At 44.1% G+C, this 142,016-nt stretch overlaps 5 protein-coding genes and 1 pseudogene across 12 annotated transcripts in view; 4 read left to right on the forward strand and 2 right to left on the reverse strand.

The window, feature by feature from the left end:
* Window positions 1-17,262: 17,262 nt before the first annotated feature.
* On the forward strand, window positions 17,263-31,482 carry LOC122746457 (zinc finger protein 850-like). Of its 2 annotated transcripts, XR_006355544.1 has the most exons (6): window positions 17,263-17,372; window positions 18,991-19,035; window positions 23,015-23,141; window positions 24,749-24,844; window positions 28,215-31,210; window positions 31,320-31,482. XR_006355544.1 is itself a non-coding variant. In XM_043992064.1 (5 exons), exons 2-5 carry the CDS (start codon window positions 19,003-19,005, stop codon window positions 30,548-30,550), a joined length of 2,592 nt encoding a protein of 863 aa, XP_043847999.1. In that variant the 5' UTR covers window positions 17,263-17,372; window positions 18,991-19,002; the 3' UTR covers window positions 30,551-31,482. The 2 variants fall into 2 exon arrangements, 1 of the variants encoding a protein (XP_043847999.1); XM_043992064.1 differs by having other exon boundaries at window positions 28,215-31,482.
* Window positions 31,483-44,809: 13,327 nt separating this feature from the next.
* Window positions 44,810-57,763, forward strand: LOC122746459 (zinc finger protein 157-like). Of its 4 annotated transcripts, none has more exons than XM_043992068.1 (5): window positions 44,811-45,398; window positions 47,142-47,186; window positions 50,502-50,690; window positions 52,166-52,261; window positions 56,355-57,763. In XM_043992068.1, the coding sequence occupies exons 3-5, from the start codon at window positions 50,657-50,659 to the stop codon at window positions 57,185-57,187; spliced, it is 963 nt and encodes a 320-aa protein (XP_043848003.1). In that variant the 5' UTR covers window positions 44,811-45,398; window positions 47,142-47,186; window positions 50,502-50,656; the 3' UTR covers window positions 57,188-57,763. The 4 variants fall into 4 exon arrangements, with proteins under 4 accessions (XP_043848005.1, XP_043848003.1, XP_043848004.1 ...); XM_043992067.1 differs by having other exon boundaries at window positions 44,812-45,398; window positions 50,564-50,690; XM_043992070.1 differs by lacking the exon at window positions 47,142-47,186 and having other exon boundaries at window positions 44,810-45,398; window positions 50,564-50,690.
* Window positions 57,764-63,965: 6,202 nt separating this feature from the next.
* LOC122746458 (zinc finger protein 850-like) lies at window positions 63,966-82,653 on the reverse strand. 3 transcript variants are annotated; one of them, XM_043992066.1, is made up of 5 exons: window positions 82,464-82,653; window positions 80,252-80,296; window positions 71,988-72,114; window positions 70,498-70,593; window positions 63,966-67,000 (listed from the first exon to the last, which is right to left on the reverse strand). In XM_043992066.1, the coding sequence occupies exons 2-5, from the start codon at window positions 80,282-80,284 to the stop codon at window positions 65,001-65,003; spliced, it is 2,256 nt and encodes a 751-aa protein (XP_043848001.1). In that variant the 5' UTR covers window positions 80,285-80,296; window positions 82,464-82,653; the 3' UTR covers window positions 63,966-65,000. The 3 variants fall into 3 exon arrangements, 2 of the variants coding, with proteins under 2 accessions (XP_043848001.1, XP_043848000.1); XM_043992065.1 differs by lacking the exons at window positions 80,252-80,296; window positions 82,464-82,653 and adding an exon at window positions 73,816-73,945; XR_006355545.1 differs by lacking the exons at window positions 63,966-67,000; window positions 70,498-70,593; window positions 71,988-72,114 and adding an exon at window positions 79,108-79,672.
* A 17,078-nt stretch (window positions 82,654-99,731) lies between these two features.
* LOC122748458 lies at window positions 99,732-100,542 on the forward strand (annotated as a pseudogene).
* A 147-nt stretch (window positions 100,543-100,689) lies between these two features.
* On the reverse strand, window positions 100,690-120,929 carry LOC122748459 (zinc finger protein OZF-like). Its single transcript, XM_043994091.1, has 8 exons — window positions 120,742-120,929; window positions 119,116-119,160; window positions 114,949-115,075; window positions 113,373-113,468; window positions 109,771-110,011; window positions 109,732-109,739; window positions 107,795-109,687; window positions 100,690-100,776 (listed from the first exon to the last, which is right to left on the reverse strand). Exons 2-7 carry the CDS (start codon window positions 119,146-119,148, stop codon window positions 108,516-108,518), a joined length of 1,677 nt encoding a protein of 558 aa, XP_043850026.1. The 5' UTR covers window positions 119,149-119,160; window positions 120,742-120,929; the 3' UTR covers window positions 100,690-100,776; window positions 107,795-108,515.
* A 12,249-nt stretch (window positions 120,930-133,178) lies between these two features.
* The window catches only part of LOC122750606 (zinc finger protein 383-like), a 14,091-nt gene continuing 5,253 nt past the window's right edge, over window positions 133,179-142,016 (forward strand). Inside the window, exons 1-4 of one of the 2 annotated variants that reach the window (XM_043997358.1) lie at window positions 133,179-133,458; window positions 135,069-135,113; window positions 140,200-140,326; window positions 141,803-141,898. In XM_043997358.1, the coding sequence (XP_043853293.1) occupies window positions 135,081-135,113; window positions 140,200-140,326; window positions 141,803-141,898 (256 nt within the window). In that variant the 5' untranslated portion in view covers window positions 133,179-133,458; window positions 135,069-135,080. The remainder of the gene's footprint in view (window positions 133,459-135,068; window positions 135,114-140,199; window positions 140,327-141,802; window positions 141,899-142,016) is intronic. The other variant, XM_043997359.1, reaches the window with a different exon arrangement.

The following is a 142,016-nucleotide window of genomic DNA, read 5'->3' on the forward strand; positions in this document are numbered from 1 at the left end:
GGGTATGCACAGTTCTAAAGCCCTTTGGGCATAGTTCCAAATCCCTCTCCAGATTGGTTGGATCTCCTCACAACTCTACCCACAGTGGATTAGAGTCCCAGCTTTCACATATCCGCTCCAACTCCAGTATTTTCCATTTTTGTTGTTTGTCGCTGATAGGTGTGAGGTGATACCTCAGACTGCTTTTAATTTGCATTTCTCTGATCAATAGTGATCTAGATCTTTGTCTTCTCCTGCTCCTCACTCTGACCTCTCTCTGTCAGTGTGAGCTCTTCCTCATTTCCACTGATATTGCTCCATAGGTTTTTTAAAATTGGGAGATGGGGAGCAGCTAGGTGGTGCAGTGGATGGAGCACTGGCCCTGGATTCAGGAGTACCTGAGTCCAAATCTGGCCTCAGACACTTAACACTTACTAGCTGTGTGACCCTGGGCAAGTCACTTAACCCCAATTGCCCCACTAAAACAAAAAAAAATTGTGAGATGGGAAGCTGAAGACAAAGTATTTACAGTCCTTGGGGTGTAAGGGAATGGTAAAGAAACAATCTTTCAAATCAATAACTATTATTTTATAATCTAGAGGAATGGCAGAAGGACTGGGAATGCCCAGTTGGAGAGGACCCATAATCTCCGTGCATTAATTAACAGCTCTAAGATCCTGCAGGAGACGCCCCTTTCCAGACTTCTTTTTTATTGTAAAGATAGGGGTATTCCAAGGGGACGTGGAGGGCTCTCTAAGGCTTGCCTGCAATTGTTCATTAACTAAACTCTGAATAGTTTCCAGCTTCTCTAAAGGAAGGGGCCACTGATCCACGCAAACAGGTTGAGTAGTTTTCCAGGTGATTTTGTCTGCATGTTGAGGGGGAGAAGCTTTGGTCAGTGGTCCTCAGAGGGGAAAGTCGTATAATTCTTAGGTACGTGCATCTGTAATACTCAGGCACTTCATCTGTAATACTCAGGCACGTGCATCTGTAATACTCAGGCACTTCATCTGTAATACTCAGGTACGTGCATCGGTAATACTCAGGCACTTCATCTGTAATACTCAGGTACGTGCATCGGTAATACTCAGGCACTTCATCTGTAATACTCAGGCACTTCATCTGTAATACTCAGGCACTTCATCTGTAATGCTCAGGTACTTCTTCTGTAATACTCAGGTACGTGCATCGCTAATACTCAGGCACTTCATCTGTAATACTCAGGTACGTGCATCACTCATACTCAGGCACTTCATCTGTAATACTCAGGTATGTGCATCGCTAATACTCAGGCACTTCATCTTTAATACTCAGGTACTTCATCTTTAATACTCAGGTACTTCATCTGTAATACTCAGGCACTTCATCTGTAATGCTCAGGTACTTCTTCTGTAATACTCAGGTACGTGCATCTGTAATACTCAGGCACTTCATCTGTAATACTCAGGCACTTCATCTGTAATCCTCAGGTACGTGCATCTGTAATACTCAGGCACTTCATCTGTAATACTCAGGCACGTGCATCTGTAATACTCAGGCACTTCATCTGTAATCCTCAGGTACGTGCATCGGTAATACTCAGGCACTTCATCTGTAATACTCAGGTACGTGCATCGCTAATACTCAGGCACTTCATCTGTAATACTCAAGCACTTCATCTGTAATACTCAGGTACTTCATCTGTAATACTCAGGTACTTCATCTGTAATGCTCAGGTACTCATCTGTAATACTCAGGCACTTCATCTGTAATACTCAGGCACTTCATCTGTAATGCTCAGGTACTTCATCTGTAATACTCAGGCACTTCATCTGTAATACTCAGGTACGTGCATCTGTAATACTCAGGTACTTCATCTGTAATACTCAGGCACTTCATCTGTAATACTCAGGCACTTCATCTGTAATGCTCAGGTACTTCTTCTGTAATACTCAGGTACGTGCATCTGTAATACTCAGGCACTTCATCTGTAATACTCAGGCACTTCATCTGTCATGCTCGGGTACTTCTGTAATACTCAGGTACGTGCATCTGTAATACTCAGGCACCTCATCTGTAATACTCAGGTACGTGCATCGCTCATACTCAGGCACTTCATCTGTAATACTCAGGCACTTCATCTTTAATACTCAGGTACTTCATCTGTAATACTCAGGCACTTCATCTGTAATGCTCAGGTACTTCATCTGTAATACTCAGGCACTTCATCTGTAATACTCAGGTACGTGCATCTGTAATACTCAGGTACTTCATCTGTAATACTCAGGCACTTCATCTGTAATACTCAGGCACTTCATCTGTAATGCTCAGGTACTTCTTCTGTAATACTCAGGTACGTGCATCTGTAATACTCAGGCACTTCATCTGTAATACTCAGGCACTTCATCTGTCATGCTCGGGTACTTCTGTAATACTCAGGTACGTGCATCTGTAATACTCAGGCACCTCATCTGTAATACTCAGGTACGTGCATCGCTCATACTCAGGCACTTCATCTGTAATACTCAGGCACTTCATCTTTAATACTCAGGTACTTCATCTGTAATACTCAGGCACTTCATCTGTAATGCTCAGGTACTTCTTCTGTAATACTCAGGTACTTCTTCTGTAATACTCAGGTACGTGCATCTGTAATACTCAGGCACTTCATCTTTAATACTCAGGCACTTCATCTGTAATCCTCAGGCACTTCATCTATAATACTCAGGCACTTCACCTGTAATACTCAGGCACTTCATCTGTAATCCTCAGGTACTTCATCTGTAATACTCAGGCACTTCATCTGTAATGCTCAGGTACTCATCTGTTATACTCAGGTACTTCATCTGTAATGCTCAGGCACTTCATCTGTAATACTCAGGCACTTCATCTTTAATACTCAGGCACTTCATCTGTAATACTCAGGCACTTCATCTGTAATGCTCAGGTACTTCTGTAATACTCAGGTACTTCATCTGTAATGCTCAGGTACTTCATCTGTAATCCTCAGGCACTTCATCTATAATACTCAGGCACTTCACCTGTAATACTCAGGCACTTCATCTGTAATGCTCAGGTACTTCTGTAATACTCAGGTACTTCATCTGTAATGCTCAGGTACTTCATCTGTAATCCTCAGGCACTTCATCTGTAATACTCAGGCACTTCATCTGTAATACTCAGGCACTTCATCGGTAATACTATGTCTCTACCCATAAATTGAGGGGAAAATCAGGTGTGATGTGTGGTTGAAAGTGGCTCTGAGATGTAGATGATACCCAGGTGAGAACCTGGGCACTTTGCAGAGGGGCTTTAACGCTTCCTACACCTTCTAATGTAATGGTAGAGCATTAGGATCAGAGAGAAAGGTAAAAATCCAACAATTTCTAAGAGACCCTATCATCCAACCCAACATGGCAAGGTCAGGAACCAAAAGAGGAAGAACCCCTCCTCCAGCATCCACTTCCTACTTCGTGTCCCCCTCCCATAAATGGGAGGCTCCTCAAGTTGATTGGCTGGTAGCCTTGATAGACAATACCCACAAACAAACGTCACTTCCTGACACCAAGGATCTGACCACAAGGCTTGCCCTCAGATGCCTTCTCCTCATGGCTGAGCTTTCCTACAGTTGCTCTCCAGCAGGTGGCATCATTCCAATCATTACAGGGTATAAATATAAACTGTCTTTGATGTGATGTCATAAAGGAAATTAAGGGGTTAAAAAGGGAGTTTGTGGGGAGAAGAGGAAAGGGGAGGTGGAATGGGGTAAATTACATCATGAAGAGGTGAAAAAAATCTTATTACAATAGAGGGAAAGAAGGGAGGGGTGAACATTGTTTCAACCCTACTCTCATTAGATGTGATTCAAAGTGGGAATAACATATTCATTCATTGGGATAAAGAAACTTAGCTTATTCTTTAGGGAAGTAAAAGGGTAAGGGGAAAGGAGGGGAACTGATAGAATGGAGGGCAAAAGAAAGAGAGAAAAGCATAAAGAAAAGGGAGGAGAGTGATAATAAGGGAGGGCATCCTTCTCAGGTCATGATGCAATAAAAATGACATGTAATAAAGAGCCATGGAAAGGTAGACTGAAAATCAGTTGGAAACTAAATCATTTCATTCTAAAGAATGAGTGGGTCAGGGGCAGCTAGGTGGCACAATGGATAAAGCATCAACCCTGGATTCAGGAGGACCTGAGTTCAAATCCGGCCTCAGACACTTGCCACTAGCTGTGTGACCTTGGGCAAGTCACTTAACCCTCATTGCCCAGCCCTCCTCCCCGCCAAAAAAAAGAATGAGTGGGTCAAACAACAAATCATAGAAACAATCAATAACTTTATCCAAGAGAATGACAATAATGAGACAACATACCAAAATCTATGGGATGCAGCCAAAGCAGTGCTTAGGGGAAATTTTACATCTCTAACTGCTTACATGAATAAAAAAGAGAAAGAGGAGATCAATGAATTGGGCATGCAACTTAAAAAGCTAGAAAAAGAACAAATTCGAAATCCCCAATTAAATACTAAATTCGAAATCCTGAAAATTAAAGGAGAGCCACATAAAACACAGTTCGATAAGCTTTCCCCTGGTCATGGTTGTATTTGCTGTAAGTTTTCCCTTATTCCAATCCATGAGTAGCTTTCCTAAGGGGGAATCCTGGGGAATAATCCTCATTCTAATATCCTCCATGACATGCCAAACTTTCCATACCACATAACAAAGCCCAACAAAACCAAGAATAGGAATAAAAAAAATATTCACTAAATTCAAACTGACCAAGTATCAACATGATCTTTTCCACTTCTCTGATTAGCAATGCTAAAGTTAGAAAAGGGTACTTAGGAAGTTTAAAAAACCCATTTGAAAATTTAAAGGGACAGGGGAGGGGAAATCTTACCCAACTGGAAGATCAGAAAATGGAGGTTCAGTTTCCTCTTCTCAGGTCCTCCTGAGGGCTGGGCTCTATTCCCCTGTGCCACCTCGCTGCCCCTTTGATTGGTAATTAATTGGCTTTGTTTCAAGTTTTAGAAATTCCTAATATTGCATTAAGATATTATGTTTCAAAATTTTCCTATAATGTATAAATTGGTGGACAATTGTATCAGCTATGATAGAAAAGCAACTTCTCTTATTCTCTAGATGTCAAATTAAAAAAAAATCTATTCCAATGCCCTGTGATTTCCTGGTGTTATAGAGTAGTGGATGGCTTGGTGCCCTTGCCAGTGTATAACAGTGACCTTACTAGGCCAGGTTATCACCTCAAGTGGGCTTAGAACTTTCACTCTGAGTAACTTGTGGCATTATCTGGTGTAGGGGGTTACTGACTTAACGATCCATTAGACAACTATACCTGAATAACATAAATTACAGCCCCAAAATGTTTTATGTTAAAAAGCAAAGTACTCTCATGGAGGTTCATTGAGCAAACAAAGTTTACCAGGAGACACACACATGTATAGAGGTTTCACATAACATCTTTCTCTTTCTTTCTTTCTTTCTTTCTTTCTTTCTTTCTTTCTTTCTTTCTCTCTCTCTCTTCCTTCCTTCCTTCCTTCCTTCCTTCCTTCCTTCCTTCCTTCCTTCCTTCCTTCCTTCCTTCCTTCCTTCCTTCCTTCCTTCCTTCCTTTCTTTCTTTCTTTCTTTCTTTCTTTCTTTCTTTCTTTCTTTCTTTCTTTCTTTCTTTCTTTCTTTCTTTCTTTCTTTCTTTTATTCTTCTTGAGTTTAAACCTATCCTAGTGTAAAGATCAATTATTTGAGGGCAGCTAGGTGGTGCAGTAGATAGAGCACCGGCCCTGGAGTCAGGAGTACCTGGGTACAAATCCGGCCTCAGACACTTAACACTTACTAGCTATGTGACCCTGGGCAAGTCACTTAACCCCAATTGCCTCACTAAAAAAAAAAAAAGAAGAAGAAGATCAATTATTTGAAATTACTTCTTGTAAAGGGGCTAAAATTCTAGCTAGTCTGTCTAAAATATCTAATGAGTGGTCGCCAATAAATTATAAGCTTTAGTAAGAGTTAGACTTTTAAGCATTTACTTATTTATTTATTTATTTTGGTGAGGCTATTGGGGTTAAGTGACTTGTCTAGGGTCACACAGCTAATAAATGTCAAGTGTCTGAGGCTGGATTTGAACTCATGTTCTCCTGAATCCAGGACTAGTGCTTTATCCACTGCACCACCTAGCTGCCCCTTTAAGCATTTATTAAGGAGAATAAGAATTTGGTAAAGAGAGAGAGAAAGGCCTAGATTCATCTATCTATCTCAGGGAGCTACAGTTCTTCTGCTCCGCTCTCCACGAGAGTCCTGGGGAAAGAGAGCTAGAGTGCCAGCTTCACCCCCTCTTCCTCCCACAAGCAAAAGTCACTTCCCGACGCTAAAGAGCTGCACGTCTTGCACTCAGATGCTTTCTCCTCATGGTGGAGCATCCTGCAGTAAGTCTCCATCAGGTGGCGTCATTCCAATCATTACAGTCTATATAATATAAATTCTCAGTAAGACCATTCCTTGTTTAGGAATTTTATAATTAACATAGCTTATAACAAAAACTGGTAGGAGTCTCATATAATTTACAGTTTCTAATTTTAACACACATACCAATTTAAAGTTTACTTTAAAATTGACCAGTACTTTTGTTTGCAAGACTCCATAAATATCCAACTAGATGTTCCAATCAAACTCAATTACTTTCTGGTTCTTCCCCAGATTCACACAGACCTTTTAATTGTAAGCAGGTACTTAAAGCAACAGTACATTCCTCTTTTTTTTTCTCTCAAAAGTTTCCCCCTTTGACCCAGCAATACCACTCTTGGGTCTTTTTCCCAAAGAGATCCCAAAAAAAGGGAAAAGGACCCACATGTACAAAAATATTTATAGCTGCTCTTTTCGTGGTGGCAATGAATTGGAAATTGAGGGGATGTCCATCAATTGGGGAATGGCTGAACAAGTTGTGGTATATGACTGTGATGGAATACTATTGTGCTGTAAGAAATGATGAGCAGGTGGAGTTCAGAGAAACCTGGAAGGACTTGCATGAACTGATGATGAGTGAGATGAACAGAACCAGAAGAACATTATACACAGTATCATCAACATTATGTGTTGATCAACTGTGGTAGACTAGATTCTTCTCACCAATCCAATGGAATAAGAATGTTCCAAAAGACTCATGATGGAAAAGGCTCTCCAAATCCAGAAAAAAAAAAAAAGGAACTGTGGAATATGGATGCTGATTGGACCATACTATTTCTTTTGTTTTTGATGCTGTTGATTTTCTGATTTGAGGCTTTTCCTTTGTGCTCTGATCCTTCTCGTATAACATGACTAATGCAGAAATATGTTTAATATTATTATGTATATATAACCTATATCAGATTGCCTGTTGTCTAGGAGAGGGGGGGAGGGAGAGAAATTGGAAATTGGAAATCTTATATAAACAAATGTTGAAAACTATTTCTACGTGTAACTGGAAAATAATAAAATACTTTTATGTAAAAAAAAAAAAGTTTCCAAACTATTTCTTAATCACAGTACTTCAGAGCATGTGGTGAGCCAACCAACAGCTTCCCAACCCATTCATTTCCTTTCTAACAGTAACCAAATTATACACTAAAAGCATAGTACCTTAAAACAATATTAGATATTTTAAAAACATGAAACAAACAAACAAAAACTTGAAACAAAATCAATTAATTACCAGTCAGATGGGGGCACCTAGGTGGTGCAGTGGATAGAGCAGATAGAAGGAGAGCTGTGCTGTTTAGTATTGACTGTTCAAAGAATTTGGACTCTTGAGAAAAAAAGGGGAGGTAGTATATTTAAGGTGAACTGCCACTTTAAGTGACAATTTCAAGGTTTGTGAATTCTGGAAGAAACCAGAGAATAATTGAGTTTCATTGAAAAAGTAAAATATTGTTGGAATCCTGTTAGAGTTTTCAGTTACTTTTAAATTGGTGTAGGTGTGTTAAAATTAAAAACAAAACAATCGATGGTTTTTAAAAACAATTTATTTATTTTTTGGTGGGACAATGAGGGTTAAGTGACTTGCCCTGGGTCACACAGCTAGTAAGCGTCAAGTTTCTGAAGTCGGATTTGAACTTGGGCCCTCCTAAATCCAGGGCCAGTGCTTAATCCACCGTGCCATCTAGCTGCCCCCTATCAATTGATGGTTTTAACAAAAATAGGTATAGTTGTTGTTTCCTCTAAGACAGAGGAAAGCATTGGAAGCTGGTAAATCATTACACAGAAAAGGACCTTCTAGACTTTTTAAAATTTGTAAACTTGCCAGAAAAGAACTTGTTACAAGGAATGGTTTTGCTGAAGATTTATAAGGCTGCTAATTATATAGAGGTAATTTCTAATGATTGATCTTTACACCAGGATAAAGTTTAAACCTGAGAATAAGGAAAGAAAAACCAAGCAATATGTGTGTATGCTGGTAAATCTTTTTTTGCTCTTTGCAATTTCATGAGAGTAGAGGTTTGTTATTTAAGATAAAAGATTTTGGGACAGTAATTTATAATATTGTTTTGAGTTTTGAATTCAGGTATAATTGTTTGGATGGTTAAGCCGGTAATTCAAGTACAGGAGAGAATGCCACAAATCAGTGCCACAAGAGGGAAAGTGCTGCTTACAGGTGGAGGTATCTGGGAAAAAGCCAAGAGGACGATTCCAGACTCAATCTGAGGTGGGCTCCTTTTGGCTCATTGTTCTTGCTGAACAGGAAATGTTTCCCCACCTGGCTATCCCTGAGTTTGGCTATTACTGCATGACTGGTGGTCACTTGTAACTTTACCTGAAATCAAACAGAGCTAAGGATGTTCTATCCTGGCCTTATAATCATGTCCCTGCTCTTTTTTTTTTTTTTAGCAGATTTCTATAATCAGAGTAAGTAGTCAGTAGAAGAAATGAGCACAATGCAAGTATGTAAGATCTTATTGTTTTCAGTTTAAATGTGTGGTCACTTGATAGGCCAAACAACAAGGTATATTAATATTCAGGCTTGTTGTCTGCCTGCTAATGCTTACATGGTATTATGATAAGGTTAACATTTTTTTTTGGGTGGGGCAATGAGGGTTAAGTGACTTGCCCAGGGTCACACAGCTAGTAAGTGTCAAGTGTCTGAGGCCGGATTTGAACTCAGGTCCTCCTGAATCCAGGGCCAGTGCTTTATCCACTGTGCCACCTAGCTGTCCCCATAAGGTTAAATTAACTGGTTATTTTTCTGGTTTAGAAGAAAGTGAAATTCCTTCTCATTGCAGATGAGAGGGGGGATGGTAACTAGGAAACATAGTTATGCATTTTAGGTTTTACCATAAATCTGCCTAGTCAGATCTCTGTTATGTACTGCCAAGGGCACCGAGCTACCAACTCCATAGCACAAGGGGATCACAGGGCAAACCTTGCTGCTAGAATGGTTGCTAAGTCCATTCACTAGTCAACCCTAGCCCTGGTCCCCTTATACCTTACTACCTACCTACCTACCTACCTAGCCTACACCCTACCTACCAAAGGTATTTCCCCTTGCTATACCAAGGAGGAGCTTATAAGTATTTTGTATTAACTACCAACTGCTTAAGCCCATATGTTACTTTGGGCTATTTGGATTTCAGAGTAAGAATCCTACTGCCTCTTCTCATACTAGAATTAGAAGAGGAATCTGGGATCATTTTCTTTGGTGGATCTGGAAAACTGCTGTTTTCACTATTCCTTTTGTGGGGTAACTTGAACATGAAGCTTACAAATGCTTACAAATTTAACATTGGTAATAGAATAAATTTCTAATTTTACCACATTAGGGTTATAAGAATTGGAAGAGCGTCTAAACTCTCTAGCAAATGTGGTCCTGGACTGAGGCAGAGTCTATGTGATTCAGAACACCTGAACCTGAATTACCTGGGTGGCTGAAACTGTTCATAACTGCTTGCTTCATCTAGTTTTTCATGTGTGGTAAAAAGTACACCAGTTTTTGAAGGACCACCCTTTCGGGGAGGAGACTGACGGCCGTGCATGGGCTACACACGCCAGCCCGGCTGCTAAGTACTCCACTTCCGGGGTGCGAGCTTAAAAGGCAAGGAGAGAACGGAAGTGAGATGTCTTTCCTGCTCTCCTGGTCTGATGACTGCGCTGCACACACAGATGCTGACTGGAGTTGGATGCGGCCCGGCTCGCCGTTAGCAGCACGTGCTTGACACAGCTCTCCCCCGCAAAGATGGCCTTGGGCTTTTGGTAAGTTTTATACGGAATATAGACTAAGCTTAGACTTAAGACTATTTGTTTTGTATTTCTACTTTCCTATCCCTCTAATCAACATCACCTTTTAACTACCAAACAATAAAAGCTCTAACTAGAGACCAGAGGTTTCTTCCATTTACTAGTCTGGGAGATAAATTAAAGGAAAGGTTAAAGAGGGGAGATTAATGCTCTAGTATCCAATTTTAAATCTCACACATGGAACTCTTAGATTTATTCCATATTAGGGTCCCTGTTGCCCCTAGATCTGTTTGTAAATCATTTGTGTTTTGTGTTGTGGTCCTTGCATTTGTAACTCAAGTTCCTAGATCTCCCTCAATCCATAAACCCCCTGTGGGCCCCTACTTTGCCCCAACTCAGCAGGAAGCAGTAACAGAAGAGATGATCTTCATCCTTTTTCCCCAGTGTATATGAGAAGGGGGTAATGATGTAGGAGGTGAAGAAAGGGTTAACAGAAAAACCTAAGACCCAAGATTTAATTCAGATGTTAGCTCCAAAGGGGAGTTAGACCCCAGTTAATGGATAACTTACAAGTCAGGATGCTAGGTTCTCTTTCCCACAGAAATCAGTGCCCATAATGGAACACAGGGAGCTAAGCTGTGAAGGCCTAAGATTGTAATAATAAAGAAATTGACAGGCCATAGAAACTTAGACTAGAAATCAATGAAAAATGAAGATATTTTGAAACTAGCCATGGGAACCAGAAAGAGACTTGCACAGAAAAGGCCGAATTTGTCCCCAGATTCATCTTATGACATGTAAACCCCCAAAACACACCTCCACTGAAAAAGGTACCCACCTCGGGGGTTGGCTCAGGACCCCAGGAACTCCAAATTAGGATAAGCCCTCCTAAAGTGGAGAATATTATAATGAGACTGATAAATCAACTTATCCATACTATAAATATAACTCTCTTTTCTTTCACTATTAGAGAGATACCTTTCCACTATTCTGGTTCTCTCCCTGTGGTCACCCACAGTATTGCAATAAAACTTGGGAAACTGAGTCACTGAGTCTTGTAACTTTTGTAGCATGACTGACTCATGATCAATTTGACCTCAAATTCTGCCCACATCAAAATGACCCTGCTTTTGTTAATAACTTGCCGGCTTTATTAATAAAATGGTTAAATTATCTAGAAACTCTCTCAAATTTTCAATAGTCACACACTTCTGCTGGTCCAAAGAGTAGTTCCACCAATAGTATACTAGAAACCCTGTTTTCTCTGATATCCTTCAGGATTTGCTATTTCCCTTTTTTGTCCTCTTCCCTATCTTATGAGATCTAGGGAGTACCTCAGGGCTTTTTAAAATTGGCATTTCTCTACTCACTGGTGATTCAGAGAATTTTTTCATGTGGCTATTTTATTCATCTTGGAGACTTTGCTGTTTCTTTCCTTTATCAGACTTAGAAATTTTTATGACAACGTTGCTGACCCCAACACGATCCTGCAAAAATTCTGTCCTTCAGGTTCTTCCTTTTCAACTCAGGACTCTGTCTGAGCTTAACCCCGGGGAAATTTCCCCTCGGTCCCTTCTTAAAGGAGAGAGATCTCCTCCAAAAACTTTCTGTCCAGATACTTTGAATACTTATCAACTCGAGAATGTACAAATGTGGCTCAGTTCTCTGTACTGTGGAAAAATGCGACCTTCATTGGAGAAAATTTATCTATGTAAAAATTCCAGCCCCTCCTCTCCCCACCATTTCCTGATTTGATTTCACATTTATCTGCACTTTGTTTTCTTTCCGTACAATCTTTTGAAATTGATGTTATCAAAATGACCTGTTGTAGCTTCTGCAAACCTCAATCTCTTCTTTGGTCAAGGACTTTTCTAATTAATTTCCTCCAAGTCAGAAATAAAATCTTATCTACATGAGAACACAAAGAGGATTCTTAAGAGATATCAGTCTCAATGTGGACTGGACTCAGTGGGATAAGACTTTTCATTCAAGTAAAAATGAGAGTTGTTGTTGAATTGTTCTTGCCATGTTCAACTTTTTGTTACCCTATTTGGGACTTCCTTGCCAAAGATTTTGGAGTGGTTTGCCATTTCCTTTTCCAGAACATTTTTTTCTTTCTTTTTTTTTTGGGGGGGGGGGGCAGGCAATGAGGGTTAAGTGACTTGCCCAGGGTCACACAGCTAGTAAATGTCAAGTGTCTGAGGTCAGATTTGAACTCAGGTCCTTCTGAATTCAGGGCCAGTGCTTTGTCCACTGCGCCACCTAGCTGCCCCTTTTCCAGAACATTTTACAGATGAGGAAACTTGTCCAGGGACACACAGATAACAAGTGCCCTGGGCTGGATTTGAACTCAAGTTTTCTTGTATCCAGGCCTGGGCTCTTTCTCCTGTGAGAAAGCAATTATTAACACTGTATTTCGAGGGGAAACCCAGAGTTCAGTTTCAGTGCTTTCTCTCCCTCACTCCAGAAAGTTTAGCTCCTGCCTGGGATGAGCCCAAGGGAACACAGGGAATAGAGACAGACATTTTTGTCGAGTTTGGTGAAGAATTACACCAAGGTACTGGACTGTGCCCTTCAGGGAGGGACTTTTGCATACCCTTTCTCTGATGTCGTCTGTATCGTTCATTTTAATGTAGACTACCCTCAAATCATGCCAATCAATGGAACTGAATGATGGTAGCCAATTAGCTCAGGTCAATGTATAAGGACTTACCTCTATCTAAAGAGGATAAAAGGCTTAGCCACCTGCAGAAATAGTTTAATGTGATTGTACATATATAACCCGTATCAAATTGCTTTCTGTCTTGGGAAGGGGGAAGGAAGGGAGAGAGGGAGAAAAATTTGGAACTCAAAATCTTATGAAAACAAATGTTGGGAGGGCAGCTAGGTGGCGCAGTGGATACGTCACCAGCCCTGGATTCAGGAGGACCTGAGTTCAAACCCGATCTCAGACACTTGACAAGTAATAGCTGCGTGACCCTGGACAAGCCATTTAACCCTCATTGCCCCACCAAAAAAGAAAAAAAAGGAAAGAAAGAAAAAAGAAAAAGAAAAAAGAAAAAAAATGTTGAAAACTGTCTTTATGCATAACTTAAAAATCATTTATGATTTTGTATGAACAGACAGACAGACAGACAGAAAGATAAAGGAGCAAGGAAAGGAATAAACAAATGAATGAATGAATGAAAGTAAATTTTAAAATTCTTGGCCATGCTGAGTCACTGTCTCTTTGCCCTCTCTCTCTTTTTTTGAAAAATAAAACCAATTTTTATTTATAGTTCTGAATTCCAATTTTTATCCTTCCCTCCCTACTCTCACCCCTCCCTGAGGTGGTAAGCAATCAGATATGGGTTATACATGTACAATTATGGAAAATAAGACCACATTACTCATTTTGTACAGGAAAACTTGAATAAAAGAAAGTGAAAATTGCATGCTTCTGTCTGTGTTTCATCAACATGAGTTCTTTCTTTGGAGGTGGATAGTATGTTTCATGAATAGTGCTTTGGGATTGCCTTAGATAATTGTATTGGAAATTCTTAAGTCTTTCAAAGTTCTTCATCAAACAATATTGCCGTCTCTGCACAGTGTTCTTTAGGCTCTTCTCACTTCACTATGCATGAGTTTATATAAGTCTTTCCAAGCTTTTCTGAAAACATCCTACTTGTCATTTCTTTTTTTTTTTTTTTTTGCAGGCAATGGGGGTTAAGTGACTTGCCCAGGGTCACAGAGCTAATAAGTGTCAAGTGTCTGAAGACGGATTTGAACTCAGGTACTCCTGAATCCAGGGCCGGTTGCTTTAACCACTGCTCCATCTAGCTGTCCCGCTGTCATTTCTCATAGCACAATAATATTCCATCACCATCATATACCACAGATTGTTTAGCCATTCCCCAATAGATGGTCATTCCTTTGATTTCCAATTCCTAGCCACCACAAAAAGAGCTGCTAGAAATATTTTTTGTATCAATAGGTCTTTTTCTCTTTTTCGGGATGTCTTTGGGATACAAACCCAGAAGTGATATTGCTGGATCAAAGGGTATGCACAGTTCTAAAGCCCTTTGGGCATAGTTCCAAATCCCTCTCCAAAACGGTTGGATCTCCTCACAACTCTACCCACAGTGGATTAGAGTCCCAGCTTTCACATATCCGCTCCAACTCCAGTATTTTCCATTTTTGTTGTTTGTCGCTGATAGGTGTGAGGTGATACCTCAGACTGCTTTTAATTTGCATTTCTCTGATCAATAGTGATCTAGGTCTTTTTCTTCTCCTGCTCCTCTCTCTGGCCTCTCTGTCAGTGTGAGCTCTTCCTCTTAGGACATTGTAGGTCTGAAGGTCTCAGAATATGAGAAGTTAGGGAGACACATGGTCAATACTACATTGATAGATAATATTTATTAATAATAAATGCTCCGGTCCTGGATACAGGAGAATGAGTTCAATTCTGACCTCAGACACTTGACACTTAATAGCTGTGTGACTCAGGCAAGTCACTTAACCCTCACTGCCCTGCAAATAAATAAATAGATAAATAAAACAAAAACAAAAGAAAACAAATATGTATAGGTCAGCTAGGTGGAACAGTGGATAGAGCACCGGCCCTGGATTCAGGAGGACCTGAGTTCAAATCCGGCCTCAGACACTTGACACTTACTTGCTATGTGACCCTGGGCAAGTTACTTATCCCCAATTGCCTCACCAAAAACCAAGAATAGCAACAACAACAACAATAATAATAATAATAAATGTTTACTGCCAAAACTGGTGTAATAGCCATTACTGTATAAAGAGAATTTAATTTATAAAATACAGCAGAAAATAAGTTTAGAAAACATACTATTGTCCCAGGAAGATGCCCCTGAGGTAGGAATATCTATTGTAATATTGAGGGCTTAAAGAGGCTCTGGTTATGATATGTCAGAGAAGAACTATTTTATGACTTGGCTAATGGTTCCTTTCATTTGTTAATGGTATGTTTTCATCAATTTTGATGTTCATTTCTGTACAAAGAAGAATAGTTAAAATGGGGAAAAGAAAGTTCCTTCACTTATCAAAAATGTAATATTTTATTTTTTTGAAAGATGTTTTTGTTAAATCAAGTCATTGCACTTGGTCATTTTATTGCTGCAGCAAAACAAGGCCATTTTATTATTATACCAACTGTCATTTCTGACTGTGACTGATTGTCTTATTCTGCTCATCCATTTTAAGTTTGTTTATGGACAAAATGTTTATAAATAGGAAGAGAGCTGAGGCCACCAGACCCACCAGGAAGGTATTGCAATGAGACAGGTGTGAGGTGATGAGGGCTGCCCCAGAGTGGTGGCTGTGTCATCTGTCAAAGGGATTTGCAACCCTTAAAGGGATACAGAAATGCTTGATACTATTAGAGGTCAATATTTCCTTGCTTGTTGTCTCCCCCATTGGGACATTGTCCCTTTGAGACCTTAGCCAAGCTCCCTGCTTTGTAAGAGTTTAATCCATTTACTTTCAACTCTCCAGGGGTGTGGTGGTGCCAGATTGAACCAGCTGGGGAGGGCTGGTTGTTAAAGGTTCCATGTGAATATCTAGTGCAAGGAAATAAGCAAAAGCTACAAGTCAGGACTTCATGGTTTTACTGATTGGCTAGACATAAGAAAGTGATGACCTCAGAAGGAGGTGAGAGAGAATGATAGCTTAAGGGCTGGTGAGGGTCTAGTAAAGGGTCCCTTATGGAAGGAGGAGGCAGCTGTATTTGAAGGCAGCAGGAAAGGAACCAGCTGGTAGAGCAAGGCTGAAAATTGGAGACAAGAGGGAGATGATTGAGGCTGCAAAGTCTTGGAAAAGCCAGGATAGACTGGGATCACATGGCCATGTAGAGGGTTGGCCTTGGCCAAGACAAGGGCTACCTCCTTAGGAGAGCCTGGAGTAAAGAAGCTACTAGAAAATGACATGAAGAGGTTTGGTATGGAAATCATGGGATCATTTGGTCATTCAATGAACATTTCTTAAGTGCCTACTTTGTGCCAGGCACACTGTTTAGTGCTGGGCATTAGAAAATAAGCAAGGTAAACAGTAGTCTGAGCTCTCAAGGAACAATAGTATTCCATCATTCCACACACCACAATTTGTTCAGCCATTCCCCACTCGATGGGCATCCCCTGGATGTCCAATCTTTGCCACCAGAAAAGAGCTGCTATGCATATTTCTGTACATAGAGGCCTTTGTCCTTTTTTATTTTTTAATATCTCTTTGGATATAGACCTATTAGGGGTATGACCCAAATGAATCTCACTTTCAAGGAGAATTGGATTTTGGAATAGGGGAAGGGGGAGAAAGGACTAAGAAAGAAGGGGAGAACACTGGGTCCCCCCTCCCCAAGACACTGTTTATTACCAATTATTTCTCACACAGTTGTATCACCCTCTAGAAATTTTTTCAAATTATGACATTTCTAATTCAATGATTTCACAAACATTTCAATAGGAGAAAAGTTAGAAGCATAATCATCATAATATTAATGTTATAAAATGAAAACCTGAAACCAAATTACCAAATGCCATCAATTCAGTCACTGTATTTCTGACCTATCTTCCATAGAAAAACCACTTCTTCCATCCATCCACCCGTTTGACACTCTATACTGATTGCATTCAGGGCAGAATAGAGTAATTCTGGTCCAACGTCATTTGCTTCTTATTCCTACAGTCCCGAATCCTGTGCCCGGCAGAGTATTTTGCATCAAGGTCTGATTTACTGGCAGAGATGAGTTTCAGTCAGTCTGGAGCTGCAGCTGTACCCTGACAGTCTTTCTGCTCTGAAGGAGGAGGAGCTGAGTCTGGGAGGGAGGTGGTGGAGGCCCTGGAGAGGAGGAGCCCGGAGAGATGACCAGCCTGGAAGGTGGTGCCCCAGGTGGAGTTTGAGCACGGGGGCGGGGTTTGAAGTGTGGGAGGAGTTTAAGGCATCAGAAGGGATCATTGGAGTGAAGGCCTTGTAAGTGAGGGAGGGCAGGGCTTAGGGAGGGGAGGCGGTCAGTGCTTGAGTCCTGGCCCTGGGTGTGATTGGAAGAAAGGGTTCATTATGAGGACCTCAGGGGCTGGATCGGGAGGTGCTCTTGGGACTAGGAAGAGCTTTCCGGAGCGGGCTGATGGGAAGCCAGAAGTCTTTGAGCTGAGATCCCTCTGCCTTCCAGAAGCCCGCTCTGTGCTTGCAGATCCCAGGTAGGTCGGGGCGAGGGCCCCCCCCCCCCCGCCCCCCACACACACACACTCTGGCTTTTGCTGGCTGTCCTGGCCATTGGGTCTCATCCTCCAGGTCTGCCAGAAGCACGCCTCCCTCCCAGGCCTGGCTACTCGACCAGCTCCCCCATATCTGTTCTAGACTCCCCTTCACTTTCTCGATATCCTCGCGGACCCTCCTGAGATTTCCCATTGGGTCCCACTTTCCCAAACTTCAGCCTTTGCCCTTAGGGACCAGGTGTCCTGCTCAGGCCTTCCCAGCAGGACTCAGGTGTCCTTTCTCCCTGACCCCACTTCCTGATCAGATTCAGTTGTTCTGCCCTCAGACCGGCCCCCATCAGGATCCACAAGTCCCACCTTCCTGTTCCCAGGCCCCTCCTTGGACGCAGGAGCCAAAGCTCTTTCCTGCCTCCCTTTATCTGAATTCCTGGCTCTTTGGCTGGTTCCCTTGAGGCATCCAAAGCCTGAGGACTAACAGAGGGACCCAGGAGACCTCAGGACAGAGTCGTCCTGCTTTCCCAGGCTCAGCTGGGCACAATAGTGGATCAGTCCTGTCCCTCCAGTACCCCTGACTTCCGAGACCTATACCACCCAGCCCCTCCCTCGGCCCCACTGCCCCCACCCTCCTGTTTCCCTGCCCCCACTTCTCTCAGGGCTCTCAGGTGCCCTACAAGGGGTTGAAGCCCAGACAAGTTTTGCCTCCCAGTCTCAGACTTCCTCTGGTCATTCCCTGGCAGATCCATTCCAGAGCCCTCCCTGTCAACTTTCCCTAGCTTCCCCCCCACCTCCACCAAGCCCTCTATTGTCTAGATGATGCCTGTGTGTTAGCTGGGGAGAGGGGATGCTGGGAGGGCAGAATACCAGTTGGATGGAGAGCTGGGACTCAGGGCCATTGAGGCTCTGACTGGTCTCATCCCATCTAGGGGTGGACTCCTGCCTACTTGGTATCTGCAGAAGGGAGGGTTTGGGGGGGGACCTAGGGAGAGTAAGAAAGGGAAGGGAGTTGTCTTCCTTTTCAGACCATCTTATTTTGCAAGCCCAACCCTCCCAGATCCTGCCTTCCCTCCTTAGACTGCAGTATCTCCCCTGTAGGCAGGGCTTGGGCCTTTGTAATGCCTATGAGACTTCAAGGTCTGTAAATGCTCAAAGGCCAGCTTCCTGCCTAGGAAGGGAGAGGAAGGACCTCTCCCCCTCTGGGATTCTTCTCTCTCCCCAGCTCAGTCTGCACAGGAAATAGGACTGACCCAAGTGCAGACACCAATGTGGGAGGGGAATTAGAAGTTTTGTATAAGTTAGCGCAGATAGCAGTACCCCAGAGTATGAGCCCAGAGGCAGAGATTATGGGGTGGGGGAGATGGGCTTTTCTGTGCTGAGCCAATGAAATGGGGAGGGGCTTTCCAGGTGGCTCCCTACTGTGTCATGAGTATTAGAAAGGCATAGAATTAAAATGTTCCATCTGGTAGTAAGAGCTTTGCTGTTTGCTACCTTTGTGGGGCCATAAAGGGTGGGGGAAGCTGGTCCCTGAGGTGGATAAGAACTAGGGAGAAGATGGGGGAACTTTACAAAATGGACTCACTTTGTTAACTTTGCTCCCACACAGGATTGAGAGAGAATGGCTCCTGGGAGCAGTAGACCCCCAGTCCAGGTGAGTACGGTCCATTCAGAACCATGACCAATATCATCAGTCCAGGCCATTTCCTTAGACTAGGGAGGTTGTCTGCAAATCTGGCAATTCCTTATGCATCATTTCTTTACACCAACAGACATTAAATTAAATATAGTAACCACCCTGCCCTGCTCTCATCTTCTGTGTGTTATGAGGGAAATGGCGGGGGATTTGGGACAGGGGTAGGGGTTGGGGTAGGGATTCTTAGGAATTCCTCTTTAGAGAATTTCACCCTCTTGCACACAGATCCAATAGAATAAGATAATAGTTTATTTAGGGGCTGGGGAAAGGAAACCAAGAGAGAAATCCTTGGACTTCTCATGGGGAGAAGGCATAGCACAGAGGCTTGGCTCTGAGATATCTATCTTCTTGAGCAGGAGACAGGCAGATACTTTTATAGATGTCCGATGGTGCTCCCAAGGGGTGACTGTGGAAAGTTCCCCTATTGAGGGAGGACCATCTCCCACTGGTGGTGGCTGGGGGAGTTGAGTGAAGGATGGCTGCTGATTTCTCAAGCCATCTCTGTCCTCCTCATGCTACACAGGCTGCAGCTACATTGAATGTTATCTCCTGGAGGCATGGGGGAGAATGGAATGAAGGGTGGTGGTCCTAGAGCTAGCTCAGTCCTGATTCCAGTGTCACATCTCTTTAGGTGTGTCTGTCATTTGGTTTAGTTTCCAAAGGAGAAGGTTCTTTGATGTACCCCAGAATACTTCTGGGGTGCTAGGCCCATAACATGTGTTTTAAGTTGATTCATTGGGAACCTGGTGTCTTGAGTATTTCCCTCCCCACACACCCTCCTCCCCACCAATGCTGCCCTCTCCTGTTTGTTTTTAAGGTTCCACTCTTTACAAGTGACTGAGCAGGGTGACCACTTCACTCATTAGTCTCCATTACCTAGGGATCATGTCATGGATGTGGTTGACTATGTTGGTTTTCATAATATTGAACCAGTCCTGCATTCTGGGTATAAATCCCACCAGTTCATAGTGTATAATTTTTGTGATAAATTGCTGTAATCTCTTTGCTAATGTTTTATATAAAATGCTTGCATCAGAAATATGTTTAATGTGATTGTACATATATAACCTAAGTCAGATTGCTTGCTGTCTTGGGAAGGGGGAGGGATGAGAGGGAGGGAGAAAACTTTGAAACTAGAAATCTTATAAAAATAAATGTTGAGAACTATCTCTACATATAACTGGAAAATAAAATACTTTTGTGGAAAAAAAAATAAAATGTTCGCATCAATATTGATTAGGGAATGTTCTTTCTCTGTTTTGGCTCTTCCTAGTTTGGGTAGCAGCACCACATATGTGTCATAAAAAGAATTTGCTAGAAGTCCTAATTTTTCAAGTAGTTTTACATAGCATTGGAATTAATAGTTATGGAAATGTTTAGAATTCACCTGTAAATCCATCTGGTCCTGTAGATTTTTTTCATAGGTACTTCACTGATTGCTTCTTGGATTTCTTTTTCTAAATTGGGGTTATGCAAAAATTTTATTTCCTCTTCTGTTAATCTGGGCAATTCATATTTTGGGGAATATTCAATCATTTCATTTAGATTGTCAGACATACTGGCATGCAGCTGGGCAAATTAGCTCCTAATTATTGCTTTAATTTCCTCTTAATTGATGGTGAATTCACCCTTTTCATTTTGGATACTGGTGAGTTGATTTCCTTTCTGTTGTTTAATTAAATTAAACAAAGGATTATCTATTGGGTTTTTTTCATAATATTAGCTCTCTAGTCTTATTTATTAATTCAACAGTTTCCTTACTTTCAATTTTATTACTCTCCTTTGATTTTCAGAATTCCAATTTGGTATTTAATTGAGGATTTTTAATTGTTCTTTTCCTAGCTTGTTTAGTTGCATGCCCAATACATTGATCTCTTTCTCTATTCATGGAAGCATTTAGAGAGAGAAAATTTCCTCAAACAGCTCTCAGACACCCTCCGTGCTGTGCAGCACTACCCTTTTACCCCAGTGAGACTGACCTTTCCTCAAATCCTTCTAAATTATCCTAAGCTGGAAGATTGTTTCACTCCATCGTTTTGTAGGTTCTGTAGCTCTAGAATCTGTTTAGGGGCTTGGTTTAATGAGATCTCTGAGGGAAACTGGGGAGAGAGAGCTCAGGCAGCCTTCTGGCTTCTCTTTGCCATCTTGGCTCTCCCCCTGTCCCTTTCCCAACTCTTGTCCTTTGGTGTTGGTGCTACTCATGTCCTTCTGCCTCAGGTCACACAAGCCTTCTAAAGTTTCTCTGAATTGCTCTCCTTTGCCTGTTCTTGGGTCAAGTCAATAAGCATTTTAGAAAGACCCTAGCTATTGCAGGCCCCAAATTTCTAGTACAGAAAGCTCTGAGACATCTTGTGTTTCTAAGACCTACCCAGGCACCATGATGGAAGGCATCTCTACTGCTCCAAAGAGGCCACTGGGATTCTCATCTCTGCCTCTGTTGTTCCTGGGCACCAGGACTAGCTTAACCTCATGCCACAATACTATAGAAATTTGACTTCCTGGTGGTATAATTTGTTCTACCCTGGGCAGGGTGCCATGTACTGCAGAGACCATAAGAGTGGCAAGGAGAAGAGGAAAGCCTGAGAGACCAGTTAGTGTGTCAGGGGCTTCAGACAGTTTCTTGGAAATGTTGATGCTGCTCTAGGCCAGAGCAGGTACCTGACTCAAGCCAATACTCACTTTAGGTGTTAAGCAAAAATCAGGCATTCCATTTCACAAGGAAAAGGAGGTTTATCCAAGTATACAATTAGAAGGACATTCCATGAGAATACTGGAGTTCTTTCACTTGACTAGAAAAGTCTCCTGTCACTTCCATGTAGGCGCTCATCTGGTTAGCCGAGCAAGGTGAGACAATGGGCCATTCTGGGAGATCTGTGCTGGCTGAAGAACCCTGATTTCCCCTGCGTAGATTTTTAGGCCTTGGAGCTGCCAGGCAGCCACACTCTTTTGTCCAGAGCCCCTCAGACTACTGCTGGAAAGGAAGCACATGGAGTTCTAGGTGTATGTTTAGATCACTTATTTCTCAAAGAAACTAGAAAACTTTTTCTAATGGATTAGCTCAAAGAAAACCCAAGGTAAATAAATATTCCTTTTTTTAAGCAATAAGGGGACCCTTCTTTCTGCATTGTTGCTGTTCAGTGATTTCAGTCATATTCAACACTTAATAAACCTATTTGGTGGTTGGGGTTTTTTTTGTTTGTTTTTTTCTGAGGGGTGGGCAGAAGGAGGTATTTTGCAAGGCAGTCGGAGCTGTGACTTGCCCAAGGTCACACAGCTAATAAGTGTCAAGTGTCTCAGGCCATATTTGAACTCAGGACCTCCTGACTCCAGGCCCAGGGCGCTATCCATTGTGCCATCCATTTGCCCCTGTTTGGGATTTTCTTGGCACAGATCCTGGAGTAGTTTTCTATGTCCTTCTCCAGTTCATTGTACAGATTGGAAAACTGAAGCAAACAGGGTTAAGTGACTTGCCCAGGGTCACACAGCTAGTAAGTTTCTGAGTCCACATTTGAACACATAAAGTTGAACCTTTCTGATTCCAATCCCAGAACTCTATCAACTCTGTCACTAGTCCTTCTCCATTCTCATTACTCTTATTATTAAGTAACTTTATAATTAAGAAGTATCTGCTATAGAGAAATGAAAACAATCATAAAGCAAAGGCACAAACTGGTTTACCTAGACCATAGCATATCCAGAGTGACCTCAAGTCCTCAGTGTAATAACATAGTAAAATGTTTTTCAGCTTTGTTCCAACTGATGATAAAAATGCTTCTCTTAAAGTTGCATCAGGCTCTTACTGACTGGTTTCAGGGGTTCATTGTGACACTCAGAGAGGGTTTGACCTTTGAACATATCCCTTCTCTGTGCTTCAGCTTCCTCTCTCTAGTTCTGAAGTGGCTTTCAGCTCTTTGTCCTCTGACTTCTGATGATTTAGGAGTCAGTGACATTCAAGGATGTGACTGTGGACTTCACTCAGGAAGAGTGGGGGCTCTTGGACCCCCCTCAGAAGGAGCTGTACAAGGAGGTCATGCTGGAGAATGCCTGGAACCTGCTCTCCCTGGGTAAGGACACTTTCCCTGCAATCAAAGGGAATATCCTTATTCCCTCCTGTGCAGGCTTTGGAGCATCTATGACTTATCAGAGAGGGAAGAGTGCTGGTCTCTGGTTCTCCTACAGAAAGTCTGTGCATTGTGTGATGGGAACCTGAGGGTTTCCTTGGTTGCTATTGAAGCTGCCCCTTAGCAGTCCTAGGTAGCTTCAGGTTAAAGATCAAATCCATGTGGAAGCATCTCAGACATGGAACTAATGTCAGAGGTGACTTAGTCTAACCTCTCCCTGGACATGAGTTTTATCTGCCAAATCTCTGCAAACTGCCCAGGCAGCTTTTCCTTGACCCCCCTTCCTTTTGGGAGGGGTCTAGTGTTTGGAGTATTCTTCTCTTCAACAAGCATATACTGGTCACTCCCAGCTCTGGTTTGTGGCCAGTGTAGCAGGTGTGTCCTTCAGCTTCCTTCTTACTGCCCTAACATTCCAGCAGAGACGGTTGGAAAGAAAGGGAAGGGAGGAAGCATTTCTATGCACCTGCTACTTGCCAGGGGCTTTCTCTCCAATATTGTGGTACTTCAGCCTCCCAATAATCTTGCAAATTCAGTAATATTATTTTTTTTTTAATTTTTTAGTGAGGCAATTGGGGTTAAGTGACTTGCCCAGGGTCACACAGCTAGTAAGTGTTATGTGCCTGAGGCCGGATTTGAACTCAGGTACTCCTGACTCCAGGGCCTGTGCTCTATTCACTGTGCCACCTAGCTGCCCCAGTAATATTATTATTATCCCCATTAGTCAGTTGAGGATATTGAACCAATCAGGTTAATTGAATTGGCCAGGGGCACCCAGCTGGTAACTGTCTGAGGCCAGCTTTAAATCCAGGCATTCCTGACTCCAGGCCCAGGGCTCTCTCTCCACTGCTGCTCTATCAGCTGCCTCTAATGTCTAGAGAAGGGAATCTGTTCAATGAGTCCATCCTTCTAGGAAGAAGGTGTCCTGAGACCATGATCTTCCTCCCATCCCCAAAGCTCCCTAAAATAAAGACTATGGAAACAATCCTTCAGGCATCCTGGGACCTCTCCTGTGGTCCTTGCTTGCATGCCCCTGTCTTTGGCAGGAAGAAGAGACTGGAGCAGAAATAGAATTTGGACCAACTAGGGCTTCTAAAGTTTGCCAGCAGGAGACTCTCCCCTGGAGAGGCAAACACTCCCTGAATGAACAGCCCGCAAGGTTTACAAAGGTTTCAGGAAGTGAGGACCAGGGTAGAGGGACAGGCCAAAAGCTCAGTCATCAAGGTCTTTGTAGCTGGGGCTCAAGGCTGATCTGGCACCATGTTAACCCTCTTACCCAGTTTTGGGGTTAGGGGTTTCTGAGAGAATGGAAGATGACAGAAGGGGGCAGAGGGTTTGGCTGGTTCTCAGGACAGGTTGTACAAGAGGATAACGTGGCACATCCTGTTTTGGGTGACTTGTTTATAAGCACTGAGGGGTGAGTACAGGCTCATGTCTGAAAATAATGGAGTGATTCTCAAAATGGAGCAGCTGTGTATCCACCCCCTTCCCTAGAGAGAAGCAAATCCCCAGGTTCTCTCCATGCTCATCCCCAACTGATTTTCCCTGCCCAGGGCTTCCTGTTCCCAGAGAAGATGTGATCTCTTATTTTGAGCAAAGGGAAACACGGTGGATGCTGGAGCAAGAAGGCCTGAGGCGCTGCTGTGCAGGTGAGTGAGGTGACAGCAGGTATAGGAGACTTGTGATGACAAGAGGCTTCGATGTGTTATGGTGAAGCAAGTGCTCAATTTGGGGGCAGGAAGACCTGCCTTGGAATTCTTTGTTAGACATTTTTAGCAGTGGCTTCCTGGGTCAGTCCCTTGAGCCCCCAAGCCTCAGGTTTCCCATCTGTACAATGGGGCAATTGCACTTCATGGCCTTTCAACTCCCTTCCAGGGATCAAGCTGTGATCCTATAGGAAGTCACTGTTTGTAATTTGGGGCATGAACCTCTCCTGAAAGTGTAAAGGGGCTAAGGCTTTTCAGTTTGAGCTCTTTCTTAGGCCTTCAAGTCAGCAAACACAGAAGGGCCTGCTGCATGCCAGGCCCTAAGCACTGGGGTCCTAAAGAGATGCCAGGGCTGTCCCCATCTCCCATGGAGCTCACAGTCTGGTGGGGCAAACAACACACCAACAACTATGTAAGAGCCCACTATGGACAATTTGGAGCTGGTCAAGAGAGGGAAGGCCCTAAAGTGAAGGAGGGCTGGGGAAGGCTGAGTGTGTCAGGGGGGCTCTAGCTAGGGCTTCTGGGAAGGCAGGGTGGGCATTCTAGCCAACAGGGAGGGGAGGAAAACCCCTGGTGTCAGGAAGTAGAGCATCCTGTTCACAGAACAGAAGGGAGGCCCTCCCCACTGGAGTCTAGAATATCTGGGGGAAATAGGGTGAAAGAAGCTGGAGGAGTAGCAGAGGGGTAGGGGATGAAATGCCTTAGCAGCCCCAGAGGGGTTTATATGGGATCCCTTTGCTGGGCAGTCACTGGGGGTTCTTCAGTAGGTGGTGACCTGGTCAGGTGAGAGCGTTAGGAACATGAACTTGATAAATGGGGGCAGGAATGACTGGACTGGGGGGAGATGAGGCAGCCAGACCCACCAGCAGGCCCTTAAGGACCTCAGGTGTGAGGTGAGTGGCACTTGGACCCAGACAGGGACAGTTTGGGGAGAGATGGAGCTGTCTTGGAGACATGGTACACAGCTGGAATCACAGGACATTGGAACAGGTTGAACATGGGGGTGGGGAGTGTGACTGTGGGGGTCCAGGCATTCAGGCAGTTACTTTGTGAGCCTGGGCTCTGGGGAGGATGCCTCAGAGATCATTAGGAATGTAGCAGGAAGGAGGGTGGGGGGAAAGAGGCTGAGATTCCTTTTGGGTAGAGGAGAAGCAGAAGGTGGGTGACAGGATGGAAGGAGAGAATTTGCACCATTTAAAGGGATTTGCTTCAGGGAGCAGAAAGATGATCTTGTTTTCTGCTGCTGAGGTCAAAGAGGAAAAGGAGAATCTGATGTGAGATGAGGAGGAGGAGATAGCTCTTGGTAAAGGTCCAGTTTTGTCAGTGAAATAAGAGGCCAAATTCTCAGGTGAGAAGGTGGGGGAGGGGTGGAAGCCAGCCATAAGGGAGCTTTGGGGAGGATTGCAAAGATCTGGAAAAGCTGCTAGGGTGAGTGGCATAGGGCATCAGGGAGATGGCAGAGCATTGTCTTGCCCCAGTGGGGGCCCAGCTGAGGGGATGTGCCTAAAGTTGTGGTGAAGCCTGGTTTCATGATGTTTTTCTCCTCCATTCAACACTCCATGAGGATGAGAGAAGGCTGCTGTCTTACTTGGAAGTCATCCAAGGCTAAGCTTTGCCTAAATCCTCAGCCCAAGTCCCTTCCTGGCTCCATCTCTGTCCCATTCTTGTAGAATCCTTGGTCAGGCTCCTGCATCTGACAGCTAGGAGAGAGACCAGAATGTGGGCACTGGGGCCTGGGGTCAGGTCTGGGCCCAGTCAGGCTCTCAGTAAACACTGGTTAGGCACCTTCTGGTTTTGGTGCTGTGCTAAGCCCTGAGCATACCAAGGAAGGTACATGTCCCTGCTGTCACAGAGCTCATAGTCTACTAGGCAAACATGGAGATGGTTGGAGAAGAAGCAACAGCTCATGAACCTCACTTACCCTGGGCTGATCTCCTCACAAAGAGAGAGTGTTGGAATGGACAGACATTTAGTTCAACAAGGAAATAAGGGAATACAAAAAGTGGGCATAATAACATTTTAAGGAAAGCAGAATGAGGCAAGAGTAGAAATCAAAATAATAATGTTAAAAATAACAGTACCCCCTTTTGTTGTGGCTGCTTTTGAGGCTAGAATTGTGCCAGAGCCATGGACATCTGCTCCCCCATGGCCATGAGCCTCAACAAGGTCCATCCAGGAAGTTACAATAAGTGTTCCTGAAGTTGTGACACGGCCACCACCGTGGGTGCCTGACCAAACACACCAAGTTTGTGAGAGAGATGATCCGGGAGGTGTGTGGATTTGTCCCTTATAAGAGGCAGGCCATGAAATTGTTTAAGGTCCCCAAGTATAAGCGAACCCTAAAGTTCATCCAAAAAAAGTGTGGGAACTCACATCCAAGCCAAGAGAAAGAGAGAGGAGCCCAGCAATGTCCCTGCTGCCATGAGGAAGGCTGCTGACAAGAAGGACTACACTGGACCCTGCCAACCTTTGCCCAATAACCCAATAAAGATTTGAGAAACAACAGAGAAACAAAAAGTAGCCCACACTTAGTCTTCAGTCATTTTTCCATCTTTTCTCCCTCTTTGTGACCCCATTAGGGTTTTCTTGGCAGAGATCCTGGAGTGGTGGACCCTTTCCTTTTCTACCTCATTTGACACATGAGTAAACTGAGGCAAATCTAGTTAAGTCACTTGCCTGTGGTCCCACAGCTATTAAGTGTCTGAGGTCAGAGTTGAACTCAGGAGGTTGAGTCTTTCTGACTTCAGGGCTACCAGGTAGATAGCTTTTACATAGCACCTACTCTGTGCCATGCAATAGATAAACATTATCTCATTTGATCTTCATAATTCTAGGAGATAGGCACCATTATTATGCCCATAATAATGGGCATAATAATGAAGAAAATTGAGGCAAAGAGAAGTCTTGGATCAGGGTGACAGTACTGGCAAGTTTCTGAAGAGAGATTTTCACAACATGACTAATGTGGAAACTTGTTTAACATAATTGTACATGTATAACCTATGCCAGATTGCTTTCTCTTTTAGGGAGGGAGCAAGAGAGGGAGGGAGAAAACCTTGGAACTGAAAATCTTAGAAAAATGAATGTTGAAAACCATCTTTACATATAAGAAGACTATTAAGTAAATAAAATGATCCTTCATATGTGAGCTAAAGACATTTTCAAATGGTTGATTCTAGCCATTTATGTTTGAAGACATTTCCCTTTGCCTGGGGGGAAAATGTTAATCATTTTATTCTGCCCATAGGTGTAAGGGGATATAATTAAATATGTGTGTATATGTGGGTGTATAATTGTTTATTGTTTCTTTTAGGAGATAACAGACTTAAAATAAAAGAGACTTCTGCAGAGATAGGCCTTTCTTTGGAACAAACTCACCAGCAAAGATGCATAAATAGTAATCCCTCTGATTTTGATAGGAGAGAAATCTCTGCTGCAATGCATCAGAGAATTCACACTGCAGAGAAACACTTTGAATGTAATCAATGTGGAAAGACTTTCACAGGGAGGTCACATCTTGTTAGACATCAGAGAATCCACACTGGAGAGAAACCTTTTGAATGTAACCAATGTGGAAAGACTTTCACATCAAGGTGGTATCTCATTATCCATCAGAGAATCCACACTGGAGAGAAACCTTTTGAATGTAATCAATGTGGAAAGACTTTCACATCTAGGTCCCATCTTTTTAATCATTGGAGAATCCACACTGGAGAGAAACCTTTTGAATGTAGTCAATGTGGAAAGAATTTCACCTCCAGGTCATATCTTGTTATCCATCAGAAAATCCACACTGGAGAGAAACCTTTTGAATGTAACCAATGTGGAAAGACTTTCACATCAAGGTGGTATCTCATTATCCATCAGAGAATCCACACTGGAGAGAAACCTTTTGAATGTAATCAATGTGGAAAGACTTTCATATCAAGGTACCAGCTTTTTAATCATTGGAGAATCCACACTGGAGAGAAACCTTTTGAATGTAGTCAGTGTGGAAAGAATTTCACCTCCAGGTCATATCTTGTTATCCATCAGAGAATCCACACTGGAGAGAAACCTTTTGAATGTAAACTATGTGGAAGGACTTTCACATCGAAGGCATCTCTTGTTAAACATCAGAGAATCCACACTGGAGGGAAACCTTTTGAATGTAACCAATGTGGAAAGACTTTCACCAGGAGGTCAACCCTTGTTATCCATCAGAGAATCCACAATGGAGAGAAACCTTTTGAATGTAATCAATGTGGAAAGAATTTCACATCAAGGTCAACTCTTGTTATCCATCAGAGAATCCACAATGGAGAGAAACCTTTTGAATGTAATCATTGTGAAAAGACTTTCACATCAAGGTCAACTCTTGTTATTCATCAGAGAATCCACAGTGGAGAGAAACCTTTTGAATGTAATCATTGTGGAAAGACTTTCACACAGAGGTCAACTCTTGTTATCCATCAGAGAATCCACACTGGAGAGAAACCTGTTGAATGTAATCAATGTGGAAAGACTTTCCCATTGAGGTCCCATCTTGTTACCCATCAGAGAATCCACACTGAAGACAAATCTTTTGAATGTAATCAATGTGGAAAGACTTTCACACGGAGGTCAACTCTTGTTATCCATCAGAGAATCCACACTGGAGAGAGAGCATTTGAATGTAATCGATGTGGAAAGGCTTTCACCCAGAGGTCAAATCTTGTTAGACATCAGAGAATCCACACTGGAGAGAAACCTTTTGAATGTAATCTGTGTGCAAAGACTTTCACATGGAGGTCTGATCTTGTTATCCATCAGAGAATTCACACTGGAGAGAAACCTTTTCAATGTAATCAATGTGGAAAGACTTTCACACAGAGGTCAACTCTTGTTATCCATCAGAGAATCCACACTGGAGAGAAACCTTTTGAATGTAATCTGTGTGCAAAGACTTTCACATTGAGGTCTGATCTTTGTATTCATCAGAGAATCCACACTGGAGAGAAACCTTTTGAATGTAATCAATGTGGAAAGACTTTCACAAGTAGGTCAGCTCTTGGTAAACATCAGAGAATCCACACTGGAGAGAAACCTTTTGAATGTAATCAATGTAGAAAGACTTTCAAAATGAGGTCATCTCTTGTTAGACATCAGAGAATCCACACTGGAGAGAAAACATTTGAGTGTAATCAATGTGGAAAGATTTTCACACAGAGGTCACATCTTGTTAGACATCAGAGAATCCACACTGGAGAGAAACCTTATGAATGTAGTCACTGTGGAAAGACTTTCACATGGAGGTCAGCTCTTATTAAACATCAGGGAATCCACAGTGGAGAGAAACCTTTTGAATGTCAACAATGTGGAAAGACTTTCAAATGGAGGTCCCATCTTGTTGGTCATCAGAGAATTCACACTGGAGAGAAACCTTTTGGATGTAATCAGTGTGGAAAGACTTTCACATTCAGGGTCAATCTTGTTATCCATCAGAGAATCCACACTGGAGAGAAACCTTTTGGATGTAATCAGTGTGGAAAGAGTTTCCCATTGAGGTCAACTCTTGTTACTCATCAGAGAATCCACACTGGAGAGAAACCTTATGAATGTAGTCACTGTGGTAAAGCCTTCATTGTAAAGTCAGCCCTTGTTTCTCATCAGAGCATTCATAGGAAATAGGAATCTTATATAACTGACATGAATGAGGAAAGGTCTTGAAATGGAGTACAGAGCTTCTTGGACCACACAAAATTCACTCTGGTTATAAGACATCTATGGACTCAGTGTGAGAAGCCTTTCAGCCAGAGATCATCTCTTATGTACTCATTAGAGGATTCACCCTACAAAGAAGCCTTATGGGGCAGCTAGGTGGCACAGTGGATAAATGACTGGCCTTGGATTCAGGAGGACCTGAGTTCAAATCCATCCTCAGACACTTGACACTTAACTAGCTGTGTGACCCTGGGCAAGTCACTTAACCCTCATTGCCCTACAAAAACAAAGGAAAAAAAAAAACAAAGAAGCCTTATGCATGTGCTCATCTGGGATATGCTTTTTTTCTGGAACATTGAGGTTGCTGGTAAAGGTCAAATTTTTTCCTGATTGTAAAGAAAAGGTGAAATGAAAGAAAATAATGCATGCCAGTCCTCCAGTTTACAAAACAAATAAACAAAAAAGGAGGCAATAGGGTCATGAACTGCAGGATTGTGTGAAAAAAGACATCTGGATAATCTCAGAAATAGAATGTCTTCAGAATGAGGGAAAGGATTTGTGTCAATGTTATGTCAACTGGGGAAGAATGTTTGATGAAGGGAAGACATCAGCATGATTTGGCCTCAGGTATAAAAATTGGAGTAATGTAGATCAGTTTGCTTTCTGCCAATGGAATATAAATATATCTGTGTGACCTTGTGTCTCTGTATATATGTTGTATTGTTTGTTTTTACAGAAGGTGAGAGTAGACCTGCAATGAGAGAGCCTACTGCAAAGCTAAGCATTTCTGTGAAAGAATCTCCCTAGCAAAGGTTCATGGGAGATGGTCCCTGTGAGTTCACTGGGAGAAAAATCTGTATTGTCCTTCACAGAATCTTTTTTTTTTTTTTAGTTAGGCGATTGGGGTTAAGTGACTTGCTCAGGGTCACACAGCTAGTAATTGTTAAGTGTCTAAGGCCAGATTTGAACTCAGGTACTCCTGACTCCAGGGCCGGTGCTCTATCCACTGCGCCATCTAGCTGCCCCTTCTTCACAGAATCTTTACGGGAGAAAAACCTTATGGAAGTCATCTTTGTGGTAATGACTTGAGTCAACAGTCACACCTTACTTACCATCAAAAAATTCATACTGGAGAGAAACCCTATCAGTCTTATGAATATGACAAAGCTTTTCATGAACACACACCCTTCATTATACATCAGAAAATTCACACTAGTAAGAAACCTTATAAATGTAATCAAATCAATGTGGCAAGGCTTTCACATACAAGTCCAGTTTTGCTAAACATCAGAGAATCCACAGTGGAGAGAGACCTTATAAATGCAGCCAATGTGGAAAGGTTTTCACAAAGAGCTCCAGTCTTGGTAAACATCAGAGAATCCACACTAGAGAGAAACCTTATGAATGTAGCCAGTGTGGAAATGCTTTCACAAAGAGGTCCCATCTTGTTGCCCATCAGCGAATCCACACTGGAGAGAAACCTTGTGAATCTTATCAATGTGGAAAGGCTTTCCAGTATAACTCTAATCTTTCTGCACATTATTCTAAGGATCTCCACTGGAGAGAAAGCTTATATACATAATCAGTATGAAAAGCTACTCTGATTTAATTCAAATCTTGCCAAACATCAGATTGTTCACACTGGAGAGGAATTTTATGACTGTAATCATTGGAAAGCCTTTCCCACAGAGCTCCAAAACTTCAGTAATGTCATGAATATAGCAGGTATTTTAATTACTGCTCTAAGTTAGTTGAACATGAAAGGCTCCACATTAGCAAGAAACTCTAGGAATATACACAATGTCATCAAGCCTTCAGACAAGTCACCCCTTTTTTCCCATCAGACAATTCATACTGGATAGAAATCTTTTCATTGTAGTGAGTGAAGAAAGCTATTAAAATGGAGTATTTGAGCTGGTTCAACATTAGAAAAGTCATTGAGGGGCAGCTAGGTGGTGCAGTGGATAGAGCACCGGCCCTGGATTCAGAAGGACCTGAGTTCAAATCCGGTCTCAGACCCTTGACACTTACGAGCTGTGTGACCCTGGGCAAGTCACTTAACCCCAATTGCCTCACAAAAAAAAAAAAAAGAAAGAAAAGTCATTGAGGAGAAACTGCCTATGGATCACCTCAAATACAATAAAGGAAATGAAGAAGATATAATTATGAGTAGTGATGAGTTCACCAAAATGGGACAGAAAGATCACAGAAAAGAAAATGACCAATTTTTATCACACACACACAAAACATAATACAACTGAAATTGGAAGGGAAGTGATTACCTAGGGATGAGCTTGACAGCTAGTTTCCCTCATAAAGACCTCATATGCAAGGCATAGAAAGTAGAGATCTAGATTCTATTGGCTTGCTATTGCACAGTTGTTTCATTCATGTTCAGGACTTCATTTGGGGTTTTCTTGGCAGAGAGAGAGAGTGCCAAGAGCCAGTCAAGAGAGCTCTTGGCATCTTCCCAGGATTTTTATCCTTTTGGATAGATGCACGTTGATCATTGATACATTGATCAAAGCTAATTGGTTAGCATCATTCCATTCCATTGGTTGAAATGACTTGAGGGTGGTCTACATTAAAATGAATTCTACAGATGAAGCCAGGGAGAAGAATGCAAAGGACCCTCACTGAAGTTCCTCAAGGCAAAGTCCACGATCTTGTCTCCTTTGAACCCATCAGTCCTTCCAGGAGCTAGAAAAAAGAGTCCATCTGCATTTCTTTTGTTGCCTTGCATTTGTCCCAGACCAAGGAGAACAGGACTTTCTGGATTATGGGGAAGAAAGGACTGAGAAGTTTATCTCTGGGCCCCCCAAGATATCCATTATTAATAATTATTTTCTCATGGCTGTCTCTCTCAGAACAAAGACCCCTAATAGAGGTAGCATCTCAGTTCCTATGCCTTTCTAAATGTAGGAGGTCACTCACATGGCAATCAAATCTAAATATAGACTGACATACTTGAAGGGGGGGTTTATTAAAATGAAGTTCAGGAGTTATGGGAATGCAGTGGGACCCCAAGAAACCTAAAGATCACAACCCCCCAAAGAATCCTTCAATTCTCTCAGGGGAGGGGCAGTTCTGCCTCCCACCTCAGGAATGGGGTACCAGCAAGACCCTGGTACACTGATATGCAAGATATGGATGGGTGCTGCATATCTTACTGATGCCCCATTATTCCAAGATCCCCTGCCTGTGCTTACATGTCCCTCCCTGTTCTTTGTAAAGCCCTTACCTCCCTTTTGTCTGGTAAAAAGACAAAAGACCAGTCTTCTCTTACTGCAGCAGGAGAGTCATCAATTCTTTGGTTGAGCTAGCCTCCCAATCCAGGCCACAAGGTCCCCCCGAACAAGGGGCACATTCTTCAGTTTACTCAACTCTTGGTAATGACATCATAGTAAGAATGTGAGACTGCCACCCATCATGATCAAAGCAAAATAGTTTCCATCTAGGTGTGGTTGGGCAGGCCAAATCTCATAAGCTATCTAGAAAAAGGGGCTGTCTCCACCCCAGATTCTTTGTAAGCTTTGCTTGGACTTGACTCAGGTGAAGACATTGGATGGAATCTCTCAAAGAGAACTGGACTTTGGAGTGGGGGGAAAGTACTGTTAATATGAATATATGGATCACTTGGATTTGATAGAGGTGCCTTATCATCCAAAAGTATTTTTTATGAAAGCCTGAGTTAATAGGAGCAAAACATATGAAATGGGGAGTCTCTGGACTCTCTTCATACAGGGGTAGTTTTCACATGGTCATGCATGATATTTTTCTTCTTGGGACAAAATGTTAAATTGATATGTTTTTTCTATCTCTGACCTGTTTTGTAGGAGGACAGGTATGGATATTGTGTTCTCTGATTTGGTTAGTAGAAGATAAATTTCTCTGATCTGGTTTTGGTAGGAGATATTATAATTTTATAACATTATAATTTCTCTGATCTGTTTGTAGGAGACAAGCAGATGCAAAAACTATATTTTAATATTCAACAAAAATGGTACCTTGCGACTTGGATTTGATTGGAAAATGGAAATGAAATTCAGCCTCCAACACAGGTCATGGCAAGGCACCTGAAGTTTTCTCCCTAATAAGCTGTGAACTGTGATTTGTAAGGTGAATATTCCTTTCCAGCTTTCAACTCAAACCTGGAACTCTTGATGTATTGAGTTTTTGTCCCATAAAGAAATTAGAGTGCTCATTAGAAGATAGTTATCACAAGCTGTTTATAAAAGGAAGGGATTCCTCAGTTTTGGCATATAAAGTTCAAATTATTTAATCTGACTAAGTCCTCTTGTAGATCTGTTACATTGCAAAAGGTTAAGAAACATTTTTATTTTACGTGCACAAATATTGTTTGAATGATTAGAATTGATTAAAGATAATGTCAAACTAAATTGTCCCAATGGAGCTCCTTTGTTTGTTGTAAATTAGGCAAAATCAGGAAAAGGTAAAAAGAAAGGAAGCTAGGGTCAGCCAGGTGGTGTAGTTGATAAAGCACCAGGCCTGGATTCAGGAGAAACTGAGTTCAAATCAGGCCTCAGACACTTGACATTTACTAGCTGTGTGACCCTGGGCAAGTCACTTAACCCTCATTGCCCCACAAAAAAAAAAGAAAGAAAGGAAGGAAGGAAGCTTCAAGGAACTAGAAATTCTTTGGAATAATTTTATGGGTGTCTGTGTCTCTGTAATGTGGAATTATCTCTTACATGCGTTTATGTTTCTGTCAAAAATGTAATTTTGTGCTTGGAATTTAGAAGGAAAGCCATTTAATTATTTGATAAAACTACCCCCATGTTGTGGCTATGTTAAGGCAATGGGGGTAGGGCAGAAGGAAACTTGCTGCATTAACAATATCTTGAAAACTACTTAGAAAGGTGAATGTAGTATTAAAATACTAATTTAAGAATGTTTTCCATCTAGTAAAAAAAAAGAAAAGAAAAAGGAAAGGGTCATTTCAGTGACTATAGAAAGGTAATTTTACTATAAAAGTTTCCCTGGCTTGTTTTTTAAAGCTGACAGGATTACCAACAAAGGAAGAGTTTATGTCAGTAAGAAAAAAAAAAAAAAGGTCAGTGAATTTGATTGGGTCATCTAGTTAAGAAATTTGGGGGATTCATACAAAGGAAAGTCAAGTAAAAGCTGTTATATAGTGCCATTAAAAAAAATCTTTTGTGGTGGAATAGTTTTAAAAAACAAAAAAAAATAATCCACAGGAAAATATGAAAAGCTTGGGATAAATGGTTCTTAGGTAAATTAATACTAAAATGAAATTATCAATTGAGATTCTATAGGATATCATTTGGAAAATAGATTCAGGTGTTATTGAATCAATTCTGGTCTCATTTTAAGTTAAACTTATTATGGTACACTCTAGGAAATGTGTATATTTAAGCTGTTACCTCAGTTATGTGATGTATAATATATAAAAGAAAAGGGCTATATTAGAGATATTGTCAGAATGTGGATTCTTTAAATTCTTCTGGGTTATGAATTGAATCGACTGTAATAATGGTTTTCTGTGAAGTGAGCATAGTAAGAACCTTTTAGAATGTCCTCAGGTGTATTTTAAGGCTTTAAGATCTAACCACAGGGGCAGCTAGGTAGCGCAGTGGATAAAGCACCGGCCCTGGATTCAGAAGGACCTGAGTCCAAATCCTCAGACACTTGACACTTACTAGCTGTGTGACCCTGGGCAAGTCACTTAACCCTCATTACCCCGCACCCCCCCCCCAAAAAAAGATCTAACCACAGGCTCACTAAAGTACAGTGATTTGGTTTTGTTAAAAGCTAGAAAAAGGAAAAAAAAAATCAATCTCTAACCATTGAGCCATAAAGTATTATACTTGTTTCCAACTAGTAAGATTAGATAATCATCTACTTAATCATGTCTAGCCACCTTTTAGGATAAATCTCTAGAAAGACATGAAATCTAATATTTTATAAGTATTAGATGTGGCAAAAATAGTGGGTTTTTAAAATGTGTTTATTATATGGAATTTTCAATATGTCTTTGTGCTATCCAAATTGAAAATGGGCCATAGCCTGTTATCATTCAGCTAAATTCTTTATCTGCAGGCCACAAAAGCCTTGCGACAGAAAAGGCAGCACATTTTAACTTTTAACTTGTTACATGATAAGTTTCCAAGGTAGCTGTGCAGGTCTTAATAGCTCCTTAGAAAAAGGAAGAAACAAATTTGTACAGAGCAGGGAATCAATTGCCACTATGTATCTTTCACAAAGGTATTATATGAATTTATAAGTGATAAATATTCTTTTATAAATGCAGAGTACTAGGCCATAGAATTAAAATGTTACCATTAGGGGGCAGCTAGTTGGTACAGTGGATAAAGCACCAGCCATGGATTCAGGAGGACCTGAGTTCAAATGTGGCCTCAGACACTTGACACTTACTAGCTGTGTGACCCTGGACAAGTCACTTAACCCTCATTGCCCTGCCAAAAAAAAAAATTTTACCATTAGTTACTATAAATGCACAGTTGATTTGATTTAAACCAGAATCTGCCCTAAAAGAAATAACATGGCCTGAATGTGTGCCCTTATATCAGGATTATTATGGTAAATTAGAAATTAAGAGTAAAAAGATTTGGCATTAAGAAACCTACTAGCAATGTGACCCCAAGAAAAGTTCTATCTCTCTCAGCTTACTTTTCTGTAATAGAGCTTACTGCCCAGGGTTGTGAGGATCACATGAATGTAAAGTTCTTAACATAGGGCAAATGTTATATTAATGATTCTCAGTATAACGTATAAGGCAAAAGCACATGTAATTAAATTAAGAACACCTGATAATTGGTAATTAATTGGGGTTGTTTCAAGCTTTAAAAAAATTATACATACATATATATATATAAATTCCTAATGTTTTAAGGTATTATGTGTTTCTAAAAAAATGTATCTACCATGGTGAAAAAAGCAATTTTTATCAGGGTAGACAAAGTGGAAGGTTGTTATTGTGATATTGAATTAATTGGTTATTAAACTAATACTAAAGTATCTAGGGGCAGCTAGGTGGCACAGTGGATAGAGCACTGGCCCTGGATTCAGGAGAACCTGAGTTCAAATCTGGCCTCAGACACTTAATAGTTACTAGCTATGTGACACTGGGCAAGTCACTTAACCCCAATTGCCTCACCAAAAATAAAAAAGTACTAAGATATCTAAATAATTAGTAAGCTGTGAGAAAGATTTTGCTGTTTGACCTGAATTATTGGTATTAAGCAATAGTTAAATTATTGTCTGAATTTGATGTGTATAAGATAAACTAGTGAACATTGGTAACTTATGAACTGTCATATATCACCTTAATAGTAAATAGGAGTTTACCTATGATTGTTATTTGGAATTAGAACATGTGTAGGAACACATGTAGAGTAGTTGAATCATCTCAAAAATTTAAGGGAATTCTGAGGGCAGTACCCTCTGTAGTTGAGTGGGACATCTTCTAGTCTGTTCCCAGTATGCAATTTGGGATTGTTTACACTCATTTCAACCATTGCTTGTTATTGAGCATCTCAAGGCAGATTCATTTGTGTAGTGTTAACTCAGGGATGAAAAGCCTCAATTTAACATGGGCACAAGCAAGGTGGATAGGACACAGGGAAAGGCACAGAGTCTTTGGGGTGCTAGGTATCCTCAGCCCTTGTCCAGGCCAATCTTGGGGTGCTGTCTACTTCTCATCCTCAGGGTCCCAGGATTGTGGTCTGCAGCAGCTGTCCCCTGCTTAGGTCTTGGACAAACTGGAACAAAAGATTTTCACTGGGATAGGGCAGTCCAAACCAGTTCAGCAGCCCTTTTTGGAGTAGCCAGGTCTCATTTCACAGAAGCAGTCTTAAGAGAATCTTTATGGACAAGTCAAATATTGCATAGACCCAATCATCTAGTTCTTTTATGGCAAATTCCTATAATCATGTCACTCAATCAGCATGAACACACTATTGGCTCTTCATCTCTAGGTTAATATTATAATATCTAAGTGAGATGCGGGTATAAGACTCAAGCTATTGGACCTAGAAATTATAGTCTCTTTTAGAATCTAAGCATTTTAAAACTGAATCAGAAATATCTTGAGCTTGTTTTGAAGAAAAGAATTTTAATGCAACCAGTTTACTTAAAGGAGGTAACTTATAGAATATTTTGTTACAGTTATAGAGAAATCAACTTTAAGTTTATTATGTAATGTGGAAATAATACCTGTCTGTGAAGCATGTCCTAGAATACAAACATGGTCTATTATGGACAACATATTTGACATACACTGTTCTGAAACTAATTAAGTGTTATCCTAAGTCTTTACTACAATTGACAACCATACAGATATCTTGCAAGCCCAGAGGAAATTGTGGGAATATGGCAGAGTGAGGCAGGTTATTTCCTGCCTCTCCTCAATTCTCCCTCAACTAACCTAAAATAACACTTCAAAGGGAATGTGAGAGTGGCAGAAATCCTTAAACATCCAGGTCAAGCAGTTGTCCAGCTTCCCTGGACCAAGCCTCTTCCATCCTCCCTCTTTTTATAGCAGATTGGGGCTCTTTCCTAGCACCTAGGTTGTCAGAACAAGACTTGACCTTTCTTGGACACAGAAAGCCTTGCTTGGGTCTATTGCTGGTCTTACTCTCCTTCTAGCACCTTGCAGACTACACTTTTCTTCTGTAGTTTTATTGATCAAATGCTTTTTCTCTTTTGTGTGGGAGGGGGCTTCTAGAGAGGGTGATTTGAACATCACCTGGAACCTGCCAAGGCAAGAAAGGAAGAGGAGACCTAAAAGCTGGTCATGGCATACAATCTTGGTGCTCAAAGGGAGTCTTAGATCATTTATTCCAAGCCCCACATTTGACAGTATACTTGTATTTTGTACTTTTTGCTTCTCGTGTTAGTATCTTAGTTTCCCTTTTTCTTTCCCTTTCTCACTTGATTTTCAGTAATTCCTGTGAAATCAACAAGGGTGAAGAGAACTTTCAAAGAGAGAAAGATTATTGTCCTTTGTTGGTGAAAGCAGAGATTTTTTGAAAATTTTAGACAAATATGGAATCTAGGTGGTGCAGTGGATAGAGCACTTGCCCTGGAGTGAGGAGTACCTGAGTTCACCGGCCTCAGACTCTTAACACTTACTAGCTGTGTGACCCTGGGCAAGTCACTTAACCCCAATTGCCTTACTAAAAAAAAATGAACTTTTACCCAAGACTAACACCTATTTCATGTTTCCTTTATCTCTAGAGGAAAAGTCCAACTCTGTAACTGACATCATTGAGAGTAAAATATTGTAACCTGTGCCCAAGTGGGCAAGTTAGATTGAGTGAGGGAAGACTGGTCTGTCCTCACAGGGAGGGCAATAACTTGCAAAGACTCACTTTTCTAAAACTTAATAAGTCGAGTTAATTGTGGAGTGAGCTCTTTTATTCCCAAGTGAAAAACCATAGTCTTTTTTGGGGGGGAGGGAAGAGAGGCAATGAGGGTTAAGTGACTTGCCCAGAGTCACACAGCTAGTAAGTATCATGTGTATGAGTCTGGATTTGAACTCAGGTCCTCCTGCATCCAGGGCCAGTGCTTTATCTACTTCATCACCTAGCTGCTCTCTCATAGTCTTCTTTTGCCAGGAAATCTGCTACCAGTTGTTGAAGGTTGAATAGGATGAAGTGGAAGAATTAATTGACATCAGAAATCCACCATATTCCCTCTGACTGCTTATTTCTTTCAATGAAATCCAAGCATGTTTTATTCTGCAATGTGGCATTGACCTCAACCTCTGAAGAATGTGCCTGCACAGAGTGGGCTGTGCTCTTAAAGTTCAGGATAGACTCTCTTCCTAAGGGGGGATTGTGTTGTCTCCCAGGGTTCAAAATCCCTACATCAAGAAACTATTTCCTGTTACCCAAGTTTCCTATTTAAAAACTCTTTCCCTGACTAACCATTTAAAGTTGAGATTTAGTTCTCTTCTGAATCTGAAAATTGACACCAGCACCTCTGATTTTCTGTCTTGTATCTTGTCACGTCTCCAAAGGAAACTTATATTCAAGGTATTCTGAACCAAGATTGAGTAAACAATTGCCCACGAGTCATTCAAAGACAGGTGGTAGGACAGATTTGACCCATGGGCTGGAGTTTGCCAACCCCTTCTCTAAATTCCTTATCCTCATAAAGTCCAGGCAAAAGGAGACAAGAGTCTCCTTGGGAAGCAACATGGTGTGGTGGAAGAAAAAAGCCCTGGTTTTGGACAGAGGACCAGGGTTGAAATCTACCTCTGATGCTTATTACCCCTGTGACTGTGACTTTGGTGCCAGCAAAGACTTGGGGATTCTGTGAGAGAAAAATCTGTGATTATGTCCATTACTCATTGTGGGAGCATTGGTCTGGTACATGAGCTATCACCTTTAACCCCATATTGTGCCTTCATCATCCCAGCTCTTGTGCAAAGGAAACCAGGAGACAGAAGCCCAATCTACTCTTGCTCATTCCCCTGATCTCATGAGAGACTAACAGACTAAAAATGATCTGTCTCTGCTCCTTTGAACCCTCTGCCCCCCACCCAGAACAGATTCAGACACTCACATCTGCCCCCCAGTCCAGTGCATGATGAGTTGACATCCCAGGAAGATGAGGATCTGTGTTGTGTCTGACTATAAGTACCTGTGGGAAATGGGTCCCATTCAGAAGATTTCTTGGCCCTCTACTACATACCAATGTAAGCATGCACTGATGTTTCACCCTCCCCATGCTTTGAAGAAGGTGAAGGCTTTTTGAACTCTTCTCTCTTGTATAGTAAATTCTTGCCATATTGATGGTGCGGAAGTAGGCTATGCAAAAGAGAAAGAGGCACAAACCCTGGTCTGCTCCTTTCTTCTCCTTGCCCTGCTGGTGTCAGACTGGAGGTAAGAAAGGTTGCTTGGAGATCTCGGTCATGGAGATGGAGAAAGTTGTTGCCTGCAAGCTCACCACACTTGCAGACTTGGACGGGGCCTCTGTGTTTTCCAGTTCAGTGACCATCTTGATCCCCATCATTCTGACATCTTCTAAGGATTCCTGATGGCAAGCATGCACAATTCTTGTTCTTGTGGTTGGGATGACATTTCTTCCAGGAACAAGATTGGGTTGAGGCTGATCAAAATGGTCCACGTTTTGGAACTGCCAAAGCTACCAAAGAAATTGGGTTTTGTTGAACATTTTTGTGGCCTTGTTTTACATTTTCCACTTGGAAAGCACCATTGTGAAAATGGTTTGACCCAAAATGACAGAAATTGAGTTTCTTGTTTCCCTAAAGAAATTGTCTTTCTGCACTGACAGAGCCTTTCTCATCCTAAGTCCTTCAGAGTTGTCTTAGATCATGGTACTGCTGAGAATAGCTAAGTCATTCATAGCTGATCATCTCTTGAAACTGCATGTGGGAAGCCTCCACCTGGAAGACTATTGTTACTTAGGTTTTGAATGTATAGGAAGGAATCCTTCATATCATCTGATCCTCCCAAGGCAATTGGAGTCAATGAGAGTGAAAATTTAAAAAGACACAGCAACATCCCAAATGACAAATGTAAATTATTTTAATGAGACATTAAATTCTCTGAAGTTTCAAGTAAAATATAGATTAATATAGTGAAATGCAGGTATAAGAATGAAGCTCTATAGCCTAGAAATTGTAGTCCTATATTTTAAACAACTAAAGTGAAGAAGTATCTGGCTTTGTCATCTGTCGGTGACTAGGTATGCATTTTCTGTGTATAAAACAAGATTGTCAATTTTTATTTTTATTTTTTGGTGCAGGGCAATGAGGGTTAAGTGACTTTCCCAGGGTCACACAGGTAGTAAGTGTCGAGTATCTGAGGACAGACTTGAACTCAGGTCCTCCTGAAGATAGGGCCAGTGCGTTATCTACTATACCATCTAGCTGCCCCAAATGTTTTGTTTTTAAAATTTTTTGTAAGAATAATTGGATATGGTAGATAAAGCACTGGCTCTGGGTTCAGGAGGACCTGAACTCAAACCCAGCCTCAGACGCTTGAGACTTACTATCTGTGTGACCCTGGGAAAGTCACTTAACTCTCATTGCCCCCACTCCCCCCCCAAAAAAGAATAATTGGTATGGATACAGTAGTGTTGGGGACCAAACACTTATTCTAATTATTTTTTTAATGTGAAAATGAGAGTTAAATGACTTGCCCAGGGTCATACCTCTTGAACTCAGGTCCTCCTGAGTCCAGGGCCAGGCTTTATCCACTGTGCTACCTAGCTGTTCTCCTAATTAGTTATTAAAAATGAATCAGAAACATCTTAAGTTGTTTTTGAAGAAGAGAATTTCCTTGTAATCAGTTTGCTTACAGGGAAGGTAACTTATGGAATATTTTGTGTTGTACCAGTGGCAAAGTCAATTTTAAGAAGTGCTCTAAACTGTGGATATTGTCTCCTGGTAGTCTTCTTATTCTAGGGCTTCTTTTGTTGAATGCAAATATTTAGCATGGGGAGTATAAGTCTATCATCAATCCAACACTCTGAGCCACCCAGCACCTTCATCACTCTCATATCCTGTTTGTCTCTTCGACTTACAATCACATAGTTTCTTTTTCTTTTTCTTTTTTTCTTTTTTCTTTGGGGGTCAGGAGGAATAAGGGTTAAGTGACCTGCCCAGGGTCACACAGCTAGTAAGTGTCATGTGTGTGAGGCTGGATTTGAACTCAGGTCCTGGTGAATCCAGGGCCTGTGCTTTATCAACTGCCCCAGCTAGCTGCCCAGGGCTTGGCATTTCTAACAGCATTTTGTGTTTGATCCTGGAAGCAATAGAAAACCACTGGAGTTTATTGAGTAGGGGGGTGAAATGATGGGACCTGCTCCTTGGAAAATCACTGTAATTGCTGAATGGAGGCTGGATGGGAGTAGGAAGAGAGCTGAGGCCACCAGACCCACCAGGAAGGTATTGAAATAAGACAGGTGTGAGGTGATGAGGGCTGCCCCAGAGTGGTGGCTGTGTCATCTGTCAAAAGGATTTGCAACCTTTAAAGGGATACAGAAATGCTTGATACTATTAGAGGTCAATATTTCCTTGCTTGTTGTCTCTCCCATTGGGACATTGTCCCTTTGAGACCTTAGCCAAGCCCCCTGCTTTGTAAGAGTTTAATCCATTTACTTGCAACTCTCCAGGGATGTGGTGGTGCCAGATTGAACCAGCTGGGGAGGGCTGGTTGTTAAAGGTTCCATGTGAATATCTAGTGCAAGGAAATAAGCAAAAGCTACAAGTCAGGACTTCATAGTTTTACTGATTGAATAGACATAAGAAAGTGATGACCTCAGAAGGAGGTGAGAGAGAATGATAGCTTAAGGGCTGGTGAGGGTCTAGTAAAGGGTCCCTAATGGATGGAGGAGGCAGCTGTATTTGAAGGCAGCAGGAAAGGAACCAGCTGGTAGAGCAAGGCTGAAAATTGGAGACAAGAGGGAGATGATTGAGGCTGCAAAGTCTTGGAAAAGCCAGGATAGGCTGGGATCACATGGCCACGTAGAGGGTTGGCCTTGGCCAAGACAAGGGCTACCTCCTTAGGAGAGCCTGGAGTAAAGAAGCTACTAGAAAATGACATGAAGGGGTTTGGTATGGAAATCATGGGATCATTTGGTCATTCAATGAACATTTCTTAAGTGTCTACTTTGTGCCAGGCACACTGTTTAGTGCTGGGCATTAGAAAATAAGCAAGGTAAACAGTAGTCTGAGCTCTCAAGGAACAATAGTATTCCATCATTCCACACACCACAATTTGTTCAGCCATTCCCCACTCGATGGGCATCCCCTGGATGTCCAATCTTTGCCACCAGAAAAGAGCTGCTATGCATATTTCTGTACATAGAGGCCTTTGTCCTTTTTTATTTTTTAATATCTCTTTGGATATAGACCTATTAGGGGTATGACCCAAATGAATCTCACTTTCAAGGAGAATTGGATTTTGGAATAGGGGAAGGGGGAGAAAGGACTAAGAAAGAAGGGGAAAACACTGGGTCCCCCCTCCCCAAGACACTGTTTATTAACAATTATTTCCCACATAATTGTATCACCCTCTAGAAATTTTTTTTAATTACATCATTTCTTATTCAATGATTTCACAAACATTTCAATAGGAGAAAAGTTAGAAGCATAATCATAACATTAATGTTATAAAATGAAAACCTGAAACCAAATTACCAAATGCCATCAATTCAGTCACTGTATTTCTGACCTATCTTACACAGAAAAACCACTTCTTCCATCCATCCACCCGTTTGACACTCTATACTGATTGCATCCAGGGCAGAATAGAGTAATTCTGGTCCAAGGACATTTGCTTCTTATTCCTACAGTCCCGAATCCTGTGCCCGGCAGAGTATTTTGCATCAAGGTCTCATTTACTGGCAGAGATGAGTTTCAGTCAGTCTGGAGCTGCAGCTGTACCCTGACAGTCTTTCTGCTCTGAAGGAGGAGGAGCCGAGTCTGGGAGGGAGGTGGTGGAGGCCCTGGGGAGGAGGAGCCCGGAGAGATGACCAGCCTGGTGGGCGGTGCCCCAGGTGGAGTCTGAGCATGGGGGTGGAGTTTGGAGGCCTGGGAGGAGTTTAAGGCATCAGAAGGGATCAGTGGAGTGAAGGCCTTGTAAGTGAGGGAGGGCAGGGCTTAGGGAGGAGAGGCAGTCAGTGCTTGAGTTCTGGGCCTGTGTGTGATTGGAGGAAAGGGCCCAAACATCATGAGGACTAGGAAGAGCCTTCTTAAGTGGGCTGATGGGAAGCCGGAAGTGTTTGAGCTGAGATCCCTCTGCCTTCCACATGCCCCCTCTGTGCTTGCAGATCCCAGGTAGGTCGGGGCCAGGCCCCCCCACACACACACACACTCTGGCTTTTGCTGGCTGTCCTGGCCATTGGGTCTCATCCTCCTGGACCAGCTCCCCCATATCTGTTCTAGACTCCCCATCACTTTCTCGATATCCTCGCGGACCCTCCTGAGATTTCCCATTGGGTCCCACTTTCCCAAACTTCAGCCTTTGCCCTTAGGGACCAGGTGTCCTGCTCAGGCCTTCCCAGCAGGACTCAGGTGTCCTTTCTCCCTGACCCCACTTCCTGAACAGATTCAGTTGTTCTGCCCTCAGACCGGCCCCCATCAGGATCCACAAGTCCCACCTTCCTGTTCCCAGGCCCCTCCTTGGACACAGGAGCCAAAGCTCTTTCCTGGCTCCCTTTATCTGAATTCCTGGCTCTTTGGCTGGTTCCCTTGAGATATCCAAAGCCTGAGGACTAACAGAGGGACCCAGGAGTCCCCCCAGCTCCTATGTACACCTCAGGACAGAGTCGTCCTGCTTTCCCAGGCTCAGCTGGGCACAATAGTCCTGTCCCTCCAGTGTCCCTGACCTCCCTGAGCTATACCTCCCAGCCCCTCCCTCAGCCCCACTGCCCCCGCCTTCCTGTCTCCCTGCCCCCACTTCTCTCAGGGCTCTCAGGTGCCCTACAAGGTGCTGAAGCCCAGACAGGTTTTGCCTCCCAGTCTCAAGACTTCCTCTGGTCATTCCCTGGCAGATCCATTCCAGAGCCCTCCCTGTCAACTTTCCCTAGCTTCCCCGCCACCTCCACCAAGCCCTCTATTGTCTAGATGATGCCTGTGTGTTAGGTGGGGAGAGGGGATGCTGGGAGGGCAGAATACCAGTTGGATGGAGAGCTGGGACTCAGGGCCATTGAGGCTCTGACTGGTCTCATCCCATCTAGGGGTGGACTCCTGCCTACTTGGTATCTGCGGAAGCGGGGTGGGGTGGGCTAGGGAGAATAAGAGAGGGGAGGGACTTGTCTTCCTTTTCAGACCATCTTCATTTGCAAGCCTGACCCTCCCAGCTACTGCCTTCCCTCCATAGGCTGCAGTATTTCCCCTGTAGGCAGGGCCTGGGCCTTTGTCGTGCTTACGGGACCTCACCCAATGTAAATCTCTAAAGGCCAGCCTCCTGCCTAGGAAGAGAAAGGAAAGACCTCTCCCCCTCTGGGATTCTTCTCCCTCCCCTGCTCAGTCTGTAGAGGACATAGAACTGCCCCAAGCAGGTATAGGTTCAAGTGCAGACACCAATGTGAGAGGGGAATTAAAAGTTTTGTTTAAATTACAGAAGATAGCAATACCCCAGAGGCAGAGATTATGGGGTGGGGGAGATGGGCTTTTCTGTGCTGAGCCAAGGAAATGGGGAGGGGCTTTCCAGGTGGCTCCCTACTGTGTCATGGGTATTAGAAAGGCATAGAATTAAAATGTTCCATCTGGTAGTAAGAGCTTTGCTGTTGGCTAACTTTGTGGGGCCATAAAAGGTGGGGGAAGCTGGTCCCTGAGGTGGATAAGAACTAGGGAGAAGATGGGGGAACTTTGCAAATTGGAGTCATGGGGCAGCTAGATGGCGCAGTGGATAGAGCACGGGCCCTGGAGTTAGGAGGACCTGAGTTCAAATAGGCTTCAGACACTTGACACTTACTGGCTGTGTGACCCTGAGCAAGTCACTTAGCCCCGATTGCCTCACCCCCCCCAAAAAAACACCAAAATGGAGTCACTTTGGTAACTTTGCTCCCCACACAGGATTGAGAGAGAATGGCTCCTGGAAGTAGCAGACCCCCAGCCCAGGTGAGTGCGGCCCATCCCCAGCCATGACCAACATCATCAATCCAGGCCATTTCCTTAGACTTGGGAGATTGTCTGCAAAGCTGGCAATTCCTTATATATCATTTCTTTACACAAACAGGAATGAAATTGAATACAGTAATCACCCTGCCTGATCTTATCTTCTGTGTTTTCAGTTGAATCATTGGGACCCTGGTATCTTGAGTATTGCCCTCCCCACACACACCCCTCTCCACCAATGCTGCCCTCTCCTGTTTGTTTTGAAGGTTCTCCTCTTTACAAGTGACTGACCAGGGTGACCACTTCACTCTTTAGTCTCCATTACCTAGGGATCATGTCTTGGGTGTGGTTGACTATGTTGGTTTTTATAATATTGAACCAGCCCTGCATTCTGGGTATAAATCCTACCAGTTCATAGTGTATAATTTTTGTGATAAATTGCTGTAATCTCTTTGCTGATATTTTTATATAAAATGCTTGCATCAGAAATATGTTTAATGTGATTGTACATATATAACCTATGTCAGATTGCTTGCTGTCTTGGGAAAGGGGAGGGATGAGAGGGAGGGAGAAAACTTTGAAACTAGAAATCTTATAAAAACAAATGTTGAAAACTATCTCTACATGTAACTGGAAAATACTTTTGTGAAAAAAAAAATGTTTGCATCAATATTCATTAGGGAATGTTCTTTCTCTGGTTTGCTTCTTCCTGGTTTGGGTATCAGCACCATATATGTGTCATAAAAAGAATTTCCTAGAACTCCATTTTTTAAAGTAGTTTTACATAGCATTAGAAATAATTGTTATTTAAATGTTTAGAATTCACCTGTAAATCCATCTGGTCCTGTAGATTTTTTTCTTAGGTACTTCATTGATTGCTTGTTGGATTTCCTTTTCTAAATTGGGGTTATGCTAACATTTTATCTTCTCTTCTGTTAATCTGGGCAATTCATATTTTGGGGAATATTCAATCGTTTCATTTGGATTGTCAGATATACTGGCATGCAGCTGGGCAAATTAGCTCCTAATTATTGCTTTAATTTTCTCTTAAGTGATGGTGAATTCAACCCTTTCATTTTGGATACTGGTGATCTGGTTTCCTTTCTGTTGTTTAATTAAATTAAACAAAGGATCATCTATTTATTTTTTTCATAATACTATCTCTCTAGTTTTTTTTATTAAGTCATTTGTTTTCTTACTTTCAATTTTATTACTCTCCTTTGATTTTCAGAATTCCAATTTGGTATTTAATTGAGGATTTGTCATTGTTCTTTTCCTAGCTTGTTTAGTTGCATGCCCAATACATTGATCTCTTTCTCTATTCATGGAAGCATTTAGAGAGAGAAAATTTCTTCAAACAACTCTCAGACACCCTCTGTGCTGTGCAGCACTACCCTTTTACCCCAGTGAGACAGACCTTTCCTCAAGTCCTTCTAAGTTATCCTAAGCTGGAAGATTGTTTCACCCTGTCTTTGTGTAGGTTCTGTAGCTCCAGAATCTATTTTGAAGCTTGGTTTAATGTGATCTCTGAGGGAAACTGGGGAGAGAGAGCTCAGGCAGCCTTCTAGCTTCTCTTTGCCATCTTGGCTCTCCCTTGTCCCTATCACAACTCTTGTGCTTTGGTGCTGGTGTTGCTCATGTCCTTCTGCCTCAGGTCACACAAGCCTTCTAAAGTTTCTCTGAATTGCCCTCCTTTACCCATGCTTGGGTCAAGTCAATAAGCATTTTAGAAAGGGCCTAGCTATGCAAACCCCAAATTTCTAGTACAGCAAGCTCTGAGGACATCTTGCTGCTCTTGTGTTTCTAAAACCTAGCCAGGTACCATGACGGAATGATGGAAGGCATCTCTACTGCTCCAAAGAGGCCATTGGGATTCTCATCCCTGCCTCTGTTGTTCCCAGGCACCAGCACTAGCTTAACCTCATGCCACGATACTATAGAAATTCATCTTCCTGGTGGTATAATTTGTTCTACCCTGGGCAGATTGCCATGTACTGCAGAGACCATAAGAGTGGCAAGGAGAAGAGGAAGGCCTGAGAGACCAGTTAGTGTGTCAGGGGCTTCAGACAGTTTCTTGGCAATGTTGATGCTGCTATAGGCCAGAGCAGTGAATAATGGAAGGAACTGACTGGCTCAAGCCAATACTCACTTTAGATGTTAAGCAAAAATCAGGCATTCCATTTCACAAGGAAAAAGAGGTTTAAAAGCACATTCCATGAGGATACTGGAATTCTTTCACTTGACTAGTAAAGGATCCCCTCCCTTCCATGTAGGTGCTCATCTGGTTAGCAGAGCAAGGTTTGGCATTGGGCCATTCTGGGAAATCTGCTGTCTGAAGGACCCTTATTTCCCATGGGTTAATTTTTATCCCTTTAAGCTGTCAAGCAGTCATACTCATTTGTCCAGAAGCCCTCAGACTACTTCTGGAAGGGAAGCACATGGAATTCCAGGTCTAAGTTTAGATCATTTATTTCTCAAAGAAACTAGAAAAAATTTTCTAATGGATTAGCTCAAACAAAACCCAAGTGAATTAAAGATTGCTTTTTTTAAGCATTAAGGGGACCCTCCTTTCTGCATTGTTGCTGCTCAGTGATTTCAGTCATATTCAACACTTAATAAACCTATTTGGTGGTGGTTGGTTTGTTTTTTTGAGGGGGAGCACAAGGGAGTGGTTTGCAAGGCAGTTGGTCTTGTGACTTGCCCAGGGTCACAGAGCTAGTAAGTGTCAAGTGTCTCAGGCCATATTTGAACTCAGGACCTCCTGAATCCAGGCCCGGGGCGCTATCCATTGTGCCATCCAGCTGCCCCTGTTTGGGATTTTCTTGGTCCAGATCCTGGAGTAGTTTGCTATTTCCTTCTCCAGCTCATTGTACAGCTTGGAAAACTGAAGCAAACAGGGTTAAGTGACTTGCCCAGGGTCACACAGCTAGTAAGTTTCTGAGTCCACATTTGAACACATAAAGTTGAACCTTTCTGATTCCAATCCCAGAACTCTATCAACTCTGTCACTTAGCTAGTCCTCCATCCTAGGTACTCTTATTACTAAGTAACTTTATAACTAAGAAATATGTGCTATAGAGAAATGAAAACAATCATAAAGCAAAGGCACAAACTGGTTTACCTAGACCATAGCATACCCAGAGTCACCTCAAGTCCTCAATGTAATAACATAGTAAAATGTTTCTCAGCTTTATTCCAACTGATGATAAAAATGCTTCTCTTAAAGTTGCATCAGGCTCTGACTGACTGGTTTCAGGGGTTGATTCTGACACTCATAAAGGGTTTGACCTTTGAACATATCCCTTTTCTGTGCTTCAGCTTCCTCTCTCTAGTTCTGAAGTGGCTTTCAGCTCATTGTCCTCTGACTTCTGATGATTTAGGAGTCAGTGACATTCAAGGATGTGGCTGTGGACTTCACTCAGGAGGAGTGGGGGCTCTTGGACCCCCCTCAGAAGGAGCTGTACAAGGAGGTCATGCTGGAGAATGCCTGGAACCTGCTCTCCCTGGGTAAGGACACTTTCCCTGCAATCAAAGGGAATATCCTTATTCCCTCCTGTGCAGGCTTTGGAGCATCTATGACTTATCAGAGAGGGAAGAGTGCTGGTCTCCTGTGTCCCAGAGACAGGCTCCTGCTTTCTGGTTCTCCTACAGAAAGTCTGTGCATTGTGTGATGGGAACCTGAGGGTTTCCTTGGTTGCTATTGAAGCTGCCCCTTAGCAGTCCTAGGTAGCTTCAGGTTAAAGATCAAATCCATGTGGAAGCATCTCAGACATGGAACTAATGTCAGAGGTGACTTAGTCTAACCTCTCCCTGGACATGAGTTTTATCTGCCAAGTCTCTGCAAACTGCCCAGGCAGCTTTTCCTTGACCCCCCTTCCTTTTGGGAGGGGTCTAGTGTTTGGAGTATTCTTCTCTTCAATAAGCATACACTGGTCACTCCCAGCTCTGGTTTGTGGCCAGTGTAGCAGGTGTGTCCTTCAGCTTCCTTCTTACTGCCCTAACATTCCAGCAGAGACGGTTGGAAAGAAAGGGAAGGGAGGAAGCATTTCTATGCACCTGCTACTTGCCAGGGGCTTTCTCTCCAATATTGTGGTACTTCAGCCTCCCAATAATCTTCCAGGTTCAATGACATTATTATTATCCCCCTTAGTCAGTTGAGGAAATTGAACCAACCAGGTTAATTGAATTGACCAGGGGCACCCAGCTGGTAACTGTCTGAGGCCAGCTTTAAGTCCAGGCATTCCTGACTCCAGGCCCAGGGCTCTCTCCACTGCTGCTCTATCAGCTGCCTCTAATGTCTAGAGAAGGGAATCTGAGCAATGAGTCCATCCTTCTAGGAAGAAGGTGTCCTGAGACCATGATGTTCCTCCCAGCCTCTCCCCAAAGCTCCCTAAAATAAAGGCTATGGAAACAATCCTTCAGGCATCCTGGGACCTCTCCTGTGGTCCTTGCTTGCATGCCCCTGTCTTTGGGAGGAAGAAGAGACTGGAGAAGAAATAGAATTTGGACCAACTAGGGCTTCTGGAGTTTGCCAGCAGGAGACTCTCCCCTGGAGAGGCAAACACTCCCTGAATGAACAGCCCCCCAGGTTTACAAAGGTTTCAGGGAGTGAGGAACAGGGTAGAGGGACAGGCCAAAAGCTCAGTCATCAAGGCCCCTGTAGCTGGAGCTCAAGGCTTATCTGGCACCATATTACGTTTTACCCAGTTTTGGGGTTAGGAGTTTCTGAGAGAATGGAAGATGACAGAAGGGGGCAGAAGGTTTGGCTGGTTCTCAGGACAGGTTGTACAAGAGGATAACGTGGCACATCCTGTTTTGGGTGACTTGCTTTATAAGCACTGAGGGGTGAGTACAGACTCATGTCTGAAAATAATGGAGTGATTCTCAAAATGGAGCAGCTGTGTATCCACCCCCTTTCCCTAGAGAGAAGTAAATCCCCAGGTTCTCTCCATGCTCATCCCCAACTGGTTTTCCCTGCCCAGGGCTTCCTGTTCCCAGAGAAGATGTGATCTCTTATTTTGAGCAAAGGGAAGCACCGTGGATGCTGGAGCAAGAAGGCCTGAGGCGCTGCTGTGCAGGTGAGTGAAGTGATAGCAGGTAGAGGAGACTCGTGATGACAAGAGGCTTCGATGTGTTATGGTGAAGCAAGCACTCAATTTGGGGGCAGGAAGACCTGCCTTGGATTTCTTTGTCAGACATTTTTAGCAGTGGCTTCCTGGGCCAGTCCCTTGAGCCCCCAAGCCTCAGGTTTCCCATCTGTACAATGAGGGGGCTGGACTTCATGGCCTTTCAACTCCCTTCCAGGGATCAAGCTGTGATCCTATAGGAAGTCACTGTTTGTAATTTGGGGCATGAACCTCTCCTGAAAGTGTAAAGGGGCTAAGGCTTTTCAGTTTGAGCTCTTTCTTAGGCCTTCAAGTCAGCAAACACAGAAGGGCCTGCTACATGCCAGGCCCTAAGCACTGGGGTCCTAAAGAGATGCCAGGGCTGTCCCCATCTCCCATGGAGCTCACAGCCTGGTGGGGCAAACACCACAACAACAACTATGTAGGAGCCCACTATGGACAAGTTAGAGCTGGTCAAGAGAGGGAAGGCCCTAAAGTGAAGGAGGGCTGGGGAAGGCTGAGTGTGGCAGGGGGGCTCCAGCTAGGGCTTCTGGGAAGGCAGGGTGGGCATTCTAGCCAACAGGGAGGGGAGGAAAACCCCTGGTGTCAGGAAGTAGAGTGTCCTGTTCACAGAACAGAAGGGAGGCCCTCACCCCTGGAGTCTAGAATATCTGGGGGAAATCGGGTGAAAGAAGCTGGAGGAGAATCAGAGGGGTACGGGATGAAATGCCTTAGCAATCCCAGAGGGGTTTATATGGCATCCCTTTGCTGGGCAGCCACTGGGGCTTGTCCAGTAGGTGGTGACCTGGTCAGGTGAGAGCTTTAGGAAGATGAACTTGACAACTGGGGGGAGGAATGACTGGACTGGGGGGAGATGAGGCAGTCAGACCCACCAGCAGGCCCTTAAGGACCTCAGGTGTGAGATTAATGGCACTTGGACCCAGACAGGGACAGTTTGGGGAGAGAAGGGGCTGTCTTGGAGACATGTTACACAGCTGGAATCACAGGACATTGGAACAGATTGAACATGGGGGTGGGGAGTGTGACTGTGGGAGTCCAGGCATTCAGGCAGTTACTTTGTGAGCCTGGGCTCTGGGGAGGATGCCTCAGAGATCATTAGGAATGTAGCAGGAAGGAGGGTGGGGGGAAAGAGGCTGAGATTCCTTTTGGGTGTGGTTAGATGTGTGGGGACCAATTTTTAATTGGGGAGTATGAGCTAGGCAGCTTGCCTCATTGGGGCAAGGAAGGAGACCAGCAGCCTCCCTCAAAACAGAGCAGGATTTATTTAACAAGAACAAACTTAAAAAAAAAAAAACACAAACAGGATCAGTAGGATATGGGGAAAGGGAGATTATACAACCTGAATAACACCACCGCCCCGGAATCAGCTGAGAATACACAGGAGGATCCTCTCACTTTCCAGCAGACCTAGACAGCCCCCAACCAATTGTCTGGCTGCTCTGACAGTCACATGGCTGCCCTCACTAGGCTTCCAATCACAATTTTGCCAGGCCCATGTAGGCTTCGGCGAGTGGTGATGACTTGAGGTGCCAGCACCATGGCAACAGCTACAACAACCAGTGGGTGGAGCACTGTGCGGTTTTCAGAGCCCCAGGGGCCAGTTTGCATGCCGGGGTTTGTTTTGTTTTTTTTTAAATTCTAGCCAAAAGATGGGGTTATAAAAACCTCAAATAACAATTCTTTATGGAGGAGAAGCAGAAGGTAGATGACAGGATGGAAGGAGAGAATTTGCACCATTTAAAGGGATTTGCTTCAGGGAGCAGAAAGATGATCTTGTTTTCTGCTGCTGAGGTCAAAGAGGAAAAGGAGAATCTGATGTGAGATGAGGAGGAGGAGATAGCTCTTGGTAAAGGTCCAGTTTTGTCAGTGAAATAAGAGGCCAAATTCTCAGGTGAGAAGGTGGGGGAGGGGTGGAAGCCAGCCATAAGGGAGCTTTGGGGAGGATTGCAAAGATCTGAAAAAGCTGCTAGGGTGAGTGGCATAGGGCATCAGGGAGATGGCAGAGCATTGCCTTGCCACAGTGGGGGCCCAGCTGAGGGGACGTGCCTAAATTTGTAGTGGACCCAAGAAGCCTGGTTTCATGATGTTTTTCTCCTCCATTCAACATTCCATGAGGAGGAGAGAAGGCTGCTGTCTTACTTGGAAGTCATCCAAGGCTAAGCTTTGCCTAAATCCTCAGCCCAAGTCCCTTTCTGGCTCTATCTCTGTCCCATTCTTTTTTTTGGGGGGGGGGAGGGATTAGACAATTGGGGTTAAGTGACTTGCTCAGGGTCACAGAGCTAATAAGTGTCAAGTGTCTGAGGCCGGATCTGAACTCAGGTCCTCCTGAATCCAGGGCTTTATCCACTGTGCCACATAGCTGCCCTCTGTCTCATTCCTGCAGAATCCTTGGTCAGGCTCCTGCATCTGACAGCTAGGAGAGAGACCAGAATGTGGGAACTGGGGCCTGGGGTCAGGTCTGGGCCCAGTCAGGCCCTCAGTAAATACTGGTTAGGCACCTTCTGGTTTTGGTGCTGTGCTAAGCCCTGAGCATACCAAGGAAGGTAAACGTCCCTGCTGTCACGGAGCTCACAGTCTACTAGGCAAACATGGAGATGGTTAGAGAAGAAGCAACAGCTCATGAACCTCACTCACCCTGAGCTGATCTCCTCACAAAGAGAGAGTGTTGGAATGGACAGACATTTAGATCAACAGGGAAATAAGGGAGTACAAAGACTGGGCATGATAACAATTTAGGTTACACAGAATGAGGCAAGAGCAGAAATCAAAATAATAATGTTAAAAATAATAGCACCCCCTTCTGTTGTGGCTGCTCTTGAGGCTACAGTTGTGCCACAGCCATGAACATCTGCTGCCCCGTGGCCATGGGCCTCAACAGTGTCCAGGAAATTACAAAAGAACACTTCAAAGCTGCGACACAGCCGCCGCCATGGGTGCCTGACCAAACACACCAAGGTAGTGAGAGAGATAATCCAGGAGGTGTGTGGGTTTGTCCCTTATAAGAGGCAGACCATGAAATTGTTTAAGGTCCCCAAGTATAAGTGAGCCCTAAAGTTCATCCAAAAAAAGAAAAGAAACTCACATCCAAGCCAAGAGGAAGAGAGAGGAGCCCAGCAGTGTTCCAGCTGCCATGAGGAAGGCTGCTGACAAGAAGGACTACACTGGACCCTGCCAACCTTTGCCCAATTTCTGAATAAGGATTTGACAAACAACAGACACAAAAAAATATCCCACACTTATTCCTCAGTCATTCTTCCTTCTTTTCTCCCTCTGTGTGACCCTATTAGAGTTTTCTTAGCAGAGGTCCTGGAGTGGTGGACCTTTTCCTTCTCTACCTCATTTAACACATGAGTAAACTGAGGCAAATCAAGTTAAGTCACTTGCTAGTCACAAGTTAAGTCACAGCTAGTAAGTGTCTGAAGCCAGCGTTGAAACCAGGAAGTTGAGTCTTCCTGACTTCAGGCCTACCAAGGTTTTACATAGGTTTTTCAATGCTTTTACATAGCACCTATTCTGTGCCATGCAATAGATAAACATTGTCTCATTTGATCTTCATAACTCTAGGAGCTAGGCACTATTATTATGCCCATATTACAGAGGAAGAAACTGAGGGAAAGAGGTGTTGGAGCATGGTCACAGTACTAGCAAATTTTATGAAAAGAGACTTTCACAACGTGACTAATGTGAAAATGTGTTTAACATGATTGTACATGTATAACCTATACCAGACTGCTTGCTCTTTTAGGGAGGGAGCAAGAGAGGGAGGGAGAAAAACTTGGAACTGATAATCTTAGAAAAATGAATGTTGAAAACCATCTTTACAAATGGTAAGAAAAAAGACTATTAAATAAGTAAAATGATCCTTTATATGTGAGCTAATCACATTTTCAAATGGTTGATTCTACCCATTTATGTTTGAAGACATTTCTCTTTGCCTGGGGGAAAAAGAATGTTAATCACTTAATATTCTGCCAGTAGAGGGAAGGGGATATAATTAAATATGTGTGTATATGTGGATGTATAATCATTTATTTGTTTCTTTTAGGAGATAAAAGACTTGAAATAAAAGAGACTTCTGCAGAGATAGGCCTTTCTTTGGAACAAACTCACCAGCAAAGATGCATAAATAATGATCCCTCTGATATTGATGGGAGAGAAATCTCTGCTGTAACACATCAGAGAATTCACACTGGGGAGAAACCTTTTGAATGTAATCAATGTGGAAAGACTTTCACACGGAGGTCACATCTTGTTAGACATCAGAAAATCCCCATTGGAGATAAACCTTTTGAATGTAATCAGTGTGAAAAGACTTTCACATCCAGGTCATATCTTGTTGTCCATCAGAGAATCCATACTGGAGAAAAACCTTTTGAATGTAATCAGTGTGGGGAGACTTTTACATGGAAGGCATCTCTTATTAAACATCAGAGAATCCACACTGGAGACAAATCTTTTGATTGTAACCAATGTGGAAAGACTTTCAAATGGAGGTCCCATCTTGTTAGACATCAGAGTATCCATACTGGAGAGAAACCTTTTGAATGTAATCAATGTGGAAAGACTTTCACATTGAGGTCCCATCTTGTTGCCCATCAGAGAATCCACACCGGAGAGAAACCTTTTGAATGTAATCAATGTGGAAAGACTTTCACATCAAGGTACCATCTTATTAACCATCAGAGAATCCACACTGGAGAGAAACCTTTTGAATGTAATCAATGTAGAAAGACTTTCACATCTAGGTCGTATCTTGTTATCCATCAGAGAATCCACACTGTAGAGAAACTTTTTGAATGTAATCAGTGTGGAGAGACTTTCACATGGAAGGCAGCTCTTATTAAACATCAGAACGCACACTGCAGGGAAACCTTTTGAATGTATCCAATGTGGAAAGACTTTGGCATCGAGATCAACTCTTGTTAAACACCCAAGAATCCATACTGGAGAGAAACCTGTTGAATGTAATCAATGTGGAAAGACTTTCACATGAATGTCAGATCTTGTTAGACATCAGAGAATCCACACTGGAGAGAAAGCATTTGAATGTAATCAATGTGGAAAGATTTTCAAATGAAGGTCAGCTCTTGTTAAACATCAGACAATCCACAGTGGAAAGAAACCTTTTGAATGTAAGCAATGTGGAAAGACTTTCAAATGAGGTCAACTCTTGTTAGACATCAGAGAATACATACTGGAGAGAATGGAAAGTGGAAAGACTTTCACATGGATGTCAACCCTTATTACCCATCAGAGAATCCATACTGGAGAAAAACCTTTTGAACGTAATCCCTGTGGGGAGACTTTCACATGGAAGGCAGCTCTTGTTCAACATCAGAGAATAGAAGAAAAAATGAAAGAAAGTAAAAAATAGCATGCCTCAGTCTGTTTCATCAATGTCAGTTCTTTCTTTGGAGGTGGATGCTATGTTTCATCAATAATCCTTTGGGATTGTCTTGGATTACTGTACTGCTGAGAATAGTTGTCATTCCCAGTTCTTCATCAAACAATACTCCTGTCTCTGTGCACAATGTTCTCTTGGTTCTGCTCACTTCACTATACATCAGTTCACACAAGTCTTTCCAGGCCTTTCTGAAATCATCCTGCATGTCATTCCTCATAGCACAATCAATAATCTTCCATCACCAACATATATCACTGCTTGTTTTCCCATTCCCCCACTGATGGGCATTTCTTTGATGTTCAATTCTTAGCCATCCCAATCACCAACTTTTCTTAACCAAACTTAGTGAAAAATCTGTCTGAACTTGCTGCTCTCTGCCCCTCATTCTCAGAACATTGTTTTCTCTAAAGTAACCAATAAACTCTTAATCGCCCAAAGTGATGGCATTTTCTCTGTACTGGGCATTGGTAACCACTCCCTTTTCTTGGACCTTCACTCCTCACACATTAATAATGGTGTGGTAGTTAAAAATAACTCTGGGGTTTTTAAAACTTTGTTAAACTTGTATTGGTGTTTTTCTTCTTCAAGCTTCACAGGTATTTCAAGTTTTCATACCCCTAGCAATTCAAATATTATGATGGCTTTTATGTTTAATAACTTTTAATTGATAGATGCTTAAGTTTTATTTCAAAACGGGATATTTAACTGGAATTTCTTTTACTATCTGGTGTTTTTGTTAAAACATTTATGCTGTCTTCACCTTTTTCTTTCCCTTAATATTCTACTTCATTGTCAGGATTACAAACTTCCATAGCATTCATCTACTTTTTCAATGTTGTCCTCACTATTAATGGTATTTTTAGGCAAACCGACTTTTCATACCAAGTGTGACTGATCAGAGCCAACCTTAATGAGGTATCACCTATCTTTTATTTTCTTCCCTGAAAGGTATGATGACTGTTACAATTAATTTCTGATGAAAATGTAAAAAGATGCGCCTCCCCACCTTCTAGGCCATGCATGACTTTCACAGGATATGCAGAACGATGATTTCGTTCTCTCCTCAGCTCTCCCTCTTTCTCAAAAGCACCCTCCTGTCCCCCATAGTCTGACAGCCCCTGTCTTTATCTGCTCTTCTCCACCCCCGGAAGAAGTCCCATCCTATTAACTCTGCTGACATTGCAAAGGCTCTTAGTACCTCTCCAATCCAGGTTCCACTGGACTCTCTAAGCCTCTTCCTTCAGGCTCACAGTATTTCCTTACCAGAGGCAATCGAGGGCATTAGGCCTCTCTTAAAGGACTCCCTCTCCTCTGTGCTCTCAGTTCCCTGCACTAGTCCTTGGAATGCTGGTCCTTCCTATTTGTGATCACTTCATTTACTGGTGGTTCTGTTGCTGGCGGCGACTTGTCCAAGACCTGAGCAGTAAATGCTTGGGTGATTCCTAGAACATCCGTGGTCCCTAATCCCTGTCCTCTCCTGAGATGTGATTCCACTGTTTTCACCCTTGATTTGCATAGTGCTTTTTTCAGCGGGTCCTTTGGTGTGAATTGCCAGTTTTTCCTTTTTCCTTTATTTTCACCAGGGAGGGCCTGCAGTACACTTGGAGGGTTCTGCCTCAAAGAGCCCCTCCTACTTTTCACAAATTTTGAAAGCAGATCTTGCTGACCTTTAAGTTTCCCATAGGCTCCACCCTCTCCAGTGTCTAGATGATTTACTCCTTTGCTCCCTGGATCTCCAGATTTCAAAAGCTGATTCCATTTTTCTCACCTCCTTCCGCAAAAAGGCCACAAAGTGTCTTGTTCTCAAGTTTTAAGTGTTGAGGACATCTGATATTAGCCAATAGGCTTTGTCTTGAAGGATTAGAGATCTCTTTACTATACGAACCTAACCTAAGGTAACTCTTATGGGGGAAATTAGTGGGGGTTTGGAATAGGGGTTTGAGGTAGGGGTTCTTAGGAATTCCTCTTTAAAGAATTTCACACTCTTGCACACAAATCCAATTAGAATAAAATAATGGTTTATTCAGGGAAAGGAAACCAAGAGAGAAATCCTTGGACTTCTTCTCATGGGGAGAAGGCATGGCACAGAGGTGTGGCTCTGAGATACCTATCTCCCTGAGGAGAAGATGGGCAGATACTTTTATAGACATCTGATGGTGGTCAGATGAGGTGATCATCTGACTGTGGAAAGGTCTCTTATTAGAGGACCATCCCCCACTGGTGCTGGCTGGGAAAGTTGGGTGAGGGGTTCCTCTGGATCTCTCAAGCCATCTCTCTTTCCCTCAGGCCACAAAGGTAGAAGACATACCTAATCTTATCTCCTGGAGGGGTGGGGGAGACTGGTAGCTGTGTCTGTCCTTTGATTTAGTTTCTCAAGGAGAAGGTTCTTTGATTTACCCCACAGAACTTCTGAGGTATGCTAGGCCCACAACATAACTACCTCCAGGTATAGAGTTCCCAACTGTTGGGGACAAAATTGCCTCAGTTTACCCAAATAACTCGAGAAGACCACCAAGTCAAGCAGAGCAGATTTATTACATTCTCATGAGAATGGGCAACCCCATGCAAGGGATGAGGAGCGTGCTGATGGGCTCATGAGTTGGGTTTTGATAGAGATTTGGAGGGGGGGGTCCCCTTGTGCACAGAGTGAGCTCACAACCTAACATCCAATCCTGTCTCACCCATGATGTGTGTTCAGCTCGTGATCAGGGTATGGAGGCATGCTCAGCTATGTCCCAAGAGCTGGAGGGAAAGGGGAGGGGGAAAAGGGTGAAACCACCCCAAACCACTCCACTAGGGGAAGAAGGGGGAAGAAGGGAGTGATGGTACCGGGAGGAATGCAAGAAGGGAGAGGTAGTACCTGGGTGGAGTCTGTGCTAGCAGGAGACAGCTTTCCTGCCTGCTCATAGAACATGGGGGGTGGTGGTAAGGGGTGTGTTGTAGCTAGCAATAACAAGGACTGGGGGCTTGGAATGTAGGCAAGGGGATGGTAGTGCCAGGATACATCAGGTGCAGTAAGGCAAAATACACAATTTCTGTTACTAGCAATGGAATAAAACATGAACAGAACAATCTAACTATAAGAGGGACGGGGACTGGGGACTTTCCAGACCCCATCCTCAAAATCTGAAGTGACTCCAGTCCACCTATCCCACACATCAATCCAGCCACTTTTCTCCCTGACAAAGGATAAGAACCCTATCATTGTTGTAATATGGAAAGAGATTAAAGGTATACCACATGGAGAGAGAGAGAGAGACACACACACACACACGCTAAGATAGCCCCCTCTGCTGGAGACAACCCAGCTTCAGAAACAGATATTGACCAGTCTTTAGAATCAGATCAGCAGAAACTGCTCCCCCTGCAGGAAGCTATAGAACATAGTAAAAAAGGAGTGCCAATTCAAGTTAGAAAATATAGCCCCTTTAAACCAAGAGACTTGAGCACATGGAAATCAATCTTCCCTAGTTTTGAGAAATATCCAAACATTGTAATTTCACAGTTAAGGACTATATTTAGTACATATCAACCCACCTGGGCTGATGTTACTTGCCTTATGGAAATTTTACTATCCCCAACTGAGATTGCAGATATTATCTCAGCAGGAGATGCCCTTCTTGCAAAGGGTCAGGCCGTTATAGCATGGCCTCTAAAGGATCCACAGTGGAATTATAATAATGACAGGCAATTCCAAGAATTAAAAAACACTAGGGAAACACTTCTGAAGGGAATGGAATCTTGCTCTAGAAAACCTGAAAACTGGCTGAAATTTATAAACATACTTCAGGAGACTAACAAAAGACCAAGCAGATTTTACAATAGGCTTTGTGAGGCCGCCAGGCAATATACCAGATTAGATCCAATTGATTTAAGGGATTCTTATATTGTTCTCAACACGTTTATTTATAATTCACTGCCAGAAATATGCAAATATTTTCTGATGCAAGGGTCGGCAGGGTCCAGTGTAGCCTTTCTTGTCAGCAGCCTTCCTCATGGCAGCCGGGACATTGCTGGGCTCCTCTCTCTTCCTTTTGGCTTGGATGTGAGTCCCCACCCTTTTTTTTATGAACTTTAGGGCTTGCTTATACTTGGAGACCTTTAACAATTCCATGGCCGCCTCTCATAAGGGACAAACCCACACATCTCCTGGATCATATTGCTCACAAACTTGGTGTGTTTGGTCAGACACCCATGGCAGTGGCCATGTCGTGGCTTCAGAAGGTTTTTTGGTAACTTCCTGGACCTTGTTTCCATGGAGTAGCAGATGTCTACAGCTGTGTCATGATTGTAGCCTCAAGAGCAGCCACAACAGAAGGGGGTGCTCTTATTTTTCACATTATTTTGATTTATACTCTTGCCTTATTCTGCTCTCCTTAAACTGTTATCATGCTCAGTCTTTGTATTCCCTTATTTCCCTGTTGAACTAAATGTCTGTCCATTCCAGCACTCTCTCTTTGTGAGGAGATCAGCTCAGGGTGAGTGAGGTTCATGAGCTGTTGCAAACCATCTCCATGTTTGCCTAGTAGACAGTGAGCTCTGTGACAGCAGGGACTTGTAATCTTCAGACTGAAGACTCTGAGATGGAGCAAGCTCCAGCCCTCCTCTAAGCTTCCATTCCAGCACCTTTGGGAAATGTCCCCAAACCACTGAACACCAACATGTCTAGACTTGAACGACCATTTTCTTGTTCTCTGCACCTTCCTTCCCTTACAAGCTTCCCTCTTTCCATGGACGGCACCACCATGTTTCAGCCTCCCAGCTTCCTAGGGTTGCCATCATCCTGCACTCCTCTCTTTCCCAGCACACATCCAATCAGCTGCCAGGTCTCCCCTTTGCTACTTTCATTCCATCTCTCAGATCTGAGCCCCCTGTTCACTCTCACTGCAAACAACTCCTTGTAGGACTTCATCACATCTTCCCCAGGTTGCTGCCATAGTCTCTGATCTGGGATCAGCCTGACTCAAGGAGGCCCAGTACATTTAGTGACAGAAAATCAGGGCAATGTTATGGAAGGGGGCTCGTGCTTGGACTTGTTTAGTTGGTGTCCAGGAGGAAAACTGGGAAACACACACGGATGTTACAGAGGCCAATTTAAGCTTAATTAAAAAAAACAAACCTCAACCAAATCCAAAGTAAACCCCTCCTAACAGAAAAGTTGTCCCCAGGTATGCTGAGTGGCTTCAGGAGGTGCAGGGAGCTCTCCCACTCTGGCAGGTCTACAAGTAGACAGTGCATGACCGCTTCTGGTTCTTAGTGGAGATTCATTTTGGTGTTGGCCACTGTTGAGTTTTCCAAATCTGCTGTTATATTGAGTGCAACACCTTATTTTAGTGTGACAATGTTTATATTTTATTTTTTCCCGATTACATGTAAACAGCTTGTCATTAAAAAAAAAATGGTTACAAATTCTCTCCTTCCCTCTTCCCTTCACCCTGGGGTTGTGATGGGAAACTCAAACATGCAATACAAGATGATCCTGCTCCCAGGGCCAGCAAAGGGTCCCTTGTAACCTGCTGCTGCCCAGCTGTCTAACCCCTTTACTGTGTGAGCTGAGAGATCTCTAAGCTGCTGCTGTTGTCCTGGTGGTGAGAGGCCTGCACTGCACTGTGCCCCTTCCCCAACCACATCCATCTATCCCGCCTGTCTCCTCAGTTATCTTGGACTGAAAAATGCTTTCATCCCAACATTTCCTGCTTCTGCCTCTCTAGAATTTGATTTGAGGGGGACAGCTAGGTGGCAGAGTGGATGATAAAGCATGGGCCCTGGATTCAGGAAGACCTGAGTTCAAATCCAACCTCCAACAATTGACACATACTAGGTGTGTGACCCTGGGCAAGTCACTCACACCCCATTGCCCTGCAAAGAAAAAAAAAAGAATAATTTGAGGAATTATATATGTGTTTGAGTGGAATTTCAAAAAGTTAAGGTGACTTTCTGCCTTTACTTTGCCATCTTGACCCCACTTTCTTCCTGACATCATAAACTTAGTCTTTAGTTTATGAAGACATAAATTTTGTCAGACTTGGAAATGAGACTGATAACCCTCTCATGTCTTGTCTGCCTACCCAGCTTGACCAGACTTAGATAAAGGAGACTCTATCTTTTTTTTAGATCATAAAAGTGTTTTATTATTTTCCAGTTACAGGTAAAGATGGTTTTCAACATTTATTTTCATAAGATCTTTACTTCCAAATTTTTTCTCCCTCTCTCCCTTCCCTCCCCCTTCCCCAAGACAGAAAGCAATCTTATAGAATTTAGGTATGTACAATCACACTAAACATATTTCTACAATGAGACTCTTACTTTTTAAAAGATTTTCAAATTTCCACAGAAAACTTTTCATTCTCTGTGCACTTTTTTCCCTTTGGCTGATCAGGCCAAAGGTAAAGGTCACTTGGGATTTACCGATACACAAAATTATCTCCTCTAGGAGTCCCTCAAGATCCCTTTGACTGACAATCACCCCAGATGCACCTTAGATGGAATTTAGATTCCCCTTCCAGGCTGGGGGAGCAGGAGCAAACATGGGAGGCTGTTTAGATACAAATCACAGGGCCTCTTACCTGCCTACTAGGGGCTGCTTTTCCCACAATGGTTCTGCTCCTCCTCAAGGCCATCATAGCAACTTCTTCCTCATCACGATGATGGGGAAATGACAAAGATCCAGAAGCAGAAAGTTAATGAAGTTTCTTCACTGTCACATGCATGTAGCCTTAATGTAGGCTGATACACACATGTATTGTAGGCCATACACAAAGGTGGCCTGTGGGAGATCACAAAATTCCCCCAGTTTTTATACCCTTGGTCAAATCATGCTGATGTCTTCCCTTCACCAAACATTGTTCCCCATTTGACATAATACTGACTCAAATCCTTTTCCTCACTCTGAAGACATTCTATTTCTGAGAACATCCAGATGTCTTCTTTCACACAATCCTGCAGTTCATGACAATTTTGCCTCCTTTTTTGTTTATTTGTTTTGTAAACTGGAGGGCTAGGAAGCTTTATTTTCTTTTATTTCACCTTTCCTTTACATTCAGGAAAAAATTTGACCTTTCCCAGAAACCTCAATGTTCCAGGAAAAAAGCATATCCCATAAGAAGAAGCGTAAGGCTTCTTTGTAGTGTGAATCCTCTAATGAGTAGATAAGAGACGATCTCTGGTGAAAGGCTTCTCACATTGAGTTCATAGATGTCTTATAACCAGAGTGAATTTTGTGTGGTCCAAGAAGCTCTGTACTCCATTTCAAGACCTTTCCTCATTCATGTCAGTTATATAAGATTCCTATTTCCTATGAATGCTCTGATGAGAAACAAGGGCTGACTTTACAATGAAGGCTTTACCACAGTGACTACATTCATAAGGTTTCTCTCCAGTGTGGATTCTCTGATGAGTAACAAGAGTTGACCTCATTGTGAAAGTCTTTCCACATTGATTACACCCAAAAGGTTTCTCTCCAGTGTGGATTCTCTGATGTCTAACAAGATCAGACCTCCATGTGAAAGTCTTTCCACATTGATTACATTCAAAAAGTTTCTCACCAGTGTGAATTCTCTGATGGTAAACAAGATGGGACCTCCATGTGAAAGTCTTCCCACACTGATTACATTCAAAAGGTTTCTCTCCAGTGTGGATTCTCTTATGTTTACCAAGAGCTGACCTTCTTGTGAAAGTCTTTCCACATTGATTACATTCAAAAGGTTTCTCTCCAGTGTGGATTCTCTGATGTTTACCAAGAGCTGACATGCTTGTGAAAGTCTTTCCACATTGCTTACATTCAAAAGGTTTTTCTCCAGTGTGGATTCTCTGATGGATACCAAGACCAGACCTCAATGTGAAAGTCTTTCCACATTGCTTACATTCAAAAGGTTTCTCTCCACTGTGAATTCTCTGATGTTTAACAAGAGCTGACCTCCATTTGAAAATCTTTCCACACGGATTACATTCAAAAGGTTTCTCTCCAGTGTGGATTCTCTGATGTCTAACAACATGGGACCTCAACGTGAAAGTCTTTCCACATTGCTTACATTCAAAAGGTTTCTCTCCACTGTGAATTCTCTGATGTTTAACAAGAGCTGACCTCCATGTGAAAGTCTTTCCACACTGATTACATTCAAATGCTTTCTCTCCAGTGTGGATTCTCTGATGGGTAACAACAGTTGACCTCCTTGTGAAAGTCTTTCCACATTGATTACATTGAAAAGATTTGTCTCCCATGTGCATTCTCTGATGGGTAACAAGATAGGACCTCAATGGGAAAGTCTTTCCACATTGATTACATTCAAAAGGTTTCTCTCCAGTGTGGATTCTCTGATGGATAACAAGAGTTGACCTCCATGTGAAAGTCTTTCCACATTGATTACATTCAAAAGGTTTCTCTCCAGTGTGGATTCTCTGATGGGTAACAAGATGGGACCTCCTTGTGAAAGTCTTTCCACATTGATTACAGTCAAAAGGTTTCTCTCCATTGTGGATTCTCTGATGAATAACAAGAGTTGACTTCCATGTGAACATCTTTCCACATTGAATACAGTCAAAAGGTTTCTCTCCAGTATGGATTCTCTGATGTTTAACAAGAGTTGACCTCAATGGGAAAGTCTTTCCACATTGGTTACATTCAAAAGGTTTCCTTCCAGAGTGGATTCTCTGATGTTTAACAAGAGCTGCCTTCCATGTGAAAGTCTTTCCACATTGATTACATTCAAAAGGTTTCTCTCCACTGTGGATTCTCTGATGGATAACAAGATACCACCTGGATGTGAAAGTCTTTCCACATTGATTACATTCAAGAGGTTTCTCTCCAGTGTGGATTCTCTGATGGTTAAAAAGATGGTACCTTGATGTGAAGGTCTTTCCACAGTGATTACATTCAAAAGGTTTCTCTCCAGTATGGATTCTCTGATGTTTAACAAGACTTGACCTTGATGTGAAAGGCTTTTCACATTGGTTACATTCAAAAGGTTTCCCTCCAGTGTGGATTTTCTGATGGTTAACAAGAGCTGCCTTCCATGTGAAAGTCTCCCCGCATTGATTACATTCAAAAGGTTTCTCTCCAGTGTGGATTCTCTGTTGGGTAACAAGATGGTACCTGGATGTGAACGTCTTTCCACATTGATTACCTTCAAAAGGTTTCTGGCCACGGTGAATTCTCTGATGCATTAAAGCAGAGATTGCTCTCTTATCAAAATCAGAGGGATCATTATTTCTGCATCTTTGCTGGTGAGTTTGTTCCAAAGAAAGGCCTATCTCTGCAGAAGTCTCTTTTATTTCAAGTCTGTTATCACCTAAAAGAAACAAATAAACAATTATACATCCACATATACATGGAAATTTAATTATATCCCACTGCCCCTATGGGCAGAATAAAGTGATTAACATTTTCCCCCCAGGCAAAGAGAAATGTCTTCAAACATAAATGGGTAGAATCAACCATTTGAAAATGTCATTAGCTCACATATGAAGGATCATTTTACTTATTTAATGATCTTTTTTCTTATTATATGTAAAGATGGTTTTCAACATTCATTTTTCTGAGATTTTCAGTTGCAAGTTTTTCTCCTTCCCTCTCTTGCTCCCTTCCTAAAAGAGCAAGCAAGCTGGTATAGGTTATACACGTACAATCATGTTAATCAAGTTTTCACATTAGTCATGTTGTGAAAATCTCCCTTCAGAAACTTGCCAGTACTGTCACCCTGATCCAAGACTTCTCTTTGCCTCAGTTTCTTCATCTCTAATACGGGTATAATAATAGTGCCTACCTCCTAGAGTTATGAAGATTGATATGTTTTTCCAAGGGGCACATAGCTAGTGAGTTTCAAGTGTCTGAGGCCGAATTTGAACTCAGGTCCTCCTGAATCCAGGGCCAGTGCTCTATCCACTGCACCACCTAGCTGCCCAAGTTATGGAGATTAAATGAGATAATGTTTATATATTGCATGGCACAGAGTAGGTGCTATGTAAAAGCTATATACCTGGTAGCACTGAAGTCAGAAAGACTCAACTTCCTGAGTTCAACTCTGGCCTCAGACACCTTACCACAAGCAAGTGACTTAAATCAATTTGCCACAGTTTACTCATGTGTCAAATGAGGTAGAGAAGTTAAGGGTCCACCACTCCAGGATCTCTGCCAAGAAAACCCTAATAGGGTCACAAAGAGTGAGAAAAGATGGAAAAATGACTGAAGAATAAGTGTGGGCTACTTTTTCTTTCTCTGTTGTTTCTCAAATCTTTATTGGGTTATTGGGCAAAGGTTGGCAGGGTCCAGTGTAGCCCTTCTTGTCAGCAGCCTTCCTCATGGCAGCTGGAACACTGCTGGGCTCCTCTCTCTTTCTCTTGGCTTGGATGTGAGTTCCCACCCTTTTTTTGGATGAACTTTAGGGTTCGCTTATACTTGGGGACCTTAAACAATTTCATGGCCTGCCTCTTATAAGGGACAAACCCACACACCTCCTGGATTATCTCTCTCACTACCTTGGTGTGTTTGGTCAGGCACCCATGGCGGCGGCTGTGTCGGGGCTTTGAAGTGTTTTTTGTAATTTCCTGGACATTGTTGAGGCCCATGGCCATGGGGCAGCAGATGTCCATGGCTGTGGCACAACTGTAGCCTCAAGAGCAGCCACAACAGAAGGGGGTGCTATTATTTTTAACATTATTATTTTGATTTCTGCTCTTGCCTCATTTTGCTCTCCTTAAACTGTTATCATGCCCAGTCTTTGTACTCCCTTATTTCCCTGTTGATCTAAATGTCTGTCCATTCCAACACTCTCTCTTTGTGAGGAGATCAGCTCAGGGTGAGTGAGGTTCATGAGCTGTTGCTTCTTCTCAAACCATCTCCATGTTTGCCTAGTAGACTGTGAGCTCTGTGACAGCAGGGACGTTTACCTTCCTTGGTATGCTCAGGGCTTAGCACAGCACCAAAACCAGAAGGTGCCTAACCAGTGTTTACTGAGAGCCTGACTGGGCCCAGGCCTGACCCCAGGCCCCAGTGCCCACATTCTGGTCTCTCTCCTAGCTGTCAGATGCAGGAGCCTGACCAAGGATTCTGCAAGAATGGGACAGAGATGGAGCCAGAAAGGGACTTGGGCTGATGATTTAGGCAAAGCTTAGCCTTGGATGACTTCCAAGTAAGACAGCAGCCTTCTCTCCTCCTCATGGAATGTTGAATGGAGGAGAATAAAATCATAAAAGAAGGCTTCCTGGGTCCACCACAAATTTAGGTAGGTCCCCTCAGCTGGGCCCCCACTGGGGCAAGGCAATGCTCTGCCATCTCCCTGATGCCCTATGCCACTCACCCTAGCAGCTTTTCCAGATCTTTGCAATCCTCCCCAAAGCTCCCTTATGGCTGGCTTCCACCCCTCCCCCACCTTCTCACCTGAGAATTTGGCCTCTTATTTCACTGACAAAACTGGACCTTTACCAAGAGCTATCTCCTCCTCCTCATCTCACATCAGATTCTCCTTTTCCTCTTTGACCTCAGCAGCAGAAAACAAGATCATCTTTCTGCTCGCTGAAGCAAATCCCTTTAAATGGTGCAAATTCTCTCCTTCCATCCTGTCATCCACCTTCTGCTTCTCCTCTACCCAAAAGGAATCTCAGCCTCTTTCCCCCCACCCTCCTTCCTGCTACATTCCTAATGATCTCTGAGGCATCCTCCCCAGAGCCCAGGCTCACAAAGTAACTGCCTGAATGCCTGGACTCCCACAGTCACACTCCCCACCCCCATGTTCAATCTGTTCCAATGTCCTGTGATTCCAGCTGTGTACCATGTCTGCAAGACAGCCCCTTCTCTCCCCAAACTGTCCCTGTCTGGGTCCAAGTGCCACTCACCTCACACCTGAGGTCCTTAAGGGCCTGCTGGTGGGTCTGCCTGCCTCATCTCCCCCCAGTCCAGTCATTCCTCCCCCCAGTTGTCAAGTTCATCTTCCTAAAGCTCTCACCTGACCAGGTCACCACCTACTGGACAAGCCCCAGTGGCTGCCCAGCAAAGGGATCCCATATAAACCCCTCTGGGGCTGCTAAGGCATTTCATCCCCTACCCCTCTGCTACTCCTCCAGCTTCTTTCACCCTATTTCCCCCAGATATTCTAGACTCCAGGGGTGAGGGCCTCCCTTCTGTTCTGTGAACAGGATGCTCTACTTCCTGACACCAGGGGTTTTCCTCCCCTCCCTGTTGGCTAGAATGCCCACCCTGGCTTCCCAGAAGCCCTAGCTGGAGCCCCCCTTCCACACTCAGCCTTCTCCAGCCCTCCTTCACTTTAGGGCCTTCCCTCTCTTGACCAGCTCCAACTTCTCCTGTTCATAGTGGGCGCCTACATAGTTGTTGGTGTGTTGTTTGCCCCACCAGACTGTGAGCTCCATGGGAGATGGGGACGGCCCTGGCATCTCTTTAGGACCCCAGTGCTTAGGGCCTGGCATGTAGCAGGCCCTTCTGTGTTTGCTGACTTGAAGGCCTAAGAAAGAGCTCAAACTGAAAAGCCTTAGCCCCTTTACACTTTCAGGAGAGGTTCATGCCCCAAATTACAAACAGTGACTTCCTATAGGATCACAGCTTGATCCCTGGAAGGGAGTTGAAAGGCCATGAAGCCCAGCCCCCTCATTGTACAGATGGGAAACCTGAGGCTTGGGGGTTCAAGGGACTGGCCCAGGAAGCCACTGCTAAAAATGTCTAACAAAGAAATCCAAGGCAGGTCTTCCTGCCCCCAAATTGAGCACTTGCTTCACCACAACACATTGAAGCCTCTTGTCATCACAAGTCTCCTATACCTGCTGTCACCTCACTCACCTGGACAGCAGCGCCTCAGGCCTTCTTGCTCCAGCATCCACCGTGTTTCCCTTTGCTCAAAATAAGAGATCACATCTTCTCTGGGAACAGGAAGCCCTGGGCAGGGAAAACCAGTTGGGGATGAGCATGGAGAGAACCTGGGGATTTACTTCTCTCTAGGGAAAGGGGGTGGATACACAGCTGCTCCATTTTGAGAATCACTCCATTATTTTCAGACATGAGTCTGTATTCACCCCTCAGTGCTTATAAAACAAGTCACCCAAAACAGGATGTGCCATGTTATCCTCTTGTACAACCTGTCCTGAGAACCAGCCAAACCTTCTGCCCCCTTCTGTCATCTTCTATTCTCTCAGAAACCCCTAACGCCAAAACTAGGTAAAAGGTAATATGGTGCCAGATAAGCCTTGAGCCCCAGCTACAAGGACCTTGATGACTGAGCTTTTGGCCTGTCCCTCTACCCTGTTCCTCACTCCCTGAAACCTTTGTAAACCTTGGGGGCTGTTCATTCAGGGGGTGTTTGCCTCTCCAGGGGAGATTCTCCTGCTGGCAAACTCCAGAAGCCCTAGTTGGTCCAAATTCTATTTCTGCTCCAGTCTCTTCTTCCTGTCAAAGACAGGGGCATGCAAGCAAGGACCACAGGAGAGGTCCCAGGATGCCTGAAGGATTGTTTCCATAGCCTTTATTTTAGGGAGCTTTGGGGAGAGGCTGGGAGGAACATCATGGTCTCAGGACACCTTCTTCCTAGAAGGATGGACTCATTGCTCAGATTCCCTTCTCTAGACATTAGAGGCAGCTGATAGAGCAGCAGTGGAGAGAGCCCTGGGCCTGGAGTCAGGAATGCCTGGACTTAAAGCTGACCTCAGACGGTTACCAGCTGGGTGCCCCTGGCCAATTCAATTAACCTGGTTGGTTCAGTTTCCTCAACTGACTAAGGGGGATAATAATAATGTCACTGAACCTGGAAGATTATTGGGAGGCTAAAGTACCACAATATTGGAGAGAAAGCCCCTGGCAAGTAGCAGGTGCATAGAAATGCTTCCTCCCTTCCCTTTCTTTCCAACCGTCTCTGCTGGAATGTTAGGGCAGTAAGAAGGAAGCTGAAGGACACACCTGCTACACTGGCCACAAACCAGAGCTGGGAGTGACCAGTGTATGGGGTCAAGGAAAAGCTGCCTGGGCAGTTTGCAGAGATTTGGCAGATAAAACTCATGTCCAGGGAGAGGTTAGACTAAGTCACCTCTGACATTAGTTCCATGTCTGAGATGCTTCCACATGGATTTGATCTTTAACCTGAAGCTACCTAGGACTGCTAAGGGGCAGCTTCAATAACAACCAAGGAAACCCTCAGGTTCCCATCACACAATGCACAGACTTTCTGTAGGAGAACCAGAGACCAGCACTCTTCCCTCTCTGATAAGTCATAGATGCTCCAAAGCCTGCACAGGAGGGAATAAGGATATTCCCTTTGATTGCAGGGAAAGTGTCCTTACCCAGGGAGAGCAGGTTCCAGGCATTCTCCAGCATGACCTCCTTGTACAGCTCCTTCTGAGGGGGGTCCAAGAGCCCCCACTCCTCCTGGGTGAAGTCCACAGCCACATCCTTGAATGTCACTGACTCCTAAATCATCAGAAGTCAGAGGACAAAGAGCTGAAAGACACTTCAGAACTAGAGAGAGGAAGCTGAAGCACAGAGAAGGGATTTGCTCAAAGGTCAAACCCTCTCTGAGTGTCACAATCAACCCCTGAAACCAGTCAGTAAGAGCCTGATGCAACTTTAAGAGAAGCATTTTTATCGTCAGTTGGAATAAAGCTGAGAAACACTTGGGTATGCTATGGTCTAGGTAAACCAATTTGTGCCTTTGTTTTATGATTGTTTTCATTTCTCTATAGCACATATTTCTTAGTTATAAAGTTACTTAGTAATAAGAGTACTGTTATAGGGTAAATGGGGTACAGGTTGGGTTAGGGGTAGGGGTTCTTAGGAATTCCTCTTTAAAGAATTACACCCGGGGCAGCTAGGTGGCACAGTGGATAGAGCACTGGCCCTAAAGTCAGGAGTACCTGAGTTCAAATCCGGCCTCAGACACTTAACACTTACTAGCTGTGTGACCCTGGGCAAGTCACTTAACCCCAATTGCCTCACTAAAAAAAAAAAAAGAATTACACCCTCTTGCACACAAAAGCAGTTAAAATAAGATGGTAGTTTATTTAGGGGCAAGGGAAGGGAAGGGGAGGCGGGGGAAGGGAAACCATGAAAGAAATCCTTGGACTTCTCATGGGGAGATAGGCACAAAGCTCGTGGCTCTGAGGTACCAATCTCCTTGAGCAGGAGACCGGCAGGTACTTTTATAGGGGGCTGATGGGGGTGGACCATCTGCCTGTGGAAAGTTCCTTTAGTGAGGGAGGACCATCCCCCCCTGGTGGTGGCTGGAGGAATTGGGTGAGGGGTGGCTAGGGATCTCTCAAGCCTTCTCTCTCTTCAGGACACAGAGGCTGCAGACACACCCAAGTTATCTCCCCAGGGGGAAGGAAGATCAGAATGAAGGGTGGAGGTCAGGAAGCTACCTCAGTTAGATTTGGTTTCCCTTATCCCTCTAGGCCTACTATCTATCCTCTGGTTTAGCCTCTCAAGGACAAGATTCCTTGATGTGCCCCAGAGAACTTCTGGTGTGCTCTGCACCCCATGACATTTCCCCACTTCTCTATATAAAGGAAAGGGGACCAAGATTCTTCTGAAACTGCTTCATGCTGATGGGGGTTGAAGAAATCAAGGCGCAAGGGAGGGGCGGGGAGAGAAGTGGAGAAGGCCTGGAATGCGTGGAGCTGTGAGGGACCCAGAGAGTCCAGAGGCAACATGTAGGCACAATGGGTACCTGCCATGAATCCTTGAGCCTAGATGGAACAGACTTAAACAAAAAAATTAAAACTGACCAGAGCAAAAACGAAAAGGGACTTTATCAGATCAGGAGCAAAGTGTGACTGCTTTTTTTCCCCAGTGGAAGCTGGAAAGGCTGAGTGTAGGGCAGGGTGTGGCCTGCTTTACCTGAGTTAAGTACTCTGTGAGGGGCAGTGTCTGTCTACATTTAGGGTCCTTTTATACCATCCCCACTTTGTACCTTGATGGCATGCTAGGACCTGAACCAGAGAGTAAGACAGAGGTGGCCCCAAAACCATTCCTAGGCTTGCCTCCTATGTCCAGCTTGGCCATGGGCCTGACAAGGTGCTGGCCAGGAGAGCAAGCTGCAGAGTGCTGGATTTTTGCTAAGCCAATCTCTTGGGTGCTGCCCTGGGGACAAAGAGGTAGGAGAGCTGGCCTCACCTTTGTGTGGCGTCCTCCACTTCTGTGTCCCGGTTTACTGAAGCTGCCAGAATGTCGGCCAGCCAGAGTTCTGCTGGTAGCAGATGTGGTGATGGCTGCTGCTTGGTCTATGGAGCGGGCATGAGCCATCTTTTCTCTCTCTTTGGCTACGGCAAGGTCCCTGTTATTAAAAATCTTAAAAGCAATATCAAGGAGTTGTGAGGATGGGATCTGGGGACCCCAGTCTAACTTCTGGAGTTCTCTCCTAATGTCAGGAGCAGACTGGCTGATAAAATGAATGTTGAGGACAGTTATTCCTACATCTCTTTGGGGGTCTAGGTTGGCATATTTCTTCAGAGAGTCTGCTAAGCGGCTCATGAAGACAGCAGGATTTTTGTCAGACCCCTGTGTTATCTCCCTCACCTTTCCATAATTGACTTGTTTCTTGACCCCCCTTCTCAGTCCCTCAACCAGGCAGGTGACCATGTGATTTCTACATGCCCTGGCTTCCCTGTTTTCATAGTTCCATCTCGGTTCTACAACTGGGATAGCTGTAAATCCAGAGACCCCAACCCAATTTCCAACCTGGGAGTGTTCATCCCCAACTTGTACCGCCAGGTCCCAAATCTGTTTTTTCTCATCAGGGGTACAACAGTTGGCAAGAATAATTTGCAAATCGGTCCAGGAAAGGTCAAACTCCAGTGTCACAGACTTAAAGCTATCTATGAACTTTGTGGGGTTCTCTGAGTAGCTCCCCAATTTCTCTTTAATCTGAGATAACCTCCTTATGGAAAAAGGGACATGCCTTAATGTTGTGCCCATCCCAATGGGAAATTCCCTTAAGGGAAGCAGGGAAGCAGTGGAAGATGCTGGTAAGGACCTGGATGAAGCTGGTTGGGGAGATAGGTCAGGTGGAGACAGAGGATTGGGTGGAGGGCCCAGTGGGGGAGGGGTAACAGCCTTTGGCTGTGGAGTAGGTGGGGGAGGGGAAAAGGAGATAGCTGAAGGCGACTGCAGATAAGGTAAAGCAGATGGGGTTGGCTGCTGAATGGAAAAAACAGGAGAAATGGGAATGTATTGGAGTTCCCCCAGATTGTAAATGGGGTAGAGCAGGATAGAAGGAGACTGACATCCATTCCCCGTGTGTCCGGAGCTTGGCTGTGAAGGGCACAGAGAATTAGTTCTGAGATCAGCCGGTGGGCAAGGAGAGGTCTCAGTCATAGAGTGATATGACTGTGGCTGACCCATAGGTCTGGAAGGAGGCGGGGAAGAAGGAGTGAAACAGGTAGGGAATGAGTTTGAGGAGCAGGTGGGGCTGGGGTCTCAGAGGAGGTGCCTGAAGGGTTAGCTGATTGCTTGGACTTGCAGTGATTCTCAACCGGCAAGGGGACCTCATCCTTTCCCTTTGACTTCTGGCTCAAACTCATAAAAGCCGATATGTATGGAATCTCTGTCCATCTCCCTTCACGCCTGCAAAACTTGTCCAATTGCAAGATGGTATTATAATTAAGGGTGCCGTGTACAGGCCAGTTTCCTTCACTTCCTAGAGGATAATGTGGCCATAAATTGTTACAAAAATGTACCATACATCTCTTTCTCAGGTTTTTAAGTTCCAGTCTAGTCCAATCTCTTAGGATGCACCCCAGAGGTGAATTTTTCGGAACACTCCCTTTCTGTCCCATAACTACTGTCTAAGGAGAATGGGCTGAACATGGTTCAGACGTGAGGTTAGCTTTCTCAAGGGAGGCAAACACAGTTGCCTATCTCGTGGAAGAGCAGGGCGCTGGCAAGGGGTAGACACACAAGCACAAAAGTTCTCACCCAGAAATGTGGAGGGTCCGAGCGTGGTTCGGACATCTAGGAGTCCCAGTCTGCCCTCTGCTGTTGTGCAGACACCGACCATCTCTACCTCTCTGTGACTCAAACAGGAGGTTGAGTCCGGTGGGAGAGGGAGAAGAGAAACCCAGAAGGGAGGTTCCCACCCCCCAGTTTTGTGTGCCAAGAGGAAAGAGGGAATTTCCTGATTCCCTGTATGGGCCACCAAAATATTATAGGGGAAATGGGGTACGGGTTGGGTTAGGGGTAGGGGTTCTTAGGAATTCCTCTTTAAAGAATTACACCCTCTTGCACACAAAAGCAGTTAGAATAAGATGGTAGTTTATTTAGGGGCAAGGGAAGGGAAGGGGAGGCGGGGGAAGGGAAACCATGAAAGAAATCCTTGGACTTCTCATGGGGAGATAGGCACAAAGCTTGTGGCTCTGAGGTACCAATCTCCTTGAGCAGGAGACTGGCAGGTACTTTTATAGGGGGCTGATGGGGGTGGACCATCTGCCTGTGGAAAGTTCCTTTAGTGAGGGAGGACCATCCCCCCCTGGTGGTAGCTGGGAGAATTGGGTGAGGAGTGGAGCACCATCTCCCACTGGTAGTGACTAGAGGAATTGGGTGAGGGGTGGCTAGGGATCTCTCAAGCCTTCTCTCTCTTCAGGACACAGAGGCCCCAGCCACACCCAAGTTATCTCCCCAGGGGTAAGGAAGATCAGAATGAAGGGTGGAGGTCCAGCAGCTAGCTCAGTCTGATTTGGTTCCATTTATCTCTCTAGGTATATCAGTCCTCTGGTTTAGTTTCTCAAGGACAAGATTCCTCAACGTGCACCAGAGAACTTCTGGGGGACTTTGGGCCCACAACAGTATGTAGGATGGAGGACTACCTAAGTGATAGAGTTGATAGAGTTCTGGGCTTGGAAACACAAAGATTCAACTTTATGTGTCCAAATGTGGCCTCAGAAACTTACTAGCTGTGTGACCCATAGGAAGTTACTTAACCCTCTTTGCCTCAGTTTTCCGATCTGTACAATGAGCTGGAGAAGGAAATAGCAAACTACTCCAGTATCTTTGCCAAGAAAGTGCCAAACAGGCACAATGGATAGAGCCCCGGGCCTGGAGTCAGGAGGTCCTGAGTTCAAATCTGGTCTGAGACACCTGACACTTATTAGCTGTGTGACCCTGAGCAAGTCACAACACCAACTGCCTTGCAAAACACCACCTTCTGCTCGCCCCTCAAAAACAAAACAAAACAAAACCAACCACCACCAAATAAGTTTATTAAGTGTTGAATATGACTGAAATCACTGAACAACAACAATGCAGAAAGGAGGGTCCCCTTATTGCTTAAAAAAAAAAGCAATCTTTAATTAACTTGGCTTTATTTGAGCTAATCCATCGGAAAAATTTTTCTAGTTTCTTTGAAAAATAAGTGATCTAAACATATACCTAGAACTCCATGTTTTTCCCTTCTGACGGCCTCTGGACAAATTAGTGTGGCTGCCTGGCAGCTTCAAGACATAAAAATCTACGCAGGGGAAATCAAGGTCATTCAGACAGCACAGATCTCCCAGAATGTCCCATTGCCACACCTTGCTCGGCTAACCAGATGAGAGCCTACATGGGAGTGACAGGAGTCTTTTCTAGTCAAGTGAAAGAATTCCAGTATCCTCATGGAATGTCCTTCTAATGCTATACTTGGATAAACCTCCTTTTCCTTGTGAAATGGAATGCCTGATTTTTGCTTAACACCTAAAGTGAGTATTGACTTGAGTCAGGTACCTGCTCTGGCAGCATCAACATTTCCAAGAAACTGTCTGAAGCCCCTGACACACTAACTGGTCTCTCAGGCCTTCCTCTCCTCCTTGCCACTCTTATGGTCTCTGCAGTACATGGCACCCTGCCCAGGGTAGAACAAATTATACCACCAGGAAGTCAAATTTCTATAGTATTGTGGCATGAGGTTAAGCTAGTCTGGTGCCCGGGAACAACAGAGGCAGAGATGAGAATCCCAGTGGCCTCTTTGGAGCAGTAGAGATGCCTTCCATCATGGTGCCTGGGTAGGTCTTAGAAACACAAGATGTCTCAGAGCTTTCTGTACTAGAAATTTGGTGCTTGCATAGCTAGGGTCTTTCTAAAATGCTTATTGACTTGACCCAAGAACTGATAAAGGAGAGGGATTCAGAGAAACTTTAGAAGGCTTGTGTGACCTGAGGCAGAAGGACATGAGTAGCACCAGCACCAAAGCACAAGAGTTGGGAAAGGGACAAGGGAGAGCCAAGATGGCAAAGAGAAGCCAGAAGGCTGCCTGAGCTCTCTCTCCCCAGTTTCCCTAAGAGATTTCATTAAATCAAGCCTCTAAACAGATTCTGGAGCTACAGAACCTACAAAACGATGGAGTGAAACAATCTTCCAGCTTAGGATAACTTAGAAGGACTTGAGGAAAGGTCTGTCTCACTGGGGTAAAAGGGTAGTGCTGCACAGCACAGAGGGTGTCTGAGAGCTGTTTGAGGAAATTTTCTATCTCTAAATGCTTCTGTGAATAGAGAAAGAGATCAATGTATTGGGCATGCAACTAAACAAGCTAGGAAAAGAACAATTAAAAATCCTCAATTAAACACCAAATTGGAATTCTGAAAATCAAAGGAGAGCAATAAAATTGAAAGTAAGGAAACAGCTGACTTAATAAATAAAACTAGAGAGCTAGTATTATAAAAAAAACAATAGATAATCCCTTGTTTAATTTAATTAAACAACAGAAAGGAAACCAACTCACCAGTATCCAAAATGAAAAGGGTGAATTTGCCATCAATTAAGAGGAAATTAAAACAATAATTAGGAGCTAATTTGCCCATCTGTCTGCCAGTGTATCTGACAATCTAAAGGAAATGAATGAACATTCCCCAAAATATGAATTTCCCAGATTAACAGAAGTGGAAATAATATTTTTGCATAACCCCAATTTAGAAAAAGAAATCCAGGGGGCAGCTAGGTGGCGCAGTGGATAGAGCACTGGCCCTGGAGTCAGGAGTACCTGAGTTCAAATCTGGCCTCAGACACTGTGTGACCCTGGGCAAGTCATTTAACCCCCATTGCCTCACTTAAAAAACAAAAAAACAAAACAAAACAGAAAAAGAAATCCAACAAGCAATCAATGAAGTACCTAAGAAAAAAATCTACAGGACCAGATGGATTTACAGGTGAATTCTAAACATTTCCATAACTATTACTTTTAATGCTATGTAAAACTACTTGAAAAATTAGGAGTTCTAGCAAATTCTTTTTATGACAAACATGTGGTGCTGATACCTAAACCAGGCAAAGTCAAAGCAGAGAAAGAACACTCCTTAATGAATATGGATGCAAACATTTTGTTTTTTTTCACAAAAGTATTTTATTTTCCTGTTACATGTAGAGATAGTTTTCAACATTTCTTTTTATAAGATTTCTAGTTTCAAATTTTTCTCCCTCCATCCCATCCCTCCCCTTTCCCAAGACAGCAAGCAATCTGACATAGGTTATATATGTACAATCACATTAAACATATTTCTGATGCAAGCATTTTATATAAAAATATCAGCAAAGAGATTACAGCAATTTATCACAAAAATTATACACTATGAACTGGTGGGATTTATACCCAGAATGCAGGGCTGGTTCAATATTATGAAAACCAACATAGTCAACCACACCCAAGACATGATCCCTAGGTAATGGAGACTAATGAGTGAAGTGGTCACCCTGCTCAGTCACTTGTAAAGAGGGGAACCTTAAAAACAAACAGGAGAGGGCAGCATTGGTGGGGAGGAGGGTGTGTGGGGAGGGCAATACTCAAGACATCAGGGTCCCAATGAATCAACTTAAAACACAGGTTATGGGCCTAGCACCCCAGAAGTATTCTGGGGTACATCAAAGAACCTTCTCCTTTGGAAACTAAACCAAAGGACAGACACACCTAAAGAGATGTGACACTGGAATCAGGACTGAGCTAGTTCCAGGACCCTTCATTCCATTCTCCCCCATTCCTCCAGGAGATAACATTCAATGTAGCTGCAGCCTGTGTAGCATGAGGAGGACAGAGATAGCTTGAGAGATCAGCAGCTACCCCTCACCCAACTCCCCCAGCCACCACCAGTGGGAGATGGTCCTCCCTCAATAGGGGAACTTTCCACAGTCAGATGATCACCCCTTGGGAGCACCATCGGACGTCTATAAAAGTATCTGCCTGTCTCCTGCTCAAGAAGATAGGTATCTCAGAGCCAAGCCTCTGTACTATGCCTTCTCCCCATGGGAAGAAGTCCAAGGATTTCTCTCTTGGTTTCCTTTCCCCAGCCCCTAAATAAACTATTATCTTATTCTATTGGATCTGTGTGCAAGAGGGTGAAATTCTTTAAAGAGGAATTCCTAAGAATCCCTACCCCAACCCCTACCCCTATCCCAAATCCCCCACCATTTCCCTCATAACACACAGAAGATGAGAGCAGGGCAGGGTGGTTACTGTATTCAATTTCCTGCCTGTTTGTGTAAAGAAATGATGCATAAGTAAGGAATTGCCAGCTTTGCAGACAATCTCCCAAGTCTAGGAAATGGCCTGGATTGATGATGTTGGTCATGGCTGGGGATGGGTCGCACTCACCTGGGCTGGGGGTCTGCTGCTCCCAGGAGCCATTCTCTCTCAATCCTGTGTGGGAGCAAAGTTACCAAAGTGAATCCATTTTGTAAAGTTCCCCCATCTTCTCCCTAGTTCTTATCTACCTCAGGGACCAGCTTCCCCCACCCTTTATGGCCCCACAAAGTTAGTGTTATGGGAGGGTTACAGGCCCCAGTCACTGCAACAGTTGTTTGGGGAGGTCAAGGAACGTTTCCCTTGAAACCTCAGGAGTTTTCCATTGAAATCAAGTAGGTCTCTCCTTGAGCTCAATCGAGGACATACACACCCAAAAGAGATAAGGGACACCAGATGGAACTGAGCATGCTCCAGGACCAGCATCCCACATTCCAGTCCTCTGGAGGTAATCCCTTGGGAGAGACTACACCAGGAGAAGACCACCTGGAACCGCTCACCAGCAGACTGCTAGGGCACGTAAAGACAGAGTTAACGCCCATCACCAGATTGCTCAGGAGAGATCTCTCCTACCCCAGCCCAACTCCAGAGAACCCCCAGCCCCTCCTGCAATAAGGGACACTCTAACCCATGACATCTGAACCCTATAAAAGGGTGCTCCCTGAGCTAGTGAACGAGGAAAAGCATTTTGTTTCTCTAAAACCTTCCCGGCCAGTTTCTCTTGTACCCCAATAAACCTCTTCTTTTATTCCTAATTAGGTCTTGTGGAATCTTAAGGACCCACGTGCTTTCTCCCCATATCAGTAGCAAACAGCAAAGCTCTTACTACCAGATGGAATGTTTTAATTCTATGGTTTTCTAATACCCATGACACAGTAGGGAGCCACCTGGAAAGCCCCTCCCCATTTCATTGGCTCAGCACATAAAAGCCCATCTCCCCCATCCCATAATCTCTGGCTCTGGGCTCATACTCTGGGGTATTGCTATCTGCTGTAATTTACAGAAAACTTCTAATTCCCCTCCCACATCTGCACTTGGGGCAGTCCTATTTCCTCTGCAGACTGAGCTGGGGAGGGGGAAGAATCCCAGAGGGGGAGAGGTCTTTCCTTTCTCTTCCTAGGCAGGATGCTGGCCTTTGGAGATTTACATTGGGTGAGATCTCCTAAGCTTTACAAAGGCCCAGGCCCTGCCTACAGGGGAGATACTGCAGCCTATGGAGGGAAGGCAGGATCTGGGAGGGTTAGGCTTGGAAAAGAAGATGGTCTGAAAAGGAAGACAAGTCCCTCCCTCTTTTACTGTCCCTAGCCCCCCCCCCCCCGCCCCTTTCTGCAGATACCAAGTAGGCAGGAGTCCACCCCTAGATGGGATGAGACCAGTCAGAGCCTCAATGGCCCTGAGTCCCAGCTCTCCATCCCACTGGTATTCTGCCCTCCCAGCATCCCCTCTCCCCAACTAACACACAGGCATCATCTAGACAATAGAGGGCTTAGTGGAGGTGGGGGGGGAAGCTAGGGAAAGTTGACAGGGAGGGCTCCGGAATGGATCTGCCAGGGAATGACCAGAGGAAGTCTGAGACTGGGAGGCAAAACCTGTCTGGGCTTCAGCCCCTTGTAGGGCACCTGAGAGCTCTGAGAGAAGTGGGGGCAGGGAAGCAGGAGGGCGGGGGCAGTGGGACCGAGGGAGGGGCTGGGAGGTATAGCTCAGGGAGGTCAGGGACACTGGAGGGACAGGACTATTGTGCCCAGCTGAGCCTGGGAAAGCAGGACGACTCTGTCCTGAGGACTCCTGGGTCCCTCTGTTAGTCCTCAGGCTTTGGATGCCTCAAGGGAACCAGCCAAAGAGCCAGGAATTCAGATAAAGGGAGCCAGGAAAGAGCTTTGGCTCCTGCGTCCAAGGAGGGGCCTGGGAACAGGAAGGTGGGACTTGTGGATCCTGATGGGGGCCGGTCTGAGGGCAGAACAACTGAATCTGATCAGGAAGTGGGGTCAGGGAGAAAGGACACCTGAGTCCTGCTGGGAAGGCCTGAGCAGGACACCTGGTCCCTAAGGGCAAAGGCTTAAGTTTGGGAAAGTGGGACCCAATGGGAAATCTCAGGAGGGTCCGCGAGGATATCGAGAAAGTGATGGGGAGTCTAGAACAGATATGGGGGAGCTGGTCCAGTAGCCAGGCCTGGGAGGGAGGCGTGCTTCTGGCAGACCTGGAGGATGAGACCCAATGGCCAGGACAGCCAGCAAAAGCCCCGGGGGGTGGGGTGGGGGTGGGGTGGGCCCTGGCTCTGACCTACCTGGGATCTGCAAGCACTGAGGGAACTTCTGGAAGGGAGAGGGATCTCAGCTCAAACACTTCCGGTTTCCCATCAACCCACTCAGGAAGGCTCTTCCTAGTCCTCATGATGATTGAGCCCTTTCCTCCAATCATACCCAGAGCCAGGACTCAAGCACTGACCACCTCTCCTCCCTAAGCCCTGCCCTCCCTCACTTACAAGGCCTTCACTCCAATGATCCCTTCTGATGCCTTAAACTCCTCCCAGGCCTCCAAACCCCGCCCCCGTGCTCAGACTCCACCTGGGGCACCGCCCACCAGGCCGATCATCTCTCCGGGCTCCTCCTCCCCAGGGCCTCCACCACCTCCCTCCCAGACTCGGCTCCTCCTCCTTCAGAGCAGAAAGACTGTCAGGGTACAGCTGCAGCTCCAGACTGACTGAAAGTCATCTCTGCCAGTAAATCAGACCTTGATGCAAAATACACTGACGGGCATTGGATTCGGGACTGTAGGAATAAGAAGCAAATGACGTTGGACCAGAATTACTCTATTCTGCCCTGGATGCAATCAGTATAGAGTGTCAAACGGGTGGGTGGATGGAAGAAGTGGTTTTTCTGTGTAAGATTGGTCAGAAAAGCAGTGACTGAATTGATGGCATTTGGTAATTTGGTTTCAGGTTTTCATTTTATAACATTAATGTTATAATTATGCTTCTAACTCCTATTGAAATGTTTGTGAAATTATTGAATAAGAAATGATGTAATTAAAAAAAATTCTAGAGGGTGATGCAATTGTGTGGGAAATAATTGTTAATAAACAGTATCTTGGGGAGGGGGGGACCCAGTGTTCTCCCCTTCTTTCTTAGTCCTTTCTCCCCCTTCCCCTATTCCAAAATCCAATTCTCCTTGAAAGTGAGAGTCATTTGGGTCATACCCCTAATAGGTCTATATCCAAAGAGATATTAAAAAATAAAAAAGGACAAGGGCCTCTGTGTACAGAAATATGCATAGCAGCTCTTTTCTGGTGGCAAAGACTGGACATCCAGGGGACGCCCATCGAGTAGGGAATGGCTGAACAAATTGTGGTGTGTGGAATGATGGAATACTATTGTTCCTTGAGAGCTCAGACTACTGTTTACCTTGCTTATTTTCTAATGCCCAGCACTAAACAGTGTGCCTGGCACAAAGTAGGCACTTAAGAAATGTTCATTGAATGACCAAATGATCCCATGATTTCCATCACAAACCTCTTCATGTCATTTTCTAGTATTATCTTTACTCCAGGCTCTCCTAAGGAGGTAGCCCTTGTCTTGGCCAAGGCCAACCCTCTACATGGCCATGTGATCCCAGCCTATCCTGGCTTTTCCAAGACTCTGCAGCCTCAATCATCTCCCTCTTCTCTCCAATTTTCAGCCTTGCTCTACCAGCTGGTTCCTTTCCTGCTGCCTTCAAATACAGCTGCTGCCTCCTCCATCCATTAGGGACCCTTTACTAGACCCTCACCAGCCCTTAAGCTATCATTCTCTCTCACCTCCTTCTGAGGTCATCACTTTCTTATGTCTATTCAATCAGTAAAACCATGAAGTCCTGACTTGTAGCTTTTGCTGATTTCCTTGCACTAGATATTCACATGGAACCTTTAACAACCAGCCCTCCCCAGCTGGTTCAATCTGGCACCACCACACCCCTGGAGAGTTGAAAGTAAATGGATTAAACTCTTACAAAGCAGGGGGCTTGGCTAAGGACTCAAAGGGACAATGTCCCAATGGGGGAGACAACAAGCAAGGAAATTATTGACCTCTAATAGCATCAAGCATTTCTGTATCCCTTTAAGGGTTGCAAATCCCTTTGACAGATGACACAGCCACCACACTGTGTTGGAGGCTGAATTCCATTTCCATTTTCCAATCAAATCCAAGTCGAAAGATACTATTTTTGTTGAATATTAAAATATAGTTTTTGCATCTGCTTGTCTCCTACAAACAGATCAGAAAAATAATCTTTAGTCTCTCCTACAAAATTAATAAACAGATCAGAGAAATTATAATATCTCCTACCAAAACCCATAAGGTTTCTCTCCAGTGTGGATTCTCTGATGTTTACCAAGACTGGACTTGTATGTGAAAGCCTTGCCACATTGATTACATTTATAAGGTTTCTTATTAGTGTGAATTTTCTGATGTATAATGAAGGATGTGTGTTCATGAAAAGCTTTGTCATATTCATAAGACTGATGGGGTTTCTCTCCAGTACTAATTTTTTGATGGTAAGTAAGGTGTGACTGTTGACTCAAGTCATTACCACAAAGATGACTTCCATAAGGTTTTTCTCCCATAAAGATTCTGTGAAGGACAATACAGATTTTTCTCCCAGTGAACTCACAGGGACCATCTCTCATGAACCTTTGCTAGGGAGATTCTTTCACAGAAATGCTTAGCTTTGCAGTAGGCTCTCTCATTGAAGCTCTACTGTCTCCTTCTGTAAAAACAATCAATACAACATATATACAGAGACACAAGGTCACACAGATATAATTATATACCATTGGCAGAAAGCAAACTGATCTACATTCAATGTCCCCAGGCTAAGAGGAAAGACTTCAAACTTCAATGGACAGAATCAAGCATTTAAAAATGCCATTAGTGATTAGAGAGATGCAAATAAAAACAACTCTGAGGTACCACCTGATACCTATCAGATTGGCTAAAATGACAAAAAAGGAAAAATAATAAATGTTGGAGAAGCTGTGGGAAAATTGGAACACTAATGCATTGTTGGTGGAGCTGTGAACTGATCCAACCATTCTGGAGAGCAATTTAGAATTATGCCCAAAGGGCGATAAAGCTGTGCATACCCTTTGACCCAGCAATACCACTTTTGGGTCTTTTCCCCAAATAAATCATGGAAAAGGGAAAGGGACCCACATGTACAAAAATATTTATAGCTGCTTTTTACGTGGTGGCAAGGAATTGGAAGTCGAGGGGGTGCCCATCAATTGGGGAATAGCTGGATAAGTTGTGATATATGAATACAATGGAATACTATTGTGCTGTAAGAAACGATGAGCAGGAGGAGTTCAGAGAAACCCGGAGGGTCTTGCGTGGGCTGATGATGAGTGAGATGAGCAGAACCAGAAGAACATTGTACACAGTATCATCAACATTGAGTGTTGATCTACTGTGATGGACTATATTCTTCTCACCAATGCAATGGCACAGAAGAGTTCCAGGGAACTCATGATGGAAGAGGATCTCCAAATCCAAGAAGAAAAAAAAAGAACTGCGGAGTATAGATGCTGAATGAACCATACTATTTCTTTTGTTTTTGATGCTGTTGTTTTTTTGTTTTGAAGTTTTTCATCATTGCTTTGATTTTTTCTCTTATAACATGACTAATGCAGAAATATGTTTAATGTTATTATGTGTATATATATATATAACCTATATCAGATTACCTGCTGTCTAGGGGAGGGGGGAGGGAGGGGAGGGAGGGAGAAAAATCTGAAATTGTAAAGCTTGTATAAACAAAGGTTGAGAATTATCTTTACATGTAACGGAAAAAATAAAATATTTTATTAATTAAAAAAAAAAAAAAGAAAATGCCATTAGCTCACATGCCCAGGATGACTTAATTTACAAAGAGCTTCAGGCATAATCCCATTGAATCCTAACAACACACCTGGGATACCAGTCATTTCAGCAGTCTTTCTATTCACAACTCAAACCATGAGCTCAGAATGGCTGAGGGACCTGACCAACATTCCTGCAGCTGATGGTAAAACTGGAAACCTGTGACTGGGCATGCTCTTTTCACACTGCAAGATGGCTTTTCCCCACTAAACTTTCTTTTATTCTTACCTTTTTTTTTTTTTTAGTGAGGCAATTGGGGTTAAGCGACTTGCCCAGGGTCACACAGCTAGTAAGTGTTAAGTATCTGAGGCCGGATTTGAACTCAGGTCCTCCTGACTCCAGGGCCAGTGCTCTATCCACTGTGCCACCTAGCTGCCCCTATTCTTACCTTTTTTAAGAAAAATTATTTTTTTTATTTTATGTTGACTTCCTCATTACCTCTCCTCCTTGGATCTTCCTATTCTGTGAGACACAACAGTATCAAAATTAGGCCAATTAATAACCCTACAATGTGCTCTAAATATTGAAGCCAGAAGAAGAAGAAGAAGAAGAAGAAGAAGAAGAAGAAGAAGAAGAAACAATCGATGAGGCTAACTCCAACGTCCCATTATTTTAAGAAATTGCTATAGGCACCCACAATCCTTAGCAGCCACCCCCCTGATCAATCAGTAGCCAGCAATAGTTGGCAAGAGCTTTCACAAGCTACAAGATCACAACTCCATAAAGCCTCAAATCAGGGTTAAATTTTATTTAACAATCTAATCTTTTAAAATTAAAGTATGCACATTTTTTATAGGCACTGGAAAATCGGAAAATTCTTCTGCCCCACTGTATTGCAATATTCCCTTTCCTGAGGTACTCTGGTTCAAACTAGCAATATCTCTGAGGTGTGCCCATATTTTTACCATTCTTATTTTGATTCTGACTCTTTCTTCCCTAATTCTGCCCTCCCTCGTAAACCATTATCAGCCTCACTCCTTGCATTCCCTTATAGCAATGGAACTAGATGGATTTCCATTCCAAATCACTCTCTTTTCCCTGGATCAGCTAGGAGTGAGGTTCCTGATCTCTTGCTTCTCCTCAAACTACAACTCAAAGCCACATAATCTCAGCGTAGCCCTCACTGTGGCAGACTATCCTTTGACATCTCCCTAACTGGCACCTTGGGGCAGCGAGATGGTAGAGATGGGCCTAGGGTCAGGAAGACACAAGGTCAAATGCAGCCTGAGACACTTCCTAGCTGTGTGATCATGAGCAAGTCACTTAACCCTGTTGGCTTCAGTTTTCTCATCTGTCAAATGAGCTGGAAAAGGAAATTGCAAACCCCTCCAGTCTCTGCCAAGAAAACTCCAGTGGGGTCACAGAGAGTCAGAAGTGAGTGAAATGACTGAACCACAGCAGAACACATTCACCATAAGTACAACAGATCACATGCAGCAGAGCAGCTTTTCCAAACCTTGTCATTTGCTCCGAACTGGTTGTTATTGCTTGCTCCCACTCTCTACCCCCTAGCCACCTTCTGAGCAGAGAAATTTGCAGAGATGCTTAGCAGGAGATATCTCCTGGTCCTCATCTCCCATAAATCAGATACCCTCTTTCACGTTTTAAATCATGGTATCAGAGCAAGCTGTCCTCCTTCTGCTTTGTATCACCCCACACCTATGAGAACAGCAAATTTAAGAAAAAAGGAAACTACTGGATGTTGGAGGGGATGTGGGAAAACTAGGATTTTAATCCACTGTCGATACAGTTGTGAAAAGATGCAACCATTTTGGAAAGAGTCTTCTGCTTCCTGCCAAAGACAGGGGCATGCAAGCAAGGACCACAGGATGGTTCCCAGGATGCCTGAAGGATCGTTTCCATGGCATTTATTTTAGGGAGCTTTGGGGAGAGGCTGGGAGGAACATCATGGTCTTCCTAGAAGGATGGACTCATTGCTCAGATTCCCTTCTCTAGAAATTAGAGGCAGCTGATAGAGCAGCAGTGGAGAGAGCCCAGGGTCTGGAGTCAGGAATGCCTAGATTTAAAGCTGGCATCAGACAGTTCCTACCTGTGTGCCCCTGGTCAAGTCACTTAACCTGTTTGGTTCAATTTCCTCAAGGGTCAAATGGGGATAATAATAAAATCACTGGGGGCAGTTGGTGGTGCGGTGGTCAGAGCACTGGCCCTGGATTCAGGAGGACCTGAGTTCAAATCCAGTTTCAGACACTTGACACTTATTAGCTGTGTGACCCTGGGCAAGTCACTTAACCCCATTGCTCCACTAATAAAAATAATAATAATAATAATAATATCACTGAACTTGGAAGATTATTGGGAGGAAGTACCACAATATTGGAGAGAAAGCCCCTGGCAAGTAGCAGGTGCATAGAAATGCTTCCTCCCTTCCCTTTCTTTTCAACCGTCTCTGCTAGAATGTTAGGGCAGTAAGAAGGAAGCTGAAGGACACACCTGCTACACTGGCCACAAACCAGAGCTGGGAGTGACCAGTGTATGCTTATTGAAGAGAAGAATACTCCAAACACTAGACCCCTCCCAAAAGGAAGGGGGGTCAAGGAAAAGCTGCCTGGGCAGTTTGCAGAGACTTGGCAGATAAAACTCATGTCCAGGGAGAGGTTAGACTAAGTCACCTCTGACATTAGTTCCATGTCTGAGATGCTTCCACATGGATTTGATCTTAACCTGAAGCTACCTAGGACTGCTAAGGGGCAGCTCAATAGCAACCAAGGAAACCCTCAGGTTCCCATCACACAATGCACAGACTTTCTGTAGGAGAACCAGAAAGCAGAAGGAGCCTGTCTCTGGGACACAGGAGACCAGCACTCTTCCCTCTCTGATAAGTCATAGATACTCCAAAGCCTGCACAGGAGGGAATAAGGATATTCCCTTTGATTGCAGGCAAAGTGTCCTTACCCAGGGAGAGCAGGTTCCAGGCATTCTCCAGCATGACCTCCTTGTACAGCTCCTTCTGAGGGGGGTCCAAGAGCCCCCACTCCTCCTGGGTGAAGTCCACAGCCACATCCTTGAATGTCACTGACTCCTAAATCATCAGAAGTCAGAGGACAAAGAGCTGAAAGACACTTCAGAACCAGAGAGAGGAAGCTGAAGCACAGACAAGAGATTTGCTCAAAGGTCAAACCCTTTATGAGAATCATCCCTTGAAACCAGTCAGTAGGAGCCTGATGCAACTTTAAGAAAAGCATTTTTTATCATCAGTTGTGTGGGGACCAATTTTTCTTTTTTTTTTTCTTTTTCTTTTTTTTTTTTTTGCAGGGCAATGAGGGTTAAGTGACTTGCACAGGGTCACACAGCTAGTAAGTGTCAAGTGTCTGAGGATGGATTTGAACTCAGGTCCTCCTGAATCCAGGGCCCGTGCTTTACCACTGGGCCATCTAGCTGACCCCAGGGGACCAATTTTTAATTGGGGAGTGCTAGCTAAGCAGCTCGCCACTGGGGCAAGGAAGGAGAGTGGCAGCCTCCCTCAAAACAGAACAAGATTTATTTTAACAAGAATGAACTTAAAAAAACAAACAGCAACAACAAAAAAACCACAAACAGGATCAGTAGGATCAAAGGAAAGGAAATAAAATAGGGAAAGGGAAATTATAACACCTGAACAACACCACTGCCCAGGAATCAGCTGAGAACACACAGCAGCGCCCTGTCGCCTTCTAACTTCCAGCCAGAATGGCAAATTTTCCTCCCCATTCCCAGAAGCCCCACACAGCCCCCAGCCACCGCCATGGCAACGGCTACAAGATGTCAGAATGATGGGGATCAAGATGGTCACTGAACTGGAAAACACAGAGGCCCCGTCCGAGTCTGCAAGTGTGGTGAGCTTGCAGGCAATAACTTTCTCCATCTCCATGACCGAGATCTCCAAGCAACCTTTCTTACCTCCAGTCTGACACCAGCAGGGCAAGGAGAAGAAAGGAGCAGACCAGGGTTTGTGCCTCTTTCTCTTTTGCATAGCCTACTTCCGCACCATCAATATGGCAAGAATTTACTATACAAGAGAGAAGAGTTCAAAAAGCCTTCACCTTCTTCAAAGCATGGGGAGGGGTGAAACATCAGTGCATGCTTACATTGGTATGTAGTAGAGGGCCAAGAAATCTTCTGAATGGGACCCATTTCCCACAGGTACTTATAGTCAGACACAACACAGATCCTCATCTTCCTGGGATGTCAACTCATCATGCACTGGACTGGGGGGCAGATGTGAGTGTCTGAATCTGTTCTGGGTGGGGGGCAGAGGGTTCAAAGGAGCAGAGACAGATCATTTTTAGTCTGTTAGTCTCTCATGAGATCAGGGGAATGAGCAAGAGTAGATTGGGCTTCTGTCTCCTGGTTTCCTTTGCACAAGAGCTGGGATGATGAAGGCACAATATGGGGTTAAAGGTGATAGCTCATGTACCAGACCAATGCTCCCACAATGAGTAATGGACATAATCACAGATTTTTCTCTCACAGAATCCCCAAGTCTTTGCTGGCACCAAAGTCACAGTCACAGGGGTAATAAGCATCAGAGGTAGATTTCAACCCTGGTCCTCTGTCCAAAACCAGGGCTTTTTTCTTCCACCACACCATGTTGCTTCCCAAGGAGACTCTTGTCTCCTTTTGCCTGGACTTTATGAGGATAAAGAATTTAGAGAAGGGGTTGGCAAACTCCAGACCATGGGTCAAGTCTGTCCCACCACCTGTCTTTGAATGACTCATGGGCAATTGTTTACTCAATCTTGGTTCAGAATACCTTGAACATAAGCTTCCTTTGGAGACGTGACAAGATACAAGACAGAAAATCAGAGGTGCTTGTGTCAATTTTCAGATTCAGAAGAGAACTAAATCTCAACTTTAAATGGTTAGTCAGGGAAAGAGTTTTTAAATAGGAAACTTGGGTAACAGGAAATAGTTTCTTGATGTAGGGATTTTGAACCCTGGGAAGACAACACAATCCCCCCTTAGGAAGAGAATCTCTCATGAACAGCCCGCTCTGTACAGTGTTAAAGGGCTAAAATTCTAGCTAGTCTGTCTAAAATATCTAACAAGTGGTCACCAATAAATTACAAGCATTAGCAAGAATTAGGCTTTTAAGCATTTATGAAGGAGAATAAGAATTTGGTAAAGAGAGAGAGAGAAAGGCCTGTATTCATCTATCTATTAAAGGGAGAGCACATTTCTAGCTCCGCTCTCTGCCAGAGTCCCCAGGAAAGAGCATGAGTCAGAGCGGCTGGCTCCCCCTTCTTCCTCCCACTAGCAAACGTCACTTCCTGATGCCAAAGAAAAGACGCATGGTCTTGCCCTCAAAGACCTTCCTTTCATGGCGGAGCTTTTCTACAGTAAGTCTCCAGCAGGTGGCGTCATTCCAATCGTTACAACAGGTACATTCTGCAGAGGTTGAGGTCAATGCCACATTGCAGAATAAAATATGCTTGGATTTCATTGAAAGAAATAAGTAGTCAGAGGGAATATGGTGGATTTCTGATGTCAATTAATTCTTCCACTTCATCCTATTCAACCTTCAACAACTGGTAGTGGATTTCCTGGCAAAAGAAGACTGAGAAAGCAGCTAGGTGATGAAGTGGATAAAGCACTGGCCCTGGATGCAGGAGGACCTGAGTTCAAATCCAGACTCATACACATGATACTTACTAGCTGTGTGACCCTGGGCAAGTCATTTAACCCTCATTACCTCCCCCCCCCCAAAAAAAAAAAAGACTATGGTTTTTCACTTGGGAAAAAAAGAGTTCACTCCACAATTGACTTGCCTTTCTAAATTTTAGAAAAGTGAGTCTTTGCAAGTTATTGCCCTCCCTGTGAGGACAGACCAGTCTTCCCTCACTCAATCTAACTTGTGCCCACCTGGGCACAGGTTGAAATACTTTACTCTCAATGATATCAGTTACAGAGTTGGACTTTTCCTCTAGAAATGAAGAAAACATGAAATAGGTGTTAGTCTTGGGTAAAAATTCATTTTTTGATTTTGGTTTTCATAGATTCCATATTTCTGTCTAAAATTTTCAAAAAATTTCTGCTTTCACCAACAAAGGACAATAATCTTTCTCTCTTTGAAAGCTCTCTTCACCCTTGTTGATTTCACAGGAATTACTGAAAATCAAGTGAGAAAGGGAAAGAAAAAGGGAAACTAAGATGCTAACATGAGAAGCAAAAAGTACAAGATACAAGTATACTGTCAAATGTGGGGCTTGGAACAAATGATCTGAGACTCCCTTTGAGCACCAAGATTGTATGCCATGACCAGCTTTTAGGTCTCCTCTTCCTTTCTTGCCTTGGCAGGTTCCAGGTGATGTTCAAGTCACCCTCTCCAGAAGCCCCTTCCACACAAAAGAGAAAGAGCATTTGATCAGTAAAACTACAGAAGAAAAGTGTAGTCTGCAAGGCACTACAAGAAGAGCAAGACCAGCAATAGACCCAAGCAAGGCTTTCTGTGTCCAAGGAAGCTCAAGTCTTGTTCTGACAACCTAGGTGCTAGGAAAGAGCCCCAATCTGCTATAAAAAGAGGGAGGATGGAAGAGGCTTGGTCCAGGGAAGCTGGACAACTGCTTGACCTGGACGTCTAAGGATTTCTGCCACTCTCACATTCCCTTTGAAGTGTTATTTTAGGTTAGTTGAGGGAGAATTGAGGAGAGGCGGGTTATTTCCTGCCTCACTCTGCCATATTCCCACAATTTCCTCTGGGCTTGCAAGATATCTGTATGGTTGTCTTTTATGGTTTTTTAACAGATGAGGTCTAGGCTCTTCTTTCTTCATGGCTTTCAAGTACTTCAATGATGAAATCCCCTCTCTTCCAGAGCAGGTGTTTTTCCTCTGAGATACCTTAAATTGCTCTTTTAGTCTTGGGATTTTGTTCTGTTATTTCTGGAGGCCTCATGGAGTGATTAGCTTCCATCTGCCCAATTTTATTCTTCAAAGAGTTCTTCTCTTCAGGAAAATTGTCTTGCTTTTTCTAAGATGCCAATCCTCTTTTTGTGTTCATCTTTCCTAGCTCTTGCCATTTCTCCTCCATTCCTCTTATTCATTTGAAAAGCAAAGTGTTTGTGTAAGCACAGTGGCATTTGTCATGCCCACTTTATTCTTACTCAACATATTAATTTTCTCTTGCAAAAACTGGTTGACATTTTGTCACAGATACCATTTGTATAACTAAAGGTCAGAGTCAACTGTCAAGGGATGGCTGACATCTGCATACCTAGGAACCCTGGATATTTGCTATGGCCTCAGGCTTCAAGTGTGATTCTGATGAAGGAAACTCATGCTTTAATAAGAGGGGTCTAAAGAAATGCTCATAATAGTGATGCGACCCATTGCCTGAACATTTTCAGTGGCCTGACCCAAGGGCTTTCCAGGAGGGCTGTATCCTTAAAGCTGAAAAAGGTTATCCCTTCCAAGCTTGGTGCCTTTGCCTTCTAGAGTTGCATCCTATGTGTGGAACACTTTCTCCAGTGAAATAGAGGCTGAGTCAGGGAAAGAGGGGCAAAGACAACCTTCAGGAGGACCTGAGTTCAAATCCGACCTCAGACACTTGACACACTTACTAGCTGTGTGACCCTGGGCAAGTCACTTAACCCTCATTGCCCTGCAAAAAACAAAACAAAACAAAACAACAACAAAAATAAGCAAATTAGGGGAGCATGGGAAAATTTTTCTTCTCTGATCTATGGAATAAGGAAAATTTATGACCAAACAAGAAATAGAGAGGATCACAGAAATAAAATGGAAGAAGAAATTGGGAGAAGATGTTAGAATGAGGCAGGGAAATAACCTGGCTCTTCCAAATTCTCCTCCAAATAAACCTAAAATAACACGTCAGAGGGGAATTTTAGAGTGGCAGAAATAATTCAAAGTCTGGGTCAAGTAGTCACCCACTTTCCTTCAACCAAGCCTCTTTCATCCTCCCTCCTTTTAACCCAGACTGAGACTCTTTCCTGAGACCCAAATTGTCAGAACAAGACTTGACCTGTCTTGGACACAGTAAGTGTTCAATAACAAGAGAAAACTATTGTCCCAAGAGAGCAAAATGGAGTCAGAGGGAGCTCACTACAAACTGAAGTCTGATAACCAAATGTAGAGATGATGGAAGCCATAACAGTGATGAGAGGATGAAACTTAAGAGTGGGAAACTGTCCAGTAAATTTCATGTTAGAAATTCCAGGACAATTTCATGGAAGAAGGCTCATACTTGGAATCTCTGCTTGTTCTCCAGAGAGGAAAATTGGGATGTTAGAGGTACAGAGTCTGAAACATCTCACCAGAAAAACAACAGATTTGGAGAACAGATAGAGGAGAGACAGTATCAGAATGATGTAGGGGGTGGATTTAATTGATCAGATTGATCGTGAGGCATCCCAAAGAACTAGAAGACTCAATGCCTAAGTTTCCCAAGTTTTATTACAATACTGAGTCACCACAGGGAGAGCACCATGGAGGTGTTTCAAATAGGGGGAAGAATATATGTATATAGTGAGAAAAAGTAGGTTATCTCCTCATTATCTTAATCTCCTCCTTATGGGAGGTTCATGACAGGGCTTATCCTAATTTGGAGTTCCTGGGATCCTAAAACAACGTCCAAAGTGTGTACCTTTTTCCTTAGAGGTGTGTTTTTGTGTTTTACATGTCATAAAGTGAACCTAAGGACACATTTGGTCCTTTCTGCACATGCTCCTAAAGACATGCTTAAACTTGTCAGACTCAGAGGGTCTCTGTTTTTGGTGTCTCTTTACTTAAGATAGTAGAGATGCCTTCCATCATTCAATGATGGTGCCTGGCTAGGTCTTAGAAACACAAGAGCAGCAAGATGTCCTCAGAGCTTTCTGTACTAGAAATGTGAGGCTCGCATAGCTAGGGCCTTTCTAAAATGCTTATTGACTTGACCCAAGAACTGGTAAAGAGAGTGATTCAGAGAAACTTTAGAAGGCTTGTGTGACCTGAGGCAGAAGGACATGAGTAGCACCAGCGCCAAAGCACAAGAGTTCGGAAAGAGACAGGGGGAGAGCCAATATGGCAAAGAAGCCAGAAAGTTGCCTGAGCTCTCCCCAGTTTCCCTCAGAGATAACACTAAATCAAGCCTCTAAACAGATTCTGGAGCTACAGAACCTACAAAAAGATGCAGTGAAACAACCTTCCAGCTTAAAATAACTTAGAAGGACTTGAGGAAAGGTCTGTCTCACTGGGGTAAAAGGGGAGTGCCACACAGCATAGAGGGTGTCTGAAAAAGGCAGGAGGAGGCTCTTTTTCACGATGGTAAATGACACCTACACAAAAATTGACCATGTATTAGAGCATAAAAACCTCACACTCAAATGCAGAAAGGCAGAAATAATAAATGCATCCTTTTCAGATTATGATGGAGTAAATTGTATGTATATAAAGGGTCATAGAAAGATAGACTAAAAATAAATTGGAAATTAAAGAATGAGTTGGTTAAACAACGTATCATAGAAGCAATCAATAATTTCATCAAAGAGAAAGACAATGAGAGAACATACGAAAACTTATGGGATGCAGCTAAAGCAATTGCTTGAGGAAATTTTATATCTCTAAATGCTTCCATGAATAGAGAAAGAGATCAATGTACTGGGCATGAAACTAAACTAGCTAGGAAAAGAACAATTAAAAATCCCCATTTATATTCTGCTCCAGCCTTTTACCTTTACTCTGTGTGTATCTCTCTCTGTTTCAAATGTGTTTCTTGTAAACAGCATATTGTAGGATTCTGGCTTTTAATCCATTCTGCAATTCACTTCCATTTTATAGCAGAGTTCATCCCATTCACATTCACAGTTGTTATTACTGTCTATTCCCCTCCATTTTATTTACCCCCTTTGTACTTCCCCCCTTCTTTCATCCTATTCCTCCTCACCAACATCTTGCTTCTTACCCCTGCCTCCCCCAATATGCCCTCCCTTTTTATCACCCCCCCTCCCTTTTCTTTACCCAAATCCAGAAAAAAAAAATCCAAAAAATCCCCAAAAATCCAGAAAAAAAAAAGCTGTGTGAGTAGAGATGCTGATTGAGCCATACTATTTCTTTTGTTTTTGGTGCTGTTGTTTTTCTATTTTGAGGTTTTTCCTCATTGCTATGATTCTTCTCTTATAACATGACTAATGCAGAAATATGTTTAATGTTATTATGTATGTGTATATTTATAGCCTATATCAGATTACCTGCTGTCTAGGGGAGGGGGGAGGGAGGGGAGGGAGAGAGAAGGATCTGAAATTGGAAAACTTGTATGGAAGGATGTTGAGAACTATTTTTACAAGTAACTGGAAAAAATAAAATACTTTTATCAGAAAAACAAAAAACAAACAAACAAAATCCCCAATTAAATACCAAATTAGAATTCTGAAAATCAAAGAAGAGTAACAAAATTGAAAACATGAAAACTGTTGAATTAATAAATAAAACTAGAGAGCTAGTATTATGAAAAAAAAACTAATAAAATAGATAATCGTTTGGTTAACTTAATTAAACAATAGAAAGGAAACCAAATTACCAGTATCAAAAATGAAAAGGGTGAATTCACCATCAATTAAAAGGAAATTAAAGTAATAATTAGGAGCTAATTTGCCCAACTGCATGCCAGTATATCTGACAGTCTAAAGGAAATGAATGAATATTCCCCAAAATATAGATTGCCCAGATTAACAGAAGAGGAAATAAAATGCTTGAATAACCCCAATTTAGAAAAAGAAATTCAACAAGCCATCAATGAAGTACTTAAGAAAAAAATCTGCAGGGCCAGATGGATTTACAGGTGAATTCTGAACATTTAAATAACTATTAATTCCAATGCTGTGCAAACTACTTGAAAAAATAGGAGTTCTAGAAAATTCTTTTTATGACACATATATGGTACTGATACCTAAACCAAGAAGCACTAAACCAGAGAAAGAACATTCCCTAATTAATATTGATGAAACATTTAAAACAAAATATTATCAAATAAATTACAGAAATTTATCAACAAGGATTATACTCTATGAATGGGTGGGATTTATACCAGGAATGCAGGGCTGGTTCAATATTAGGAAAATCGACATAATCAAACACATCAGTGACATGGTCCCTAGGTAATAGAAACTAATGAGTGAAGTGGTCACCCTAGTCAGTCACTTGTAAAGAGGGGAACCTTCAAAACAAACAAGAGAGGGCAGCATGGGTGGGGAGGTGGGTTGGGCAATGCTCAAGACACCAGGGTCCAAATGAATTGTTGTGGGCCCAAAGTCCCCCAGAAGTTCTCCGGGGCTCCTTGAGGAATCTTCTCCTTGAGAAACTAAACCAGAGGACAGATACACCTAGAGAGATAAGCAGAACCAAATCGGACTGAGCTAGCTTCGGGACCTCCACCCTTCACTCTGATCTCCCTTACCCCTGGGGAGATAACTTGGGTGTGGCTGCAGCCTTTGTGTCCGGAAGAGAGAGAAGGCTTGAGAGATCCATAGCCACCCCTCACCCAATTCCTCTAGCCACCACCAGGGGGGGATGGTCCTCCCTCACACCCCATCAGTCCCCTATAAAAGTACCCGCTGGTCTCCTGCTTGAGGAGATTGGTACCTCAGAGCCACGTGCTTTGTTCCATACCTATCTCCCCATGAGAAGTCCAAGGATTTCTTTCATGGTTTCCCTTCCCTTGCCCCTAAATAAACTACCATCTTATTCTAACTGCTTTTGTGTGCAAGAGGATGTAATTCTTTAAAAAGGAATTGCTAAGAACCCCAACCCCTAACCCAAACCCCATTCCCCATAACAGAATCAACTTAAAACACAGAAGATGAGAGTAGCGCAAGGTGGTTTCTATATTCAATTTCAAGCCTGTTTGTGTAAAGAAATGATGAAAGAGTAAGGAATTTCCAGCTTTGAGGACAATCTCTTAGGTCGATGGAAATGGCGTGGATTTCTTATATTGGTCACGAATGTGGATGGGCTGCACTCACCTGGGCTGGGGGTCTGCTGCTCCCAGGAGCCATTCTCTCTCAATCCTGTGTGGGAGCAAAGTTAGCAAAGTGACTCCATTTTGTAAAGTTCCCCCATCTTCTCCCTAGTTCTTATCCACCTCAGGGACCAGCTTCCCCCACCCTTTATGGCCCCCCAAAGGTAGCAAACAGCAAAACTCTCACTACCAGATGGAACCTTTTAATTCTATGCCTTTCTAATACCCATGACACAGTAGGGAGCCACTGGGAAAGCCCCTCCCCACTTCTTTGGCTCAGCACAAAAAAGCCCATCTCCCCCACCCCATAATCTCTGCCTCTGGGGTATTGCTCTCTGCTGTAACTTAAACAAAACTTTTAATTCCCCTCCTACATTGGTGTCTGCACTTGAACCTATACCTGCTTGGGGCAGTCCTATGTCCTCTGCAGACTGAGCAGGGGAGGGAGAAGAATCCCAGAGGGGGAGAGGTCTTTCCTCTCCCTTCCTAGGCAGGAGGCTGGCCTTTAGAGATTTACATTGGGTGAGGTCTCATAGGCATGACAAAGGCCCAGGCCTGGCCTCCTGGGGAGATACTGCAGCCTATGGAGAGAAGGCAGGAGCTGGGAGGGTCAGGCTTGCAAATGAAGATGGTCTGAAAAGGAAGACTACCCCCTTCCCTCTCTTACTGTCCCTAGCCCACCCCACCCTGCTTCTGCAGATACCAAGTAGGCAGGAGTTCACCCCTAGATGGGATGAGACCAGTCAGAGCCTCAATGACCCTGAGTCCCAGCTCTCCATCCAACTGGTATTCTGCCCTCCCAGCATCCCCTCTCCCCAGCTAACACACAGGCATCATCTAGACAATAGAGGGCTTGGTGGAGGTGGGGGGGAAGCTAGGGAAAGTTGACAGGGAGGGCTCTGGAATGGATCTGCCAGGGAATGACCAGAGGAAGTCTGAGACTGGGAGGGAAAACTTGTCTGGGCTTCAGCCCCTTGTAGGGCACCTGAGAGCCCTGAGAGAAGTGGGGGCAGGGAAGCAGGAGGGCGGGGGCAGTGGGGCTGAGGGAGGGGCTGGGAGGTATAGCTCAGCGAGGTCAGGGGCACTGGAGGGACAGGACTGATCTACTATTGTGGACAGCTGAGCCTGGGAAAGCAGGACGACTCTGTCCTGGGGTGTAAATAGGAGCCAGGGGGGACTTCTGGGTCCTCTGTTAGTCCTCGGGCTTGGAATGTCTCCTTTGACCATTTCTCAATTGGGGAATGACTTGGATTCTTATCCATTTGATTTAGTTCTGTTAAGGGCTAAAATTCTAGCTAAACTGTCTAAAATATCTAATGAGTGGTCGCCAATAAATTATAAGCTTTAGCAAGAGTTAGACTTTTAAGCATTTATTAAGGAGAATAAGAATTTGGTAAAGAGAGAGAGAAAGGCCTAGATTTCTATCTATTAAAGGGAGAGCACATTTTTAGCTCCCTTCTCCGCCAGCGTCTTCAGGAAAGAGCCCCCAGTCTCCTCCTTCCTCCTCCCACTAGTCCTCGTCACTTCCTGACTCCTGAAGAAAAGACTCCTGGTCTTGCCCTCAAAGACCTTCCCTTCATGGGCAGAACTCTTCTACAGTAAGTCTCCAGCAGGTGGCGTTATTCCAATCGTTACAGTTCCCTATATATTTTAGAGATGAGGCCTTTCTCAGAAGGGCAGCAATACCACTGTTGGGTCTTTTTCCCAAAGAGATCATGGAAAAGGAAAAAGGACCCACGCGTACAAAAACGTTTATAGCGGCTCTTTACGTGGTGGCAAGGAATCGGAAACTGAGGGGCTGCCCATCCACTGGGGAATGGCTGGACGAGTTGTGGTATATGCTATTGTGCTGTAAGAAACGGCGAGCAGGAGGAGCTCAGAGGAACCTCGAGGGCCTTGCGTGGGCTGCTGATGAGTGAGAACCAGAACACGGCATCTTCAGCGTTGAGTGCTGATCCTGGGGCTCCCCTCCTTCAAGCCAGGGTTTGCTGACCAGTCCCTGGCGAAGAACGCCATTAAAACCTCAGAGGAGGCGTGGATTGGGCAGCAGATGCTGGAGGATAAGAAGTGAGCCACGGACTGCGAAGCCACAAACGAGAGTCTTACCTGCAGTGGCTTCGGGACCAGGAGAAACAAGCCCGGAAGGTCGGGGCCGGCACAGCCCCGGAAAGCAAGCGCCACTTGCAGCTCTGCCACAGCCTCTAGTGGTCTGGAGGAGTGGAGTGGCAGGTCCCCCAGCAGCGGAGCACTGCCCCCTCCCCTGAGCCCCAGGTCCAAGCAGCCAGTCCGTGACAGGAGGAGACCGAGCCACCTCCCCCCTCGTGTCCCTGTACCCTGCTCTGGAATGCCGAGCCCTCATCCAGCAAATGTCACCTAGTGCCTTTGGTCTGAACGACTGGGACGATGATGAAATTCTGGCTTCTGTCCTCGCCGTCTCCCAACAGGAATATTTGGACAGTAGGAAGAAGAACACAGTACACAGAGACCCCCCACCAGACCAGAGTTGATAACCAGGGACTGGAGCCCCCTGCCCACTCTCTCCCCCTTTCTTCGGCTTTCCACTGCTTTTCCCACTCCTTGGCCTGGCCAGTCCTTGGGGGATTGGTGCACTCTGATCCAGCCTTGGCTGTCTCTTGGATCACGTGCCTCCCTCCACCCCCCAGACCCCTCCCCCCATCAATCATACCCACCTTCTTCTTTGAGCTCGTCTGCACCTAAATTCCAACATGGATTCAGTGGTGGAATGAATGTGGGTAGGCCCTGAGAAACAGTTGAGAACCACAATGGCCCCTTAGTACCATCATTGTCCCCACAGCTTTTTAGATATGTCGGTCAAAGGAGGGAAATTGTGCCCACCATCTCTGCTGCCCCCTCTTGAGGGGGTGAGTGGTGGGGTGGGGGAATCCATAGAAACACCCTTCCCCCTCCCCCCCCCAGCCTGGAGGACGTCTGAACCTTCAGTGTTCGGGTGTCTTTACCCCTTCTCCCTTTATTAAAATGTAATTTTATCTTCTAAAAAAAAAAAAACATTGAGTGTTGATCAACCGTGATAGACTAGATTCTTCTCACCAATCCAATGGTACAAGAAAGTTCCAAAGGACTCATGATGGAAAAGGCTCTCCAAATCCAAAAAAAAAAAGAACTGTGGCATATAGATGCTGATTGGCCCATACTATTTCTTTTGGTTTGGGTGCTGTTGTTTTTCTTTTTTGAGGTTTTTCCTTCTTGCTCTGATTCTTCTTGTATAACATGACTAATGCAGAAATATGTTTAATGTTATATATCAGATTACCCAATCTCTAGGGGAGGGGGGAAGGGAGGGAGAAAAATTTGAAATCGGGGAAATCTTATCTAAACAAAGGTTGAAAACTTAAATAAATAAATAAAATAGCACATCCTTCTGTTGTGGCTGCTGTTGAGGCTAGAATTGTGCCCGAGCCATGGACATCTGCTGCCCCATGGCCATGGGCCTCAACAAGGTCCAGGGAGTTATTAAAAATGTTTTGAAGCAATGACACGGCTACCGCCATGGGTGCCTGACCAAACACACCAAGTTTGTGAGAGAGATGATCCAGGAGGTGTGTGGGTTTGCCCCTTATGAGAGGCAGGTCATGGAATTGTTCAAGGTCCCCAAGAATGAGCGAGCCTTAAAGTTCATCCAAAAAAAAGGTGGGAACTCACATCCAAGCCAAGAGGAAGAGAGAGGAGCCCAGCAATGTCCCAGCTACCATGAGGAAGGCTACTGACAAGAAGGGCTACACTAGACCCTGCTGACCTTTGCCAAATTGCCCAATAAAGATTTGACAAACAACAAACAAAAAATAGCCCACACTTATTCTTCAGTCATTTTTCCGTCTTTTCTCACTCTGTGTGACCCTATTAGGCTTTTCTTGGCAGAGATACTGGAGTGGTGGACCTTTTCCTTCTCTACCTCATTTGACACATGAGTAAACTGAGGCAACTCTAGTTAAGGTCACTTGCCTGTGGTCCCACAGCTAGTAAGTGTCTGAAGCCAGAGTTGAACCCACGAAGGTGAGTCTTCCTGACTTCAGGCCTACCAAGGTTTCACATAGGTTTTACAGTGCTTTCACACAGCACCTACTCTGCGCCATGCAATAGATAAACATTGTCTCATTTGATCTGCAGAACTCTAGGAGCTAGGCACTATTATTATGCCCATATTACAGATGAAGAAACTGAGGCAAAGAGAGGTCTTAGAGCAGGGTCACAGTGCTAGCAAGTTTTATGAAGAGAGACTTTCACAACGTGACTAATGTGAAAATGTGTTTAACCTGATTGTACACGTATAACCTACACCAGATTGCTTGTTCTTTTAGGGAGGGAGCAAGAGAGGGAGGGAGAAAAACTTGGAACTAAAAATCTTAGAAAAAATTAATGTTGAAAACCATCTTTACATATAATAAGAAAAGACTATTAAATAAATAAAAGAAATCATCCAGACAGCTAGTTCTAATAACTGTGAATGTGAATGGGATGAACTCTGAAATAAAACAGAAGTGAATTGAGAGTGGATTAAAAACCAGAATCCTACAATATGCTGTTTACAAGAAACACATTTGAAGCAGAGAGATACACACAGAGTAAAGGTAAAAGGCTGGAGCAGAATATATTATGCTTCAGCTAAAGTAAAAAAAAGCAGGGGCAGCTAGGTGGCGCAGTGGATAGAGCACCGGCCCTGGAATCAGGAGTACCTGAGTTCAAATCCGGCCTCAGACACTTAACACTTACTAGCTGTGTGACCTTGGGCAAGTCACTTAACCTCAATTGCCTCACTAAAAAAAAAAAAAAAAAAAAAAGCAGGGGTAGCAATCCTTATCTCAGACAAAGCAAAGGCAAAAATAGATCTAATTAAAAGAGATAAGGAAGGAAACTACTTCTTGCTAAATGGTACTATAGATAATGAAGTAATATCAATATTAAACATGTATGTGCCAAGTGGTATAACATCCACATTCTTAGAGGAGAAATTAAATGAGTTACAAGAGGAAATAGACAGTAATTCTATACTAGTGGGAGTTCTGAATCTTCCCCTCTCAGAATTAGATAAATCTAGCCACAAAATAAATAAGAAAGAAGTGAAAGAGGTGAATAGAATACTAGAAAAGTTAGACATAATAGATGTCTGGAGAAACTCCAACGGGGATAGAAAGGAATATGCTTTTTCCTCAGCAGTACATGGCACATTTTCAAAAACTGACCATGTCTTAGGGCACAAAAACATCCTAGTCAAATGTAGAAAGGCGGAAATAGTAAATGCATCCTTCTCAGATCATGATGCAATAAAAATGACATGTAATAAAGAGCCATGGAAAGGTAGACTGAAAATCAATTGGAAACTAAATAATTTCATTCTAAAGAATGAGTGGGTCAGGGGCAGCTAGGTGGCGCAGTGGATAGAGCACCGGCCCTGGAGTCAGGAGTACCTGAGCTCAAATCCAGCCTCAGACACTTGATACTTACTAGCTGTGTGACCCTGGGCAAGTCACTTAACCCCAATTGCCTCACTAAAAAAACAAAAACAAAAACAACATATAACATGATACAAGGTCCATACTATAATATTAAAATCTTTTGAAAATTTAATTTATAATTATCTTTTATACATTTTTATTTAGTATATATTTTACATTAAGAATTCTCCAAGGTTCAGAAAGGCAGCTTTTGAAGGACCTCCCATTTTGGGAGAGGAAAGATTAAATGCTTGCTGAAGGCAGGCAGACTGCTCCAGGAAGGGGAGGGGTCTTCCAGAACTCAGCCTTTTTCCCTGCTGGGTCCTTGAGCTGGTGGTGCCTGTTCATGCTCTTGGTGTAGTGACTGTGGTCTGGGTGGCACGCCAGCAACCTTAGACTGGTGGGCTGTTCAGGTGTTTGGTGAGTTTAATTACGGAAAACCCTAATAGGCTAAGCTTAGAGTTAAGAGCATTTCTCTGTATTTCTGTTTTCCTATTTCATTATCTTTGATTTTGATTACTTTCACCTTTGTTGTTTAATTAATTCCCAAGTAATAAAATCTGATCCTTTTGTGAACTAAAGCTTAGAGGCTCCTTTCTTATTGGCTTGGGAGGAATATCTGCCAGTTCAGAGGGGGGGGGTTAAACTTAAAAGGGTCCCTCATATTTCCAGGACCCCAATACTAAGGTGAGTCACCCAAATAATGCTCCATATATCAAATTTTGGCCCTCACAGGGACAAGGCGTCTGGTCCAGTTTTTATGCCGAGTCAACTGGACTGTTTCCAAAACTGGTCTCTAACCTATGTACAGCCAGCAAAAGACAGGCCAGAGACAGGGTCAGGGATTAGAGAGAGATTATTTTCTAAGTGAGGAAAAAGGCTTGCAAGCAAGGTAGGGCTTGCACATCTTGGGGCAGTGGGGCAGATCTCCATACTTAGACTAGTGACTGCTCAGTGAATGGTAGCCCTACCTACAAGGGGGCAGCATGTGAAATGTTGGAATCACTGCAGGACGTTCTGACTTTCTCCAGTGTTTGTCTTTGACCAGAGAACCCCTGGTGAATTGTGTGACTAGCCCAGAGGCTGGGGTCATCCAGAGGGTTATGGAAAAGGATTGTTGACCTGCTAAGCTCAAGGCATAGCTTGCTTGCTGGGCCTTAGCTCTGGAAACAGGGAGACTAAGTTTCACTTTGTCACAAGAACACCACAAACAGGGTCATGATGAGTAGGACCTGACAGAGCAACAAAAAGGACAAAATTAAGAAGGGGATATTGGACAGGGCTGAATAAAACCATGGAGTGCAGTTTCCTTCTCCAGCTCATTTTCCAGATAAGCAACTGAGGCACACAGGGGGAAGTGACTTGCTCTGGGTCCTATAGATAGCAAGTGTCCCAGGCCAGATTTGGACTTAGATATTCCCCACTCCAGGCCTGGGCCTTTATGCACTGGGCCACTTAGCTGCCCCTTCTCTAAGAATTGGTGACCTTAATATGAAAGCTCCGGATGTGAAAAAAAATTAGAAGAGAAACAGGTCATATACAGAGGTACATGAAGGAGACGCATTCTTAGCCAGACAAGACACAGAGGCCATTACAACAATAAGAGGAAACTTTGAGTAACTGAAACTGAAAATCTTCTTCTGCACAGACAACATTACCCATCCATGATATGAAAGTGGTTGAATGGGAAAATAAAATAAAAAAAACCTTGGTATCAAATTCCTGCAATAAGGTTTTGGTATCCAAGATAGATAGACAACCAATAAACAGAAGACTACCAGCCATCCCCCAGTACATAGTCAAAGGTTATAAGCAATGAATTCTTTTTTTGGTTTTTTTGGTTGGGCAATGAGAGTTAACTGACTTGCCCAAGGTCACACAGCTAGTAAGCGTCAAGTGTCTGAGGCCAAATTTGAACTCATGTCCTCCTGACTCCAAGGCTGGTGCTCTATCCACTGCACCACCTAGCTGCCCCTCTGCAATGAATTCTTAAAAGAAGAGGTGTCAAGTGTTCCTAACCCATGAAAATATGCTCCAAACCACCAATTTGCTTCCAGAAAGCTGAGAGACCTCAGCCCCAGAGAAGGCAGAGAGATCTCAGCACCAACTTCCTGTTTTCAGCCAGCCCACCCTGGGAGGATCCTCCTAGTCCCAAGAGCCTCCCCCTGCCCAGCCCCCGAGGCCCCAGGGTGGGCCCTCTCCTCCAATCACACCCAGGGCCTGACCTCAGGCCCCTGCCTGCTTCTCCTCCCCCAGCCCTGCCCTCCATCACCTGGAATGCCTCAGCCACAGGGATAAGCCTTCCTCTGCCCTAGACTCCGCCCAGAGCTCCTATGGCCCCAGGGCCACCACCCAGCAGGCTGGTCCTCTCTGACAGCTCCTCCTCCCCCATGCCTCTTAGGGGAGGAAAGAGCCTGGACTTTAGGACTTGGGAGAGGGAGACCAAGGAAGGGACAGCCTGGACATTTCCAGGAAAGAAAGTGATTCACAGCAAAGGGGAGCTTAGATTCAAAGTGGAAGTAGCTCACAAAGTGCAGTTAGCTTGGTTATCACATTCCTCCTCCTCTAAATGAGAATGGGGGCCCATTTATAGGCAGCTGGGTTCTCCCAGGAGGAAATCTGGGATGTTTGACCCCCTCTGGGTGCATCTGCCCTTAATGCAAAATACACTTAAAATGTGGCATTAAGGGGAAGGGTTTGGGAGCTGTAGGAATGAGAATTAAATGGAACTGGATCAGGATTACCCTCTTGTACTCTCTGAATGCAGTCAGTCCAGAGGGTCTAATGGACAGATGGATAAAGTGATTTTTCTAGGTAAGATAATTCTGACTGACATGGGCTTAGAATCAACCAGATGGGGTTTTCCTGTGAGAAACAAAACTAAAGATGCAGCAGGTCTGAGGAAGTTCTTCCTGTGAAAAATCAGCCTGTGTGAACCTGAACTCATTCTCTTTCCCCTTCTTGTCTCTGTCTCGGTCAAGGACCAGACCATGCCCCTAGGCCCTCAGTCTCACAATCAAGGTGTCCTCCTTGAATCCTCTCTCTCATCCCAACTGAGCCATTTTCCCTGTGCAACATATCTGAATTACACCCCTTCTCTCCACTGATGTTCTCACCTTCTTGGTTCAGACCCTCCTCACCTCACCCTTGGACAACTACAATAGCCTGATGGTTGGCTGGCCTGCTAGCCCCCACTGCATTGCTTTAAAGATCCAGCCAGGTCACTCCCATACTCCAGTGCATCTCTACCACCTCCTGCTGACCAGTTGTCTAACCCCTTTACAATCTGAGCTGGGGGATCTCTAAGCTGCTGCTGTTGTCCTGGTGGTGAGAGGCCTGCAGTGCACTGTGCCCCTGGCCCAACCACCTCCGTCTATCCTGCCAGTCTCCTTAGTTATCTTGGATTGAAAAATGCTTTCATCCCAACATTTGTTGCTTCTGACCCTCTAGAATTTGATTTGAGGAATTATGTAAAATTGTTTGAGGGGAATTTGGGAAACTTCAGGTGACTTTCTGCCTTTGCTTTGCCATCTTGACCCCCCTTTCTTCCTAACATCATAAATGTAGTCTTTAGTTTATGAAGACATAAATTTTATCAGACTTGGAAATGAGACTGATTACCCTCTCATGTCTTGTCTGCCTACCCAGCTTGACCAGACTTAGATAAAGAGGGAGGAGGCACCTAGGTGGTGCAGTAGATAAGGCACCAGCCCTGGATTCAGGAGGACCTGAGTTCAAATCCAGCCTCAGACACTTGACACTTATGGTGTCAACCCTGTGTGAGCCTGGGCAAGTAACTTAACCCCCATTACCCCACAAAAAAAAAAAAATCAGAAAAAGAGGGAGACTCTTTTTTTTAAATCATAAAATAATTTTATTATTTTCCAGTTACCTGAAAAGATACTTTTCAACATTTATTTTCGTAAGATTCTTACTTCCAAATTTCTTCTCCCTCCCTCCTCCCCAAGACAGAAAGCAATCTGATATAGGTTGTGTATGTACAATTCCACTAAACATATTTCTGCTTTGAGACTCTTAGTTTTTTAAAGATTTTCAAAGTTCCACAGAAAAGTTTTCATTCTCTTTGCTGTTTTTTCCCTTTAGCTGATCAGGCCAAAGGTAAAGGTCATGTGGGATTTACTGATACACAAAATTAGCTCTTCTAGGAGTCCCTCAAGATCCCTTTGACTAACAATCACCCCAGATGCACCCTAGACCAAATTTAGCTTTGTAGATTCCCCTTCCAGGCTGGGGGAGCAGGAGCAAACATGGGAGGCTGTTTAGATACAAATCACAGGGCCTCTTACCTGCCTACTAGGGGCTGCTTTTTCCCACAATGGTTCTGCTCCTCCTCAAGGCCATCATAGCAACTCCTTCCTCATCACTATGATGGGTCAAGAAGCAGAAAGTTAATGAAGTTTCTTCACTGTCACATGCGTGTAGCCTCAATGCAGGCTGATACACACATGTAATGTAGGCCACACATTCAAGTAGCCTAAGGGAAACCACAAAACCCCCCCAAATTACCCCCATTTTTATACCCTTGGTCAAATCATGCTGATGTCTTCCCTTCACCAAACATTGTTCCCCAGTTGACATAATACTGTCTCAAATCCTTTTCCTCACTGTGAAGACATTCTATTTCTGAGAACATCCAGATGTCTTCTTTCACACAATCCTGCAGTTCATGACCCTATTGCCTCCTTTTTTGTTTATTCATTTTGTAAACTAGAGGGCTGACATGCTTTATTTTCTTTTATTTCACCTTTCCTTTAGAATCAGGCAAAAAACTTGACCTTTACCAGCAACCTCAATGTTCCAGAAAAAAAGCATATCCCAGATGAGCACATGCATAAGGCTTCTTTGTGGTTTGAATCCATAATGATTAGATAAGAGAGAACCTCTGGCTGAAAGGCTTCTCACACTGAATTCATAGATGTCTTATAACCAGAGTGAATTTTGTGTGGTCAAAGAAGCTCTGTACTCCACTTCAATTCTTTCTTCATTCACGTCAGTTATATAAGATTCCTATTCCCTATGAATGCTCTGATGAGAAACAAGGGCTGACTTTACAATGAAGGCTTTACCACAGTGACTACATTTATAAGGTTTCTCTCCAGTGTGGATTCTCTGGTGTCTAACAAGAACTGACCTCAATGGGAAACTCTTTCCACACTGATTACATACAAAAGGTTTCTCTCTAGTATGAATTCTCTGATGTCTAACAAGACCTGACCTCCATGAGAAGGTCTCCCCACACTGATTACATTCAAAAGGTTTCTTTCCAGTATGAATACTCTGATGTTCAACAAGACTTGACCTCCATGAGAAAGTCTCCCCACACAGATTACATTCAAAAGGTTTCTCTCCAGTATGGATTCTATGATGGGAAATAAGATTTGACCTCTGTGTGAAAGTCTTTCCACACTGATTACATTCAAAAGGTTTTTCTCCAGTGTGGATTCTATGATGTTTAAAAAGAGCTGACTTCCATGTGAAAGTCTTTCCACATTGCTTACATTCAAAAGGTTTCTCTCCAGTGTGGATTCTTTGATGGTTAAAAAGACGGAAGCTCCATGTGAAAGTCTTTCCACACTGATTACATTCAAAAGGTTTCTCTCCAGTCTGGATTCTCTGATGGGTCAAAAGATGGTAGTTTGATGTGAAAGTCTTTCCACACTGATTACATTCAAAAGGTTTCTCTCCAGTGTGAATTCTCTGATGTCTAAGAAGAGCTGACTTCCATGTGAAAGTCTTTGCACACAGATTACATTCAAAAGGTTTCTCTCCAGTGTGGATTCTCTGATGGGTAACAAAATGGGACCTCCATGAGAAAGTCTTTCCACATTGATTACATTCAAAAGGTTTCTCTCCAGTGTGGATTCTCTGATGGTTAAAAAGATGGTACCTCGTTGTTAAAGTCTTTCCACATTGATTACATTCAAAAGGTTTCTCCCCAGTGTGGATTCTCTGATGTGTAACAAGATGGGACCTTGATGTGAAAGTCTTTCCACATTGATTACATTCAAAAGGTTTCTCTCCAGTGTGTATTCTCTGATGGATAACAAGTGTTGACCTCCATTGGAAAGTCTTTCCACATTGGCTACATTCAAATGGTTTCTCTCCAGTGTGGATTCTCTGATGGTTAAAAAGATGGTAGCTCGATGTGAAAGTCTTTCCACACTGATTACATTCAAAAGGTTTCTCTCCAGGATGAATTCTCTGATGTCTAGTAAGAGCTGACTTCCATGTGAAAGTCTTTCCACATTGATTACATTCAAAAGGTTTCTCCCCAGTGTGAATTCTCTGATGGGTAACAAAATGGGACCTCCATGTGAAAGTCTTTCCACATTGATTACATTCAAAAGGTTTCTCCCCAGTGTGAATTCTCTGATGCAGTACAGCACAGATTTCTCTCCTATCAAAGTCAGAGTGATCATTATTTAGGCATCTTTGTTGGTGAGTTTGTTCCAAAGAAAGGCCTATCTCTGAAGGAGTCTCTTTTATTTCACGTCTGTTATCTCCTAAAAGAAACAAATAAACATATAGACAGCCACATATACACACATATATAATTAAACCCCATTCCCTCTACTGGCAGAATATTAAGTAATTTACATTATCTTTCCCCCAGGCAAAGAGAAATGTCTTCAAACATAAATGGGTAGAATCAACCATTTGAAAATGTCATTAGCTCACATATGAAGGATCATTTTATTTACTTAATAGTCTTCTTATATGTAAAGACGGTTTTCAACATTCATTTTTCTAAGATTTTCAGTTCCAAGTCTTTCTCCCTCCCTCTCTTGTTCCCCCCCAAAAGGTCAAGCAATCTGATATATAGGTTGTACATGTACAATCATGTTACACAAATTTTCACATTAGTCACGTTGTGAAATTCTCTCTTCATAATACTTGCCAGCACTGTGACCCTGCTCCAAGACCTCTCTCTGCCTCAGTTTCTTCATCTGTAATATGAGCATAGTAGTAGTGCCTAGCTCCTAGAGTTATGAAGATCAAATGAGATAATGTGTATCTACTGCATGGCACAGAGTAGGTGCTATGTGAAAGCTATCCACCTGGTAGGCCTGAAGTCAGAAAGACTCAACTTCCGGAGTTCAACTCTGGCCTCAGTCACTTACTAGCTGTGGGACCACAGGCAAGTGACTTAACTCTATTTGCCTCAGTTTATTCATGTGTCAAATGAGGTAGAGAAAGAAATGGTCCACCCCATCTGGATCTCTGCCAAGAAAAGCCTAATGGGGTCACAAAGAGTGAGAAAAGACTGAAAAGTGACTGAAGAATAAGTGTAGGCTATTTTTCCTTTGTCTGATGTTTGTCAAACCTTTATTGGGCAATTGGGCAAAGGTCGGCAGGGTCCAGTGTAGCCCTTCTTGTCAGCAGCCTCCCTCACGGCAGCCGGGACATTGCTGGGCTCCTTTCTCTTCCTCTTGGCTTGGATGTGAGTCCCCACCCTTTTTTTTGATGAACTTAAGGGCTTGCTTATACTTGGGGACCTTAAACAATTCCATGGCCCACCTCTTATAAGGGACAAACAGACACATCTCCTGGATCATCTCTCTCACAAACTTGATCTGTTTGGTCAGGCACCCATGGCGGCAAGCATATCATTGCTTCAAAACATTTTTGATAACTTGCTGGACCTTGTTTCCGTGGGGCAGCAGATGCCCATGTCTCTGGCACCATTCTAGCCTCAACAGCAGCCACAACAGAAGGGGGTGCTATTATTTTTAACATTATTATTTTGATTTCTGCTCTTGCCTCATTCTGCTCTCCTTAAACTGTTATCATGCCCAGTCTTTGTACTCCCTTATTTCCCTGTTGATCTAAATGTCTGTCCATTCCAACACTCTCTCTTTGTGAGGAGATCAGCTCAGGGTGAGTGAGGTTCATGAGCTGTTGCTTCTTCTCAAACCATCTCCATGTTTGCCTAGTAGACTGTGAGCTCTGTGACAGCAGGGACGTTTACCTTCCTTGGTATGCTCAGGGCTTAGCACAGCACCAAAACCAGAAGGTGCCTAACCAGTGTTTACTGAGAGCCTGACTGGGCCCAGGCCTGACCCCAGGCCCCAGTGCCCACATTCTGGTCTCTCTCCTAGCTGTCAGATGCAGGAGCCTGACCAAGGATTCTGCAAGAATGGGACAGAGATGGAGCCAGAAAGGGACTTGGGCTGAAGATTTAGGCAAAGCTTAGCCTTGGATGACTTCCAAGTAAGACAGCAGCCTTCTCTCCTCCTCATGGAGTGTTGAATGGAGGAGAATAAAATCATAAAAGAAGGCTTCCTGGGTCCACCACAAATTTAGGTAGGTCCCCTCAGCTGGGCCCCCACTGGGGCAAGGCAATGCTCTGCCATCTCCCTGATGCCCTATGCCACTCACCCTAGCAGCTTTTACAAATCTTTGCAATCCTCCCCAAAGCTCCCTTATGGCTGGCTTCCACCCCTCCCCCACCTTCTCACCTGAGAATTTGGCCTCTTATTTCACTGACAAAACTGGACCTTTACCAAGAGCTATCTCCTCCTCCTCATCTCACATCAGATTCTCCTTTTCCTCTTTGACCTCAGCAGCAGAAAACAAGATCATCTTTCTGCTCGCTGAAGCAAATCCCTTTAAATGGTGCAAATTCTCTCCTTCCATCCTGTCATCCACCTTCTGCTTCTCCTCTACCCAAAAGGAATCTCAGCCTCTTTCCCCCCACCCTCCTTCCTGCTACATTCCTAATGATCTCTGAGGCATCCTCCCCAGAGCCCAGGCTCACAAAGTAACTGCCTGAATGCCTGGACCCCCACAGTCACACTCCCCACCCCCATGTTCAACCTGTTCCAATGTCCTGTGATTCCAGCTGTGTACCATGTCTGCAAGACAGCCCCTTCTCTCCCCAAACTGTCCCTGTCTGGGTCCAAGTGCCACTCACCTCACACCTGAGGTCCTTAAGGGCCTGCTGGTTGGTCTGGCTGCCTCATCTCCCCCCAGTCCAGTCATTCCTCCCCCCAGTTGTCAAGTTCATCTTCCTAAAGCTCTCACCTGACCAGGTCACCACCTACTGGACAAGCCCCAGTGGCTGCCCAGCAAAGGGATGCCATATAAACCCCTCTGGGGCTGCTAAGGCACTTCATCCCCTACCCCTCTGCTACTCCTCCAGCTTCTTTCACCCTATTTCCCCCAGATATTCTAGACTCCAGGGGTGAGGGCCTCCCTTCTGTTCTGTGAACAGGATGCTCTACTTCCTGACACCAGGGGTTTTCCTCCCCTCCCTGTTGGCTAGAATGCCCACCCTGGCTTCCCAGAAGCCCTAGCTGGAGCCCCCCTGACACACTCAGCCTTCCCCAGCCCTCCTTCACTTTAGGGCCTTCTCTCTCTTGACCAGCTCCAACTTGTCCATAGTGGGCTCCTACATAGTTGTTGTTGTGGTGTTTGCCCCACCAGGCTGTGAGCTCCATGGGAGATGGGGACAGCCCTGGCATCTCTTTAGGACCCCAGTGCTTAGGGCCTGGCATGTAGCAGACCCTTCTGTGTTTGCTGACTTGAAGGCCTAAGAAAGAGCTCAAACTGAAAAGCCTTAGCCCCTTTACACTTTCAGGAGAGGTTCATGCCCCAAATTACAAACAGTGACTTCCTATAGGATCACAGCTTGATCCCTGGAAGGGAGTTGAAAGGCCATGAAGTCCAGCCCCCTCATTGTACAGATGGGAAACCTGAGGCTTGGGGGCTCAAGGGACTGGCCCAGGAAGCCACTGCTAAAAATGTCTGACAAAGAAATCCAAGGCAGGTCTTCCTGCCCCCAAATTGAGTGCTTGCTTCACCATAACACATCGAAGCCTCTTGTCATCACGAGTCTCCTCTACCTGCTATCACTTCACTCACCTGCACAGCAGCGCCTCAGGCCTTCTTGCTCCAGCATCCACGGTGCTTCCCTTTGCTCAAAATAAGAGATCACATCTTCTCTGGGAACGGGAAGCCCTGGGCAGGGAAAACCAGTTGGGGATGAGCATGGAGAGAACCTGGGGATTTACTTCTCTCTAGGGAAAGGGGGTGGATACACAGCTGCTCTATTTTGAGAATCACTCCATTATTTTCAGACATGAGTCTGTATTCACCCCTCAGTGCTTATAAAGCAAGTCACCCAAAACAGGATGTGCCACGTTATCCTCTTGTACAACCTGTCCTGAAAACCAGCCAAACCCTCTGCCCCCTTCTGTCATCTTCTATTCTCTCAGAAACCCCTAACCCCAAAACTGGGTAAAAGGAATAACATGGTGCCAGAGCAGCCTTGAGCCCCAGCTACAAAGACCTTGATGACTGACCTTTTGGTCTGTCCCTCTACCCTGTTCCCCATTCCCTGAAACCTTTGTAAACCTTGGGGGCTGTTCATTCAGGGGGTGTTTGCCTCTCCAGGGGAGAGTCTCCTGCTGGCAAACTCCAGAAGCCCTAGTTGGTCCAAATTCTATTTCTCCTCCAGTCTCGTCTTCCTACCAAAGACAGGGGCATACAAGCAAGGACCACAGGAGAGGTCCCAGGATGCCTGAAGGATTGTTTCCATAGCCTTTATTTTAGGGAGCTTTGGGGAGAGGCTGGGAGGAACATCATGGTCTCAGGACACCTTCTTCCTAGAAGGATGGACCCATTGCTCAGATTCCCTTCTCTAGACATTAGAGGCAGCTGATAGAGCAGCAGTGGAGAGAGCCCTGGGCCTGGAGTCAGGAATGCCTGGACTTAAAGCTGGCCTCAGATGGTTACCAGCTGGGTGCCCCTGGCCAATTCAATTAACCTGATTGGTTCAATTTCCTCAACTGACTAAGGGGGATAATAATAATGTCACTGAACCTGGAAGATTATTGGGAGGCTGAAGTACCACAATATTGGAGAGAAAGCCCCTGGCAAGTAGCAGGTGCATAGAAATGCTTCCTCCCTTCCCTTTCTTTCCAACCGTCTCTGCTGGAATGTTAGGGCAGTAAGAAGGAAGCTGAAGGACACACCTGCTACACTGGCCACAAACCAGAGCTGGGAGTGACCAGTGTATGCTTGTTGAAGAGAAGAATACTCCAAACACTAGACCCCTCCCAAAAGGAAGGGGGGTCAAGGAAAAGCTGCCTGGGCAGTTTGCAGAGACTTGGCAGATAAAACTCATGTCCAGGGAGAGGTTAGACTAAGTCACCTCTGACATTAGTTCCATGTCTGAGATGCTTCCACATGGATTTGATCTTTAACCTGAAGCTACCTAGGATTGCTAAGGGGCAGCTTCAATAGCAACCAAGGAAACCCTCAGGTTCCCATCACACAATGCAGAGACTTTCTGTAGGAGAACCAGAAAGCAGAAGGAGCCTGTCTCTGGGACACAGGAGACCAGCACTCTTCCCTCTCTGATAAGTCATAGATGCTCCAAAGCCTGCACAGGAGGGAATAAGGATATTCCCTTTGATTGCAGGGAAAGTGTCCTTACCCAGGGAGAGCAGGTTCCAGGCATTCTCCAGCATGACCTCCTTGTACAGCTCCTTCTGAGGGGGGTCCAAGAGCCCCCACTCCTCCTGGGTGAAGTCCACAGCCACATCCTTGAATGTCACTGACTCCTAAATCATCAGAAGTCAGAGGACAAAGAGCTGAAAGCCACTTCAGAACTAGAGAGAGGAAGCTGAAGCACAGAGAAGGGATTTGCTCAAAGGTCAAACCTTCTCTAAGTGTCACAATCAACCCCTGAAACCAGTCAGTAAGAGCCTGATGCAACTTTAAGAGAAGCATTTTTAGTTAAGAACTATCTTTACATGTAACAGGAAAAAAAATACTTTATTAATTTAACAAAAGAGAGAAGCATTTTTGTCATCAGTCTGAAAAAAGCTGAGGAACATTTTACTATGAAATGTCTCTCTCTTTGCAGTCAAGGAGAAAGTTTGTGTTCTATCTGTGAGGAAGGAGCACCTGTGGAGGAGAGAGAGGGTGAGGGGAAATTTCTTCCTTATCCAAAACTGATAAACATGATACATTCTAAAGCTGGCAGGTACACTGCATTCGGGGGGGAATAAGTGTTTATTACCATCATTTAGTACACAATAAAGTTTTAAAACAGATCTTCCTGAATGGCTGAAATAAAGTCTTCTGTGTTTGAAAGCAGGAACAAGATTCTAAAGAGACATTCATCAGAATCTGGACTGCACTGAGTGGTGTGAGATGGTTTCCAGCAAAGTGAAGGAGCTTTATCTGTTATTACATTGAGGACTTGAGGTCACTCTGGGTATACTATGGTCTAGGCAAAATCGTTTATGCCTTTGCTTTATGATTATTTTCATTTGTCTATTGCAGATATTTCTTAATTATCAAGTTACTTAGGAATAAGAGTCAGTAGGATGGAGAAGGACTAGCTAAGTTGATAGAGTACTGGGCTTGGAATCAGGGAGATTTAACTTTATGTGTTCCAATGTAGCCTCAGAAACTTACTAGATATGTGACCCATGGCAAGTCACAACAACTGCCTTTCCCACCCACCCCCCCAAAAAACACCAAATAGGTTTATTAAGTGACTGAAATCATTGAATAACAACAATACAGAAAGGAGGGTCCCCTTATTGCTTAAAAAAAGAAAGCTTTAATTAATTTGGGTTTTGTTTGAGCTAATCCATCAGAAAAAGTTTTATAGTTTCTTTGAGAAATAAATTATCTAAACATACACCTAGAACTCCATAAGCTTCCCTTCAAGCAGTAGTCTGAGGGCCTCTGGAAAAATGAGTGTGGCTGCCTGGCAACCTAAAGGCATAAAAAAATCTACCCATGGGAAATCAGGTTCCTTCAGACAGCAGATTTCCCAGAATGGCCCATTGTCTCACCTTGCTCTGCTAACCAGATGAGAGCCTACATGGAAGTGAAAGGAGACTTTTTTACTCAAGTGAAAGAACTCCAGCATCCTCATGGAATGTCCTTCTAATGCTATACTTGGATAAACCTCCTTTTCCTTGTGAAATGGAATGCATGATTTTTGCTTAACACCTAAAGTGAGTATTGGCTTGAGTCAGGCAGTTCCTTCCATTATTCCCTGCTCAGATCAACCCAGGACCTGCTCTGGCCTATAGCAGCATCAACATTGCCAAGAAACTGTCTGAAGCCCCTGACACACTAACTGGTCTCTCAGGCCTTCCTCTTCTCCTTGCCACTCTTATGGTCTCTGCAGTACATGGCACCCTGCCCAGGGTAGAACAAATTATAGCACCAGGAAGATGAATTTCTATAGTATCGTGGCATGAGGTTAAGCTAGTCTGGTGCCTGGGAACAACAGAGGCAGGGATGAGAATCCCAGTGGCCTCTTTGGGGCAGTAGAGATGCCTTCTATCATGGTGCCTGGGTAGGTCTTAGAAACACAAGATGTCTCAGAGCTTTCTGTACTAGAAATTTGAGGCTTGCATAGCTAGGGCCTTTCTAAAATGCTTATTGACTTGACCCTAGAACTGGAAAAGGAGAGGGATTCAGAGAAACTTTAGAAGGCTTGTGTGACCTGAGGCAGAAGGACATGAGTAGCACCAACACCAAAGAACAAGAGTTGGAAAAGGGACAAGGGAGAGCCAAGATGGCAAAGAGAAGCCAGAAGGCTGCCTGAGCTCTCTCTCCCCAGTTTCCCTCAGAGATCTCATTAAATCAAGCCTCTAAACAGATTCTGGAGCTACAGAACCTACAAAAAGATGGAGTGAAACAATCTTCCAGCTTAGGATAACTTAGAAGGACTTGAGGAAAGGTCTGTCTCACTGGGGTAAAAGGGGAGTGCCGCACAGCACAGAGGGTGTCAGAAAAAGACAGGAGGAGGCTCTTTTTCATGATGGTAAATTGACCATGTATTAGAGCATAAAAACTTCACACTCAAATGCAGAAAGGCAGAAATAATAAATGCATCCTGTTCATATTATGGTCCAATAAAATGTATGTATACAAAGGGTCATAGAAAAATAGACTAAAAATAGGAAACTAAAGAATGACTGGGTTAAACAACATATCATACAAGCAATCAGTAATTTCACCAAAGAGAAAGACAATGAGAGAACATACCAAAACTTATGGGATGCAGCTAAAGCAGTTGCTTAAGGAAATTTTATATCTCTAAATGCTTCCATGAATAGAGAAAGAGATCAATGCACTGGGCATGAAACTAAACTAGCTAGGAAAAGAAAAATTAAAAATCCCCAATTAAATACCAAAATGAAATGCTGAAAATCAAAGGAGAATAACAAAATTGAAAGCAAGAAAACTGTTGAATTAATAAATACAACTAGGGGGAGCTAGGTGGCACAATGGATGGAGCACCAGCCCTGGACTCAGGAGGACCTGAGTTTAAACCTGCCCTCAAACACTTAACACTTACTAGCTGTGTGACCCTGGGCAAGTCACTTAACCCCAATTACCTAACCAATAATAATAATAATAATAATAATAATAATTAATCGTGATTTAGAAAGCCCCAGTGCTTCTAAATAAAATTAGAGAGCTAGTATTATGAAAAAAATAAACTGATAAAATAGATAATCGTTTGGTTAACTTAATTAAACAATAGAAAGGAAACCAAACCACCAGTATCAAAAATGAAAAGGGTCAATTCCCCATCAATTAAGAGGAAATTGGGGCAGCTAGGTGGTGCAGTGGATAGAGCACCAGCCCTGGATTCAGGAGGACCTGAGTTCAAATCTGGCCTCAGACAGTTAACACCTACTAGCTGTGTGACCCTAGGCAAGTCACTTAACCCCAACTGCCTCACCAAAAAAAAAAAAAAAAAAGGAAATTAAAGTAATAATTAGGAGCTAATTTGCCCAACTGCATGACAGTATATCTGACAATCTAAAGGAAATGAATGAATATTCCCCAAAATATAAATTGCCCAGATTAACAGAAGAGGAAATAAAATGCTTGATTAACCCTAATTTAGAAAAAGAAATTCAACAAGCCATCAATGAAGTACCTAAGAAAAAAATCTGCAGGGCCAGATGAATTTACAGGTGAATTCTAAACATTTAAGTAACTATTCATTCCAATGCTATGTAAAACTACTTGAAAAAAATAGGAGTTCTAGAAAATTCTTTTTATGACACATATATGATGCTGATACCCAAACCAGGAAGAGTCAAACCAGAGAAAGAACATTCCCTAATTAATATTGATAAAACATTTTAAATAAAATATTAGCAAAGAGGGTACATCAATTTATCACAAGAATTATACTCTATGAATGGGTGGGATTTATACCCGGAATTCAGGGCTGATTCAATATTAGGAAAACCAACATAATCAAACACATCAGTGACATGGTCCCTAGGTAATGGAGACTAACGAGTGAAGTGCTCACCCTGCTCAGTCACTTGTAAAGAGGGGAACCTTAAAAAGAATCAGGAGAGGGCAGCATGGGTGGGGAGGTGGGTGTGTGGGGAGGGCAAGGCTCAAGACACCAGGGTCCCAATGATTCAACTGAAAACACAGAAGATGAGAGCAGAGAAGGGTGGTTACTGTATTCAATTTCCTGCCTGTTTGTGTAAAGACATGATGCATAAGTAAGGAATTGCCAGCTTTGTAGACAATGTCCTAGGTCTATGGAAATGGCCTGAATTGCTGATGTTGGTCATGGTTCTGGATGGGCCGCACTCACCTGGGCTGGGGGTCTGCTGCTCCCAGGAGCCATTCTCTCTCAATCCTGTGTGGGAGCAAAGTTGACAAAGTGACTCCATTTTGTAAAGTTCTCTCATCTTCTCCCTAGTTCTTATCTACCTCAGGGACCAGCTTCCCCCACCCTTTATGGCCCCCCCAAAGGTAGCAAACAGCAAAGCTCTTACAAAGAGATGGAACCTTTTAATTCTATGCCTTTCTAATGCCCATGACACAGTAGGGAGCCACTGGGAAAGCCCCTCCCCACTTCTTTGGCTCAGCACAGAAAAGCCCATCTCCCCCACCCCATAATCTCTGCCTCTGTGGTATTGCTATCTGCACTAACTTATACAAAACTTCGAATTCCCCTCCTACATCTGGACTTGGGGCAGTCCTAGGTCCTCTGCAGACTGAGCTGGGGAGGGGGAAGAATCCCAGAGGGGGAGAGGTCTTTCCTCTCCCTTCCTAGGCAGGAGGCTGGCCTTTGGAGATTTACATTGGGTGAGATCTCCTAAGCTTTACAAAGGCCGAGGCCTGGCCTACAGGGGAGATGCTGCAGCCTATGGAGGGAAGGCAGGAGCTGGGAGGGTTAGGCTTGGAAAAGAAGATGGTCTGAAAAGGAAGACAAGTCCCTCCCCTCTCTTACTCTCCCTAGGTCCCCCCAAACCCTCCCTTCTGCAGATACCAGGTAGGCAGGAGTCCACCCCTAGATGGGATGAGACCAGTCAGAGCCTCAATGGCCCTGAGTCCCAGCTCTCCATCCAACTGGTATTCTGCCCTCCCAGCATCCACTCTCCCCAGCTAACACACAGGCATCATCTAGACAATAGAGGGCTTGGTGGAGGTGGCGGGGAAGCTAGGGAAAGTTGACAGGGAGGGCTCTGGAATGGATCTGCCAGGGAATGACCAGAGGAAGTCTGAGACTGGGAGGGAAAACCTGTCTGGGCTTCAGCCCCTTGTAGGGCACCTGAGAGCCCTGAGAGAAGTGGGGGCAGGGAAGCAGGAGGGCAGGGGCAGTGGGACCGAGGGAGGGGCTGGGAGGTATAGCTCAGGGAGGTCAGGGGCACTGGAGGAACAGGACTATTGTGCCCAGCTGAGCCTGGGAAAGCAGGACAACTCTGTCCTGAGGTCTCCTGGGTCCCTCTGTTAGTCCTCAGGCTTGGAATGTCTCAAAGGAACCAGCCAAAGAGCCAGGAATTCAGATAAAGGGAGGCAGGAAAAAGCTTTGGCTCCTGCCTCCAAGGAGGGGCCTGGGAACAGGAAGGTGGGACTTGTGGATCCTGACGGGGCCGGGTCTGCGGGCAGAACAACTGAATCTGATCAGGAAGTGGGGTCAGGGAGAAAGGACACCTGAGTCCTGCTGGGAAGGCCTGAGCAGGACACCTGGTCCCTAAGGGCAAAGGCTGAAGTTTGGGAAAGTGGGACCCAATGGGAAATCTCAGGAGGGTCCGCAAGGATATCGAGAAAGTGATGGGGAGTCTAGAACAGATATGGGGGAGCTGGTCCAGTAGCCAGGCCTGGGAGGGAGGCGTGCTTCTGGCAGACCTGGAGGATGAGACCCAATGGCCAGGACAGCCAGCAAAAGCCAGCGTGTGTGTGGGGGGGGGGGAGGGCCCTGGTTCCGACCTACCTGGGATCTGCAAGCACAGAGGGGGTTTCTGGAAGGCAGAGGGATCTCAGCTCAACGACTTCCGGCTTCCCATCAGCCCACTCAAGAAGGCTCCTCCTAGTCCCAACAGCACCTTCTAATCCAGCCCCTGAGGTCCTCATAATGAGCCCTTTCCTCCAATCACACCCAGGGCCAGGACTCAAGCACTCTGACTGCCTCCCCTCCCTAAGCCCTGCCCTCCCTCACTTACAAAGCCTTCACTGCAATGATCCCTTCTCTGGCCTTAAACTCCTCCCAGGCCTCCAATCTCCACCACTGTGCTCAAACTCCACCTGGGGCACCACCCACCAGGCTGGTCACCTCTGAGGGCTCCTCCTCTCCAGGGCCTCCACCACCTCCCTCCCAGACTCAGCTCCTCCTCCTTCAGAGCAGAAAGACTGTCAGGGTACAGCTGCAGCTCCAGACTGACTGAAAGTCATCTCTGCCAGTAAATCAGACCTTGATGCAAAATACTCTGCCGGGCACAGGATTCGGGACTGTAGGAATAAGAAGCAAATGTCCTTGGACCAGAATTACTCTATTCTGCCCTGGATGCAATCAGTATAGAGTGTCAAATGGGTGGGTGAACGGATGAAGTTTTTCTGTGTAAGATAGGTCAGAAATAAAGTGACTGAATTGATGGCATTTTGTAATTTGGTTTCAGGTTCTCATTTTATAATATTAATGTTATGATTATGCTTCTAACTTTTCTCCTATTGAAATATTTGTGAAATCATTGAATAAGAAATGCTGAAATTTGAAAAATTCTAGAGGGTAATATAATTGTTAATTAACAGTATCTTGGGGAGGGAGGGGAACCCAGTGTTCTCCCCTTCTTTCTTAGTCCTTTCTCCCCCTTCCCCCTACTCCAAAATCCAATTCTCCTTGAAAGTGAGAGTCATTTGGGTCATACCCCTAATAGGTCTATATCCAAAGAGATATTAAAAAATAAAAAAAGACAGGGGCCTCTATGTACAGAAATATGCATAGCAGCTCTTTTCTGGTGGCAAAGATTGGACATCCAAGGGGATGCCCATCGAGTGGGGAATGGCTGAACAAATTGTGGTGTGTGGAATGATGGAATACTATTGTTCCTTGAGAGCTCAGACTACTGTTTACCTTGCTTATTTTCTAATGCCCAGCACTAAACAGTGTGCCTGGCACAAAGTAGGCACTTAAGAAATGTTCATTGAATGACCAAATGATCCCATGATTTCCATACCAATCCTCTTCATGTCATTTTCTAGTATTATCTTTACTCCAGGCTCTCCTAAGGAGGTAGCCCTTGTCTTGGCCAAGGCCAACCCTCTACATGGCCATGTGATCCCAGCCTATCCTGGCTTTTCCAAGACTCTGCAGCCTCAATCATCTCCCTCTTCTCTCCAATTTTCAGCCTTGCTCTACCAGCTTGTTCCTTTCCTGCTGCCTTCAAATACAGCTGCTGCCTCCTCCATCCATTAGGGACCCTTTACTAGACCCTCACCAGCCCTTAAGCTATCATTCTCTCTCACCTCCTTCTGAGGTCATCACTTTCTTATGTCTATTCAATCAGTAAAACTATGAAGTCCTGACTTGTAGCTTTTGCTGATTTCCTTGCACTAGATATTCACATGGAACCTTTAACAATCAGCCTTCCCCAGCTAGTTCAATCTGGCACCACCACACCCCTGGAGAGTTGAAAGTAAATGGATTAAACTCTTACAAAGCAGGGGACTTGGCTAAGGACTCAAAGGGACAATGTCCCAATGGGGGAGACAACAAGCAAGGAAATTATTGACCTCTAATAGTATCAAGCATTTCTGTATCCCTTTAAGGGTTGCAAATCCCTTTGACAGATGACACAGCCACCACTCTGGGGCAGCCCTCATCACCTCACGCCTGTCTTATTGCAATACTTTCCTGGTGGGTCTGGTGGCCTCAGCTCTCTTCCTATTCCCATCCAGCCTCCATTCAGCAATTACCGTCATTTTCCAAGGAGCAGGTCCCATCATTTCCCTACTCAATAAACTCCAGTGATTTGCTATCGCTTCCAGGATCAAACACAAAATGCTGTTGAAATGCAAAGCCCTGGGCAGCTAGGTGGCGCAGTGGATAAAGCACAGGCCCTGGATTCAGGAAGACCTGAGTTGAAATCCAGCCTCAGACACTTGACACTTACTAGCTGTGTAAGCCTGGACAAGTCACTTAACCTTCATTGCCCTGCGTGCGCACGCGAGCACACACACACACACACACACACACACACCATTTAAAGATCTTGTTTTTTACACAGAAAATGCATAACTTGTCACAGACAGATGACAAAGCCAGATACTCATTCACTTTAGTTATTTAAAATAAAGGACTACAATTTCTAGACTATATAGCTTCTTTCTCTTGAGAAGGAAATAAGTAAAAAGGGGGCACCCTAGTGTGTAGCTAGTGGGTGCTAGGAATGTGGGCTCACAGGCCTTTTTTTAAACCCTACTCCCTAAGGCGAATGGGTCCTCCTCATTGGACTGATTACTCAAGAGTTACAATCTATGGCATAAAAGCAGCTAATCAGAACCCAGTATTCCCATCCCTACTCAATTCTTCCCTATATGGGCATAACTCAGGAGCTGACCTTATTGAGACCAGGGCTCCTTGAACCCTGTGACTTTGTTTGCTAGAGGGGGAGATAGGGATCAGAGACATTTGTCCTTCAAACAGGTCAGGAGGAGTATGATTGTTATATCCTCACTGAGAGGAGACAAGTACCCATTTTCTCGCAGAATCCCTTTGAGATCTCATATCTGGGTCTTGGGTTTTTCTGTTAACCCCTTTTTTCCTCGTACACCTGAAGCAGGAGGCCCGGGCAAGGGGAGCAGAGGGCAGGTCTGGGAGGCTCAAGGCAGGGAGGTCAGGGACACTGGAGGGACAGAAGTGCTCCAGCTGGACAGCTGAGCCTGGGGAGGACTCCTGGGACCCTCTGCTAGAGCTCAGGCTTGGAATCCCCAAAGGGAGACTCGAGAGAGGGCACCAGTATCTGGGATCTGATGAGGAAGTCGCCCAGGAGACCCAGGTCCAGGTAAGGGGGGCCAGGCAGCACCTTTGGTTCCTGCATCCACAGGGGGGCCTCAAGGCAGGAGAAACTTTGGGACCCTTACACGGGTTTGGGTCTGAAGGCAGGACAACCAAGTCTCTAACCAGGAGGTGGGCCAGGGAGGCAGGATTCCTGGGTCCCTTTGGTAAGATCTGAAATTTGAGAAAAGGTGAGCCAATGTTAAGTTTGGGGGGTGGGGTGACCCCGGATGTATGGGAAGTGACTGGAGTGTGGCAAAGAATGAGGGGTAGGGAACTCCTTCAGGAGTCAGGCCTGGGATGGAAGATCGCTCCAGGTGGACCTGCGGGGTGCTCACCACAAGGTCACAGGAGGAGGTTGAGAACAAGAAGCAAAGGGCTGTGGCTCTGAGGGGCTGGCACCCACAGAGATGGCTGCCAGAAGGCAGAGAGATCTCAGCTGTGAGAAAAGACAGCTTGATCTCTCGCCAAGAGAACAGGACAGAGTGACCTTAGCTCAGGGGAGAGAAGGCAACTGGAATTCAGCTCCAGGGAAGACAGTTCAGCAGCAGGGGAAAAGGCAGAGCAGTGTCAGCACCAACTTCCTGTTTTCAGCCAGCCCACGCTGGGAGGGCCCTCCTAGTCACCAGAGGACCCCCCCCTGCCCAGCCCCCGAGGCCCCAGGGTGGGCCCTCTCCTCCAATCACACCCAGGGCCTGACCTCAGGCCCCTGCCTGCTTCTCCTCCCCCAGCCCTGCCCTCCATCACCTGGAATGCCTCAGCCACAGGGATAAGCCTTCCTCTGCCCTAGACTCTGCCCAGGGCTCCTATGGCCCCAGGGCCACCACCCAGCAGGCTGGTCCTCTCTGACAGCTCCTCCTCCCCCATGCCTCTTAGGGGAGGAAAGAGCCTGGACTTTAGGACTTGGGAGAGGGAGACCAAGGAAGGGACAGCCTGGACATTTCCAGGAAAGAAAGTGATTCACAGCAAAGGGGAGCTTAGATTCAAAGTGGAAGTAGCTCACAAAGTGCAGTTAGCTTGGTTATCACATTCCTCCTCCTCTAAATGAGAATGGGGGGCCCATTTATAGGCAGCTGGGTTCTCCCAGGAGGAAATCTGGGATGTTTGACCCCCTCTGGGTGCATCTGCCCTTAATGCAAAATACACTTAAAATGTGGCATTAAGGGGAAGGGTTTGGGAGCTGTAGGAATGAGAATTAAATGGAACTGGATCAGGATTACCCTCTTGTACTCTCTGAATGCAATCAGTCCAGAGGATCTAATGGATAAAGTGATTTTTCTAGGTAAGATAATTCTAAGACAATCAAAAAGGTAAATGGATGCCTCAATTTCCTTCTGTCTGCCCCCCCCACACACACACACACCTCCAATTGCCCAGGAAACCAGAACAACTGTATAAGTGATGTAGGAGGCAAAAAAAGTTAACAAACTTAAGACCCAGGCTCTGATTTAGATCTGAGCTCTAAGAGGGATTCAGACCCCAGCTCTGAAAGGGCTTAATGGATAACTTAAGACTTGGGCTTTCATTAATACAAGTCAGGGCTTAGGTTCTTGTTACCCACATTCATCAACACACAACAAAAACATAAAGAGGCAGGTCACAGAGACCTTAACTATAACAAAGACATAGAGACACGCTATAGAAATCTGAACTGATAAATGTTAATATCCAGAAACTAGGCCTGAGAATGAAATCATGGGGGTACTCTGACCTTGGCAAGTTGAGGTAACATGAGCAGAAAAGGCCAAGTTTGTCCCCAGCTCAGCTTAGGTTCTGTAAACCCCTAAAACATACCTCCAGGGGAAAAGGTACTTGCCTCAGGGGCTGGCTTAGGATCACAGGAACTCCAAATTAGGATAGACCCTCCTCAGTAACTCCCTAAGGTGGAGATTATTATAATGAGACTGATAATCAGTTTATCCAGACTATAAATAGAACTGTCTTTTCTTTCCCTATTTAAGAGACACCTCCATAGTGCTCTCCCTGTAGTCACTCACAGTATTACAATAAAATTTGGGAAACTAAGTAACTGAGTCTTGTAATTCTTTTGGGCTGGCTCAGGATCAATCTGATCAATTAATTCCATCCCACATCATGAGGACTGGCTTCATTGGCCAATATCCCAACTATCCTTTGCATGACTGAGGTTACACTCAGCTGGAAGTGCAGGGAATCAGTAACCTTGAAACCAACCAAAATCTTATCTGGAAAAAAAAAAATGCATATCTGACTGCAGATTTTGGGAATATGGCTATGCTTTCTATTTTCAGGGAAAGAGAGATCTAAATTCCATTGAGAGTATGTTTGCCTCAGTTTACACAACTGAATTGATGTTAATTGACTGGTAATTTTGTTTCAAGTATTAAAACTCTAACATTGTGTTATGCTGCTTCTAATTTTTCTCATATTGTGATTTGAGGGAACCCATAGTATGAGTTATTTTGTTAATTTGCAAAAGGAATTCTAGACAGTCAGGCAATTTTGCCCTTAGAAAATGAACTGTTCTTTTAATCTGGATGCTGTGGACTTATGAATTAAGCCATAAGAATGTGATTACAGTGTTTTAAAATGGATACATTTTAATTGGGTACAATTTGCTTTAAGAAGAAGAATAATAGTAATGTACTCTTTGAGAAAAGGACAAAGGACCTTGTAATTTCTTCTTATTACTAAAAGGACACTCCTTCATTCAGGCTTTTGTTCTGATTAAGGAGTGTGAGTGAGATTTTCCCCAACCCTTAGTTATAAGACATTTAATTATGGTAAGAATCAGTATATCAACTAAAAATTGTGATTTACTATATTTAGATATTTTATTTTATTAGTAGATTAAGTTAATAATAATGGATTAGGGGGGCAGCCAGGTGGCCAAGTGGATAGAGCACCAGCCCTGGATTCAGGAGTACCTGAGTTCAAATCTGGCCTCAGACACTTGACACTTACTAGCTGTGTGACCCTGGGCAAGTCACTTAAACCTCATTGCTCCACTAATAATAATAATAATGGATTAGGTAAAACAGATGCACACATACACACACACACACACACACACACACACATATATATATATATATATATATCATCCCAGTCCCATATAATTAACAATGCTGTATGATTAGCAATGCTATTCTGATTAGCAATGTCAGATGATCAGCAAGTTCCCCATAAATAGCCATGTCTAGCCATCATCTGTCACTCTAGCCATCACTTATTATATCTGTAAGGCCCAAATTTAGTATGGGGATAATTATTTGGGTAGCTTTCCATAATATTAGGGTAAGAAAGGAGATTGACAGCCTCTTTCAAAAAACAAAAAAGGGTTTATTAATGGGAACAAATGTAAAAGACCAGTAAGGTTAATAGAACTAGGGACAATGAAAAAGGGAATAGGGGAAGGAAAAAAATACAACCCACAAGCTCACCATCACCCAGAATCAGCAGTTCCAAAGAGGACACAGCATCTCACTCCCTCTCCCTCATGTGCCAGAGTGACTTGTCTCCTCCCTGGATTTCTCCCAAAAGTCTCCTTTCCCACAGGAAAAAGAGCCACACACACACACACACACACACACACACACACACACACAGCCCCAAGCAAATTGGCTGGCAGCCCTGATTGATAGAACTAATAGGTGGCTCTGCAAATGCCAGCGCCCAGTTTCCAGACGCTGAAGACCACCTCAGCTGTCCTCACTGGCTTCTTGTCATGGCAGTGCTTCCCTACAGTATAATTTGGCCAGGTCCATGTAAGCATGTGGGTGTCTGGTGTAAGGTCAGGGCGCACGGGCATGTGTCAGGGTTCCTAATTTTAGCCAAAGATGGGGTCATAGAAACCCCAAATCACAATAAATTCCTTACACATCACAGTAGTAACTGTGTGGTAAAATAATGGAATTTGGCAGATGCCCAGGGGTCCAACTTGATTGACTTAGTAGTGTTTGAATTGGGTGTGAATGAGGAACTACAAAGGACCCACTTAAAGGTGATTAGATCTTGAGCCACACCTGGCCTGCCCTGTTAACCCCAATTCAAATTTAGCCAACCCTGAGAAGGAGTGTCCTCAGAGGTTGTGCACTGTGTCATCAATAGGGAACCAGTCTCAGCCACACTACTTGAAGGACTTCCCCTTTGGGGGAGGAGAAAAAGGTAGCAAAGAGGACCCCAACAGGAAGTAACACACACTCAATCTCACACACTCTCATAGGCACACTGTCTCTCCCTCTGACTTCGGAGCTGACTAGAGACTGGTTGCTGACTCCCATAGAAACCACAGACCCCCATTGGTGCCCTATGAATTAGGTGAGCTGGAAGCAGGTTTGGGGACTGTTTAGGCTATAGTTAGAGTTAGAGGAGTATCCATTTTCTTTTCCCCTATTCCCTTGTCTTTGACTCTATTAATTTTACCTTTTCTGTGTATTTTATTCCTATTAATAAAACCTGATCTGTTTGTGGAAAAGAGGCTGTTAAACTCCTTTCTTATTGGCCTGGGAGAAATATCTAAAAGGGCAGTTTGGAGGGGAGGAAGTTTTGGACCTTGAGATCCCTCATTATTTTCTGAACTTCAATATTATAGCACGCCACCCAATTAACTCTCTACATATTAAATTTGGCCCCTACAAGGGTTTAGCAATTACAGTTTTCAGATTAATTTATTCCCTGCTAATAGCAAGCAAGTGACTAATCTGGATGATCAACCTATGATTGCAAATTGAGAGAAGATTGTCTAAAATTAGTAAGCCCTATGAGGGTATAAAACCCTGTTGAGCCCCAAGCTCAAGGTCTTTCAGGTCCTACCCCTGTCTGACTGGCTTTATTGTGAGACTGGTACCCTCTCTCAATAAACCTATTTTATTCAGCTTGGAGACTTTTCTGTTTCTTTCCTTCATCAGACTTAGAAATTTTCAAGACAATGTTGGTGACTCTGACGTGATCCTGCAGAAATTCTGTCCTTCAGTTTCCTCCTTTTCAACTCCATCTGAGCTTAACCCTGGGAAAATTTCCTTTTCCAAAAAATTCCTGTTCATATCCTTTGAATACTTATCAACTCGAGAATGTATAAATGTGGCTCATTTCTCTATGTTATGGAGAAATGAGACCTTCATTAGAGAAAATTTATCCATGTAAAAATTCCAGCCCTTCCCTCCCTCCCCCCCCCCCCCGCCCCAGTTTCCTCATTTTATTTCACATTTATCCACATTTTGTTTTCTTTGCATAAAATCTTTTGAAATTGATGTAATCAAAATGACCTGTTATAGCTTGTGGTAAAATTAGAGAACTCTCCATAGGCAGCTTTTGAAGGACCTCCCCTTTTGGGGAAGGAAAGATTGAGCACTCCCTGAAGGGAGGTGGAGGCTGCTTCTGGGACTCTGCCTTTCTCCTGCTTGGCCCTTGTGGTGGTAGTGGTGCATGTTAGCTGTCTCTGGTGGCGCATGTTAGCTGTCTCTGGTGGCAACTGTAAACTTTCAGGTTCAGTTAGTTAATTACGGAAAACCCTAAATTCCTTTGAACTAGCTTAATTGGAAATGGTCTGAGGTATCGAATAGGTTAAGTTTATATTTAAGGGGTGGCTAGGTGGCGAAGTGGATAGAGCACCAGCCCTGGAGTCAGGAGTCACACAGCCTCAGACAAATCCGGCCTCAGACACTTGACACTTACTAGCTGTGCGACCCTGGGCAAGTCACTTAACCCCAATTGCCTCACTAAAAAAAAAAAAAGTTTATATTTAAGAGCTTTTCTCTGTATTTCTATTTTCCTATTTCCTTATCTTTGATTTTTATTAGTTTCACCTTTGTTGTCTAATTAATTCCAAGTAATAAAATCTGATCCTATTGTGAACTAAAGCTTAAAGGCTCCCTTCTTATTGGCCAGGGAGAAAATATCTAATAAGGGCAGTTCAGAGGGGACAGTGAACCTAAAAGGCCCCTCATATTTCCAGGACCCCAATATTAAGGCGAGTCACCCAAATAACGCTCTGTATATCAAATTTTGGCCCTCACAACCTTCCGCAAACCTCGATCTCTTCTTTGGTCAAGGACTCTTCTAATTAATTTCCTCAAAGTCAGAAATAAAATTTAATCTACATAAAAACACGAAGAGGATTCTTAAGAGATATCGGTCTCAATGTGGACAGAACTCAGTGGGATAAGACTGTTTTCATTCAAATAAAGAAGAGAGTTGTTGGTGAATTGTTCTAGCCATGTTCAACTCTTCCTTATCCTATCTGGGGCTTCCTTGGCAAGGATATGGGAGTGATTTGCTATTTCCTTTTACAGATAAGGAAAGTTGCCCGGGGTCACACAGATAATAAGTGTCCAGGACTGAATTTGAATTCAGGTCTTCTTGTATCCAGGCCTGGGCTCTTTCTCCTGTGAGAAAATAATTATTAATATTGTATTTCCAATGGATAAATCATGGGCCCTAGATTCAGGAGGACCTGAGTTGAAATCTGGCCTCAGACACTTGACACTTACTAGCTGTGTGACTCTGGGCAAGTCACTTAACCTCCATTGACCTGAAAAAATTTTTTTAAAAATTGTATTTCTAGGAGAAACCCAGAAGTCAGTTTTAGTCCTTTCTCTCCCTCACTCCAGAAAGTTTAGGGGGCAGCTAGGTGGTGCAGTGGATAAAGCACCGGCCCTGGATTCAGAAGGACCTGAATTCAAATCCGGCCTCAGACACTTGACACTTACTAGCTGTGTGACCCTGGGCAAGTCACTTAACCCTCATTGCTCAGCAAAACAAATGAAAAAACAAAAACAAAAATGAACAAACAAACAAAAAAAGAAAGTTTAGCTGTTGCCTAGGATGAACCCAAGGGAACAGAGAGAACGGAGACAGACATTTTTGTCGAGCTCAGTGAAGAATTACACCTAGATACTGGGTTTTGCCCTTAAGTGAGGGTCTTTTGCATACCCTTTCTCTGATGTCGTTTGTACAGTTCATTTTAATGTAGACCACCCTCAAATCATGCCAATCAACGGAACTGAATGATTGTAGGCAATTAGCTCAGGTCAATGGATAAGGACTTACCTCTATCTAAAGAAGATAAAAGCTTTAGCCACCTGCAGAAATATGATTAATGTGATTGTGCATTTATAACCTGTATCAAATTGCTTTCTGTCTTGGGGAGAAGGGAGGGAAGAGAAGGAGGGAGAAAAATCTGGAACTCAAAATCTTATGAAAACAAATGTTGAGAAGGCAGCAGAAGGTAGGGTGGATAAAGCATTGACCCTGGATTCAGGAGGACCTGAGTTCAAATGGGGCCTCAGACACTTGACACTTACTAGCTGTGTGACCCTGGGCAAGTCACTTAACCCTAATTGCCCCACCAAAAAAGAAAAAAGAAAAAAAAAAGAAAACAAATGTTGAAAACTGTCTTTATGTGTAAATTGAAAATCATTTATGATTTTGCAGGAACAGACAGACAGATAAGTGAGCAAGCAAAGGAATGCACAAATGAATGAATGAATAAATGAATGAAATTTTAAAATTCTTCATCACCCTGGGTCACTGTCTCTTTGTCCTCTATCTCCTTTTTTAAGGTAATAACAGTTTTTATTTATAGATCTGAATTCCAATTTTGATCCTTCCTTCACTCCCTCCTCTTACGCCTCCCTGAGGTGGTAAGCAATCAGATATGGGTTATACATGTACAATTATGGAAAATAATAGCACATTAGTTATTTTGTACAAGAAAACTTGAATAAAAGAAAAAATAAGGGGCAGCTAGGTGGCGCAGTGGATAGAGCACCAGCCCTGGATTCAGGAGGACCTGAGTTCAAATCTGGCCTCAGACACTTAATACTTAACTAGCTGTGTGACCCTGGACAAGTCACTTAACCCCAATTGCCTCAAAAATAAAAGAAAAAAATTTAAAAAATAAAAGAAAAAATAAAAGAAAGTGCAAAATAGCAGGCTTCAGTATGTGTTTTATCAATATCAGTTCTTTCTTTGGAGGAGGATGCTGTTTCATTAATAGTGCTTTGGAATTCTCTTAGATATTCATGTGAATATCTAGTGCAAGGAAATCAACAAAAGCTACAAGTCAGGACTTCATGGTTTTACTGATTGGCTAGACATAAGAAAGTGATGACCTCAGAAGGAGGTGAGAGAGAATGATAGCTTAAGGGCTGGTGAGGGTCTAGTAAAGGGTCCCTTATGGAAGGAGGCAGCAGCTGTATTTGAAGGCAGCAGGAAAGGAACCAGCTGGTAGAGCAAGGCTGAAAATTGGAGAGAAGAGGGAGATGATTGAGGCTGCAAAGTCTTGGAAAAGCCAGGCTAGGCTGGGATCACATGGCCATGTAGAGGGTTGGCCTTGGCCAAGACAAGGGCTACCTCCTTAGGAGAGCCTGGAGTAAAGATAATACTAGAAAATGACATGAAGAGGATTGGTATGAAAATCATGGGATCATTTGGTCATTCAATGAACATTTCTTAAGTGCCTACATTGTGCCAGGCACACTGTTTAGTGCTGGGCATTAGAAAATAAGCAAGGTAAACAGTAGTCTGAGCTCTCAAGGAACAATAGTATTCCATCATTCCACACACCACAATTTGTTCAGCCATTCCCTACTCGATGGGCGTCCCCTGGATGTCCAGTCTTTGCCACCAGAAAAGAGCTGCTATGCATATTTCTGTACACAGAGGCCCTTGTCCTTTTTTATTTTTTAATATCTCTTTGGATATAGACCTATTAGGGGTATGACCCAAATGACTCTCACTTTCAAGGAGAATTGGATTTTGGAATAGGGGAAGGGGGAGAAAGGACTAAGAAAGAAGGGGAGAACACTGGGTCCCCCCCCTCCCCAAGATACTGTTTATTAACAATTATTTCCCACACAATTGCATCACCCTCTAGAATTTTTTTTAATTACATCATTTCTTATTCAATAATTTCACAAACATTTCAATAGGAGTTAGAAGCATAATTATAACATTAATGTTATAAAATGAAAACCTGAAACCAAATTACCAAATGCCATCAATTCAGTCACTTTATTTCTGACCTATCTTACACAGAAAAACCACTTCTTCCATCCATCCACCCGTTTGACACTCTATACTGATTGCATCCAGGGCAGAATAGAGTAATTCTGGTCCAAGGACATTTGCTTCTTATTGCTACAGTCCCGAATCCTGTGCCCGGCAGAGTATTTTGCATCAAGGTCTCATTTACTGGCAGAGATGACTTTCAGTCAGTCTGGAGCTGCAGCTGTACCCTGACAGTCTTTCTGCTCTGAAGGAGGAGGAGCCGAGTCTGGGAGGGAGGTGGTGGAGGCCCTGGAGAGGAGGAGCCCGGAGAGATGATCGGCCTGGTGGGCGGTGCCCCAGGTGGAGTTTGAGCACGGGGGCGGGGTTTGGAGGCCTGGGAGGAGTTTAAGGCAGGAGAAGGGATCATTGGAGTGAAGGCCTTGTAAGTGAGGGAGGGCAGGGCTTAGGGAGGGGAGGTAGGAGAGGCAGGCAGAGTGCTTGAGTCCTGGAGTCCTGGCTCTGAGTGCGATTGGAGGAAGGGCTCATTATGAGGACCTCAGGGGCTGGATCGGGAGGTGCTCTTGGGACTAGGAAGAGCCTTCCTGAGTGGGCTGATGGGAAGCCGGAAGTGTTTCAGCTGAGATACCTCTGCTTTCCAGTAGCCCCCTCTGTGCTTGCAGATCCCAGGTAGGTTGGAGCCAGGCCCCCCCCCCCCCCCCGCTGGCTTTTGCTGGCTGTCCTGGGCATTGGGTCTCATCCTCCAGGTCTGCCAGAAGCACGCCTCCCTCCCAGGCCTGGCTACTGGACCAGCTCCCCCATATCTGTTCTAGACTCCCCATCACTTTCTCGATATCCTCGCGGACCCTCCTGAGATTTCCCATTGGGTCCCACTTTCCCAAACTTCAGCCTTTGCCCTTAGGGACCAGGTGTCCTGCTCAGGCCTTCCCAGCAGGACTCAGGTGTCCTTTCTCCCTGACCCCACTTCCTGATCAGATTCAGTTGTTCTGCCCTCAGACCGGCCCCCATCAGGATCCACAAGTCCCACCTTCCTGTTCCCAGGCCCCTCCTTGGACGCAGGAGCCAAAGCTCTTTCCTGGCTCCCTTTATCTGAATTCCTGGCTCTTTGGCTGGTTCCCTTGAGATATCCAAAGCCTGAGGACTAACAGAGGGACCCAGGAGTCCCCCCGGCTCCTATGTACACCTCAGGACAGAGTCGTCCTGCTTTCCCAGGCTCAGCTGTGCACAATAGTCCTGTCCCTCCAGTGCCCCTGACCTCCCTGAGCTATACCTCCCAGCCCCTCCCTCAGCCCCACTGCCCCCGCCCTCCTGCTTCCCTGCCCCCACTTCTCTCAAGGCTCTCAGGTGCCCAACAAGGTGCTGAAACCCAGACTCAGTTTTCCCTCCCAGTCTCAGACTTCCTCTGGTCATTTCCTGGCAGATCCATTCCAGAGCCATCCCAGTCAACTTTCCCTAGCTTCGATCCCTCCTGGATCAAGCCGTCCATTGTCTAGATGATGCCTGTGTGTTAGCTGGGGAGAGGGGATGCTGGGAGGGCAGAATACCAGTTGGATGGAGAGCTGGGACTCAGGGCCATTGAGGCTCTGACTGGTCTCATCCCATCTAGGGGTGGACTCCTGCCTACTTGGTATCTGCAGAAGGGAGGGTTTGGGGGGGGCCTAGGGAGAGTAAGAGAGGGGAGGGACTTGTCTTCCTTTTCAGACCATCTTCATTTGCAAGCCTGACCCTCCCAGCTCCTGCCTTCCCTCCATAGGCTGCAGTATCTCCCCAGTAGGCCAGGCCTGGGCCTTTGTCATGCCTATGAGACCTCACCCAATGTAAATCCCCAAAGGCCAGCCTCCTGCCTAGGAAGGGAGAGGAAAGACCTCTCCCCCTCTGGGATTCTTCTCCCTCCCCAGCTCAGTCTGCAGAGGACCCAGGACTGCCCCAAGTCCAGATGTAGGAGGGGAATTCGAAGTTTTGTATAAGTTAGTGCAGATAGCAATACCCCAGAGTATGAGCCTAGAGGCAGAGATTATGGGGTGGGGGAGATGGGCTTTTCTGTGCTGAGCCAAAGAAGTGGGGAGGGGCTTTCCAGGTGGCTCCGTACTGTGTCATGGGTATTAGAAAGGCATAGAATTAAAAGGTTCCATCTCTTTGTAAGAGCTTTGCTGTTTGCTACCTTTGGGGGTTCATAAAGGGCGGGGGGGGAGCAGGTTCCTGAGGCAGATAAGAACTAGGGAGAAGATGGGGGACCTTTACAAAATGGAGTCACTTTGGTAACTTTGCTACCCACACAGCATTGAGAGAGAATGGCTCCTGAGAGCAGCAGACCCCCAGCCCAGGTGAGTGCGGCCCATCCAGAACCATGACCAACATCAGCAATTCAGACCATTTCCACAGACCTAGGACATTGTCTACAAAGCTGGCAATTCCTTACTTATGCATCATGTCTTTACACAAACAGGCAGGAAATTGAATACAGTAACCACCCTTCTCTGCTCTCATCTTCTGTGTTTTCAGTTGAATCATTGGGACCCTGGTGTCTTGAGCCTTGCCCTCCCCACACACCCACCTCCCCACCCATGCTGCCCTCTCCTGATTCTTTTTAAGGTTCCCCTCTTTACAAGTGACTGAGCAGGGTGAGCACTTCACTCGTTAGTCTCCATTACCTAGGGACCATGTCACTGATGTGTTTGATTATGTTGGTTTTCCTAATATTGAACCAGCCCTGAATTCCGGGTATAAATCCCACCCATTCATAGAGTATAATCCTTGTTTTAAATTGTAGTAGTCTCAGGGCAGCTAGGTGGCACAGTGGATAGAGCACCGGCCCTGGAGTCAGGAGGACCTGAGTTCAAATCCGGCCTCAAACACTTAACACTTACTAGCTGTGTGACTCTGGGCAAGTCAGTTAACCCCAATTGACTCATCCAAAAAAAAATTTTTCTTTTAATTGCAGTAGTCTCTTTGCTAATATTTTATTTTAAATGTTTGAATCAATATTCATTGGTTAATGAATAATTTTCAGTCACAATCTGTCACGTATGGTTTGGGGTTTTTTTTGGTTCTTTTTTGCAGGGCAATGGGGGTCAAGTAACTTGCCCAGGGTCACATAGCTAGTAAGTGTCAAGTGTTTGAGGCTGGATTTGAACTCGGGTGCTCCTGAATCCAGGACTGGCGCTTTATCCACTGGGCCACCTTGCTGCCCCCTGAATCAATATTTATTAGAGAATGTTCTTTTTCTGGTTCAGCTCTTGCTGGTTTAGGTATCAGAACCATATATGTGTCATAAAAAGGATTTGCTAGAACTCCTATTTTTTCAAGTAGTATACATAGCATATGAATTAATAGTTATTTAAATGTTTAGAATTCACCTGTAAATCCATCTGGCTCTGCAGATTTTTTTCTTAGGTACTTCTTTGATTGCTTGTTGAATTTCTTTTTCTAAATTGGGGTTATTTAAGCATTTTATTTCCTCTTCTGTTAATCTGGGCAATTTATATTTTGGGGAATATTCATTCATTTCCTTTAGCTTGTCAGATATACTGGCATGCAGTTGGGCAAATTCACTCCCAATTATTACTTTAATTTACTCTTAATTGATGGTGAATTCACCCTTTTCATTTTTGATACTGGTAATTTGGTTTCCTTTCTATTGTTTAATTAAGTTAACCAAAGGATTATCTATTTTATTAGTTTTTTAAATAATACTAGCTCTCTAGTTTTATTTATTAGTTCAACAGTTTTCTTGCTTTCAATTTTGTTACTCCCCTTTGATTTTCTGAATTCCAATTTGGTATTTAATTGGGGATTTTTAATTGTTCTTTTCCTAGCTTGTTTAGTTGCATGCCCATTGATCTCTTTCTCTATTCATGGAAGCATCTAGAGATATAAAATTTCCTCAAACAACTGCCTTAGCTGCATCCCATAAGTTTTGGTATGTTTTCTCATTATCCTTTTCTTTGATGAAATTACTGATTGCTTCTATGATTTGTTGTTTAATCCCCTCATACTTTAGGATGAGATTATTTGCTTTCCAATTTATTTTTAGTCTATATTTCTATGACCCTTAATTTACATACTTTTTAGTGCATCATCATCTGAAAAGGATGCATTTATTATTTCTGCTTTTCTGCATTTGACTGTGAGGTTTTTATGCTCTAATACATGGTCAATTTTTTTATAGGTGCCATGTACCATCATGAAAAAGGTATATTCCTTTCTATCCACATTGATTTTTCTCCAGGGTTCTGTCAAATCTACCTTTTCTAAGATGCTAATCACTTCCTTAACTTCTTTCCTGTTCATTTTGTGGTTATATTTCTCTAGTTCCGAGAAGGGAAGTTTGAGGTCTATTACTAGTATAGTTTTGCTGTCTGTTTCTTGCTTTAACTTTTTGTTTCCTTTTCCAAGCTGTTGACACTTTTTTCATAATTCTCTTGCATAGCTCTTTTCATATTTTTTCTTCTACTTCTCTTATTGGATTTTTACAATCCTTTTTGAGCTCTTCCAAGAAGGCTTTTTCATCTTGAGACCAATTCATCTTCTGCTTTGAGGCCTCACATGTAGGAATTTTCACATTGCTGTCCTCTTCAGAGTTTGTGTTTTGGTCTTCTCTGTTGCCATAGTAGATTTGTATGTGGAGGATTCTTTCTGTTTCTTACTCATATTTTTTTTTTTTGTTTGTTTAGTGAGGCATTTGGGATTAAGTGACTTGCCCAGGGTCACACAGTTAGTAAGTGTTAAGTGTCTGAGACCGGATTTGAACTCAGGTACTCCTGACTCCAGGGCCAGTGCTCTATCCACTGCACCACCTAGCTGCCCCTCTTACTCATATTTTAGCCTGCTTTGTGACTTTTAAAGTTGAGCTCTGCTCCTGGGGCATAGTGGGCACTTTCCTAGGCTTCTTGTGCTAGGGGACAGGGGCCTGATCTCTGGCTTTCTGCACTGGGGCTTGTTGCCTGCTCACTGAAGAAGAATGGCCTTGCTAGTTGCATCTATTGTGTATGAGATATTCCAGCTGTCAGTTTGCCTTCTGTGTTGTGGCTGGAGGCCTCACAACTGGCCTGCTGTGCCTCTAGCCCTCTGAGCCAGGCCTGAGAGGCTGTGGCTATGAGCCTCCTGCTACCTTTCTCAGACACCCTCTGTGCTGTGTGGCACTCCTCTTTTACCCCCAATGAGGCAGACCTTTCCTCAAGTCCTTCTAAGTTATCTTAAGCTGGAAGATTGTTTCACTCCATCTTTTTGTAGGTTCTGTAGCTCCAGAATCTGTTTAGAGGCTTGATTTAATGAGATCTCTGAGGGAAACTGGGGAGAGAGCTCAGGCAACTTCTGGCTTCTCTTTGCCATCTTGGCTCTCCCTTGTTCCTTTCCCAACTCTTGTTCTTTGGTGCTGGTGTTGCTCATGTCCTTCTGCCTCAGGTCACACAAGCCTTCTAAAGTTTCTCTGAATCCCTCTCCTTTTCCAGTTCTAGGGTCAAGTCAATAAGCATTTTAGAAAGGCCCTAGCTATGCAAGCCTCAAATTTCTAGTACAGAAAGCTCTGAGACACTTCGCTGCTCTTGTGTTTCTAAGACCTACCCAGGCACCATGATGGAAGGCATTTCTACTGCTCCAAAGAGGCCACTGGGATTCTCATTCCTGCCTCCGTTGTTCCCAGGCACCAGGACTAGCTTAACCTCATGCCACAATACTATAGAAATTTGTCTTTGTTCTGTCCTGGGCAGATTGCCATGTACTGCAGAGACCATAAGAGTGGCAAGGAGAAGAGGAAGGCCTGAGAGACCAGTTAGTGTGTCAGGGGCTTCAGACAGTTTCTTGGCAATGTTGATGCTGCTCTAGGCCAGAGCAGGGAATAATGGAAGGAACTGCCTGACTCAAGCCAATACTCACTTTAGATGTTAAGCAAAAATCAGGCATTCCATTTCACAAGGAAAAGGAGGTTTATTCAAGTATAGCATTAGAAGGACATTCCATGAGGATGCTGGAGTTCTTTCACTTGACTAGAAAAGGCTCCCTCACTTCCACGTAGGCACTCATCTGGTTAGCAGAGCAAGGTGAGACAAGGGGACATTCTGGGAAATCTGCTGTCTGAAGGAACCTGATTTACCGTGGGTAGATTTTTATGCCTTTAGGTTGCCAGGCAGCCACACTCATTTGTCCAGAGGCCCCCAGACCACTGCTTGAAGGGAAGAACATGGAGTTCTAGGTGTATGTTTAGATCATTTATTTCTCAAAGAGCGAGAACCATTTTTCTGATGGATTAGCTGAAACAAAACCAAAGTTCAATAAATACGGCCTTTTTAAAAGAAATACAGGAACCCTCCTTTTTCCATTACTGTTGTTCAGTGATTTCAGTCATATTCAGCACTTAATGAACCTATTCGACTGGGGGGGTGGTAGAGGGGAAAAGGGGGTGATTTGCAAGGCAGTTGGTGTTGTGACTTGCCCAGGGTCACACGACTAGTAAGTGTCAAGTGTCTCAGGAGCTCCTGACTCCTGGGTTAGGGCACTATCCACCCACCTGCCCAGGTTTGGGAATTGCTTTGCACAGATACTCAGTAGTTTGCTATTTCTTTCTCCAGCTCATTGTACAGATGGGAAAACTGCGGCAAAAAGGGTTAAGTGGCTTCCCAAGGGTCACACAGCTAGTAAGTTTCTGAGGCCATATTTGAACACATAAAGTTGAATCTTGCTGATTCCAAGCCCAGTGCTCTATCAGCTGTGTCACTTAGCTAGTCCTTCTCCATCCTACTGACTCTTATTACTAAGTAACTTTATAATTAAGAAATATCTGCTATAGTCAAATGAAAACAATCATAAACCAAAGGCATAAACTGTTTTGCCTAGACTATAGCATACCCAGAATGACCTCAAGTCCTCAATGTAATAACAGATAAATCTCCTTCTCTTTGCTGGAAACCATCTCACACCACTCAGTGCAGTCCAGATTCTGATGAGTATCTTCAGAATCTTGTTCCTGCTTTCAACCAGATAAGACTACTTCAACCATTCAGGAAGATCTTTTTTTAAAACTTTGTCGTCTACCAAGTGATGATATTAAATGTTTCAGATGTTTCTTTAGAATATATAATTTTTTATCAGTTCTCGATAGGGAAGAAATTTCGCCTCACCCTCTCTCTTTCTCCTCCACAGGTGCTCCTTCCTCACAGATAGTACACAAACTTTCTACTTGACTGCAAAGAGAGACACATTTCATAGTAAAATGTTTCTCAGCTTTATTCCAACTGATGATAAAAATGCTTCTCTTAAAGTTGCATCAGGCTCTTACTGACTGGTTTCAGGGGTTGATTGTGACACTTAGAGAAGGTTTGACCTTTGAGCAAATCCCTTCTCTGTGCTTCAGCTTCCTCTCTTTAGTTCTGAAGTGTCTTTCAGCTCTTTGTCCTCTGACTTCTGATGATTTAGGAGTCAGTGACATTCAAGGATGTGGCTGTGGACTTCACCCAGGAGGAGTGGGGGCTCTTGGACCCCCCTCAGAAGGAGCTGTACAAGGAGGTCATGCTGGAGAATGCCTGGAACCTGCTCTCCCTGGGTAAGGACACTTTCCCTGCAATCAAAGGGAATATCCTTATTCCCTCCTGTGCAGGCTTTGGAGCATCTATGACTTATCAGAGAGGGAAGAGTGCTGGTCTCCTGTGTCCCAGAGACAGGCTCCTTCTGCTTTCTGGTTCTCCTACAGAAAGTCTGTGCATTGTGTGATGGGAACCTGAGGGTTTCCTTGGTTGCTATTGAAGCTGCCCCTTAGCAGTCCTAGGTAGCTTCAGGTTAAAGATCAAATCCATGTGGAAGCATCTCAGACATGGAACTAATGTCAGAGGTGACTTAGTCTAACCTCTCCCTGGACATGAGTTTTATCTGCCAAATCTCTGCAAACTGCCCAGGCAGCTTTTCCTTGACCCCCCTTCCTTTTGGGAGGGGTCTAGTGTTTGGAGTATTCTTCTCTTCAACAAGCATACACTGGTCAACTCCAGCTCGGTTTGTGGCCAGTGTAGCAGGTGTGTCCTTCAGCTTCCTTCTTACTGCCCTAACATTCCAGCAGAGATGGTTGGAAAGAAAGGAAGGAGGAAGCATTTCTATGCACCTGCTACTTGCCAGGGGCTTTCTCTCCAATATTGTGGTACTTCAGCCTCCCAATAATCTTCCAGGTTCAGTGACATTATTATTATCCCCCTTAGTCAGTTGAGGAAATTGAACCAATCAGGTAATTGAATTGGCCAGGGGCCACCCAGCTGGTAACTGTCTGAGGCAGCTTTAAGTCCAGGCATTCCTGACTCCAAGCCCAGGGGTTCTCTCCACTGCTGCTCTATCAGCTGCCTCTAATGTCTAGAGAAGGGAATCTGAGCAATGAGTCCATCCTTCTAGGAAGAAGGTTGTCCTGAGACCATGATGTTCCTCCCAGCCTCTCCCCAAAGCTCCCTAAAAGAAAGGCTATGGAAACAATACTTCAGGCATCCTGGACTCTCCTGTGGTCCTTGCTTGTATGCCCTGTCTTTGGCAGGAAGACGAGACTGGAGGAGAAATAGAATTTGGGACCAACTAGGGCTTCTGGAGTTTGCCAGCAGGAGACTCTCCCCTGGAGAGGCAAACACCCCCTGAATGAACAGCCCCCAAGGTTTACAAAGGTTTCAGGGAGTGAGGAATGGGGTAGAGGGACAGGCCAAAAGCTCAGTCATCAAGGTCCCTGTAGCTGGGGCTCAAGGCTGCTCTAGCACCATGTTATTCCTTTTGCCTGGTTTTGGGGTTAGGAGTTTCTGAGAGAATAGAAGATGACAGAAGGGGGCAGAGGGTTTGGCTGGTTCTCAGGACAGGTTGTACAAGAGGATAACGTGGCACATCCTGTTTTGGGTGACTTGCTTTATAAGCACTGAGGGGTGAGTACAGACTCATGTCTGAAAATAATGGAGTGATTTTCAAAATGGAGCAGCTGTGTATCCACCCCCTTTCCCTAGAGAGAAGTAAATCCCCAGGTTCTCTCCGTGCTCATCCCCAACTGGTTTTCCCTGCCCAGGGCTTCCCGTTCCCAGAGAAGATGTGATCTCTTATTGTGAGCAAAGGGAAGCACCGTGGATGCTGGAGCAAGAAGGCCTGAGGCGCTGCTGTCCAGGTGAGTGAGGTGACAGTAGGTATATAGGAGACTTGTGATGCCAAGAGGCTTCAATGTGTTATGGTGAAGCAAGGGCTTGATTTGGGGTCAGGAAGACTTGCCTTGATTTCTTTTGTTA

Source organism: Dromiciops gliroides, chromosome 3, assembly GCF_019393635.1.
Source record: "Dromiciops gliroides isolate mDroGli1 chromosome 3, mDroGli1.pri, whole genome shotgun sequence".
NCBI classification, from domain to species: domain Eukaryota; kingdom Metazoa; phylum Chordata; class Mammalia; order Microbiotheria; family Microbiotheriidae; genus Dromiciops; species Dromiciops gliroides.

Excerpts from the sequence above, each read along its gene's own strand:
- LOC122746457 (XM_043992064.1), top strand. The coding sequence starts at position 19,003 with ATGGCTCCTGGGAGCAGTAGACCCCCAGTCCAG. Across the intron at positions 19,036-23,014 it reads GCAGTAGACCCCCAGTCCAG|GAGTCAGTGACATTCAAGGA; the intron begins GTGAGTACGGTC and ends CTGATGATTTAG. Across the intron at positions 24,845-28,214 it reads CCTGAGGCGCTGCTGTGCAG|GAGATAACAGACTTAAAATA; the intron begins GTGAGTGAGGTG and ends TGTTTCTTTTAG.
- LOC122746458 (XM_043992065.1), bottom strand. The coding sequence starts at position 73,944 with ATGGCTCATGCCCGCTCCATAGACCAAGCAGCAGCCATCACCACATCT. Across the intron at positions 70,594-71,987 it reads CTGGAACCTGCTCTCCCTGG|GGCTTCCTGTTCCCAGAGAA; the intron begins GTAAGGACACTT and ends TTCCCTGCCCAG. Across the intron at positions 67,001-70,497 it reads CCTGAGGCGCTGCTGTCCAG|GTGATAACAGACTTGAAATA; the intron begins GTGAGTGAGGTG and ends TGTTTCTTTTAG.
- LOC122748459 (XM_043994091.1), bottom strand. The coding sequence starts at position 119,148 with ATGGCTCCTGGGAGCAGCAGACCCCCAGCCCAG. Across the intron at positions 115,076-119,115 it reads GCAGCAGACCCCCAGCCCAG|GAGTCAGTGACATTCAAGGA; the intron begins GTGAGTGCGGCC and ends CTGATGATTTAG. Across the intron at positions 113,469-114,948 it reads CTGGAACCTGCTCTCCCTGG|GGCTTCCCGTTCCCAGAGAA; the intron begins GTAAGGACACTT and ends TTCCCTGCCCAG.
- LOC122746459 (XM_043992067.1), top strand. The coding sequence starts at position 47,154 with ATGGCTCCTGGAAGTAGCAGACCCCCAGCCCAG. Across the intron at positions 47,187-50,563 it reads GTAGCAGACCCCCAGCCCAG|GAGTCAGTGACATTCAAGGA; the intron begins GTGAGTGCGGCC and ends CTGATGATTTAG. Across the intron at positions 50,691-52,165 it reads CTGGAACCTGCTCTCCCTGG|GGCTTCCTGTTCCCAGAGAA; the intron begins GTAAGGACACTT and ends TTCCCTGCCCAG.